The following is a 144179-nucleotide window of genomic DNA, read 5'->3' on the forward strand; positions in this document are numbered from 1 at the left end:
ACTCTTCAAAGCAATGGACCAACCTCTTCTGCCTCACCTTCCCCTCCCTCTTAGATTTGGTTCATGGCTCCAAAGGAAGTTTTAAAATTGGTCTGAGGAGGGCCTCCTGGCTGGTGGAAGCCCACAGGGAAATTCTGTGGCAAAGCACGCTCTTGGTCACCTGACAGATTTTCATAACGAGGTATAACAGCAAATTCTTTATCCACATCAGCTTCTTCCCTGAAAATATTATATTTTTTAAATTTTTGTTTGAAAAAAACTCCACTGTGAAATTATTCTGCTTATAATTGAACGTATAAAGGCAATAGTCATACTGTTAGTTTGCATATGGTCATTTTGAGATAGAAAAAATTAAATTTTGTCTTATATTGGGAGTAGAATTTCAAGCAACTTTCTACAAAAAAAAAAATAGCTTATAGTTAAATTTCCTACTGAAAGAGTAATTATTCACTGAAAAATACTGTCTAATCTGTGTCACCTCAAAATAAGAATTGTGCCTCTTCAATGAATGTTGTGTACCAGAATGTTACATTTGTAAGAGCACAGGAAACTCAATAAATTTTAAACTACATAAAGAGGCTTGAGTTTTGTGTGTAGCGTGGTCTAATGACCTGTCCACAAAATGAGTAAATATTTGTATCTCCAGCGAGAGACTTCAAGTTGGGTTTAAAGAAAATTGAATACTTACATTGACTACATTTCCAGCTCATTTTTTCATATAGCAGCGATGCACAAACTGTGTTCAAATCAAGTACTAGGACAAAAGACTTCTCCCTGAGTTTTGAACTTATGTATATGAAGACTTAGGAAGCTGGTTTCAGTTTTCTATTTTGTTTCTAGATTATAGGAGTAAAAGTGTATGTAGTTCTTAAACGCTACAGGAAACTCAAGCCCACACAGATGAGTTTTTCCATTGCTGGGCTCTTGGGAAAACCCCTAGGGATTGGCTTGTCCTCATCCAATAGTCCTCTCTCAGAAAGAGACTGTTCATAGGGAGTGTTTACTGTCACTGAGGAAAACTCTTTCAATAAAATAGTGACAGTGTATGTTGTTTTTAATCTTTGTGCACATTGTAAGCAGAAGATTCCTGAGTCTTGACCTCCAAATCTCTGATTTCTTATAAAGAGGTGGAGGAGGAAGTATTTTCAGAGGCAGTGTCAAAGCAATATACGAAACATTTGGTCACTAGAATCCCCAAATCAGTTTCCTCTGAAAATATTGGCAGTTGCCCTATTTGGATCCTGCTAAAATATGTCAAGTGCATAGGACTTTCGGCAGCCCGGTTCACTGTGGGGTGTTCCTGGGGTAGTGTGTCATCTTGACGTTGTCCCACGGACATGTGAGGGTCTTGTGAGCGCACCTCCTGGAGTTGGGGTCCCAGGATTAGAGTGAGAAATGTTCATGTGGGTGGCAGGAGCACACAAAGAAATCTTCCTTCCTTGCGTCTTTTGCTGTGTACACCCTAGAATTTCTCAGAGAGATGGAGGAAGAGAGGCACAGACAGACTGAGAAAACTCCAGATACAAAGGAATACCCCTCCCCTTGCTGTACCGAACAAGCAACAGGAAAGCAAATGCAAACTAAGTAGCAAAGAGACGCAAAGAGTAGTAGATGAGACTTTTATTTGCGTCTCATAAATTTGTGATTATGGAATCATGGTTGCCCTGTCACTTCCCTGGTCCAGGGAAGAAACCACGCCAGAGAATGAACCTCTTACGAGTACATGTAGCCCCGCTGACACGACACTATTGCGGATTCGTAGGGAGTGATTTCTTGGTGTCATTTTAGCTTCCTGGGTACAAAATATGGGTGCACACTGGGATAAATACAGATGAGCCCCTAACTAGGCCGCAACACAGTATCTAATGACACGGGAGGATGGCAGGGCGGGGAGCACCCCCAGCGTGGCTTTTTTAATCAGTAATGTTCGGGTTTGTAGCCTCAGCCCTGAGAGTTCAAGCTCATTTTCTAAATTCCTCACGAATTTGCCAGACAGCGTTAATGTTATTTAATGGAATGTTCTCAACTTACTCTGTTCAGGAAAATATGTTTTTCCACAGGCAGCCTAGCTCAGCTGATGAAAATGCCTAAAGCTAGCGTGGCTAGAACCCCTCAGATTATTCATTATTCATTGAGATGTTTTATTTTTCATTTGTTAACATTTGGGACAGATCCTGATGACAGAACTGTGTGGGTGGTATTATCCATGCTTTAATGTTGACAATTCTGGGAGGCCCTGTCTCTCTGATGTCATCTCACGTGGTGCTGCCTTCCCAACAGATCTGGGGAACCACAAGAAAGAAATTTTCTTCTTTCTAGCCAGTGGGGGAAATTTGCAAAGCTGCTAATTTATGAACAACGTCAGTGGTTTTAGAGCTGTCCCAGACTCTACTTTTGTAAGTCATAATTATGAATTCTAAAACCTAGGCTGTATGAGTTTCCTATTGGTGCTCTAAAAAATTCCATAAACTTAGTTGCTTAAAACAACAAATATTTATTCCTTTACGGGTTCTGGAGGGGTAGGAGTCCAAAATAAGTCCTACAGAGCCAACGTCAAAGTTCTGGCCCAGTTGGTCTTTTCCTTGTCTTTTTCGGCTTCTGATGGCAGCCTGCATTACGTCGCTTGTGGCCACATCCCTCTGATCTCTGCCTCTGTAATCCCAGGGCCTTCTCCTCTCATGTAGTCAAATCTTCCTCCTGGCTTTTATTAAAATACCGTGGTTATATTGAGAGCCCACCCAGACGATCCAGGATAATCTCCCCATCTCGGGTCTCTAATATAATCAGATCTGGAAAATCCCTTTTGTCATATGAAATAGCGTTCCCAGATTCCAGGAATTAGGAGAAAGACATCTCTGGGGGACACTATTCAGTCTACCACAATGACTGACAAGTAGGAGGAGGTGCGTTGCACAATGCGAATATAGAGAAAGTAAAAAAATCTCTCATTCAATAACAGAATAGCCAGATGCTCAAGACATCGAAAATGATTCTTTCACAAAAATCTTTCACCTTTACCTAAAATAGTGCTTGTCATATTGTAGGTGTACAAGAAATACATATTAAATGAATGAATGGATGGATGCAGCTCCCTGTGGAGATTGCTGACAGCAGAAAGTGTAAGTCTGTGGAGAAAATAGCTTTGAATTTTTTTCATTACATTAAAAATAAGCAAGTATGTGTTGAAACCTTTTTTTTTTTTTGTAAAAAGGATTTTCCAGTTCTGTGAAAGTGATTAATTCAGTTAATTAATTGGGAAAATAAAATCTGTAACTGTCAGGGGCAAGGAGCCTCAGTAGCATCCATTCCTGAGTAAACTCATTCAGCAAGGCATAAAGCTCTAGAGATAAAGGAAGTGGGAGCACAGAGCACCACATTGTCATGGGACCATCTTTAGCAATGACCTGCCCCTAGTCTTTTCTTTGACTTCTCCCACCATACTGTACCACATCTGGGTGCCACTCTTATGAGGGTGAGTGACTAAGGGTATCATCCTAAATTTAGACTCATGTCACTGTGATGACTGGATGACTCCATATGGCACTAAATAGATGGGACTTTGGAATAGTCAACCCCTATTTCAAGTAAACCCTGGTTTAAAGCATTAGGAAAACCAAACTCCCATAACATTCTTAACTTGAAATGAGAAAAAGATTTGTTTGAATTGGGGAAGTCCCATCCTTTATAAATGAGAAAAAGCTTCTCTCAGCCCTCCTCTCTAAACAAACTCACTTTCTATTCTCATTGGCTTGTCTCTAATGAGGCAGTTGGGATTAAAAGGTAACCTCTTATTCGGACGCCTGGGTGGCTCAGTCGGTTAGGCCGCTGCCTTCCGCTGGGTTCGTGATCCTAGGGTCTCGGGATCTAGTCCCACATAGGGCTCCTTGCTCAGTGGGGAGCCTGCTTCTCTCTCTCTCTGCCTCTGCCTACTTGTGCACTCTCTCTCTCTCTCTCTCTGACAAAAAAATAAAATCTTAAAAAAAAGTTTTTTCAAAAAGGTAACCTCTTATCAATCCTATCCTTGGGGACCAGAAGGAAAATTTCACAAAAAAATCACAAAAGAGCCTGTGTGAAATTTAAATTAAGCCCTTATAAGTAAGAATATAAAAGTAGTATGGAAACTCCACGGTAGCAAGTATATACCTGTATGCTCCATTGACGGCATCATTACACAAATGAGAATTGACCACAGATGTGTTTTCTGTGTTAAGGCGAGAGAGAGGAGTAGTTCGTGTAGAGCAAGTGGCATCTGTTGTCTAGCACCAAGAGCAGGAATCTGAACAATTCTGCCAATGTAAGTCGGTTTCATTTTGATAACCTGTTAGTGAAACAAAAATCCTGATGTTTCAACACAGTGGGTTTTTTCCTCTTACGTTTTTCCCTTGGCAAACATCCAAACGAGACAAGAACCTTAGAAAGTCAGATTTGAATGATAACAGGGGCACCTGGATGACTCAGTCGGTTAAGCATCCAACTCTTTTTTTTTTTTTTTAAAGGGAGGTTTTCTTTCTTTTTTTTTTTTTAAAGGGAGGTTTTCTTTCTTTCTTTCTTTCTTCTTTCTTTCTTCTTCTTCTTCTTCTTCTTTTTTAAAGATTTTATTTATTTACTTGTCAAAGAGAGATAGGGAGAGTGCAAGTAGGCAGAGCTGCAGACAGAGGGAGAAGGAGGCTCCCTGCTGAGCAAGGAGCCTAATGTAGGGCTCCAACCCAGGAACCTGGGATCATGACCTGAGCCGAAGGCAGGTCATGTTTACCTCAGTTTACCAACTGAGCCACCCAGGTGTCCCAGCATCTAACTCTTGATTTCAGCTCAGTTCATGATCTCTGGGTCCTGAGATCAGGCCGCAAATCGAGCTTTGTGCTCAATACAGAATCTGCTTGTCCTTCTCCCTCCCTACCACCCCTGCTTGCTTTTGTACCCTCTCTTTCACATGAATAAAGAAACAAACAAATAAATAAAATCTTAGAAAAAATGATAACAGAGCATGCAAGTATCTTCATATTTCTTATCATCCACACAACCTTTAGTGCCCACAGCCATCGTACTAATACTTTTCGCTGTGGAGTCTCTTTATCCCAAGTGGTATCTTCTCTTCGGTGAGGAGTCAAAACATGAAAGAAGAAATTTGTCTTTCTCAGGAAATTTGATGAAGAATATGTGGCCTGCACAAAATGTTTATTTTTATTTAAACATTTAAATAAACATTTAAAATGTTTCTTTTAACATTTATCATCCACCACTGGCGATTTCACCCACCACAATGAAATCAATGACCACATTATGGAAACAATGAAGACCATCCACATGAGAACAGAGGATATTTATTCAGATCTTGCTTTAGCAAGCAAGGGAGCCACCATCACTTGCATTTGGCAGAGACTGACTCGGAGGCAGACAGGGGAGTTGGGAAGTTCTATACTGAAAAGAAATTTCAGATATGCCTAGATGGAAAGTTGTTGGCATTGGGAAGATGGAGGCAGGCTCACTAGAAGCAATATAGCTTATTTAGCTTGGGAAGCATATTTGGCTTTCTCTGGTCCTGAGTTGGAAACTGAGGCAAAAGAGGGAAGCTGGAGCCATAGACTGAGTCCTGAAGTTGTGGGCTATTTGGGCTGATGGTTGCAGAGGTTCTGGCTGAGAGTTCTATTGTCATATATGGTCTGGCCATTGTCTGTTTGTGCTTTCGGTCTTTCAACATGAAAGCCAGGTTATTAAAACAACAACAACAACAACAACAAAACAAAACTCCAGAATGTCCAAGCCTGCAGAAGAAGCATCAGCATGTACTTGAAAAGTTAGTTGTTATTTTAAGAACACTATGCCTGAAGATCATGATCTAGCACATAGAGCAGCAGAAGGTGCATTTTCATATTACTCTGTGAAACATAACTTTTCATTCAAGTCACGTGTCTCTACCCTATACATCTGTATCCCCCACTCTTTCCAAAATCAGGTTCCTAGAAGCCCTTTCTTCCTGTTGGCTTTTTGGTTTTCTGAGGGCTTAGGCCTAAAAAGAGGACTTTCAAAAGATAAGGAAGGAACATACAACTCAACAACAAAAAACCAAACAACCTGATCAAAAAATGGGCAAAGGGCTTGAATAGACACTTCTCCAAAAAAGTACACAAATAGCCTACAAGCACATTAAAAGATGCTTAGCATCACTAAACAGGGAAATGCAAATCAAAACCACAACAAGATGCCATATTAGTCTTATTAGGATGGCAATTCTTAAAACAAATAAAAAATAAAAACAAAATAACAAGTGTTGGCAAGGATATAGAGAAATTGGAACCCTTGTACACTATGGGTAGGAATGTAAAATGGTGCAGCTGATGTAGAAAACAGTATAGGAATTCCCAAAAAATAATTAAAGTTGATCATATGATCCAGCAATTCCACTTCTGAGTATATGCCTGTAAAATTTGCTATGGGCGCCATAATACAATGCCTCACTCTGGGTGTCTTAAACAACAGACATTTATGTTCTTACAGTTCTGGAAGCTAGAAATCCAAGATCAAGGCTCAGGTGGGTTTGGTTTCCTCTGAGCTCTCTCTTCTTGGCTGACAGATGGTCACCCTCTTGTTGCCTCTTCCCATGTTTGTCTCTCTGTATATGCCTGCCCCTGTGGCATCTCTCAATGTGACCAAATGTCCTTTTTTTTTTTTTTAAAGATTTTATTTATTTATTTGAGAGAGAGACAGTGAGAGAGAACATGAGCGAGGAGAAGGTCAGAGAGAAAAGCAGACTCCCCGTGGAGCTGGGAGGCCGATGCGGGACTCGATCGCAGGACTCCGGGATCATGACCTGAGCCGAAGGCAGTCGTCCAACCAACTGAGCCACCCAGGCATCCCCCAAATGTCCTTCTTAAAAGGAATGCAGTCAGATTGGATTAGGGCTTACCCTGATGGCCTCATTTTGACTTAGTCACTTCTTAAAAGGTCTTCTCTTCAAATACAGTCACACTCTGAAATACTGGGGGCTAGAATTTCAACATATGAATTTGAGGGGGACACAATTCAGCCCCTAACAATACCCAAAATAATTGAAATCAGGGCCTCAAAGAGATATTTGTGCATCCCTGTTCATACCATTATTCACAATAGGTGGAACCAACACAAGGGTCCATCAATAAATGAACTGATCAACAAAATGTGGTAAACACATACAGTGGAATATTATTCAGCCTTAAAAGGGAAGAAATTCTGATATATGCTACAATGTGGATGAAACTTGGGGACATTATGCTAAATGACTTAAAACAGTCACAAGAAAGACAAGTACTACATTCTACTTCTATGAGGCACCTGCAAAATTCATAGAAATAGAAAGTACAAATTCATAGAAGTAGAAAGTACAAGAGCAGTTGCCAGAGGCTGAGGGGTGAGGAATGAAGATCTGGTATTTAATGGGTATAGAGTTTCAGTTTTGCAGGATGAAATAGTTTCGGAGATCGGTTGCACAACAATGGGAATCTACTTAACACTACTGAACTCTACGCCTAAAAATGGTTAAGATGATACATTTTATGTTATGTACCTCTTGCTACAATTAAAAGTCTTTTAAATAATAAAATGACATAGATGTATATGCACCTTGTACCATTGTTAAATTTCCTGGATTTGATATTGTACAATAGTTACATAAGATGTAACCCTTTAGGGGGCGCCTGGGTGGCTCAGTGGGTTAACCCTCTGCCTTCGGCTCAGGTCATGATCCCAGGGTCCTGGGATTGAGCCCCGTGTCGGGCTCTCTGCTCAGCAATGAGCCTGCTTCCCTGCGCTCTCTCTGCCTGCCTCTCTGCCTACTTATGATCTCTATCTGTCAAGTAAATAAATAAAATCTTAAAAAAAAAAAGATGTAACCCTTTAGGGACATGGAGTGAACACTACAGGGGTCCTCTCTGTACCATCTTTGCAACTTGCCATAAATCCATAATTAATGTCAAAGCAAAAAGTCGTTTTTAAAAAATTGCACTCTTGTGTTTAAGAAGAAGGAAGTTATAGATCGCCAGTTGAGTCTCCTGGGCCAGCATAACAGAACTTCACAGACACAGAGATGAAAGGGTCTATTTAACCACAGCCTGCCCGTGAGGGTAACTTTGATCAGCAAGAAGCTCACAAGCTGGGACCCAGCAGGACCAAGTAACCCATGTAATGATTATTACAAGTTATTAGCGGTCAAGGAAAGGAGAATTAACATGCTTTCTTGTTGGCACTGGGGCCTTGGTAATGGCTTCCTACTGTGAAGAGTCCCCAACAATAATTCTGCATGTCGAATGCCTCATTTACCCAACAGTAAACCACAAGCTATAGCCCGGATTCTCTTCATGTCCATCACTCAGTATCACACTGTGAGGGCACAACGGGCAGCGTGGTTTCAAGCCAAGGCCAAAATGCAATGGTAGGTTTTTCCCTCCACACTCAGACACAAGGTTTATCCCTTCCCTTGAAAGAGAGTCAGCCTCCGCTCCCCCAAACTGGGGTCTAGAATTGTCTAAGAGTTATGGGTGCTATCTGTCTCAACTACCAACTTTCTCAATTGTGGCAGTCCAATTTTTAATGACAGTGTTGGAGCTGTTATCTAGGACTTTAGCTCATTTTTTCACCTGTGATTCGAATCTCAAACTCTCCACTGTAATGACTGCCTCTAGAGGAAATATTCCTAGTTGCCTGCTCTGAAAAGAACTCTCACATAAGGCTAGTTATAAAGAAAACTAAAGGCAGATCTCTTCTTTCATGGCCAGTAACCAGGGTTGTTTCATAAGCATACGAAGGAGAAACATACTTCCCCATTCACCACGAGCAAACATCCCCATAAATGGCCCAATATCGGGACTTAACAAAGACAAACAGATGATCTAACTTGTGTGATCTCGTAGTGCCATACCATAGACTGAGTATTTGTGCCTTCCCCCTCCCAAAATTCATGTTTGGTACAAGTGAGGGAGTCTGCATTGTGTGAATGGTGGTCTCAGTCCTTGGATTCCCTATGAGCTTTATGTGGGGATCCTCGCTTGGGCTAAGTGGACCAGGGGGAAGTGTCCCCCGGGTTGTTTTGGGATTGGATATTTTTGGGTCTCTCTGGGAGGAGCGGCGAGGTACAGTGGGGTGGGCTCCAATGGATGCTGTTTCCAATCATTTAGTAAAATCCTCCCACAGGTTTAGTGTAGGGGGGTTGACCCTACAAGGTTTGTACCAAACTGTCATGGCAGCTTTTCTCTATGGTGTGTGTGTGTGGGGGGGGGGGTTGCAAATGCATTATAAAGAGTCTAGGGGTTACCCTGGGGCAGATCTGGAAGAGGAGAATCCATGTTCTTCACCTGTGGCTCTGGATCCATCAGGTCCAAGGTCTTGGAAGTCACAAGGTCGGGATGTTGAGACTGCCAGCTTTTAATGTGTAGTTTATTTACCACGTCCTTGCCTCCAGCTCTCTATCATTCCCCTTCAAGAACTTGGAACTCTGCCTTAGGGCATTCCTTCCACTGCTCCTGTCTAGCTCCTACCTAACACATCGAAATCTAATCTCCAAAGTGGTGCTATTTGTGAGTGGGACCTCTGGGAGGTGATTAGGTCATGAGAGTGGAGCCCTCACTAATGGTATTAGTGCCCTTAAAATGAAGAAGCAGGCTCTCACCAGCACCTTGATCTTGGACTTCCCAGCCTCCAGAACCATGAAAAATAAATGTCTGTTGTTTGTAGGCCACTCAGCCTGTCACACTTTGTTATGTAATCGCCCAAACTGACTTATACATGTAGCATGCATAAAAAAATTCAGCAATAATATTTGGACTCTAATCACAAAGTAAAAACAAATCCTTGTGTAAGTATTCAAAATAAATGTTATGAAAATTCTTCTACATCCATTTTAGAGCTTGCCACTGTAATATGATTTAGGCTTCCTTATCTTTCCATCTTCCAAGCTATGGTCCCCCATTCATGGCATTCAATATTTATACTCTTAATAATGACTATTAAAAAAAACTTCTCTGCTCCAGGTGCTTTAAAACATTATCTCTAATGTTCCAACGATATACACGGGAGGTATCATTAACCTAAAGTTATGGAAGCTGAGGTTCTAAAAATTAAGTCACTTGCCCAAGTTCAACAGCAGAAGAAGGTTCAACAAGAAAACAAATATGGGCAATAGTGAAGGAAAATAGAATTTTTAAAAAAGATTTTATGTATTTATTTGAGATAGAACAAGAGAGAGAGAGCGCACACGAGCAGTGGGAGGGGCAGGGGAAAGGGAGAAGCAGAGTCCAGGCTGAGCAGGGATCCCAATGTGGGGCTTGATCCCAGGACCCCGAGATCATGACCTGAGCTGAAGGAAGACACTTACCCCACTGAGCCACCCAGGCGCTCTGGGGAAATAGAATTTTTAAAATAATATGTACAGATATGATTGCAGCAAAAAGAAGGAAAACCACAGATGTAAAAGGAGACTAAAATTTTAAGTGTAAACAGTGGCAATCAGGAAAGGGTTTTTTGTTTTCCATTGCTGCTGTAGAAAAATTGCCACAAATGTAGTGGCTTAAACCAACACACGCTAGTTACCCTACAGCTGCTCAGAGCAGAGGTCCCAGGAGATCTCACTGTGCTAAAATCAACTTAGCAGCAGGGGTCATCCCTTCCCGGAGCCCCAAGGTGAGGATCCATTTCTAGGTCCTAGAGGCAGGCTCCTTTCCTTGGCTCATGGCCCCGTTCTCCCCTCTTCAGCTGGGGACCTTAAGCCAAATCTTTTTTGTGCTACCAGCTCTTTCTAAGTCTCTCTCTTCTGCCTCCTTCCTCTTCAAGACTCCTGTGATTACATCCAGCCCAGCTAGATAATCCAGGATAATCTTCCTATATGAAAATCAGTTGACTAGCAGCCTTAATTCCATCTGCAACCTTAATTTCCCTTTGCCGTGTAACCTAACATATCCAGAGCTTTAGGCCTGTCCACATCCTCGAAGGGCCGTTGTTCTGCAGACCACAGAGAGGGTTAAAGACCACGGAATCCCTTCACACTAAACAGACAAGTGGGCCTTAGGAAGTCACTCTTCCATCCTACCAATATTTATGGAGCGCTTACAAGGCATTGGGAGCTCTTTTAAATGTGAAGCCAGGAACCAAACTAAAGGGTTAACAGGACTAAACAAGTGAAGCTGCAACTTTTTACTCAGACCTTTTCTCTTTTGCCTTTAAAACACCTGGACGAATGGATATAAAGGTACGGCCAGAGCAAACTTGGGCCCTCAAGTGGGGCTATCACGCTGGGATGGAGAAGTCCCATCAGAGCGGCCAGAAGGAGTCACTGGAAAGGTAAACACATTCCTCGCTGTGTACGCTATGTCTCCTCTCCCAGACTGCCTTTGCCGTCTGTTGGGCAGACAAACTCGGCTTCAGTTACAGGTGTTGCCGAGAAAATAGAACACGAGGCAGAGTGCTCTCGGTTTTCATTGGATTTACAGTAGAGTTCGCCCATATGCTTGTATTACATTTTTTAAAATCCCTGTTAAAATGAAACAGCACAGCAATATAATCTGAGAATCTTTAGCCCCCATGGGTTCATAAAAGAAATCGTCTATAACTCCCTTTTCTTATCCTGTCCCTATCTGATTTGGCTTCAAGGTTACTTCAGTCACCCCAGGGGGCCTCTGGGTGGCTCAGCATCTGTCTTCGCTCAGGTCACATTCATGATCTTTGGGAACTGGGATCAAGCCCTGCATTGGGCTTCCCGCTCAGTGGGGAGTCTGCAATGCGCTTCTCTCTCTCTCTATCTATCTAATGAATAAAATCTTTAAAAAACAAAACAAAGCAGTAGTTGCCCCAGAATGGTAGTGGAATAGTTTTCATTCCTTCTATTTTCGAATGATTCTTAGAAAACAGGAATTATTTGTTCCTTGAAAAATTTGATTGAACACTTCTCTAAAATTGTTTGGGACTGGGTTTTTGTTCTGTTGAGCTTTTCATTTCCAATTCAATTTCTTTAATGGTTATGAGTCTATTCAGATTTCTGGAATTTTACATGTTTTGAATATTTGTCAGTTTTATCTAGGTTTTGAAAGTTATTGCTGCACCATCGCTCATAATACTGGTTTATTATTTCTTAAGATTGGCTGTGTCTGTAATTACTTCCCCCTTTTTATTATTCACTTTGTTTCTGTGCATTTTCTCTCTCCCGGTTGGTTTGTTGGGTTTTCTCTTAAATTCTGCCAGAGGTCTATTAGGGTTGTTGTGGGTTTTGTGTATAATCCCCAGTGGTTTTGGTTTTCTTAATGAATTTCGTTGCCCTTATGTTTATTACTTCCCTCCTTGTTTTCTTTGTTGTATTTGTTAGCCTTTTGTAATCTCTTATTTCCTAAGCTTATTTCTCATGTTTTCAATCAAATATACCTGGAGCTGTACATGGTTCCTTAGTACTGCTTGTTGTGTTGCATGAATTTTCACCCAGTACTTTCATGTCCCCTGCTCTAAATATTTTGGGATTACTCTCCTGATTTTGTCTTTAACCTAAATACTGTATCTTTAAATTTCTAGACTCGTGAGATTCAGCTCTCAACCTGCTGTTGATTTCTAGTTCTATTTCAATATAGTCAGAAAGGATACTTTGCGTAATGCTGATTCAGGTCATGACCTCAGGGTGGTGAGATGGTGCCCCCATGGGCTCTGTCCTCAGTGGGGAATCTGCCTGAGGGTCTCTCCCTCTCCCTCTGCCTCTCCTCCAGCGTGTGCTCTCTCTTTCTCAATCTCTTTCTCTCTCAAGTAAATAAATAGATAAATAAGCAAATACATAGATAAATACAAAATTAAAAAAAGAAAAAAAGGAGAAGACTGTCACGTGCACAAGAAGCAGGATTTTGCAGTGGTGGCTAAAGAGTGTGTAGGAACTTGAATTTCAGTTTTCTTATGAGGAATTTTCCAGAAAGAATTATCTTCATTGTGAAATAAGTGTAATAAGTATCAATATTGTCCTGCTAGTAGCAGATCACCATAAAGTAGTATCAATAGGGGTTTTCCTCCAGATTTTATGACCCTATACAAAGGGTCAATACCAATCTGTCCATGAGAAATTTCTTCACAAAAGTACCTGTGTGGTTGCCAATTGATAGGGTATGTTACCTTGCCTTGCCCAACTTGGCTGGTGTCGACCCTCTCTGGCAGGGCTTGCCTCAGCTTGCCTTAAAGTGGAAGACACATAATAACTCTCCTGAAAAAGATGAAGGCCTGACATGAGGAAAGATGAGATTTGTTCTCTGCTTCATGGAGCATACAGGAAGGATGGTGAGAAGATATACAGATTTTTTATTCAACTTTAAGAAAGGATTTACCATTTTAATAGCCCTTTCATTCAACTAAATTGGAGGAAAGATTGAGTTCTCTTTCTATTCTGTCTATAGAAAATATTACAAAACTGTGGTGATTCAGTGGGTTGTTTCTGTGAGGGTTCAGACCGAGTCTGGGAGATTTGATGGCACGTGGTAAAGCAGAACCCAAACATGAGATGGGAATTGTACCTGATAACCTTTAAGTTAGTAATTAAGAATGCTGGCTCAGAAATAAAACATACTTGGTCCAAATACCAGCTCTGCCACTTCCTATCATGTATAGTTTTAAGTAATCTTCATTCGATGAAAGTTAAAGACTACATATGTTGTTCTCATTTTAATTGTGATATTTAGTCATTTTTATTTAATGTAAGTATTGATATGGTTGCATTTAGTTCTACAGTTTAATTCTGTGGAGTTTGTTTTGTTTGTTTGTTTCCTGTTTTTTGTCCTCTGTTCCTCTTTACCTTATTTTGGGTTAATTACACATCTGGCCAAATACTAAGCTGCAAATGTGCAAGGTGAGACTCTGTTAGGTCCAGAAGAGGACAGCTGGTGGGGATGGGGGGTCAGTAGCTGAACAGAGTCAGAGATTCCCCAGTGCTAGGAGACCTAGGCATTTGGACCAGCCAGAATGCAGAGATCTCACAAAACACCAGGCATTTATTTGGCATATTGGAGGGACTATACTTTAGAAGTAGGGCTACTCTAGGATTTAGAAAAGGGCTATTTTAGACTCATGTTAGCAAAGCTTTGTAACAGCCTCAAAAGAATCAAGGTGATCCATTAATAAATTAACTGCCCTTCGGGGAGGTGGGGGGAGCATTATTCTCAAAAGGAAGACAGCAAAATCCAGATCCATTGCAGAAATCATCCATTTCCAGTGAGAACTGAAAAATCTTGGCATGAACAGTTTCATCCAACCACCCATCCCCGCTCACTGATAGACCTGACCCAACCTTATAATGACTTGTAGCATCCCAAGGCCTTGTCCCCAGGACCTCCCAGCAGGCTTTGAGTCTGAGTATGTCACATATGTAAGATAACGTTGATCACCAACATTGTGTTTCCCAGTACTGGAAGACCTCTAGAATCCCTGTTCTCTGCTGGGCCTCATAGAGTCTTACCCTGCTCACAGATGCCTTGGTGCTGGGGTCCATGTGCAGGACTCAGAGGCTTCTTTCTACAGCTTTCTTCCCTCTGGTACCTGGTCCTCCAAATGCTCACCAACTCCACATCTCTTAAGTCTCCCAGACTCCACGTCTCTGCAATGCAATCTGTACTGTGCCCTCGAGCAAAGAGCGAGAGAACCAAGGGGCCCCCCTCCTGCATTTCCCCTCTCCTGTGAACAGTCTGGTCTCTTATCCAAAGTCTGAAAGCAGTCTTGGGTATTCTGGGCCGTTTTATAGCTACTTACAGTGAGAAGGTGAGCCCAGCATCTGTTAGGCCATCCTGCAGGAAGAGGAAGTCAACTCTCTTAGAGATGAGGAGATGGAGGAATGGTAAAGTTAGGCAACCCCTCCAAAATCACACAGCAGTTTACACACTGGAACTGGAATCAAACCCTGAGCAGTCTAACCTCAGAGCAGCTCACATACTTGCTGCATGAAAAATGGCCTTCTGTAGACATGCAGGATGCTTGGCTCCTTATCTGGAAGCATAGTATGTCCTTAATAAAGTCTGCCTGTATTATTCTTAAGGCCCCAAAGCTCAGTATCAAGCCTAGAGCTTCAAAGCAGAAGTTGGTCAATAGGACATTAGCACCACCCCATGAGTTGTATTCCTGATTACCCCTGATCTTTATTACTGTCCTACCGTTAGTAAATGAAAAGAGGGCATTTGCTTAAGACCTGTTTGTTTGCAGGAACAAAATTTTTAAATTCTTAGTCTGCTTTCTTTTGCCATTAAATTCTACCTTTATTCATTAGAAATATAAAGCAAAACAAACAAAACAATCCAAGCAATCAGGCATGGATGAGAACTCCTATCAATTTCTGAATTTCAAATCACTAAATACTGTGCAGTAACACCCCCATCTGGCCATGAAGGTGATTGCAGCAGAGCAAAGGCACAAGCTCCTGAATAGGAATGCAAATATTTGTAATAAAACTCTGCTCTTAATCTACCATCTAATTCTTAATTGTTTTTAAAGATTTTATTGATTTGACAGAGAGAGACACAGTGAGAGGGGGAACACAAGCAGGAGGAGTGGAAAAGGGAGAAGCAGGCTTCCTCGCTGAACAGGGAACCCAATGCAGAGCTCAATCCCAGGATCCTGGGATCATGACCTGAGCTGAAGGGAGACACACAATGACTGAGGCACCCAGGTGCCCCCAATTCTTAATTCTTAATCTACCACCTAAATGTGCTTTAATTTTCCATCTTATAAAAAATTATGATGAGACCTCTTTAAGTCCATGCTTTTCCTCGGATTTAGCCTATATATTTGAAAACAGTTTGCAGAGGACATGAACAGACAGTTCTCCAAAGAAGACCTCCAGATGGCCAACAGACACATGGAAAGGATGCTCAACATCACTCAGCATCAGGGAAATACAAATCAAAACCACAGTGAGATACCACCTCACACAGGTCAGAATGGCTAAAATGAACAATTCAGGAAACAATAAACGTTGGCAAAGATGCAGAGAAAGGGGAACCCTCTTACTGTTGGTGGGAATGCAAGCTGGTGCAGCCATTCTAGAAAACAGCATGGAGGTTCCTCAAAAAGTTGAAAATAGAGCTACCCTATGACCCAGCAATTGCACTACTAAATATTTACCCAAAGGACACAAATGTAGTGTGATCCTAAGGGCCTGCACCCCAATGTTTACATCTGCAGTGTCCTCAATAGCCAAACTATGGAAAGGGCTGAGACAGATGAATGGATAAAGATGTGGTATATATATTCAATGGGATATTACTCAGCCGTCAAAAAAAAAAAATGAAATCTTACCATTTGCAACAATGTGGATGAAACTAGAGGGTATTATGCTAAGCAAAATAAATCAGTCAGAGAAAGGCAATTACCATATGATTTGATTTCACTCACATATGGAATTCAAGAAACAAAACAGAGGATCATGGGGGAAGGGGAGGAAAATAATATTAGATGAAATCAGAGAGTGAGACAAACAGTAAGAGACCCTTAACTACAGGAAACAAACTGAGGGTTGCTGGAAGGGAGGTGGGTGAGAGGATGCAGTAACTGGGTGATAGGCATTATGGAGGGCACGTGATGTAAATGAGCACTGGGTGTTGTATGCAACTGATGAATCACTAAATTCTACCTCTGAAACTAATAATACGTTATATGTTAATTAATTGAATTTAAATTTTAAGAAAGGAAATAGTTTGCCTCGGTCTTCTCTCTCTCTTTTTTTAAATCCCTGAGATATATGTAAATTTCTTCCAAACTTCAGTTACATTAACTAGCACAAAATGCAACAGATATATTACAGGTTTGCACTCAGTCTGATTAACATAGGAAGGAGAGCTAGCTTGTTGATGTCCTCTTTCCACTCCATTCTAGCCCCAGACCAAAAAAACCCAGATAAGCAAACAAATATATATTCCTTTCTATTGACCCTGGCCCTGCCGATGTTCAGATTAACTGAGTAGCACCTGTCTAATCACTGCACGTGTTTTCTCTAAATGAGCCTTTTGATGAATCCTAACCTTAAAACAATTACAAAGGGAAATGAGGAAATCAGGAAATGCTAAGTTAAATAGATTAAATCAAGGCTTGCTTTACTGTTATCTTCCAAGAAGCCCAAACTCCCCATTCTTTTTTCCTTTGCTCTTTTTAAAATTTGGGATATAATCAACGTATAATATTATATTCCTTTCAAGGCATAGCATAATAATTTGGTATTTGTGTATGTCACAGAATTATCATAATAAGTCTAGTTAATAATATCCATCATCACACATAGTTACAAATTTTTCCTGAGATGAGAACTTTTAAGATTTCCTCTTTAAAAAACTTTCAAACACAGAATACAGTATTCCAAACTATAGTCACCATGTTGTACCTTACATCCCTGTCACTTATTTTATACTGGAAGTTTGTAACTTCCGACCCCCTTCATGCACTTCACCCACACACACACACCCCACCTCTGACAACCACAACCACTGTTCTATGTATCCATGAGTTCAAACAAACTTTCCTTTTTTGATATCCACTTTTTCTGGGGACAGAAAGCCATCATGACTGTCTATCTGTGAATAATTCTGAATAGGTTGTCAAGCTAATAAAATGTATAGAGTGGACCACAACTTCAATAATTTCCACAAGTTTGAGTTTTTCAGGTTAAGCTGTACTTTAATGTGTCCAAATAAATTCATTTTTCTCTCCATCTCTTAAGAGCTGATTCTTTGTTCTAATACTTGGGAGCTTTTGGGCTGGGAATCCATACTTTTCAGAACTCATAGTACAATATGGGTGCTTTCATGATTTTTAACTGTTCTTTGGCCCTTGGAATACACTATGATTCTAGATGTAGACTTACTTATGGTGGGCTTTGTCCTCAATTTAGGATAATTTAGATTTCATTTCCTACATATGCTTTTAGATGTCAGGAGGGATCTTTTCCAAATGCAAATATGCTTTCTTGCGGGAGCACATATGCAGACCACCCACAGAGGCCCACAAAAGAAAAAACTGCCTACAGATTCACAACCAGCCCTCTCTCTAGAAATTTTAATAAATGGCAAAAGATATGTCTAAAGAGAAACTTGAGTATTTCAGAGTTGTAATTGTGTGTGACTTGTAAATTACAGAATTAATCGGATTTTTTCTATTAATATCTTTTCTCACTAAGCTATACTCTCCAACTTTAGTTGGGCCCCTGAGGTGGAAGATTCCGAGGAGACAGGAACAGAAGGTTTATTTAGCAAATGGTTCTAGGATCACCATCCATGGAAAGAATGGGAAGAAATGGAGATTGGACAGAGGAGTTGGCTTGTAATATGGTCTCAACCAAATTCTCAGCTGACCCCGTGAGAAACTCTGAAGCTGAATGGCCCTTTAGAATTGTCCCAGATTAGAGCAGGAGGCTCAGATCTTTGTTTGCTGCTCCCCAGGTTCAGCCTGCCAAAACAAGGAGATGCGACCATCACTGAATGAAGTGACTCTTGTCACCTTCGAAATGACTTCCTAGGGCTGATAGCTGGGGTCGGCGCCATAGATGTATGATTGTACGGTGACACAGGGATCCATGCTTACAAAGGCCTCACCCTTAGTTTTGCCGCCTCTTAAAGTTCATTTAATTCCCAATCACTCTTTCGTTTGTTATCTTTTTCCAAGATGTCATTTGAGTTTAGCAGTAACAGCCACTTCTGTTGTCCTTAGTTACTGTTTCATTTCTTATTTCTCTACTATCTGATACACTGTGCCCATCACTGGCATCCATCCCAGTTCACTACTGGTCATGTGTGTGAGGGGATATCTGTGACCCACCTACCACCAGTGAGGGAGGGTGGTTGTCTCATCCTGTAAGCCAAGTAGCAGAAGAACCAGCTCCAAAATCCAGGTCTAGATCTAATATCTGCTTTTTGTATTATATCTGGTACAAGTGTTCTAGGTTGGGTTCCCTGGAAAGTAGACTCTAGGATAGAGATTGGTGGGTAAGCCATTTATCAGGGAGTGCTCTTGGGATTGCCACAGGTGGAAGGAAAGGAAGCTCCCCTGGGCAGAGGGAGAACATGGGCTATGACGCAATCTCAAGAAGGCCTCAGCTGACCCTGTAGGAATGGGACTTCTGAAGCTGGATCGCCTTTTGGATTGTCTGCAAAGGGGCAAGGGACCGTTCTTTGAATGCAGGCTGCTGGGAAGGGAGTGTGACACTGAGTGAGGGGATTCTCTGAATCAGAGACCTGACAGCTGGGGATGGTCCGCCAGCAGCACTCCCAGGGCAGGGGAAACAAGCCAAATACTGGAGGGGAGACTGCGTGGTGGCTCCAGGCACTCCCTGAGAGTGGGAGACGGGTCTTTCTCATAACGTAATGTCTGTCAACACCGTATCCCAGAAACCTGTTATAACATGGGCACATTTGTGTTCATAATTTATTGAATTCATATTATCTTATTGGGCTGTTGCTATCTCTATCATGTATTCATCACTTGATGCCTATCGCAGGTTAGAACTGATGCCACAAGGAGGGTAGTGGTCAAGTTGCCTGTTCAAAGCCTATTTGGAAAATTCACCTAATGTGGTTAAACAGGTAAAACCGATTTGATAGGTTAAGAGCCTTAAAAAAGGGGGGAGCAAAATGCTATTAAAGATCACCTGCTGCTGTAGCTAACGCCCTAGAAAGTTCCTACAAAGGGGACATTTGAACAGTATCTTTAAAAATGCATGTTTCCTCCAGATCCGGAAGCAGGGAATACCCACGCAGCAGGCAGGGTAGGACTTCTGGGTGCCCTAGATGCAGATATTCACTTCATCAGTACTGTTGGAAACTAAATTGTATTGTCCTTTGCCCCACTTGGATCTCTTCTTCTTCCAGTGCCTTATGAAATCTTCCCCTGATGATGGGGAAGTCAGCATTTTAATGTGCAGAAGTCTGTCATCCCTAATGAGTTCATTGTGCCTTTTCTCTAGTCCAGAGCATTCATAAAAACCTAAGATCAGTCCAATAACCTATGACCCCGTTTATGCCTAATGTTTCCAGTCTGTGTAGTCCTTAACCTCCTCAAAAATAATACCCTAAATTCCGTGTTTATTGACATATATAGTTGATAATGTGAAACTAAGTGCTTTTTAAAGTTTTAGGTAAGTAATGTGCGTTAGTTTTCCTTTATGATGTTGTATTCTTACAGGATTCTACTCTGGTATGATTTTTTTTCCAGACAGAAAAATACTTGTCATATAATTCTGCTGGATTAAGACTTGAGATAGTCAAAACCTGCCTTTATCAATTCAGAGCTCTCTTGCTCTCTGCAGCTTTCCCTGATTTCCAAGACTTCCACTGAATCCACAAGAGTAGCACTATCCGCGGGAGCTGGCGGAGGGACCACTGATGATCGATGGAAACAGAAAAGGCAAAATTAAAATTTGCGCCTGAGGCTGATCTCCTAACCTTTTGCTCACTCACTGCTTTGTTGGAAACATTCTTGTAACTGAATTAAGTGCACTGGGAAGTTTTGTTTTTGTGATTTTACTAATACTTTTTCAACTGCCAACTCCTGTAAGTGGTTGTCAAAAAAAAGACGATGTTACATTTGCTTGGAGAAAGAACATGGAAGGGACTCATCACATAGATATTTGTAAGTTTTTGCTTAGGCCATGGATGCTTTATCAACTTGGACTTTCAGAAGGATACTAGAGATAGGTAAGTAACAGGGTATCCACATCGTGTCACTGCCAAGAATGGCTACAGAGAAGGGTCAGTAGGTCGAGAACAGTAGGTTGGTAACACGTTCATAAAACGAGCAGAACCTATTACAACAGCTCTTTATTACACAGATTCAAATACACAGCAGACCAATCATGTTCCCTGAAATTCAACAGTGACATTCAATGAACGTCTGTCAGCGCATTCCTCCAAATTCTAAGGGGCTTCCCTCGAATTCCCTGTACAAAGCCTTGCGCAAAGAAGAGGTTAAGCACCAGTAAGAACGACTGTTGCTAGCAGTAGTTTTGTTTCTTCGCTGTCTTCATCATCCTCATCATCAGCAACATGCAGTTTCTTCCCTGTATGGATGCGGCATTGTAACATGGGTGCTACGCTCTGCCTATGGTACAAAGTTTATAAATACAATATACCAGTACAAAGTTGAAGCCATTAAAAAGAGTTTAAGAACTACGAGGAGGTCGTTAATTCTGGAGTGTTGATGGAATCTAGATAGAGATTTAGAAACAACACACAAACTCAAATGTAGTAAACATTTTACTTGGTGAGGGGCGCAGGGGGAGTTCTTCTGTGCTACTGAGGGCTCCGGGAGTTGCTCCAGGCTCACTTTCTTTCTGCTATTATCTTTAAATACTGTAGGGCGTTGTGAGCGGCGTCGCTCTGCGCGTTGCCACAGGAGATCCCAGAGCCATGACAGACCGTGATGGGGCTGGTGGAGAGTTCGGCGAGACACTGATACTGTCCGTTGGCGCTCAGTTCTTCTGCAATGACATGTTCGAACATGACAGTCAATGTGAAGTGTACAGAAAGCCCACCCTTTATGAAAACAAGTCTTTACTACAGTCTAAATCTATACCACTCCGCTTCCTCAACTTTATCATTCTTCTCCAAACAGGAAACCAAAACACGACAGCTCAACTCTAGCAGTTCTCAACCACAGCTGGGCTCCGAAATCACCTGAGGGAGCTTCAAAGGCGAGCAGGTGCCTTGGCCTCACTCCAGCTTGCTCAGTCAGAAACAGGGGGTTGGGGAAGGAGGAGCCAGCGTCTTGCATTTTCTTTTTAAAGCCCCTAAGGCCACATTCTAATGTGGCTAGCTGAGCAGCGTTTGCAAACTGAACCATATCCAACTTTTTTTTAGAGGGGAAAAACCCACTGGCTAGAGCACTAAAGAGACCGTGTTTTTCACTATGAAATCTAGGGTTATTTTCAGGAGACCTCTGAACCCAGAAATAAATGGCTCAGGGCAAGACCTCTCTTTTGCCTTCTGTATTCTTTCCTTCTACATCTGTGCAGACAGTCTCGTTGCATGCTGTGTATGTGGGTTAGGGTGTTTCAAAAACAATACCTAAACTCAGGAAACAAATGTTCTTCTCCTCAAATGATGAATCACTGTCTCTAAGGATGGTTAGATGACACAGGGGAAAGAGAAATAGGTAAGTTACAATTTGTTTAAAAGTGGCCACAATTCAATGTTATCTCAGCCACAGTCAATATAATAGGAAACATTCAGGTACAGTGGAGGTGTTTTCATGTGTGAAGAGGCTTTCTAGTTCTGGCATTGAGCTTCTTTTTTTTTTTTTTCTTTTTATTTGTTAATTAGTTAATTTTTAAAGATTTTATTTATTTATTTGACAGAGACACAGTGAGAGAGGGAACACAAGAAAGGGGAATGAGAGAGGGAGAAGCAGGCTTCCTACCAAGCTGGGAGCTTGATGTGGGGCTTGATCCCAGGACTCTGGGATCATGCCTGATCCGAAGGCAGACGCTCAATGACTGAGCCACCCAGGAACCCTTTTTGTCCTTTTAAACTGAAGTAAAAGTCATGTAACATACTATCAACCATGTTAAAGTAACTATGCAGTAATATTTAGTACATTCACAGTGTTGAGCAACTGCTATCTCTAACTACCTACAAAATATTCTCGGGGCGCCTGGGAGGCTCAGTGGGTTAGGGCCTCTGCCTTCAGCTCAGGTCATGATCTCAGGGTCCTGGGATTGGGCCCCGAATCGGGCTCTCTGCTCAGCGGGGAGCCTGCTTCCCCCCCCTTCTCTGCCTGCCTCTGCCTGTTTGTGATCTCTGTCAAATAAATAAAAACTTTAAAAAAATATATATATATTCTCATCATTTCACTTTCCCAAGAAGAAATACCATACACTTTGAGAAGTTGCTCCCTACCTCCCCTCCCCCCAAATCCCCTGGCAACCACCAATCTATGCAGTAAACTATCCTGGATATTTCATTTAAATGGTATCATATAATGTGACCCTTTTGTGTCTCACTTTTCACTTAGTAGGTTTTTGACGTTAATCCATGTGGTAGCATGTCTCAGAACTTCATTTCTTTTCATGGCTGAATATTTAATTGCACATGTATACCACAACTGATTTGTCCATTCATCTGCAGATAGACATTCGGGCTATTTCCATCTCTTGGCTAGTGTGAATAGTACTACTGTGAGCAGGTGTGTACAGGTGTTTGACTACCAGCTTACAATTCTTCTGGGTATATATCTGGCAGTAGAGTTGCTGGGCACATGGTAACTCATCTGAAGAGCTGCAAATTTCTGTTTTCCACAGCGGCTGAACCATTTTATATTCCATGCAGTGTGGGAGGGCTAAAATTTCACTACATCTTTGCCGACATTTGTTATCTTCTACTTTCTTCATCACAGTCATTCCAGTGGGGACAAACTAGTACCTCACTGTGGTTTTGATCCGCATTTCCCTGATGACTAAGGATAGTGAGCATCTGTCTGTGTGCCTGTTGGCCATTTGTGTATATTTTTTGGAGGATGTCTAGGTTCTTTTGTGGGTAACTGCATAGAAGTTAGCCAAATTAGTGGACTGTGCTGTTTAGACTGCTGTTCTATATTTAGAAGACTTAGTTCTTAAAATTGGTATGATGCATTTCAAAGGCATCATTAATTCATAATCTCAAAAGCCATCTCAACTTTCTTTCTTTTCCCAGATTCTACCATCCATAGTCCTATTCTTGACCTAGCTTATTCATCTGTGTCTGAAACACCTAAAACAATGTGGGTACTTAATAAATATTTACTGAATGAATAGTCTCCCATCAGCCACCTCTTCTGACCACGTGTGTCTGTACTAAACTCCCATGTTCCACATCTCTCTCAGTATATATTAAGACATTACACTTTATCTGTCACATTCAATCCCAAAGTAGCAGAGAAAATCAAAAATTCTTTAAGCACCTAAACACCAGAGCTGGCAGCTCCTTCAAGCTGGGTCCCCACAGCCCACAAGGATGGAACAAGGGATATCAAATTCTTCACAAATTACACTGATGTCATCAGTTAAAATCAAGACACCAAACACACGTGTGCCAGCTTTATAAAGTAAATTAAAATCCAATATGACTTGTTTTCTAATCTATCCACAACTGTCTACCTCAATGATTAAGGGTGAGGAGATACAGAAGTCAATTGCTGGGATGGAATAAAGCTATAAAGTGTTTGTCCCCACTAATCTCCTTGAATTGGCCAACAGTGACAACGTGGAGAGAAGGGGTCTGGCCCCACCAACTTAGTGCTTGTTCTAGAAATGTGGCTGGTTTTTATTTGTCAAGCTCTCCATCAGAGCTGGTTTAATGGACACTGGATCTGCAGGGGCTCTTCCCCTGATCGGGCTCTACCGCTAACCAGCTACATCATCTCAGGCAAGTTTCTGAACCTCTCTGAGCCTTTCTTTCTCTCCTTATATATAAGGATAATCGACCTACTCCATAGATTAGTTTGAGAATTTAATGAGCTGAAATATGTAATATCCTCAAAACTGGGCCTGGGCTATAGTAAAACTATAACTATTACCTACTGTTCTCTATTATTATAACATCTATAGAGATGTTAGCTGCTATTATTATTTATAAGAATGGGACATATCAGTGATGAATAGAACTCTGCTAATTTTATATGCATAAACATATGTGTGTATGAAAGATATATATATATATATATATATATATATATGTGAGTCACTTCAGTATCCCTGGTCAATGAAATAAATTGTAATACAGGCTTTGTTTCTGAAATACATTTTAAAAACAGATTTTGAGGCAAGCCAAAGGAAAAAAAAAATCCTACCTATATCCAAATATGTTATATTAAAACCTTGTTCCTTGGCGATTTCACTAAGCAGCTGGATGTAATCTGTATTTGGAATACTGAGGAGGCTCCTTTTCAGTAAGTTGATCTTTTCACCAGGAGAATTCCTCAACGAATGCCAAGTACATCCTAAAGAATGGCCTACTACGTTTGTCTGAAAAACAGAGATGAAGAGTAAGACTTGTAAATCAGACTGAGTTCTAATGCTATAATTACAAGTATTTATTAGACACTCATATTTAATACCTTATAAAGCATGTTTAAAGATTTTTTTTTTTTTTAATTTATTTGACAGAGAGAGAGATCACAAGTAGGCAGAGAGGCAGGAAGAGAGAGAGGAAGGGAAGCAGGCTCCCTGCCGAGCAGACAGCCCGACGTGGGGCTCGATCCCAGGACTCCGGGACCACGACCTGAGCTGAAGGCAGAGGCCTTAACCCACTGAGCCATGTTTAAATGAATAGTATCTGGTTAACTTTCCCATTTTAAATGAGATAACACCAATAAGCACACATTTAACAAACACCACGACATCAGAGAAAAAAGCACATGCAGTAATATACTGGGAGTTTTTAAAAATACTTTCGTATGGGACAAAGGTCTCTCAGTCAAATTTCCTGAGGCCACATTTAGATGTATAAAATATTTTTAAAAAGATGTAGAAGATATTTAAGAGCAGTATAAACCAAACTGTTAACAACTGAATCTGCCTAATAGCAATTTACAAATTAAAATATAAAATAATTTCATCATTATGATTTCTTGTATTGAATACCAACCAATCACTCTGACAGCTGGGAAGCAGAAAACTCTAGAAAAGGTGCATTGTACAAGTTAGGTTTGAGAAGGACAAGTCTTTCAAATGAATGGCAGGAGATCATCAAGTGCTTACCAGCCTTTTCCCAGAACCCAATAGAACGTTCTCCTCTTCCTCTTTTCCTTATTGTCCCCTCTATCCTTCCCTTTGCACCTCTGTTCTTAGAATGCTTTACATTTCCATGTTAGCTTATTTTTCTCAAATTGCCTTCATATATTATGCCAAAAATCTCACAAAACAAACAAAAACTACTGCCATCTGAAGTTGGGCAACCTATCCATAGTCTTATTAATGAGCCTGGCAGAGATTAAGGGATTTTCAAAAAAATAGATCACAAGGATGGCCAGTATATAGAATTAATAATCTGCAAAATTTGTTAAGCAGAATTTCATATTCCTTGGTTGGAACTTTTTTTTCTTTTTTTACAAAATTCTAATTCATTGATAGAGTAATTTCAGTAAGAACAAGTATATAATGAAGAATAGTCTCTTTCCTTACCACTCCTTCCTGAAGACATGTTTCACTCCCAAAAGGTACTTACTGTTAAAACTATTTCTTCAATAACCTTCTATAATTCTAAATTCAAGTGCACATAATCTTTTTATTTTACTTTTTACTTTTTTCTTCCTCCCTCTCTCTCTCTCTCTCTCTCTCTCTCTTCTTTGTAGCTCCACACCAACATGGGGCTTGAACTCAGGACCTTTGAGATCGAGTCATATGCTCTGGCAGAGGCAGCCAGCCATCCCCATAATCTTCTTTTAAACAAAAATGATAGCTTACTCTTCTATATCTTATTTTTCTCATATCAGTGTACATCTAGGCACTATATTTCACCAGTTTTCAATTATGGCTTTTGGGTTATTTCTGACTTCTTTTTACTAACAATGTTAAAATAAAACTTTTGCGCTTGGACGACTTTCTCTGTAGAATAATTTCTAGAAGTAGAATTGAGACAAAGAACAGGTATGCTTTTAATTTTGATAAATACTTCTGGACTGATTTCTAAACCAACTTATACTACCATCAACAGTCTTGGCGGGTGCTTGTTTTCTGATACCCTTGCCCACACCTGGGACTATATAACTTTGTAGGTTTCATCAGTCTAAAAGGTGGAAATAGTTATCTCTTTAATTTCCATGAGTGAAGCTGATCATTTTTTTAACCATTTGTATCCTACAGGATTATCTTTTTTATTGATGTGTAAGAGCTTTTTATGTGGTACTGAAAATAGTCCAATTACAGACCTGTGTTAAAAGTAATTTGTTCTTATTCTTGGTTTTATTTACAGATTTTTTTTATTTTTTGCGTGTAATAGATTTTATGGAGTCAAATTTATCAGTCTTTTACTACTTTACATCTTCTAGGTTTTAGGTTCTACTACAAAGATCTCCTCTATACTAAGAATTTTAAAAAGCAAAGCTCTTCTGTGTTTTCTCAAACTTGGTTTCAATTCTTATGTTCAAAATTTTGATCCATCTAAAATTTGTTTTTATATAAGGAGTAAGGCAGCAGCCTAAATACGCCACACTCACACCGCGCCCCTGCACACATCCTCCCCTCCACCCCCCACTGCAAATGTGGCTGTAAGTTATTTCTACATCATTTATTGAATAATCCATCCTTTTGCCCACTGATCTGAAGTCTCACTATTGTCATATACTCTGCTCCTATGTGGATTATTGTCTGTACCTGGATTCTCTATTCTATCCTCTATCCCTGTACCAGTACACGTTTCACCACTATAGATTTATAGTATGTTTCATTCTCTGGTAGGTAGAGTCCCACTCTACCTTTTCAGTTTTCTTGACTATTCTTGAGAGTTTATTTCTCCGGATAAACTTGGTAAAGCTGTATTGTGATCCAAGATGAATTCTGGTAGATTTAGAGTGAGACTACATTACCTTTTTATATATTTTACAATATTGAGTCTTCCCACTGGAAATAGGTAGCTTTACATAAATTCAATTTCTGTTAATCCCTCAGTAGAGTTTGGAAGGTTTTTTCACATGGGTCTGCATATTTTAAGTTTATTCTCCAGCACATTATCCTCTTTCCTATTATTGAAATCTTTTTCATTCCAACTCTTAATATTTATAAATAGGAAAACTACTGATTTTTTTTTCCTAGTATACTTTTTAAGGATAGATTTCTCTTTTCCTTTAAAATAAGCAATGTTATCAATCTTCATAAATTTTGTTAATAAAACACATACCACAAAAAGTAAAAAAGTACAGAATTATAAAAGCAACACTCCTGAACTCATTCCATCCCTACCTTCAGCCCCCTTTCCAGAAGCAATTTTTAACACTCTTCTTTAATTATTCTAGTGGTTACCTTCATAATCCTAAATATGAAAAAGCTATTGGTTTTATACATTAATTTTATGATCAATCACCTTGATGAATTCTCTTATTCTAGAAATTTTTCTTTTACAGGGGCACAATCATATTATTTGTAGTTAATGATCATGTTTATCTCTTCTTTTTAAATTTTCAACCTCATTGTTTTATCTAATTACATTGATTGGTACTTCTAGAACAAGATTTAAAAAATGGCATTCATGGATATCTTTTTTTCTGAAATTAATGGGAAGGGATGTAATATGTAAACATGTAACTGATTCTGATTTTTTTTTTTTAGGTATCTTTTGAGTCACAATAGGGATATGTTTTTAAATTTTTATTTAAATTCAATTCAGTTAACATATATTGTATTATTAGTTTCAAGGGTAGAATTTAGTGATTCATCAGCTGTATAGAACACCCAGTGCTCATATCATGTGCCCTCCTTAATGCCCATCGCCCAGTTACCCCATCCCCTCACCCACATCCCCTCCAGCAACCCTGTGTCCTAGAATTAAGTATCTCTTTGGTTTGCCTTCCTCTCTATTTTCTTTTTTTAAAAGATTTTATTTGTTTGTTTGTCAGAGGGAGACCGCGATTAGGCATGTGCATGAGTAGAGGGAGTGGCAGGCAGAGGGAGCAGCAGGCAGAAGAAGCAGGCTCTATGCTGAGCTAGGAGCCAGATTTGGTACTCGATCCCAGGACCCCAGGATCATACATGAGCTGAAGGCAGATACTTAACTGACTGAACCACCCAGGTGTCCTTCCTCTCTATTTTCATCTGATTTTACTTTTCCTTCCCTTCCTCATGTTCATCTGTTCTGTTTCTCAAAACAATAGGGATATTTTTAAAAGAGTTTATCAATGATTGCTAAATATCTTTTTGGCATCCATTGACTTGTTTTTCTCCTTTGACCCATTAAGGTGATTAATTATTGTAACAGATTTACAGGACCCAGCCTTGCCTTCCTGAAATACAAAAGAAATATCCTTGTGTTCCTGAAAGAAGCCCAACTTTTTTCTGGTATATTATTCTTTTACTTTATATTTTTACTGGATATTTTATTAAGGTGTTTCACTATAAGGGAGCTTAATCCATAATTTTTTCCATTGGGATTTGCTATTGTCAGGTTTTGGTGTTAGTGTTATGTTGGTTTTGAAAAATAAATTTAAAAGCTTCCCCTCTGTATATATGTATTGCCTGGAAGAGTTTAAATAGCATTGGAAATGATTTCTTCCTTGAATATTCAACAGAATTCACATATAAAACCACTTATAAACTTATCTGTGCTTTGTGATTTCAGTGTCCTTTCTGATCCAATTTTAAAACAAATGAATGCACTCTTTAATGTTTTTCTATTAAGAATGTAAAACCAAAATTTTATTACTTTATTTGTGTATGGTCTTCGATTTTTTTTTCCTACAGGATGAGCCCTTATTTTGTTATCATCTAGGACACAACTATAGTCCTCACTTCTCATGCCCCACCTAATAAATCCTCAGATAATGTACCATAAGATGGAGAATATCATAATCTCAAACAATATGTCACAGGTAGCTCAATCTCTTACACTCTGTATTTGTTTGCCCAGCTGCCTACTCCATATCTTTACTTAATTCTCCAAACACTTCAGATTGAATATATCCTACTCGCTATAGGTATTAACTCATTGCAGATATTAACTCAGAATCTTCTCCCTCTCATGTCCCACTCATCTTCTGTGCTCCCCATACTACTAAATGGTACCACCATCTACTCAGTTGTCAATCTAGCTTACTTTCTCCTTTCTCCTTAGTCCCCACATTCAATCAACTGTCATGCCCTCTTCACTCCAGTTTTCTAAATAACTTTTAAACTAACCATGTCGACTGCCACTAGCTTAGTCCAGGTCACCAACATTTCTCATCCATTTTTTGTAAAACATTCTTCAGGTCTCTGAGTCTAAGACTCATTCACTCACCATAGTGCAGCTAGTGATTCCCCTTCTAATCCTGTCCTTCCCAGCTTAAAATTCTTAAATTTTAAGGAAGAGTTATCAGTGATTGCCAAATATCATTTTTGCTCCACCCTCGGGATAAAGTTCAATCTCTCGACTATAGTAGTCCCTTCCAGATTTAATCCCAAAGAGGCCTTCTGGCCTCATTTTTGAGACACCCTCCTCCAACTCTATGCTCTAGCCAAGCCAAACTACTTAGGGTTCTCAGATGACATATAATATTTTACTCCTGGGTCTGTGTAGGTACTCTTTTTTCTCTTTGGAATTCTTTCCTACTGTTCTCATCCTGTAGGTCTTGGCTTAGATATACCTCCTCCAAGAAGTCCTCCTGAAATCCCCAGTCTTGGCTGGATCCTTCTAGGTTGCCAAGCCCTCTCTGTAAGGACTAGTCCATCAGGTTATTTTCTCTTTTAGTGGGCTACAAACTCCCGAGTGGCTGAGACTGTCTTATTCAGATGCACAGAAGCTGGCACAAAGTTCGGCACACAGTACGAGCTCACTAAATGTCTGCTGAGTGGATAAATGAATGAATGCATTGTCAATGTGAAGACAAAATGGCAATATTGGCTTATCATCTTTCGATCCCATCATGTGATTTTGAATTTGACTGTGTCTCCCAAGCGCTCTTACCTGGTCACCCTTGTGACAGCTAAAATTGGGGTCGTGTACATCTGAACAGTGAAGAGATTTTTTAAAATTATGACTCTCAAGTGTCTATGTAACAAGGAATCTAGGCAAGTTTCCTACAGCAAGAGATGCTTAATCGCATTGTCATCACAGGCATCTTGATCATTACTTACTAAAGAAATGTGGTTCTCTGGAGAAATATTACTGAATTTGGCAAGAAATTTCTCAGCAGCGTTTCTCTTGGCTTGCTTTTTTGATGCCCCCTTTCCTAAATAAAAAAAGAAATGGTAGGTTTAGAAAAGAAATTAGTGTCCATAGAGTATAAAGTATTATTTTTTGATCAGAGAACTATACTATTCTTTTGCTGACATCTTTGCTTATTGTGCTTCATACAACTATTAGTTCTTTTTTTTTTTTAAGATTTTTATTTATTTATTTGACAGACAGAGATCACAAGTAGGCAGAGAGGCAGGCAGAGAGATAGAGGAAGGGAAGCAGGCTTCCTGCTGACCAGAGAGCCCGATGTGGGGCTCGATCCCAGGATCCTGGGATCATGACCTGAGCTGAAGGCAGAGGCTTTAACCCACTGAGCCACCCAGGTGCCCCTATTAGTTCTTTTTTTAAAAAGATTTATTTAGTTTAGAGAGAGAAAAAGTGAATGCACATGAGTGCAGGGGGGTGGGGAGAGAGGGGTGGGAGAGAGGGAGGGAGAGTCCAGACTCCGTGCTGAGAGAGAACACCGATACAGGGCTCAATCTTACAACTCTGATATCACAACCCGAGCCAACACCCACAGTTGGGTGCTTAACCAACTGCGCCACCCAGGCGCCCCGATACAACTATCAATTCTTACATTTCTGAAGGCATTTCTTTGACATTTTTTCTTTAATAGTTACACTTTCTGTTTTTAACAGGTATATTTCCCTATGGCCTAGCTTTAATGAATCATACTTGGTTTAATTCTGACCAAGTAATCAAATTTATTAAGGTACACCTGAATTATAGCTCTTACCTCTTGAGGTCTACTTCTGACTTACCATCTTCTACAAACTGACAACCATGTGGAATTTTTCTTTAACATGAATAAGAAGGGCACAGGAGATACTGCAGTTGAAAGACACCGTAAGTATCATCTGCTGTCATGCTTTTTGTTTTACAGATTTAAAAACTGAGGTCTAGAGAGATTAAGTAATTTGCCTACCCTCGCAAATCAAGGTGCATCAAGAATGGACACAAGGTGGGGTGCCTGGGTGGCTCGGTGGTTTAAGCATCTGTCTGCATAGGCTCAGGTCATGGTTCCCAGGATTCTGGGATAGAGATCCATGTTGGGCTCCTTGATCAGTTGGGGACCCTGATTCTCCCTCTCCTTCTACCCTGCCCCAACCGCTGTGCATGCTCTCTCAAATAAATAAATAAATAAATAAAATCTTTTTAAAAAGAATGGAAGTTGGGGTTCCCACTTGCAGTCCAATGCTTTTTGCATTGGGCAAACAGTTGTTTATTACTTGAAACAGATACCTAGCCCATTCCATTTCATGCCATTTTAAGAATGATAGAAACATGGTGAGACATTACAATAGGGACCCTTACTTAGTACTCTATTAAGTGACTTTCCCCCCATTATTTCTGGCCCTTATAACATGGAAGTTGCTATCATTCAAAGGGATAATTTCTACTTTATTTTTAGCTCATGCTATTTTTTGCCATCTAGCCTCTTATTAATCATCTTATTTTCAAATGTGATCTTCTTCTAGTCCTCCAATTTTCTAGAACAGCTGTTGAAACTTCCAAGTGATTTACATTGCTTTTTTCTAAAATGATTCTAACACATCAACACAAGAATATGTAAAGTCAATTATTTCCATAAATGAGCTTCTCCAGGATTTTTAAAAATATCAAATTAAGAAGCATAAGTACTCTTAAGCCAAATATTTATACTTAAATTCAACTGTAGAAAGAGCCAGTAGAATAGGAGTGTATCAATTTTTCCCCCCACAGAAATATTTGAAAGGAAATCACAACAGAACTTTCTATGGTCATTCATCATCTGAAAATATTTCAAAGGTCTTCAGTTGTATAAGAGTAAAAGAAATACCTACCAGTTTCCATAAATGACTCTAGCCTACAAATTGTGGTATATTCTCTCTTATGCGCAGGTCCTCCCTCTTGGGAAAGGGTATATTCAGGAAGTCTCCAGCCATGATGAATAGCCAACTCCTAGAAAATCGAGATGAGGCTTTAGTAGTAATTTTTACTATGCAATGGCTTAATCACATAAATGATACTCTTTCATGATTTTGATCCCATCTCTATTTGTATGTTTGAAAAGAATAATGATATTCTGCAATGGAAAAATGGGGGAAGACTTTATATGCTCCATAAATATTCCTGCATTTTATATCTTGCAAGCCCACAATACCACAACTGAAGCAGTTTACTGCTAGGATAGGAATGGTGTTCCCCTATTAAGCCAGAGCAAGCAAATATCAGAGAGCTAAAAGAGAAAGAGAAGCTACTATGGCCCTCCTGGGGAACATCTACAGGTCTCACTGTCAGCAGTTCTAATGCCTCTCACTCCTAGTTACAGACTTCCTGCCCACAGCCGGCTAACTACTGCACTGGAACAAGAGCAGATGCGCAAAGGCAGCAAACAAACAGGCTTGGACAGAGCTGAAGAAAGATCAGGTGAAGAAAGGGACCAAAAGACAGGCTGGATAAGGGTGAGGGAAGCTGTCCAACAGAGCACATGGATAAATCTGCAAGAAGGCTATTCTGCATGCAGAAATTCAAAGCTGAATTTTTTTTTTTTTTTTTTTTTTTGGTAGAATAAGCAAATAGACTACTTCCCCTCTCTTGAGGTAGGTTGCCAGATCTGGGTTCTTTATAAAATCTTCTGTCTTAACAGAAGTAGAAAGAGGTTTGTCACAACAGTGGCAAGAAATATTCTTAAAGTATAAAACACTCTACCCATGTGCACTGGGGTCCTGTTGATCTCAAATGAGAATTCCACAAACCAAAGGCAGATACTGTATATGGAAGAAAATCCAAAACGTAAATAAATAGGAAAATAATTGCAAGTAAGTGCTGTAATATCTAATGATCATAACTGGGAAAACAAAATATTATACCATCTTATCTTTGAAATATTTATTCCTTGTTTCAGCCCTTGTCATATGATCAATTTATGACATCTTTCTTCAATAGACAAAGTGTTATGTAAGGAAAAAACCCTGTGACTTACCTGTAATGAACCAATAGGGTTAAGCTGATTCTTTGGTTGCTTAGAAGGGTCAGGCATTAAGGGGTCAGGAACTGCAAAGCTGAACATTTTTTTAAAATGTTATAAAACAAAATAATTTTCCCCAAACTATTAAGTAAATGACAAGCATTTCTTATTTCGTCCTCCATGCCCCTGCTGTTCTCCATGGGATGCCCTTCTCTCCCACCTCTTCTATGAGAATGTGATCTATCCACTAACCAAGGTATATCTCAAATGCCACTTCCTCTAAGAAACCTGTATTATTATGGAACATAAAGGAGCATAATTTCTCCCTCCTTTGAACCATTATTAATGTTTAGGTTGACCCTTTCTTAGGCAAATTATTTTACCATAAATTCTACACTCTTACAAATACATGTAATTTGTCCATCCCTCACCATGTCGCTCCTGTGCTCAGATGTAAAATCCTTGATGGCAGAGCCTATGTACTACTTACCTCCATAAGCCTCAGAGGACTGTGCATATAAAATGCTCAATAAAAATGTTTAAATAAACCATAGTACTGTCACAGCTACACAAAAAGGGAAAGACTAGTGATCGGACAGGAAATTTAGCCTGGTAATGTGCATGCTACAGATCATAACACTGTTTTTCAACTAAAATAATTATGGGAGAAAAATCCATCTGATCTATCATCTGCTCCACGCTAGAACAATCCTCCTGAGATTGGCATGTACCCTGCATCAAGTAGATGGCCTACATGTACCTGGTTTTAGCACGTGGGGACTATGGTTGGGGAAAAAGAGAACAGTGTCTTTTTTTTTTTTAAAGATTTTATTTATTTATTTGACAGAGAGAGAGATCACAAGTAGACAGAGAGGCAGGCAGAGAGAGAGAGAGAGGGAAGCAGGCTCCCTGCTGAGCAGAGAGCCCGATGCGGGACTCGATCCAGGACCCTGATATCATGACCTGAGCCAAAGGCAGCGGCTTAACCCACTGAGCCACCCAGGCGCCCGAGAGAGAACAGTGTCTTCTAACTCGTTTGAAATTACTCATTATTTAGGCGATGAGTTTCTAGCCCCGAGTAAAGCTACATTCAAGGTTACTACCACCCAGGTGACTGAGGAGTCACTTTTCCATGACAAAAGCGGTTTAGTTATTGCCACTTCATCAGGTTGCTTTTCCACCTGCCAGAATCTCAAGCTTTACATAGGCTGATGAGACAGGAATATTCACTTACTATGCTGCACGCCGAAGCTACCCAAATAATTGTGATGGAGAAGTGAGAAAGTCTCTGTATTAAATCAGGCCACTTTAGGCCTGATTACAGCTTAGTAATTCCCATCTTATCTGTCAAGAAGCACAAATATATAGTAAAGCTTGTTAGCCTTTTTTTGCTGACAAAGCGAAATGTCCCTGTGCAGAAAGGACACCCCATATGTTCATTTCTACAGATATACTCAACACTTTGGGTTGACCTTTGGGCAGCACAGAAATAGCATGGTCATCAACGGTGAGGGGAGAATCTGACACCTCCCATGTCGTTGGGCATGTCTTCAAAGCCAGCATAAATCAGCTATAATGTATGACCCCAAAGACTCAAGCATTGTTTTGGGAGATCTAAAGCTTGTCAATGCTTCATTCTAAGCTACTCAAATGCTTTGGAAGGGCTTGGGAAGGGGAGGAGCACCGCATGAGAACCTAAGTACATGCTAGACCAAAAGTTTTGAAGCTGGAGGAAAACCCCTTCTCAATTCCCATGGACCTCTGCTTTCAACGCTGAGCAGGCACCAGACTACACTCCAGGAATAACTGAGTGCATGAGAAGAGGAGAATTTAAAGGCTCAGGATGCTCCAGACTGTGTCCATTAGAAACCAAAAGACCTCACTCTACGATACATGAGAAGCTCCAGGACCAATATTTTCCAAAAGCACCTAAAGTGACAACAAATTTGTTTTGGAAAAAAATCTCATCAAGGGTTAACATCCCACTTAATGGCACTTAACATCTTCTTATATTTGGTATACATTCTATAATAAAAGGAAATCACTTTGTCGCCTTCCAAATTAGAATCTTCTGAAGAGTACTTTCCACTGACCTTTTTGCACTTCACAACTTATTTTATGTAGTGTGGAAATTATTACAGTCTTAACACAGTAAGATATCTTCCAGAAAAACTGGGGTTCTCTACTGTTGCATCCCACTGAGGGGAGAAAAAAAGCCTCATTCCTGAGAGCTTTCATTTAACACTTAATTGCTGGATTGAATTTCTTAAGGATAAAGTCGCCTTTAACGAATGACCGACCGGTTTTCACAAGGAAATAGAATTTTAGAGCTAATACTAACAACTGTTCATTTTGTTGCTTTTGTGAGCTTGTTCAAACTTATAATCTTACCTCAGCCATGATATTTTTGAGCTGCAGAATACAAAGAAATTTAGCTCACCAAATACTTGCATTGGCTTTCAAAATGTTTATGGCAGCCTCTGCAGCTCTATGTTTCGCCAGCTTCTTACTTGTACCTTCACCTGAATTAAGGTTAGGAAAAAAGAAATGTCTTTATATGCTGTGAAAGTGTGAGGCTTGCATAGACATTTGCATAACACAAAACAAAGTCAGTAATTGTTTCTATACATACATACACAAGGGTAATAAAAATACATACTATGTATTGTAACAAGTCTCTACATGAAATTCATACACTAAAAACCTGTGATTTTTAAGTTTTATGTATCTAATTCTATGTACACCTATATGCAAAAATTCTTGTGTATGTTTGTTTATTACATACAATGGTAATAAAGTAGACCATGTCACACTTTCTGAAAAAATGCAACTTGGTATTTTACTATTCCTTATTCCTGGAGAGAGAGCAAATTCTTCTTTGGCAAGAAGTCTCCTTCAAGGGAGCCACTTATATTAACAGTGTTTGATAGCAAAATGTGCACAGTTTTATTTCAATAGTCCATCCTATACTGAGTTTAACTCCTCTGTTTGGCTAAGCATTCTTGGCGACATGTTGCGTACAGTGGGAGAAGGCTTCTACAGGGAACATGAGAGATTATGTCATGTGTCTTTCACACAATCTATATCCCTTACTTTCATAGCTAACAGGGTGTCGGGGAATGGGCCTGACTCATTACTGAAACTGCAGCCTAATTTCAGTAAGCCATCACACCTGTTAAATGGTAAATTCGATCTTTTGCCCTTCTGAGTTCAAGCTAGGTGCTGAGAACCTTTCATAAGTGGTACCAGAATACTGATGTCCATTTCTCTGGTGTGGAGGAAAGAAACAGGATATGGAATGAATTTCAACCGTGACCCTCAAATGTCAGAGGACACACAAAACATACACCTTTATCCACTAACCTAGGGACTTAAGAGATATCAGAGATTTCGAACCAGAATCCCGGCCCTTAAGGAGCACACAGCCTAGTGCAGGATTTTGTCTGTGAAGAGGCCTCTGAAATACAGTTGTAGGTGTTACAACCAAAGTGCAAACTGGAGGGGGAAGCACGCAAAAGGGGCAGCTCCCCTCCTCTTGGTAAGAATCCAGAAAGGTTTCAGGAAGGAAGAGATAGTTGAACGAAGACATAAAAGACTAGTAAAAGCTAGTAAGGTGAAGAGAGCTGGGGCGACGGGGTTAGGAAGAGCATTCTGGGTGGAGAAAAGAGCACCTGCTGGGGCTTGGAGGTAATGGGGAGCATGGTGTTCTCAAGATCCCAGAGCAGCTGGGGAGAGAAGAGCTTAAGGAAAAGGGTTTTGAGATAAAAGACGACAGGGCTGGGACAGTAGGAAGAGAGGTCAAAGAACGGTCTTCTAAATTTGTGCTTCTCAAACTTGAATGTGCATAGGAATTGCCTGGGAATTTTGTTCAAATGTATGCTCTGATCCCACAGGTCTGGCATGGGTTCTGATATTCCAGAGCATTTGCAGCAAGGGCCCAGGTGATGGTAATGCTGTTGCTGATCACATTTCGAGAAGCAAGGCCCTTAAGTCATATCAAGAAATCTGTATTTAACCAGAGGGTGATGGGCACACCATTGAATGAATTTTAGGAGCAAGAAGCACACGAACAGATCTAAAGAGCCAGTGTCATATGAGAATGGACAGCCTGGGACTAGAAGCTGAGAGAGCAGCAGCAAGATGGCAGCTGTGGTCCACGTGCGAGACAATGGTGGTCCAGACTGCAGCAGTGGGAAGACAAGGGAAGCAGGGAGATGCCAGAGCTGCTTAAGAAGTAAGACTTGGTGGAAGAGTGGGCAAGAGGCAGACGGAGAGCGAGAGGAAGGAGTCACGAAAATGAAACCCAACTTTCCACTGTGAGCAAATGGGTGACAGTGGCGCCTTTAGTGAGTGAGGCAATGCACGGAGAACAATCTTGAGGGAAAAGAGATGGTCTCAGTCTGGGACAACGTGAGACTGAGATGCTTTTGGGTCATCCAAGTGAAGAGGCATAGCAAGCACAGATTGACAGACTGTTCCATAACCAGACCTGGGCTGAATGAAGACAGAAATTTCAGGATGTTCAGCTTTAGAGAGCACTCGAACCTGTGGAGGGGCATAAACTTGCACAGGAAGACAGGGCAGGGGGAGGAGAGCAGGGGCCTAAGCGGAATGGTTGGTTGCCCTAGGTTGTTAATCCCTGGGCCCAAAACACACTGAAGGGGAAAAGACTCTTTTTTTAAATGTTCACTGAATATTTAAAAATAGACCTGTTAAGGAGTAATGCAACGATTCCATGGTTCATTATGAGGAAACTTCCAGCTATCACCTACAATCCACCTGCCTCATATAAAGCCTCAAAATTAAAGTTGTTTCAAAGAAAATAGTGGAATCCAGATTTTCAGGGACCTAAACAAATGATGTCTTTAGATTAGGAGATGATGCAACTCCAGCCTTCCTGTTGAATTGTTTTCTTGGCATTCTCCAGAATTAAATTTAGTATTATTTTTTGTTTGCAACTAAATAGATACATAAGAAACAAAATGCCTACATTTACAAATGGTAAATTTAGTTATCATTTGTTCAAGCTCACAGACCATAAGGGGAGTCTGAGCTCTGAAACTTCATTGTTATGTGTCTTTGGGCATGTTAACCTGTTTTCTCATGTATAAAAAAGGAGATGACATCTTACTAAAACCTGTACAGTGTTAGGAACTAGATGGTGCTAGGTGCTATGAAATATGGTATTTGCAATGAAATGGTATTTGAGCTGTCTTCCTCACTTGGCTTGGATACACAAACAAGTGTGGCACAATGGGCTCAAAGTGTCAGATGAGTCCATACAAACAGAGGTGAGGCTCAGAAAATTCTGTGCTCATGTCTCTTGGCATCTTCTATAATCTATGAAACTTGTCAGCACCTACTGATCCAGCTATGGTTGCTCCAAGAACCTTTCCTGCGTCTCCCTAATTCTTAAAGAACCCTAGGAGGATCCTAGGGCATGTTTCTGAGCTTTTCTTGGTATCTGGAGAAGAGAAAATTCGGGAGAGAATCAGATGGAGCTGGAAAGTCCCCATGACCTGAGATGAGAGGTCGCAGTTTCAAGAGTCTGCTCCTCACAGCCGTCCCTGGTAAAAAGGGCACTTTTCCGAACTGAAAAGCAATACCAAGTCTTGCCGGACAACCCACACGAGCATGGGGTTAACTGTGCATACAGACCTGTGCAGGTTATGTCACCAACGGTTACTCTGAAGGTGAAAGTGGGTACGTGTATTTGCACATCCGATCTTTCACATTCATAAACCGGGATGTTCTTGGTCTTCATGCCGTATTCGTGTAATACCTGAATTGGTGTTTTCCCTGGCTTAGCTGTAATCATCTTCCCCAAACTGCAAAAACCAGAAAAAGGTGTGCGTTGCATGCCAAAGCGGGGAGGGAAGCAGAAGCATACAGAAGCTAGCTTTGATTGCCACCAACACTGATGCGGGAGGCGCCGAATCTCCCCTGCCGTCAGCGCCAGAGATGGCGAATCGCACCAGTCTCCGGGCCCCGCTGCGGCGGGCAACCCGCAGGGTGAAAAGAGGGCTTTGGGGCGATAACTTGAAAGCGGGTGGGAGGCAGTCCCCGAAGTCTCGAGCGCTGCAATCTCTCAGGACCAAACCCACAGAACCGGTCTCCCGGGTGGCGGCGGCGCGCCCCCTCCGCCCACCCCGCGCGCAGCTTGGGGCCGCAAGAGGGGCGGGGCCAGGCCGCAGACCCCAGCCCGCGCGCAGCCGGGAGGGCGGAGCCGAGTGCCCCCGGGTCCGCCCGCAGCCGCTGGGGCGAGGACGACGGGAAAGGGCTTTACCCAGAATGCCGCTGGAAAGGAGGCTCCTCCGCCCCGCCTCTCGCGCCCACCACTCCCGGCCCTGCCCCGCTCGGCCCCGACTATTCGGGCGCTGACCTGAAGGTCCCGCTGTCCTCGCGCTCCAGCGGCGGGGCCGCGGCGTGATGCCTGCTCTGGGACATAGCGAGAAGGGACGGCTTGGCGGCAGGCGGAAGAGCGGTGCGGAGCGATGTCCTCGCTCCCCGGGTCAGCCGGTCCCCGAGAGGAGCGCTCCAGCGCCGCCGCCGCCGCCTCCTGAACTCCCCTTTCCTCCCGGCTTGCGTCCCTCTTGCAAAGAGGACGGGCGGGGGCGGAGTTTGGGTGCAGCAGTGCCGGCCACGCCCCCTCGCTGCCCGGGCTGCGGGCCAACTCCAAGCTGGGCCCCGCCTACCGGCTCGCCAGGCTCCTGGGCGCCCGGCCCCGCCCCCTTCCTTCTAGACTCCGCCCCTTTCCCCCGGCCTGGCTCCTCTAGCTCCCGCGGGTTCCCAGACTCCGTCCGGCGGATTCCAAGCGCTTACCCGTCTACCACCGCCTAGGTGTGGCCACAAGTTCTGCGTCCATAAATGGAGGCGGTTTCCGTCCGGGAGAGGCGGCTAAAATTTTGGGAGGCAATCCTCACGGTGTGCGAGGCCTGAGGCTCAGCTTCTTTTTCGGTGGTGGGGCTGAGGGAAGTTAGGGATCAGGGCTGCATCACTTTAAGAGAAAGATTTCAGGATTCTAAATACAAAATTGCTACGGAAAGTCCCTGGACCTGGCCCCAAAGCTTGGGACTCGCGGTATATTCGCCCTGGGGGGCTGCAGTGGGCTCTGCGGGTCTGAGCCCTGCCTTGAGGAGCTCACAAGGATGTCCGGGCACCCCCCACCCGCACCCCCACGCCCAGCGCCTCTCGGGCCGGGTGGTTTCCATTGTCTCTAGGCTTTCGTCGCGGCTGGAACGCTGGGCATTGCTGGAACGCTGGGCAGGCAATGCCCGTTAGGTGTGAACGAAGGCTTTTCTGTAGGCTCCAATAAAATGCTGTTTCTCTACACCTGTGTTGTTAGTCGTAATTGGGTTTGCCTGGGATGCACCACCTTAGTTGGGGATCAGATAGCGACGGTAGATGAGTCGCCTCGGGGATTGCTAGCCACTTGCAGAAATGCCTCCCTGTGCTTTCTCTGCGTTGTTGAAGATTGCACAGTGCTGTTCACACAAAGGGACGTTATTAAAAACTTTTAGTGATTTTTGGTTTTGGGTTTTTTGTTTTGTTTTTTTTTGTTTGTTTTTTTGTTTTGATTACATGAGAGTCTCGGATACTCGCAAGCAAATGAAAACAGCTGAATCCTGAATCTAATCAAATTGATTTTTGATTTATATTATTTGGGGCTTGAATTAGGCCTATTCTGTCTTCCTTCCACTATCCCTTATGTATATGTGTGTATCGTGATTACTACTTATTATATTTTAATGAATATTTTACTGTAAGTGCACATAGCCACTTTTTCAAGATATTTGAACATCGACATAACTATGGCAATACAATATTTCAAGCACTCAGCTTTGTTTCTAAACATTTATTTTTTGCCCTGATATCTTAAAAACAAGGCCAAACTTGATATAGCTCTCTTTAAAGTTTGAGTAACTGAGATAATAATGATGAAACAAAATAAATGCAGCACTATTTCAAATTTGGAGTTATCTATGTGCCAGCTACAGAGTAAGAAACCCCTAAGGCATAGTTTTTTTTTTTAAGATTTTATTTATTGTCAGAGAGAGAGAGAGAGAGAGAACACAGGCAGGCAGAGAGGCAGAGGGAGAAGCAGGCTCCCTGCCGAGCAAGGAGCCTAATGTGGGACTCCATTCCAGGACGCTGGGATCATGATATGATCTGAAGGCAGCCGCTTAACCAACTGAGCCACCCAGGTGTCCCCCACAAGGCATAGTTTATAGTTATTTATATATATTAATATTACATAGTTATTTCTGCATTTATATATGTAATGTGCCTTTTTATTTGTTATTTCATAAAAATTGGTGTGCAGTTGTTTCTCTATATCCTGTGAATTTGTATTTTATATTAATCACTTGGTTTTGTAGCATATAAGAAGGGAAATGAATGAACTATATACTATAAGGATTCAAAACAGCACTTTAATGTTGCCACAATTGGCATGATGTTGTTGTGAAGGAATTCCCTTTGGACTAGGTCCACTGTAGATGGTATCCAGGGCTAATGTTAGTGCCTCAATTGCCTTGTTCCCATAGAGCTATAGGTTTCCTCAAAACTGGCATACTACCCTCAACAGCAACCCTCATCAAGGACACTGGTAGTATTTTAAAATTAGTAGTTTTCTGCATAAGTGTATTGACTGCAATTCCAACTGCACTTGATCGCAGTATATCATTTAACACTGTTGATCTATAATTCATTATGTGAGCACACCAAGAGAGGCAGTGTTGTGAATTGTACACTGGTAAGCTACTTGGTGAAACCATGTTTTGTATTTTTAATGTGTTCAATTATATTTAAAATCAAGCAAGTCTGAGGTGTGTGCCTGGCTTTCTTTGAAAGTATGGATTGTTATCGGAGGGTTACAGTTGAGGACGTTTTGATACCATAATAATATGTTTGCTGCGGCTACCAAGAGCTTTGTCAAGCAAGTTGGAGATGGAAGGAGATTAGTTCCTGTTCCAAGCCTCAGTGAGGCTGACAAATACCAACCTCTAAGTCTGGTGGTAAAAAAGAAGCGATGCTTTCTCTTTCCTAGGTATAAATTTACCTCAACACCTTTTACACTGAAAGATATTCTTCTAGGAGACAGAGAAATTTCAGCTGGTAAGTTTAAATATCTGTTTGGGAGTGACTACTCATTCAGCTGTAGTAATGACATTCTAAACATCAGTTGTATATACTAATATTTGTAATATTTGCACATTGATAAAAGCAACTTTTCTTAAGATAGTGGTATTAAGATTAAGATTAATAATATCTAAATTTGTGTTGTATCAAATCTCATGGGTTGAATAATTTTTGTGTAGTATCAAATCTTATTGGTTGAATAATTTTCCAACCTATTTTGTGAAATTATTTATTGTGTAATTTTCTTTCAAGTATTTTATAGACTGTTTAAACTGAATCAATTTAGAATATGACAAAATAATATATTTCTTTATCTATAAAGTGGGATATTACTTAGTCTTACCTATCTCACAGGGTCAAATGAGATGAAAGTAATTTACATTTATTTCTTATGACTCAGTTATTGCAATTGGTCAACTGAATTGTATTTTACAGGCTAGATTAGAAAATAAATTGACATTTTGACAAATTAGTTATAAACACTTGTTTTTCTTTCAACCACTCAGTGGATCTTATAGCTTACAGAGTTCTTTTGGTGGAACAAAGAAATTGAGTTCTCATTTAAGTACTCTATTTTTGTTGTTGTTGTAAATTAATTGAGTTGCTATTTAATTTTTTAATTAAAAATTTTTTTAGTTAATAATATTTTAATAGTATTATGGGTGACAGATGGTAGCTACATTTGTGGTAAGTATGGCATAATGCGTAAATTTGTTGAATCACTATGTTGTATACCTGAAATTCATGTAACATTGTGTGTGAACTACACTCAAATAAAAAAATTGATTTTTTAAAAAAGAGTTCATTCTCTAGCAGGAGTGATATTTTACATGATTTAAGATGTTTACCTGTTTTGGGGCAATTGGGTGGCTTAGTCGGTTAAATGTCTGCTTTGGGCTCATGTCATGATCCCAGAGTCCCTGGATCGAGCCCCATATCAGGCTCCCTGCTTAGCGGAGAGACTACTTTTCCCTCTGCCTCGGCCTGCTGCTCCCCGTGCTTGTGCACTCTCTCTCTCTCTGTGTCAAATAAATAAATAAAATCTTCAAAAAAAACATGTTTATGTGTTTTAACAATAAGGTCATAATGTATATAAACATGTATTTTTTTCATTTAAATGAGTTGCTACTTTAAATTTCAGTGTGAAACATCACCTTTCTCAACATTTATGTAATGGAGTCTTACATAGTAAATTAATGCATTACTATAAATAATCTATATTAGATGAAGTCAAGACATTTAAAAATATTGATTTCCTTTTTATAAAGGTATTTCATCTTATCAGCTACTGAATTATGAAGATGAATCAGATGTTTCACTCTATGGAAGGCGAGGCAACCATATTGTGAATGACGTTGGGATTAACGTCACTGGATCAGATTCTGTGGCAGTAAAAGCTTCGTTTGGTGTGGTGACCAAACATGAAGTAGAAGTGTCAACATTACTCAAGGAAATTACTACACGGTCAGTAGAAGAATACTTAATATGCTTCAGTGTTTCCATTAAGTATTTTAATTGTATAAACTTTGTTATAAACAATGCTGAAAACATTCAGGTTATGTATATTTAATGTAATTTATTTGCTTTATTTGCTTGAAATATACAAATTAGCAATTTATCCAGACTTTAGATAAGGGTAGATATCTAAAAAATCACTTGGTTTAAACAGATTTTTTTAATTGTTCCACAAAATTGCTTTGGTCCTATACACAGGTACTAAGTTATTAGATTAAAAGGATACAGTGTGGCACCTGGGCAGCTCAGTGAGTTAAGTGGTTGACTCTTGATTTCAACTCAGGTCATGATCTCAGGGTCCTGGGATTGAGCCCTGTGTCTGGCTCTGTGCTCAGTAGGGAGTCTGCTTGAGGATTCTCTCCCTCTCTCTCTTCTTCTGCCTCTCCCTCTGCTTGTGCTCTCTCTCTCTCAAATAAAAACAAATCTTAAAAAAAAGAATACACAAATCTGCTTGCAACAGATATTCTAAGGGAATCTCTTCCAACAGACTCCTATAATAAGCATGTTTTAAGAAAAGAGAAAGGAGAGGCAGATTACTAGTGGCTATGGAGCATATTTTCTGATTTGTATTAGACCTGCCTTGACTTGTTTTTAGTTAAGGTGGACCATGAATGAGTAACACATGACAGCAAGAAATGTACTCGATTATATATAATTAGAATGTGACATTCTTGTGAATATCTCTATTCTTTATTCTAGAAAAATTAATTTTGACCACAGCTTGATACGTCAGGCAAGGAACAGCAGAAAGGCAGTATTGTGTGTGGTCATGGAAAGCATTCGAACCACACGACAGTGCTCACTGTCTGTGCATGCTGGAATTCGCGGGGAAGCCATGCGGGTAAACCACACTCATGAGGTTTCTCTTACTAAAAATGTGCAATGGGAATTTTTAAAAAGTACTCAGTGTCTAATGAGATGTGTGTGTTTTGTCAAATGTTGAGATTAAAGAACTATAAGTGTATATAGGATTTTGCACAGTAATGGTTTTGTTTTAGAATTTTTAAAAAATCCAAGAAAACTTCATTCTGAATGTGTAACATAATGCAAACAAAACACTAATCCTTATGAAGTAATGCACACTGGAGTCCCTTCTATGACTATTTAAATGATGTTTTAAGAATAAAGTTTGAATGCTTATGTTGAATTCTTGATTTTATTTTTAAGTGAAGTACTTTATATTGCATTTTTAAAAAGTTGATTTTATATTATTTTAACTTTTCTAAAATAATATTGTGAATGGTCAAACACGCTTCATTCAGTGTTAAATACCTAAGACAAAAACAAAAAACAAAAAAAATCTTGGGAGTTACTTGTGTTTAGTTCTCAGCATAGTATTGTCTTTGTCATTCACATAGTAATGACACATAATGACTCGATTTGTCTTATTAAAATCATTTGTTAGAAAGAGAGTCCAATGAAAAACCTTTTGAATCTTGGCAAATTAAAGTTCTGTTCAGTCAATGGCTACATTTAGCTGTCCACTGAGTTGTTTAACATTGGATCATTCTGGGGGCACAAATTGAAACATTTATTTAATTGCTGGAGATTATTTTGGTAAATAAATTGATGATTGCTTTGGAAAGCTGCTGAAAACTCTAGGAGCTTTGGAACAATTGACAGAGTAGGTTCAAAACAACTGTAGCTCTTAAACAGTTGGTTTGTGGTTGAAAGGAAAAGGTGTCTATGTCAGCATTACTGTTGCGGCAGCACTAATCATTGGCCCTAGGACCAATGTTAGTGAGAAAGTGGTGAGTGGTATTGCCTAGATTGTGAGACCCTCATTGGACCATTTGGACTTCTGGTATAGACAGTTAAATTCAGTGGGATAATTTGTTTTTGTCTTAATAGTAAGATTGTATGAAATGTTTTCTTGCTCCAAAAAGCTCTCCTTATGTGCTATGCCCCTTAATAACGTAATTTACTTATTTACTGTAGTTTCATTTTATGGATGAACAGAATCCCAAGGGAAGGGACAAAGCTATTGTTTTTCCAGCACACACAACCATAGCTTTCAGTGTTTTTGAACTCTTCATTTACTTGGATGGTGCCTTTGGTAAGTGAATGATTTGCATGAAACACTGAAATGATTATACTTTTAAGAAGAATTTAATGGGAAGCAAACACATACACACCCTCTCTATGTAATTCTGGAAGAATGATACTCTCGGTACTGTCAATCTTATGCTTGGGTAAAGTAGCTGGGAAAGACCCTCTGGTCCTACTTACCCACTCCCTCTTTTCTGCTTCTTGGGGAATGCTGCAGACTCCCAACCACTTGCGATTATAGATAAGAGCTCACATGCAGTCCACTGACAAAGTTTTTCTTGACTTACATGAGGAGATAATAAATGATCTTCTAATAGGTCGTTTTTGAAGACGGCAAATAAAGGAATGGGTAGGTAGTTAAGATGCCTGTCAGTGTCTGGGTGTCCAAACTAAGATACCCGAAGACAAATTCTTTTCAGTTTTACCTCTCATGGACCCAGTTTCCCCTCAACTCTCCCTAAAAAATAACTTTGACAGTATAAATGCTTACCCTAAAATTGTCTTTATTTACCCTACAGAATACCTTGTATACCTTATATAATAGTGTAGCTTGCTTTAGACTTTGACATTTCAAGGGTCTTTAAGAGGCCAGAGCCTCAAAGGATGGGCAAGGGAGCCCCCTAGCCATAGTAATTCATAGACATTTTTAGACCTGTTTGTTTCTGTAGTTTTGTGGGAAGTGAGAATGGGAAGTCCAGAAACATGACAAAACATGCTAATTACAGTCTATTTGGGACATTTCAGTTGTAGGTTTTTACAATTATATTGATCTTTAGGAGTATAAACTGGTAGAACTGACACAGGTATCGAAATTTAAAATGTGCATACGCTTTTGGGAATTTATCCTACAGATATACTTACACATATGGGAAGTGATATAGGTATAAGGATATTCAGTTTGTAAGAGTGAAATATTGGAAATAATCTTAAGATCTATTATCAATTACTAGTTCAATAATGGTGCATCCATAACTATGGAATATTATGAAGCCATTAAGAAGAATGAGATATGGGCCCTGACATGGAAGAATGTCTAAGAGATATTTTAAAGAAATGTGCTTAGTGTATAACTATTTGAGCCTAATACACACACACACACACACACACACACACACATATATTCTTTTATGCTTATAAAATATACTGAGTATATCTGGAAGTATACTCAGGAAACTTAACAGTGGTTACTTATGGGTGGAAAATTGAGGCTGGGGTCTAGGGTATACTGGAGACTTGCTACCATATCTCCCTTTCATAGTCTGGATTTTGTGCCATATGAATATTAACTTTTCCAAAAATACATAAAATTTAATTTAAAAAATACAGTGAATGGCATGTACCAGCATTCATCAGCCACAACTAAAACTGCCAATGAAATTTGAGTTGTTCAAGTCATAGCATCTTCTAAAATTTTTTTTTTATAGACCTTTGTGTCACTTCAGTGTCAAAAGGAGGATTTGAGAGGGAAGAAACAGCAACGTTCGCGCTGCTCTACAGACTGAGGAATATACTATTTGAGAGAAGTATGTCCGTTAAAAAGAGTATTTCAAATGTCTCTTTTCCTCTTGGATTAAAACTTGAGTTTGTCCAATCAGTACTCCTTGTCTGTTGAGGACTTTAAATCTAAAAGCCAAATCATTTCATGACAGATGGTTTAGATTCGTGTATTGAAAAATGGGATTTGGTTATATATTTCTAATGTGACTTCTAATTCATTTCTTTGCTTTTGTGCTTTCAGATAGAAGAGTGATGGATGCCATTTCTCGTTCCCAGCTTTACTTAGATGATCTTTTTTCTGACTATTATGACAAAACTCTCAGCATGACTGATATTTCTCTCAAAGAAGGGACCCATATCCGAGTTAACTTGCTTAATCACAACATTCCAAAAGGACCCTGCATACTCTGTGGGATGGGAAACTTTAAAAGGGAGACAGTTTATGGGTGCTTTCAGTGCTCTGTCGATGGGCAGAAGTATGTGAGACTTCATGCAGTTCCTTGTTTTGATGTTTGGCACAAGAGGATGAAATAAAGTGGAAAGTGAACGTAGTGTTTTAGGTGCAACTGTGCCACATACCTTTCCAAAATCATTTGGGTATGCTTTGATGAATTGTGGCAAATTAAAGAGGGAGAGGAAAGAGAAATTAACCTGTCTGGACATCATTTTCTTCCTCTATAAACATGGAGATGATAATAGTATCTGGCCTACAAATTGTCATAAAGATTAATATGTTTGTGTAAAAAAAGGTTAAATATAAAATTCAAAATATAGATGTTCCTTCCTGAAATCTACCTGTTACTTTAGAATTATATTTGGGATTTGGCTATCATTTTAAAAAACTTTACGTAGTGATTTTTCTAAATATCAATTTTATCTTTAGTTGACTTTTAATTCAACATTTAAAAATGACAAGAGGTTAGAAATGGTGACTTTATGATGCTTTAACCATTGCCTTAGGTCTGGTAAAATGAGAAAAATGTGTTAATAATTTAATGTAATCCTAAATGTTTAATTGTGGTATCAAATGAAAAGCACATTGAGCTCTGGGTGGGGTTTTATGGGCACAGTTCACAGGGTGACTGAGAGCAGTGTGCTATTGTGAAATGTGCACAGGCTTACTGGTTTTCTCCTTATAAAAACTCACTACTGACTACTGTCATTTTAAAGTTAAGACCACTAGGACACCTTTATCTTTCTCCTTTGAAAATGTTTAAAATATTTAACATATTCAGTTCTGAGAGATCTTTTTCATCCACCCTATAAGACATCTGAGATTTTTCATACATAAACAACCTAAATTATTAATTTATTATATACCCTTATTATAATAATTGCAGAAGTAATGAAAATTCTAGAACTCAAAATGTAGCGACAGCATTCACTATGAGATATACACCTGTGAAAGTGTAAAGCAATTGTGTAACTATAAAATGCCTGATTATGTATGTAGGATGATTAAATTTTTACTTATTTAAATGTGACCAGAGTTTTAGAATCAATCTCCATTTTACTTCATCTATAATTTTTAAAAACATAAGTTTAAAAGCATTTGGAAAACAATGGGACAGAAAGGACAGAATTACGAAGTTTTCTTCGTTATGGAATGATTTCCATTTCTTCTTCCACTGTGTTGATGGTTTGAGCCGAATATTTGACTCAAATGCAAATAGGAGTATACTGATTGCAAAATGCTCTAGTGACTTTTTTTTTTTTTAAGAACAGGGGCAGTTTCCAAACCAAAACATAATATTGAATCACCAATTTCGTTCCAACGGAACAGGTTTTCCTGAGGGAAGTCAAGGAACAAGAACTGGCAGTTGAGCAAGTGAGGAGGAGTTACAAAATTGGGTACAGGTATGAAGCACTCTTGGGAGGAAAGGAAACCAAAACCCAAGGTGTTGGTTTTATGAAGTGTCAAACTCTGTGCTATGCATACGTGATGATATCTGTCAATCTGGTGGGTTTTGCGTTACCCCTGAATTTTTAGATAATAGAATTTGGGGCAGTGTAGTTAAAGAGGTTAAAGACAAACACTGAACAATGGTTTGGAAAATGGAAAATGGAAAAAGCTTTGGTATGAACTCACTTGTTTGGAGCAGAGCTATTTTAATGCCTGACATACTTTTCTACATACGCAATGGGCAAAACCTTCCATGGTCCAATAAATAACACACACTTTCTTTGACACCAGTGTGATCTACAGCATCTCTTACCTCCTATTCTCAACAAGTTGGATATCATGATTTGACCATGATGCAAAACTGCCACTGAAGTGTATATCCCCGTTTGTATCTTCATTTGATACCCTCACGTGTAAAATAAATTCTACATCTTTTCAAAAATTTGATGGGGTACCAGTTGGTAAGGCTCAGTCATGATCAAGAACAAGGACATCGTAAAATGAAGTGACATAGGATAGAGATACATAGAGAAAGGGAACCGGAAATTAAGGAAAACCATGGCATTAATTTAAAACGATCAAGACAAAAAGTTAGGGATGATAGATCTAAAAGCCTACAAGAAGGAAGAGGAGGTAGCACATTTATAATGATGTCTGAAGAAGTACAGACTCAGAGCAGTATAGATTTTATTATGTCTGCTATGTAAGAGGCACAAAGCCTTTGGTCTGATCAATTGTCTTTAAGCATTCCCCATTGGAATAATGACCAAAGGCCAGAGCTTGCACCAAAAAGTACAGAAACTGTGTTTAAGGCTCTCTGTGGGACAGAGGTATACAACTAATACTTTCTTACATGCATATAAAAGGAATATTTGTTTAGTTCTGTGATTTTTATATGCTTCTACTTGTAATGCTGCGAAATGTATAAACAAATGAAATGTTAATTCCTGGGTCCTATTGAATATTTTCAATATACGGGGCATTTTTACAATTAAAATGTTAAAGATTGGATATTTAACACTTATACATGTTGTTAAGGTTAGAGCTGGGAATAGCTTGTAGATTTTGACATAGGTGTCCTCCTACCTCCTGAAGGGGGAAAACTGCCCAGTGGGACGTGGTGTATTTCATGGTGGTGCAATTTGTGCTCACAGAATAAAGCAATAGAAACCACAATTATACTTTTCCTGAACGTTAAATTTGCAAAATACCACACATTTATTATGCCAAAATTACATGTATTGATGGCATCAAAATATACTCTCGTGGGAGGAAAACATAAAAGACAAGTTCTAGGGAAGTGACTTTGTTTTATATATAAAGTACAGTAAGTACCTAAGAAAATTTAGAAATAAAAATATACTACAGTTCATCATGTTGATATACATTGTATTCCTTGGAAGAAATGAAGCCATCACCATCATGATCATTCTTCTTAAAAATATCTTCTAAAACTGCATTCTGATATGACTTGTCTCGTGGCTTATCATCCTTTTCAAACTCCCTTTGCAGGTAGTGATTTATCTAGAAGGCCAAAATAATGTCTTTAATAAAAAAGTACCACAGTAAATTTTCTGTAACTTTAAGGAAATGTTTACATAAGGAAACTCAATGGTAAGGCTACTTATAAGTGATATTAAAAATTTAAAAAACTGTTTGAGGTTTTATTCTTTTCGCGTTTGAAGCAATTTTTCTGAAAAGAAACATCTTCAAATTAGCTTTCTCTGAGGTTACAGATGGTTACTGGTACATACTCAAAGATTAACCTTTGAATTGAATTTTGTTGAAACCAAGTATTTTCCAATAATCTATACTGCCCACATTATGAAAGGAAAATGAGGAAAATCATTCTTAAGGAATCCTATTAGTGAATAAAAACCAAATTGGCATTTTTATAATCTTTAAAATTAATGTATATATTGAATTATCAGTAAAACTCAACCATAGGTTTTGAAATAAAATTCAATTTTCTTAACTTTTCTATGATTCTATAACTCTCCTTCAAATCCATATAACTATGGCAATCTCTATAATAATAAGACCAAATAAAGAACAGGTATTAAGTATTCTTTCTCTGCATTAATATGACATTTCTACTAACCACATGGGACTACTAAACACTTGACATGTGGCTAGATCAAATAGAGGTATGCTACTCTCAGGGTTAAATACACAACATATTTTGAAGACAATAAAAAATATTTATAATTTTTACATTGATTTCATGCTGAAGGGGAAATATTTTGGATATACTGTTAGATAAAACATAGTATTAAAAATCATTTCACCTGTTTCTTTTTGCTTTTTTAAGATGTGACTACTAAAATTTTTAAATTATATATGTGACTCAATCATATTTCCATTGGAAAGTGCTAATATATATAATAACTAAAGAATATAATGTGCGATAATCTGGAGATACTGTTCAGCAAGGCTGGGTATTTTAAACGCAAGAGGATTTTTAAAGCTAAAGTTGAACTTTTGAGAGGTTTTTAGCAGTATGTATCCCAGCTCAGTCCATCATGAGTAGACTATTTTAGAATGATCAACAGAACTGTTCTCAAGTGAGACTTTAGTCCTATTGAGGGAGATACATTTTTTTCTTCTAGTTGAGCCATAACAATGCTATGTAGGTGAAAAGAATTTTAAAGAACCTCAAATATTCCTCAGTTTCTAAGTAAATATATTTTCATAACCAATATTACTCTCAGGACATACTTTTCTAGTATAGTGTAGTGGAAATGTACAAAAAGGCAGCAGTAAGAACATAACCTTAATTTCGCTGACAATGAGTTCCATACTATTTCTACTTCATAATTTAATAAAAAATACTGTGTACCTCTTCTCTCCCACCTTATACTAAAGAATTGACTTGATCTTTCTAATGATGAGAGGAGGTAGCTTCTTTTAGTTCATGTTTTAAATCTAGTCTTTGTCATGTACTCGCTATGTGGTCTTGGGACAAATAATTTAATCTCTCTGGACCTCAATTTTGTCATCTGTAAAAGAGGAGAAACAGTATCTCTATGGTAGTATTTATGCGAGTATTAGAGTAATGTTTATAGATGTCAATGAAAGCTATTACTATTCAAGCATGTGAAAGTCACTCTTAACCTAGTGATAACACAGCTGATACCTGACAGACATCTGGACAGACTGTTGCTAAGCAGGTCACTGTTTTGGACTTTCTCTACTTTTATTTTCCAGAAAGAACTAAAGATCCCATAAGAACTACTGAAGAGTATTCATATGCAGAATGTGCCTCTTTGTGTACATCTGATAACGAATGGTTTGTATGCACAGGCTGAGCTCTTGGGCACTTTGTGAATTCATCGGCTGCCATTCACTCTGAAACTCATAAGGAGTCAACGCCAAGTACGTGCTGGATGGATTTGCCACTCCACTTATTGTCCTCCTTCTTAAGGAACAGGGGATGTTTTCGTTCACATATCTCTCTTCCACTGCTGAGCAACAAAGGAGCTTCAGGGGCAAGTCCTTACTAATATCCTAGAGGAGGAAGGAGAATCAGGGTGGGGGAAGGACTGAAGGGGGAGCACACCTGTCTCTTGAAATCAACCCCTCAGGTACCTTTTGTTACTGAGGTGGTTGAGTCATGCTTGTTAAACTGCCTCCCAACAAAGGGGAGACAAATGGGTTACTCAATTGAAGCAAAAAGGGTATAGTCAGTGGGACTAAGCCAATCACTGGCCTTCAGTAGTACAAACATTAGCCCTCAAACATCCATACTGGAAATTCCCTGAAAGAGGTATGTAGGCCCTGGTTAAAAGCAAGGTAGTGGGGGCAACCAGGTGGCATGGTGGGTTAAGCAGTCAACTCTTGGTTTTGGCTCGGCCTGTGTCCGGCTCTGTGCTCAGCACAGAGTCTGCTTGAGTTCCTCTCTCCCTCTGCTCCTCCCCTCTCTAAAATAAAAATCAATCAATCAATCTAAAAAAGAAAAAAAAAAAAAAAAAGAAAGAGCCAAGTAGCAGAGCCAGACTGATTTTGCCACTTAAGAGTGGTGTGAACTGGGGCGCCTGGGTGGCTCAGTGGGTTAAGCCGCTGCCTTCGGCTCAGGTCATGATCTCAGGGTCCTGGGATCGAGCCCCGCATTGGGCTCTCTGCTCAGCAGGGAGCCTGCTTCCTCCTCTCTCTCTGCCTGCCTCTCTGCCTGCTTGTGATCTCTCTCTGTCAAATAAATAAATAAAATCTTAAAAAAAAAAAAAAAAAAAAAGAGTGGTGTGAACTTAGGCCAGTTACTTAACCTGCCTGGGCATCATTTTCCCCTTCCATAACAAAGAGATAATGACATGTGTATATCTCATAAACTGTCATAAAGATTAAGTGAGCTCACATGCTAATGTGCTTCTAGTAGTACTTGGTACTGAGAAAATACAAAAGAAAATTACTATTATTGTTCCGACATCGTTATTAATCCCCCAATTCATATAGAAGACTGACTGGAGGGGTGCCTGGATGGCTCAGTCAGTTAAGCATCCGCCTTCAGCTCAGGTCATGATCCCAGGGTCCTGAGATTGAGCCCCACATTGGGTTCCCTGCTCAGTGGGGAGCCTGCTTCTCCCTCTGCCTGCAGCAACCCCCCAACTTATGCTCTCTCTCTCTGATAAATAAATAAATACAATCTAAAAAAAAGAGTAACTGGAGTGTGGAAGCTAGTTAGGGAACTCCTGGATCCTGCTTACAACTTTCTAGTGCACACAATTCAAATTCTTGCTAGCTCTTTTCATAGTTTCATGTAATCCCCACAGTCCTGCAAGGTAGAAATTATTTGTACTATTACAAATTCCTATGGTGTTGCTTGAATGAGTTCTGTTCCAGTCTAAAAACTGTAAATGCCCTATAGAGATGAGCTTGTTATTTTAATGAACCTCTGGCAGGGAGAAAGGCAACTGAACAGGATGACTCATTACAAGTTTTATGTTGAAAAAGGCACATTTTCTTCTTGGAGCTTAGATTTTTTAGTAATCGGCTCTGTAAAAGCAAAGTAATCAGCCTATGTTCAGTAGAACTTAAAAATAACCAATGTAATAGAGATCTATTTAAATTGTGAAGAAAAAAATAGACTGTACACATAGAATTTGTTTGAATTACCTCAGTTTTAGAGAGTTGCCTGTCGTTGTCTGTGTCTATTTGTTTAAATGTTTCAATGCTTCGTGGTCCTTTGGTCACAGCATAAAGTTCAATCTCAAAAATCAATGTTGCATCAGGTGGAATCTTGCCTTCTGCTAAAGGTATAATTTTTAACAGTTTAACTTACATGAAGATAAGGTTCAGATATTTATTCACAAATAGCCATTATAGCATTATGACTATATTATTTCACATTTATAAAAACCACTTACTAAAGACTTTAAAAAAAAGTTTCCATGTTTTTAAACCAAATCAGTTTTAAGAACCTAGTAGGTCATTAATTTCTTACTGAATTAAAATAAATACAAGTCATGTAATTTTTATTAATATACCCCATCATTATACAGAAGAGAGCTAGTGCAGAGAAGAAATGCATGGGCAGAAAAATTTCAAAGTGTAAATCAGTAATCTTTTAAAAAATGACATTGTGTAGTTATTTGGAAGCATAAATAAAACATATGTTTCAATATATTTGTCTTTCCAGTCCTTTACAGACATTAAAAAATAAGTGCAATGACAGAATAACACAGTAACAATTTTATGAAATCTGTAATCACAATAAAAAAATTAAGTTGAATAGTCCTCTTGAATAAAGTTAACCTATTCACTCATCCATTACATCACAAGACATCACAGATGATCTTAGCAAGCTATGGGCTGTTTCAGATGACCATTTCATAGAAATGACCTGCAGAAATGATGTGCTAAGAGGCAGGGGTTGGCTTGTGTCACCAGTATTGCCCAGTCTCTCCCAGAGTCTCATCCACTATAGGCACTCAAATATTTGTTGAATGAATGCCCCTATGGTTTATTTTTTAAATGGCTGCTTGTTCTCTGAAGTAAATAGAATTCTTGCTCAAGTATTGATTTAACCCAGAGAGAAAAGAGCTTGAAAGTTACAGCCAAAAGGAGAGGTCAATCAGTCATCTCCAAAACCAGGACATAGAAAAAATCTACCCATACATCCTATGACTAATGAAGTTCCAAGCTACGTAACCACCTCTTACCTGACTTTAGAGCAAAAAGAGGTAGAGATTAATTCAATGATCATTTTTACAAAATCCATCCCTAGTCTGTCCAGTTACAATCTCCTTACAACAGGGAAACAACTAATGATAATAAAGCAACCTCAAAACACAAATTCAAATTTCTTAAGAAAAAATATTACAAGTCCATATGAAGTTTCTAAATAATTCTACTGGAAACACAGAAAACATTGCAAATTAGGCTTTGTCATACAAAGAAATCAGAGCATAAAAAAGGAGAAAAAGGTGAATTTGCTATAGAATTACTTGTATTTAGAGAAGCAGATCAAAGACATAGGAGTTAAAGAATCTATACGTACCACATGTACTGTTAATTTAAAGCACTAAAAAGTCACATGCATTTCAAGACATGCAGGGTGCTCTGTCATATGAAGCAAGGATATTGCCCAGAGGAGAGCCTTCTTCAAGTACTACCTAAAATAAAGTTATAGCTGATGTTAGGTCTCAATGACAACTTATTTAAAAAAGAGCTTATTTGACAAGAAGTGGTTGGTTAAGCAGTGATGTATGGGCTCCACCACAATTTTTACATAATCTAATCCCACCTATGTGATGCAGGTAAGCTAGCAATTAAGTATGTTCCAAAGAACATACTTTAGTTGGGCCACAGTTTCTTCATGTGTAAAACAAAAGCGTTGGTGGTATTACTAATGAGATTCATCATTCTTATGTCTATTGGGGACACCTCAAATTGAATACCAACTAACTTCTTCAAAGTTAAATTTGTACCTCTCTGCAGCACGGGTCTGGTTTATTAATAGCTTAGGCAGCCTGGGTCATCATTCATAGCTAAGCATAAACTAGTTTACAAAAAGGGTAACTACGTGGACTTTTGCTATAGGGAAACGGGGCCCAACAGGATGAATAAGCACCTATTAATGTGGGATGTGGTTAAAATGAGATTGAAGAGTCAAAAAGGCAAACTTTGCCTGTATCATCTTGCCTAAAATCGGTCTCAACCTATGACAATATTTTTGGGCAAGGACTGCATTCAATTTAACTTATCTTCAATTTTTTTTCCTCTCTCCCTCTCCGAGATTCCTGTGCAACTCTAAATAGGATATACAAATTATGGTTCCATGGGAGCTATTTTGATGGGACCAAATGATTGGTCAAAAGCACTGAGAATGAAGCTGTAGTTACCTGGAACTGTCTCTTTAGCAGTTTTCAGTCTGACTGGGTCTGTTTTGTGCCATTAATCTCCCTGCAATCCAATCTGGGGCAGTGGGCCCCTGCTCTTGCTGGAAAGAGCACGTGAGGGAATCACAACTATCAATGAGTTAACAAAACAGCTCAGAGAGGGTGAGCCGTTCAACGAAATATTTGGGAGTAATGACAGTATCTCATCGTAGAAAACGAATCTTTAATGACTTTAATCACATACTAAATATTTCAAATAGGTGGTGTTAGCAAGGGTTCTAAATCGTATGAGGACGGAATGATTATAGTCTTCACATAGCAAGAGGGAGCAAGGATCTGATAGAGAATGCAAAGTAAAAACCATCCCTCTGTCAGGCTGACCATTTCCCCCCTTTTAAAAACTTCTCTTTATTCAGCTTCATTTTTAATTTTGTCAATTTCAAAAATTTAAACAGTACAAAATATTAGAGAGTAAGAAGAAATCTCCTAACCCTTGACCCTCAGGGTTTCCTTCTCAGGAACACTTAATATCATCAGATGACTGTGTATCCTTTCACATATAATTTGTGTAGATGCATCATGCATATGTGAAATTCTCCCCCTCACAAGTAAGATCTTTGAGGATAGGAAATTGTTTCTTCTTTGTACATTGGCTTTATGCTCAATGCCTGGAACAGGGCCTGGCTTTGATGCTCAATAAATACTCCTTGCATGAATACATTCTATGTCACTTTATGTTATTTTAAAAAAGATTTTATTTATTTATTTGAGAGAGAGGGAGAGTGAGCATGAGCAGGGGAGGCGGGTAAGGGCAGAGGGAGAAGGAGAAGCAGACTCCTCACTGAACAGGAAGCTCAATGATGATGCAGGGCTTGATCCCAGGACCCTGGGATCATGACCTGGGTTGAAGGCCGAGGTTTAACCCCGTGAGCCACCCAGGTGCCCCATCCCACTTTATTTTTAACATATTAATACATCTGGCTCTATGGCATTCTTTTTATCGGCTGCACCACAATCCATTGTATAGATACATCATATTTGACTAATTCCCTACGGATGGATACTCAGGTACTTTCCAGTTTTTTGCTACCAAATAAAAGTCTGTAATGAATGTTCTTTTATATATACCCCTGTGTACATTTCTGTAAATGAATCTACTGGCTCAGAGGATATGTGCTTTTAAATCTTGATAGAAATTGCTAGAAAGGTAGAGTGATTTACATTCCCAGCAATAATGCATGAGAATGCTAGTTTTGTATACCTGTGCCAACTTTGATGCCTTTGATCATCTGATGAGTGAACATGATGTCTCACTTTGTTTTAATTTGCCTTTCTTTAATTATTAATGAAACTAAATATTCCCATAGATTTAAAGGGGTTTTATTTTTTGTTTTTGTTTTTTTGTTAGTGGGCTGCTTGCCTATTTCTAGGGTTGGGTCATTTTTATTATTGGTTAATAATAGTTGCCAAAATTTTGCCCATTTAGCTGCTTTACCTAGGTTCTTAGATCTTATAGTAGGATTTTTAAAATAGGTAAGATATTGAAAGAAGCAGTTCATTTCTTCCACATTTCAAGGCTGCTCCTGAATTCGGGGATTAGTGACTGATAGCTTTTTATATTCAGATGCTCTTTTTACTATGTTCTAGTGCTGTCCTTTTATTCTAAGATATGTTCCAGTTTCCTGAGGTTTATGAATTTGACTTTGGTACTGCTTACCTAAGATATATGATATAGACATTTACATAATAATTAATAAAATAACATGTACTAAAACCAATAAAAATGACTAAGGTAGAACTTATAGAATACATAGGATCTTTATGAGTACTGCCACTATACGAGGGAAAGAACTCTGGCCAGAGAGCTATCTTCCAACCAATGCCTTAATTTTCTATAAATGTGAAAAGTGGGGACCAAGCTGGACTGGACTAGATACGGCTAGATTATTGGTCCCTGTGATTCTGTAACTATTTCCCCTGTGGTTTTTTCATTTTGTTTTTAGTTATTCAAAAATTTTTAATTATGGAAAATACATGTAACATAAAATTTATCACTGCAACCATTTTAACTGTATAGTTCAATGCATTCACATTGCTGTGCAACCAATCTCTAGAACTATTTAATCTTGGAGAGCTGAAACTCTACACCCATTAAACTACTTCTGCCTATTCCAGCCTCTCTCCAGCGCCTTGGCAGTCTCTCTTCTTTGAATTTGACAAGTCCAAATACTTCATACAAGCAAAATCACATAGTGGTTTTTTTGTGATTGGCTTATTTCATTTAGTATAAGATCCTCAAGTTTCATCCATGTTATAGCATATAGAATAATTTCTTTCCTTTTTAAGGCTGAATAATACTCTATTTTATGTGTACACATGTTGTTTATCCACTCATCTGTCAACAGACACTTAGGTTACTTCCACTTTTGGCTTCCACTTTTTTATGAATGGTGCTGCTATGAACATGAGTATACAAATATCTCTTTGAGACCCTGCTTTCAATTCTTTTGGATATATACCCAAAGCTATGCTTTATTTTTAAATATAACTTAGAGATAGAATATTAAAACACCTTACCATAGCCTTCCTTTCCGTATGCAAATGAAGGGGGTATAATCACTTTCCGCTTCTCTCCAGGGCACATATCCATCATGGCAATGTCTAGCCCTTTTATGACTTGCCCAACACCAAGAACAAACCATTTGGGGTGGCCTTCATTTTGTGTCCGGCTATAATAAAAAACAATACTTAGGTAAGCTGATTTTAAGAAAAATGAAATAAAACTTTAAAATACACCTGGACGGGATGCCTGGGTGGCTCCGTCAGTTAAGTGTCTGCCTTTTGCTCAGGTCATGATCCCAGTGTCCTGGGATTGAGCCCCACATCGGACTCCTTGCTCAGCTGGGAGCCTGCTTCTCCCTCTGCCTGCTTCTCCCCAGTTGTGCTCTTTATCTCTCCCTATGACAAATAAATAAAAAAACTTAAAAAAAATAAAATATTTCTGGACATGAGGTTATAATTTAAAATTGGGAGTACTCTCTCTTTTCTCAAGTTAATATTCATTCTGAACCTCCTGGCAGGATGTTCGGCTCAAACTTCCTTCAAAATAGCCAGAAAGTAGTATGATTTGCCCAAAGCTAATCATTAGGAGTCATGTCATCATCTTTTTTATTGCCATCTTGCAAAAACTATTCAATAGTTGCCTTTTTAATGAATGGGTCTCTGGCCTCTAACTAGCTGCATGACTTGTCCAAATAACTCATTCAACCTTTCTGAGTTTGTTCTAAAAACTGATGGTGCAGGTTTAACCTCAAAAAGTCATTTGAACAATAACTAAAATTTGTATCTTTTCTTACTAAATTTATCTGTTTTCTTCCAAATGAAAAGAACTAACTTTCCCCAATCCTATCTTTAGAGGGTTATAGCACAGATGAAGAAAAGCCATTCTTCCTTTGAGTAGTAAAAAGATCAATTAAATCAGAGCAGGCAGTGGTGAGATTATAGGGGTGAGATGAGAGAATACAGGGCCCAGAAGACACCAGGGAAAGTTATTGTTGTGGTTTTTGGATACAGTTGGAAAGTGGTCCATAGTCTGTTAATATCATGCTTCTGAAGATTCTTAACCTACCCTACCCAATCCTCTGTAAAGAGGCTCCAAAAAATGGCAAAAGAAAATGTTGAGAACATCCTTACAGACAGTACCATAACTTACCCTTCCATGGATCCCAAGGGTGGTGGCAGTGGCCGGGGTGCGTCTGTATGTCGTGTATTTCCGATAATCTCGTGGGCCACCATTTTTAATAATTTAAAAAGTAATAGTTCAATAGGGAACTACTGCATATCAGTAGGAATTCCCCCTCCCCCGGAATAAAAGGCTCAACTCTTGCTATTAAATAACGAGAACCAATCAACCAACCACATAGCTTCTGGTTAGTAGAGGAAGCCTAGATTTCATGCATCAACTGGACGCCAGAGCAGTTCACAGCATTTCCTACCTGCAGTAGAACTTCGAACCGTCTTCAGCCAAGAAGCCGTCGTAATGGGCATTTAGCAGGTCTCCCTTCTTGCTTGTCTTAGAACAGTTTTCTGGACGATGCAAAACTTCGATCTTCACTTCCTCTGTGCTCTCCTCTTCCTTTTGTCCCTGAGCGGTAAAAATGCCCCATATATAAAAGAAAACGATTAATCTTAACAGAAACGGCATGATTCCTGAAGTTGGCCTCAGATGACCACGGCGTTCCTTCACGCGTGTCAGTCGTGCCCAGTCGCTGCCACCGCAGCTGAGTTCCGACGCGTGGCAGGCATTGTTCTACGTCACAAAGGGCTGGGGGCGGGGCGCCCTATAGCCCCGCCCCCTTCGGGCTGCGCGCTCAGCCTCAAGAATTTTCGTCTGTCCGCCCGGGTTCCGTCCCTCTGGTACCCGAGGCTTTGGATCTCTGTCATTAGTCGTTAAGGCAGTACTGAACACTTGCACCGCTTCTTGTTAAATCCGCATATTTTACAGAAGGTTTCCTCAGAGTTCGCTGGTAATGATCTCGTTTCCTAAAATGAAACAGGCAAAAGAATTAAACGGCCTGGTAGTGGGATGTTGTAGTCAGAGAATACGGCTGTTATTTCTGGGCGTACAAGGTTTCTCCTCAGACCCACAGGGCACTGGCCGGCATCTGGGGAGGCATTCTGCTTCTGGTATGTCCTTGAAAGCACCTTCACGGGGCGGAGTCACGTATTAAGAGGTCCCAGGCTAAGCCACACACCATCTGACGGCCACCTGGTCGGGAGTAAACAGAGGTGCTGCTGCTGCTCTACCGTTTAAAGGCGTTTCCCACCAGCCAACTCCGGAGATTTGGGGACCTGCTGCTGGCGGCCTCGGGGCCACCCTCGATTTGAGGGCCCATGGGAGTTGGGGGAAAACCTGACGGTGTCCCTTCTCTTACCAGCTCCGCGAGGTTGGTAACCATCCACGGTGCACAGATGAGGAAATGAAGTTATTTGAGTATTTGGCCTTTTCAATCTCACAGCTAATGCACAGTAGGGATTTCACCAAGTTTGACACAAAACCAGCCTTTACCCCCACCCAACATTTTAGTATGAAAAACTTTCAAACATACAGAAAAACTGAATTTTATTGCCCCATTCCCGCGGCCTTCGAACCACCACTTGGATTCTATCATTAACTTATAACTATATTCGACTTTTTTTACACCATCATCTACCCATCTCTGTACCTGTTCACCAATTCACCTGATTTCCAAGTGAATACCCAAAGACTATTTACCCAAACCAGAAAAGCTTCAGCGCAGGCCTGGATTAGGTTCTGGAAAGAGAGTTCGTTCTACCTCGTGTACCTCGGCCCTGCTAAGCGAAACCGCAGCACCGAGCCTGCCTGGCTTAAAGCCTGCAGCATTTCATAAATCTGAATTATTGTCATTATGTAAGATGATCATTTCCAAACAGGATTTCTTAAAATCACAAAAGCTAGGGGAAAGTCTTCATTTCTAGAAAAGAAATAAATTCTAAACGTTGGTTCCGTGTTTTATATTCTAAATGAAGTCGTGGCTATCTAAGGTTAATTGTCGGCGTGGTGACTGTTCTTGGGGCCCCTCACGGTTCCTTGCCGGAGGGCTCGTAGCGGCACCCCGAGGGATATCTTCCTAGGAGATAATTTCTTGGGCTCTCTGAATTTGGGGAGGGTACGAGGGAAACAGAAATGGGTAGTCTTTCACGTTCTTGAAACAACCACCGGAAGGACCTGAGGCTCGGCGATAGGAAAACCTACCGCGCACCAGGACGTGTGCGCGGGCAGTTAGTCGGGGCTACGGGGGTGCCGAGAGCGCCGCGGGGTCCGAGTCCGCCCGCCCGGGCTCGGAGGCTTTAACCCCACGGCGTGGTGGGTCCATGCCTCCCCGGGGCAGGGGGAGAAGTGTGGGGAGCCCCCGGACCGCCGGCCGAGGGCCTGAGGGAGAATGAGGAGGAGTCAGGCGGCCAGACTGGGAGGTTAAGGGTGCGCCGCGGCCGCCAGCCCTCTCCCGCAGCCTCCAGCGCCGCGACCCGGCAGCCAGGCCGCGCCCGCTCCTCCAGCCCCGCCGCCGGGGAGGGGTTTCCCGGGACGAGCCGGCCCCTTTCATCCAGGAAGTGAAAGCGACGTCGGGGTCAATGAAAACAAACGGGGAGCCCGGGGGGGTGGGAAGGAAGGCGGGCGAGGAGGAGGGAACGCCGGGGCGCGGGAGGGAACAGCCGTGTGGTGGAAGCGCGAGCCGAAGGCGGGTTGTGGTCGTGATTTTGTCGCCGCCGCCGCCGCCGCCGAGGCTCGCCGGGGGATGTCTGAGTCCGCGCCTCGCGGCCCCCGAGCTTCACGCGGCGGCCGCAGCCCGGGCCTCTAAGGGCCGCCACGTCCCGGCTGTGCGCGCGCGGGCTCAGGGCGGCTCGGTGCCGGCGGGGTTGCCCGGGGAGTGCCGGGGCGGGCCGGGAGGGGCTGCCCAGGCTCCGCGCCTACCCAGCACCGCGGCCGGCGCCCGGCCAGGAGGATGCGCGGCGCCGGGCTCTGAAGCATGGAGGGGGTTCTGTACAAGTGGACCAACTATCTCACAGGTCAGAGGGCTCGGGTACCCGGCGGGGGCGGGGGGGTATTGGCGGGGGGAGGCGGGGGCCTCCGGCGGGTTTATGTGGGGAGGCTGCGGAAAAAGGGTCAGGGGCCTTTCCGTCTGCTTGGCCTGCAGTGACCCTCGCGGAGAATGAGCTCCTTTGGCTTCCCGGGCTTAATCCTTCCCTCCGTCCCTTGTTAGAACTGGCCTCTGCAGCGGACTGCGCACCTTCCTGGCGGTGGGAAGTGTGCCTGACCACTTCTTTCCCCGTGTAATAATGCTTATTTCCTCCCGTGGCTTCGGTAACAATTTCCAGTCACTCTGCATGTGTTGTTGCAATCTCCATCCTTATCCACACTTGATTCTGCATTTTGTTAATAACTGAGTTGTCAGGGTGTAGGACTAGAATGGATCCTTTAAGATCAAGATATAATTTTAGGGAAACTTTTCTATATATTTTTTTAAATTTGTAGAAAATTTTAGCACGGTTTATTTTAAAAGTTCGCTTGTTAAAGTTTTGTTAAACTGTTCCCAGATAACATTCTCTTAAGAGTTGGTTGTCCGCGTGCTATCTTTATGTTTTGGAATTAAGGTAAGTGTGAGAAATAGTGGAGGACGGTGCAGTACACAGAAGTGGAACAGTCAGTGTCACCCATGAAGCAGGTTGGAAGGAAAAACTCCCAAGAATTTGTGTTTCTGTAGAAATGAGAGACCAGCAGGGAAGGGGCTTTTTCCGTGACACCAAGAGCCTGGCCCATTTAAAGACCCTTAATTCTGGGGGCGCCTGGGTGGCTCAGTGGGTTAAGCCTCTGCCTTCAGCTCAGGTCATGATCCCAGAGTCATGGGATCGAGCCCCGCATCGAGCCCCGCATCGAGCCCCGCATCGAGCCCCGCATCGAGCCCCGCATCGAGCCCCGCATCGAGCCCCGCATCGAGCCCCGCGTCGGCCTCTTTGCTCAGCAGGGAGCCTGCCTCCACCTCTCTCTCTCTGCCTGCCTCTCTGCCTACTTGTAATCTCTGTCTGTCAAATAAATAAATTCTTAAAAAAAAAAAGACCCTTAATTCTGAGTTGTAGTCCCATCTCTGCCATCAACCAACAGTAAGGACAAGTCACTTACCTAACTCTCAGAATCTCAGTTTGTGAAGTACAGGATGGTCAATTAGTTTATCTTGAAAGGTGCCTTTCAACTCCAGAATTCTATGATCTCAACACATTAGAGGAAAGGAAGTGAATTTAAAGGAAGACTAAGTAGCAAATAGATTTCTTGTTCTAGTGTAATATAGACATCTTGATTCCCTACCCACTTATATACTCTGCCCAAAGTATTGAAAAGTTACCCAAAGTTAGCCTTGGTAACTGCAGGTACACTCAACTTGTGTCCACCCTGACCATGTGCAAAATCTGCCCATAAACACTTTAGGGCATAAGCATTGAGCTAGGGTTGCTCCCTCCTTCCTTCCTTCCATCCTACCTCCCTACCTTTCTTTCTCTCTTTTTCTTTTCTTTTTTCTCTTTTTCTTTTCTTTTCCTTCTTTCTCTCTCTTCCCTTCTCTGGCTCTTCTTTCTTTCCGATTAATTAGAATGCTAAAGCCTGATTTATAGCGGCAAATGCTTTAACATTTATCATACATGCATGTTTTATTTTGCTCATTTGACATTTGCTCATTAAAATGTCAAACAGTTTGTTTCTATAAATAACATGTTTTAGCAGGAAGCTTTTAAAAACCAAGGTATGTATTTTTTCTTAAGCATTTTTTGGGGGCAATTGTGAGAACAGTTACCCTGTTTACTTGAAATATGGTATTAACTTTAAAGACAGTGGTTTCTATGCTTTGAGATGCAAATGATCATCTCATTGCAAACTTTCATAAGCATAGTGTCTATAGTGTCTTGGGAGGAACCACTTAATGCTAGCCTAGAGCAATGGGTGATTACTGACATGAGTCATAATTTATTCCTGGAGCGAAATGTGGTCTTGGTGGCCATCTTTCTCATCTAGGGCACTGAGCACCAGCTGGTTGAGCTTTTAACCACATGTGTTTAAGCTTTTAGTCTTTGCAGAGCATTTAAGCTAACTGCTAGTATGCATTGTAGAAGCTTGCTGAAAGGAAATCTTTGTTTGGAAGAATTCCGTTTTAAAAATATAAATTTGACTTGGTGGCATGATGATTATTAATTTTTGTTCATCTTAGGTCAGAAGAATGAGCAGCTGTTCGTACTGAATGATCTTGAAGGAACTTTTTAGTTTCATGATAGTGTTCTTTGAGAATGTGTTCTTTGTAGAGAATAAGGATTTCAGTAACATTTGGTAGTTGGAGATAAAATGAAAGTTTTTTTTTTTTTTTTAAGAATGCCTCTGAATCTTTTTCAAAGAGATATAGACTTCTGTTATATAAATGTGTGAATCAATTAGATTGTTTTAATTAAACATTTCTTCAAAAAGGTATGTAGAGATAACTAACAGTCTCAATTATTTTATTAAGCATGATCAGCTTTCAAGTTGCTACAAATTATAAATGAGTCATTTTACTCATTTGTTTTAAAGGGATATTGAATCTCAATAATGGAGGCTTACAAAATCACAGTTTGTCTTATAGGCACCCTGGACATGGGGCGGAGTATACTTTTACCACCCTGCTTATAATTTGTTTGCCACAGTGAATTAGTGTTTGGAAAGATAATGTTTTCACCATTTCTGTACATACTCAATATACAACATATGCTCATGCAATATATTGCATATCTTTACTCTCATGGATAACAGGCAATATCTCACTTTTCTAGTATTTAATCACTGGTTTAATCATTGATACATTTTTTTTTTTTTAGCACCTGTTATGTGCCAGGCACATTCTAGGTGCTGGGAATGTAATGATAAACAAGATAAAGTTCATGTACCAAAAGACTTTAACGTTTTAATTTGCTAGGCCTTATTAGGAGTTGTAGTGTTTCATAATAAGATTTTTTCTAGTGTTTGAAATGTATTTTAATTATTTTGGATATCCAGCTTTCTGAACTGTATCATGACATTCCCTCTTCTGAAATTTAACCTTTTTATGATGACTCGATGCTGTCATTTCAAAAGTGTAACAGGAAGAGCCATTTGGGGAGATAAGTCCTGCATTTGTATCGAGGGTGAGAATGAATCTCCCATCTGCCACTGTCTTGGTACTCTTTGGCCCTGGAAAAACTGAATTCATTAAGTATATAGCAGCCTGTGTGTAATGTGACCAGGCTGAATTGTGATTTAATAGTTACAGAAAGAACAAGGAGAGTGTCACTGGCTTCAGTGAGGCACTGTGGTCATGGTCACTCTGTTATTAATCAGTGAACTGTTGTAAATTAGTAGCATGCTTGATAAGATTTTAGGGATCACTGAGTTTGGCTTGTAAGAGTAGCATTTGAACTCTGGGGAAAGCCATCAACCTCATTCTCAGCTTTGCCTTAGAGCCAAGTCTGTGACAGTTGTGTGATCTAGTCACTGAGTAAACACAAATGAAATGAATGATTGCAGTTTCTAGCATTTCTGCCTGAGCTGTGTACAGCAAGGCAAGGAGAGAGGGAATGTGGGAAATCCATGTTATTGCCACAGAATATGCAGCTTCTGTGGAAGAGATTAGAATTCATTCAACACTCAGTTGTGCAGGAGAGTTTGCTTAGGCTACATGTAGAAGAGGGAAGGTCACATTGCAGAATTGAAAGGCTGAGTGGCACCCGAGAGGTCATCTTGTTCAATCCCTCATGGAGACTGAGAATTATTGATATTTACTGAAATGGAAAGATTTTTTTCAGTTTATCTAACTAAAGAGTGAGAATAGAACTGGGGCTAGAATCTGTGTTTCTGTTGCTTTTTTCATTATGTTGAAACCCAACTCTATTCCCTTCAGGAAAAGGGGGAAGTCATGTTTTACCCTGTGTAGGGTTATTATAATATTATTATATTATTATAACATTATTGAGGATGAGTCTCATGGGTTGTTAATAAGAAGGTTGTGAGTCAGAATACAGGTATTACTCCCTATATTTATGCCGATCGACAGATTTCTGGAGAAGGCTCTCCTAGCAAAGTGGGATTGCGGCAAGAACATTTTGGGTAAGACTTGGCCATTAAAAATTTCATTGTCAGAATGTTACTTTAGAACCAAGAAAACATGGATGACAAATCTTAGAAATCATATACTTCTATGTGATTAAAGTAATTTCTTATTAATCTTTTGTTATTTATAATCTTTGTAGGTTGGCAGCCTCGTTGGTTTGTTCTAGATAATGGAATCCTGTCCTACTATGATTCACAAGATGATGTTTGCAAAGGGAGCAAAGGAAGTATAAAGATGGCAGTTTGTGAAATTAAAGGTAAGTGAATACATGGAATTAGAGAAACTTGAAGTTAGGTAAGTAAAGCATTCTTCATTGTAGTCTAAAAAGAGGAAAAAAAGCATTTCTAGTCCAATGGAGATCTTCTAATATCATCTATTTGCTTAGCAATTAAGAGTGGCACTTAGCATTATTAAGCACAGTTTTTCGCATTTCTCCTTTTATACATGTACTTTGAATTGAAATTCAAAAATCTCAGTGTTGGTCTTCTAATTTGGACCTGAAAAACAGTCTCTTGGGGATGCTGTTTCAATAGCATACAGAGTCCACAAGTGTTTTCTTTCATTGTCATTGTAAAGGTATTGTGAAGATTAGAAGCTGAGCTTTAAAGATGATGAGGCAGGGCGTCTGGCTGGCTCAAGTTGGTAGAGGTACAACTCTTGATCTTGGGGTCATGAGTTCAAGCCCCACGTTGGGCATAGAGCTTATTTAAAAAAAATAAATAAATAAAAGCCGAAGATAATGAGGCAAGCTCTGTATAGTTTTTGATAAAACATGAAGTCAGAGTCATAAATTCTGGTTCTCTGCTGAATCAGAGATAAGCTCTTCTGGGGAATAGAGATATTTTCCTTTTCTTCCAAAAGAGAAGAAATAAAGTGATAGGTCATGCTGTAATTTTCATGATGGAAGGTTTCATAGACCATTGATTCATTTGGACATGTGATTGGGCTATGTATGGGGGGTTGAGGTAGGTAGGAGAGATCAGACAAAATGATAAAAAGTACTGAATTCTTCAGGGAATTGAAAAACTAAAACACTAGAGGAGTGAATATCAAACACCTACAGGCCTTTTTCATTTTTACTCTGTAGCTTGGATACTTGTCCTTCCTGAAGAGCACTTCTTTTGACACGGTGAGCTCTTGGTCATAGCTGTCAGACACTTCAGAGTAATCTCACTGCTTTGTGCATTTTCTTATTTAGATTAAACCAAAGCAGCAGCTACTGCATTACGTTACATTTTCCAGGGCTGGACCGCTAAATTTGTGTGGAATTGTGGTAGTTTATTGTATGATTTAGCCATGGAGACAAAATAGAATTTTCACTTGCTACACATCTGGTTCTTCACATTCATTTAAGACTTCCTACCACTGGGACTCTTTCAACAGCAGTGATTAATAACTTGGGGTAGATCAGTGTCATCCAGGGAGCTTTCTCCAAAATGCACGTCTGCCAAGTCATTGTAACACGCACCCGGTAGTTGAGAATTACTGCTGTTCTAATGGAAGTCATGGCTATCTAAGGTAGAGAAACACTTCAGCCTAGTTTTTTGTTACTGCATCTTCCCTGAAATATATGTGGAATAATTTTGTTGTTTATTTTTAACAAACATACTGAAATGTATACCAATAAGTGTTAGCTTTCCAGGTACTCACTTTTGATGTACTTATTTTTAATTGCACCATCATCACCTGTAACGCTTCAGAACTCCTCTTTTAGAATTACCATATGGGGGCACCGGGGTGGCTCATTCAGTTAAGTAGTTGCCTTTGGCTCAGGTCATGATCTCAGGGTCCTGGGATCAAGCACCACATCAGGCTTCCTGCTTGGCAGGGAGTCTGGTTCTCCCGTCTGCTGTGCATGCGTGTGCTTTCTCTCTCTCGCATGTAAATGAATAAAATCTTATAAAAAACAGAAAGAATTGCCTTATGAACCAATTTATAAATCGCACAAGAAAAGCACATTCAAAGCATGAGGTTTTTTTGTTTTTTTGTTTTTAAGATGATGGTTTTATCTTATTTTATTCCCCAGATTTGATTCCAAATGATACTTGGTGAGAGTCAGAAATCAAACTACAAAGTTCAAAGATTCTCCACCCTTGGGGATATTTTAAAAACTTAGTAGTAGAATCCCAAGGCAATTCTAAAATGTTTCAAGCTATGGCAGCATTTTTGCTGTTGTTGTTTGTTGGAAGTAATCATTCTATTCAAGAATAACATACAGAAAAGGGAACAGATCTTAAATATTCAGCTCAAAGAATGTTTACAAAGTTCACACACTCGTGTAATCATCAATCAGATTAAGAATTCAAATATTAGGGGCACCTGGGTGGCTCAGTCTTTAAGTGTCTGCCTTCAGCTCGGGTCATGATCCCAGGGTCCTGAGATCAAGCCTCACATCGGGCTCCTTGCTCGGCGGAAAGCCTTCTTCTCCCCCTCCCACTCCCCCTGCTTGTGTTCCCTCTCTTGCTGTGTGTGTCTCTGTCAAATAAATAAATAAAATCTTAAAAAAAAAAAAAAAAAAGAATTCGGATATTATCAGCATTCCAGATGCTGGGATATTATCCTGTCTCCTCAGCCACTAATCCCTCTAAAAAGTAACCATTAATCTTTTATTGCCATAGATAAATATTGCCTACTTTTGAACATTGTATAAATGGAATAAATCAGTATTTTGTGTGTGTGTGTGTTGGCTTCTTTTACTCAACATTGTGGAATTCATCCTTGTTCTGTGTAATGGTAGTTCAGTCATTCGTATTGATTTGTAGTATTTCTGCTGTATGAATATCCCACAATTTGGCTATCCATTTTAGTATTGATGTGTATATATGTTTTTCCATTTGGGATTATAATGAGTGAAGCTGCCACACAGATTCTTATATATTTCTTTTGTTGAACATATGTATGCATTTCTCTTCAGTATATATCTGGAAGTGGAGTAGAATTGCTGAGGCATTCTGTATTCATACATTTAGCTTTAATAGAATTATAAGGAGAAAATTATTCTTGACACTTGCTAGTAAGGCCGACTTTATTCAGGTCTCTTATGATAGGTATAGGGACTACTGCAATGGGGTTTTGCAGTAGGGGATAGAGATTGGGCTCAACTCTGAATATGATAAGAAAAGTGGAAATTTGTAGCCAAGGAGTGGCGAGGGGGAGATTGGTGGATGGAAAATTACTAAGAGAAGACATCAGGGAATAGGGGCCATTCTGGCTAAACCGATCTTAAGGGTTCTTGCTGAAGGCTGGCTGGAGTGATCAGATATTACCTGGAGTATGTTGGGGGTAGAGGAATTTGTTCAGACATTGGGGGTAATCAGATATTGATGGTGGAGGATTCTGGCTAAACTGACTTAGAGGAATTCCTGCTAAAATTGGACCCTGTAAGGACAGAGATGGAAGCCCAAGGTCAGGCCTAGTCAAGCAGAGGGAACCTGACTGACATTCGATCAAGGAGAGAAACTTTGTCACAGATAATGCCAAACTATTTACCAAAGTGGTTGTATCAATTCATTCTTGAACTAGCAGAGCATGAGAGTTCCAGTTGCTTTGCATTCTTTCCAAAACTTGATTATCAGTTTTAAATTTTTTGAATATTTCTAGTGTATATAATGGTATCTCGTGGTGGTTTTAACTTGTATTTCTTCAATAACTGATGATGAGGTGTTTTTTTTTTTTCAGATATTAATTAGCCATTTGAACATTTTCTTCTTTTGGAGTCCCTTTTCAAGTCGTTAGCCTAATATCTACATTGGGCTATCTTTCATGTTGATTTGTAGGAATTTTTTATATAGTCCGAATGAGTCTTTGTATTGTGAGGGGCTTCTTCCACTTTGTAGGTTTCATTTTCTTTCTATTAAAGGTATCTTTTGATAAACAGAAATTCTTAATTTCAATAAAGTCCAATTTTTCAGTTTTTAAAATTAGAGCTTTTTATGTCCTGCTGAGGAAATCTTTTTTCTTCTTGAAGGCTTATTGTTTTACCTTGTCCGTATTAGGTCTGTGATTGACTTAAAATTTATTTTTATATATGGTATCAGCAGGAGTTAAGATTCATTTTTTTCTTATAAGGATATTCAATTGACTGAATATCAATTATAGAAAACAGCAACCTTTCACCTAGTGCACTGTAGGAATGTCTTTGTCACAAGGTGAGGGACCGTGTACATTGGGTCTTTTTCTGGACTGTCTTTTGTTCCAAGGACCTGCTTTATATCCTTGTGCCAATATCACACTGTCTTAATTTCTTTAGCTTTATACTTCCTCGCATCTGATCGTCTAAGTCTTCTAACTTTGTTCTTTTTCAGGATTGTCTTGGCTATTATTGGTCCTTTACATTTCCTTAATGCATATTAGAATCTGCTTGTAAATTTCCACAAATGTCTGCTAGAATTTTGACTGGCATTGTATTAATCTGTACATCAATTTGGGAGGAATTGTGTTCTTGACAGTACTGAGTCTTATGATCTATTAACATGGTATATTCCTATATTTAATTAGGTTTTTAATTTCAGTAATGTTTTACATATTGCATATAGAGGTCTTGTCCATTTTATGCTAAAGAATTCGGTGTTTTGGGAGCCTTGTTCTTAAGTTTGTTGTCTTCTCAGGTAACTACTTTGGAGGGGACATCCTTGGCTAATACACTAATTTTGGTATGTTTTAAAAGGAATCATCTTTGAACATCTGGCTGGCTAAGTGCGTGGAGCGTGCAACTCTTGATCTCAGAGTTGTGAGTTCAAGTTCCACACTGGGCATGGATCCTACTTAAAAAAAGAAAAAAAAGGAGTCATCTTATTTTCTTTTGTAGCAACAATTATTAGAAATTTGAGGTTGGTTTTCTTTTGATGTAGCTACTGATACTTTCACTAGTATTAACAAGTAGCCAAAAAAGAGTTACTCTTGGAGCCTGGGGGTTTTATCCTAGTTTGGAAATCTTTTGCACCTATCATTGAATGTTGCTTATTTATGTATTTCACTATCTACATCCAAGGATGGTCTTTTTAAGTAGAATAATAAGCTAGCCAAGCTTTTTTGGCACTATTTGCCATAGTACCTCTGGTCAGTATTTTCAGTAATTAATCATATAAATTAAGGCTTCTTCCAGACTTTCAGGGCCCCTGAAAATTTGGCTCAACTCAGCTTGTCCATTCATGAATATCATTACCATGTAATACAACACAAGGCTCTATTTAGGCTTGTTTCCTCCCTACATATTGTGTTTATTTCCTCATCTAGGCCTTTTTTATGCAGTTTTTCTCTTAACTAAATCCTACTGTTGTCAAATCCTTCTTCCTGAAGGCTTATTTCCTACCTTTTCTTACTTTTTCTCAGTTCAATTACATATGGTGTCTTCATACCAAAGAGTTTATCATTTAATTGTTTTGATTATTTTTAGTGTGTCAGTTTGTTTCTCTGGCTAAAGTGTCAGCTCTGTTAGAGCAAAGACTCCTTTCTTTCTCCTCTCCTATTTTCCCCCTCTACCGTCACTCCTCTGAGCTGAGTAAATGCTTGTTGATTAAGGAAGATGTAGCACAAATTTAGTCTTACAACAAGGATTGGGATTGGCTCACTATGATCCTTGATTAGTTCTCTTTTGTCAGAGTATCAAGGCGGGGGTGGTTTAGGAGAGCAGGGAGGATGGTAGGAAAGAGAAGGTCTCAAATACTCATGCTTATGATGTGCCCTTAGTTGAGGACTGCTGTGCTAATGGAAGGTGGCCTTAGCTACCATGTATTGGGCTTCTTTTGAATGTCAGGCACTATCCTAGGTTTGGGGGATAAAACACAGCCTTTGCTTTCAAAGAAATCAGTAAAACCTGTGTGATAAGTGTGACAGTGCCTGTATATCGAAAGTAGTATAGGCACCCCCCAGAGAGGGAGTTTTTTAGTTGTCAGTGCTGTTTTCTCTTTCTCTTGCGAGCACCACTTTGGCGCCCTGCCAGCATGAATATGTGAGCATGTGGTTTTGAGAGACCACTAGACAGCCCTTTAGGGAGAGGCAGTGCCTTCCTCCTGAAACTCGACTTCTTGTTTTAGGTGTCTGAAACCTCTAACACTGTGTACGAGTGATTGTTTGATTCTCCCCTAATTACTTAAGTTCATGACTGTATTTCCCCCATGTTTATCATCATAGTCCATTCAGCAGACAACACAAGAATGGAATTAATCATTCCAGGCGAGCAGCATTTCTACATGAAGGCGGTGAATGCGGCGGAAAGACAGAGGTGGCTGGTTGCTCTGGGGAGCTCCAAAGCCTGTTTGACTGATACTAGGACAAAAAAAGAAAAAGGTAAACTATATATTTTTCTTTTGTGATGAGAATATTTTCTTAAACATAAATGTATAGTGTCTTGTGCACTTTTAGTCATCTGTCCTAAAGACATAATCAGAAATGTAGAAGATGATTTACATGCTTAGATACTCATTACAGTAAAAAAAAAAAACTTGTGAGCAATGCAAAGGTTGAAATTTAGGGGAATGGGTCAATAAAGTATAGGCTGATATAAGCTGATATGTAGCCAGTAAAATGTTTGCAAGAAATTTTAATAATGTGAGAAAATGCCCAACATTAAATGATAATTGGAAAAGAGCAGAATTCAAAATTACATATCCATTCATTGGTCAGCTCAGAAAAGCTATGTAAAATTGGTCAAGTTGTTACCTTTGGAAGGGTAGTTTATAGGAAGGAGGCTTATTTTTCATGCATAGGGCTCTCTGCTCAACGGGGAGTCTCCTCCTTCTCCCTTTGTCCCTCCTCCTGCTCATGCTCCCTCTCTCAAATACATAAACAAAATCTTTAAAAAACATATTTATATTTTGGGAGTGAGTTTGCAGTTGTTTGATTTTTCTTTTCTATTTTTTTGGATTATATAATACTTTTAATATAATAATTTTAATAATTAAAAAATACTAGGAGTTAGGTTACTGAAAACAAGTAAACTATGGGTATTGAAAAATGAAAGCCTAGAATTGAATTTTAATCATTTAAAAATATATGAAAGAACATCATGGGTAGAGTATGGCTAAGGGTAGGATAAGAAGGAATGGAAATTCACAATAGCCAAAAGGTAGAAATAACCCAAATGTCCATAGACAAAGAAAGAGATAAATAAAATGTAGTATTACACATATAATGGAATAGTATTCAACATTTAAAAGGAAGGATATTCAGACACATGCTACAACATGGGTGAATCTTTTAAGGTAAGTGAAATAAGCCAGTCACAACAGGACAAATATTATATGATTGCACTTACTGGGATACCTAGAGTAGTAAGATTTATAGAGACACAGAAGGTAGAGTAATGGTTGACTGGGGCTAGGGGGCGGGAGAGATGGGGCTTTATTGTTGAATGGGTGTGAAGTTTCAGTTGGGGAAGATGAAAAAGTTCTGGAGATGGATGATGGTAATGGTTGTAGGCATTATGAATGTACTTAATGTCGCTGAACTATATACTTAAAAATGGTTAAGATAGTAAATTTCATTGTATGTATTGTACTGTAGTTGGGAAAAAAAAAAAGGAATGGACTTAAATTTGAGTAGAAACTAATTTAGGTTAGGTCAAATGGGCAGATAGAGCTGGTTTGGTCCACTGTGGCTAGAGTGACTTTGTGTCTAGTATCACAAAGCTGTGCCACTGATTCAGGGAATAAGGGAGAAATGGCAGGATCTACTATATGTATTTTTCCCTGCTTCCTCTGCTATTTACACTCCTAGTTTAGAAGGTATTGGTAAGTAATGACTGAGATTATGGCTGGATATTTACTCTTTCTGGACATAGTAAAGAAAAGAAAGTAAGTTCTTAATAAAACCATTCTGAAAACAGTATAATATGAAGACGAAGTTATGGAAGGAACAGAAGAAAATAGATGTTTATATGATAGTTTTAACTACATAAAAATTAAAAACTTCTCTGTGTTAAAATGCATAATAAAGAAAACCGAAAGACAGCAGATATGGAAAAGGGCATGCAGTATATAGGAAGGGAAAAATTGCCATCTTTAATGGGTAAGAACTTTCATAAATTATTAATTTGAATATTAATAAGAGAAAACTGAACATTACAACTGGAAAAACGTGTAAAGGTTAGAAAAGACCATTTACAAAATAAGAAATATAAGCACTTTTTAAATGAAAGATGAGTAATGGAATGAGAATATTCTGGATAAAATATCCAATGGTTGGGGCTCTTGGGTAGCTCAGTTGGTTAAGTGACCAACTCTTGATTTGGCTCAGGTCAGGATCTCAGGGTAGTGAGATGGAGCCCTGAGTCCTGTCAGGCACCATCTCACTGTGGAGTTTGCTTGAGGTTCTTTCTCTTTCTCTGCCCCTCTGCCACTCACATGCGCTCTCTCTCTCTCTCTCAAAATAAATAGAATCTTTTTTAAAAAAGATTTTCTTTATTTACTTGACACAGAGAGAGAGAGAGAGAGAGAGAAAGAGAGAGAAAGAGAGAGACAGTGAGAGATGGAACACAAGCATAGGTAGTGGGAGAGGGAGAAGGAGTCTTCCCACTGAGCTGGGACCCTGATGTAGGACTTGATCCCAGGACCCTGGGGTCATGACCTGAGCTAAAGGTAGACACTTAAAGAGTGAGCCACCCAGGCTCCCTAAAATAAAGAAAATCTTAAAAAAAGATCCAGTGGTCATCACCCTGCCTCTGTAAATTAATCTACCTAAACTTCATGTCAAATATATGACTCCCGTTTTTTCCCAGTTGTCTGAAGAAACGGTATTTCTTCAAGACCCTTGTATCCTATTTCCAAGAGCTCCCACCTCATAAGCTATAGGTATTTATATCTATTGCCTTACTTTTTAAATGATTCCATTTGTTTTATTGCTCAAAGGATATGAAAACAAACTAAGTGAATGTTTATATATGTTCCCTTCAGAAATAAGCGAAACCAGTGAATCACTGAAAACCAAAATGTCTGAACTTCGCCTCTACTGTGATCTCCTAATGCAGCAAGTTCATACTATCCAAGAATTTGTTCACCATGATGAGAATCATTCATCTCCCAGCGTGGAGGTACACAAAAATGATCCCTTTATGTCTGGTTATGCTTTGTAATACCCTGATGGGTGAGGTTCTTCCCAAGGGGTGACAGAGAAGCATTTTCTAAATGAGCTATTTTTAGCTACTCTGAGCTGTCCCTACTACAGACTCTGGATATCTGTAGGATCTTCTAGATTATATCTGTGCAACCAGAGGAAAGCAGGAAGCAGCACATTTCTCGGAAATCAAGGCATATTTTTGCAGCCAATATGATGATTTGGAGGTTGGGGTGGGGAAGAAGCATTCCAGGCTTTGTTTTCTGGACTGGAATCATTAGGCAACCACTGTTCTCTTTCTTTTGGTATATAAGGCCCCAGTTTCAGTGACTGAGAGTTGATAATTTAGCTATTATCAAAGAACTTTTAAAAAGTGTCCTCAGAAGAGTAATACAGGAATCAAATTTCAGATTTGTGGGGCCCAGCTCTGAAATAGGTTCACACTTTCTGATAAAAGAGGGTCAGTGGGCCCTCCTTTTCTCTAGGTGGGAGGCCGGCATGGTTCCCAGTCTCCTTTTACCTCACTTGGGAGAAATGGGACAAGAAATCTTCCTGTCCCTCCTGTGGCCTTCTCCTGGTGGGAAGTAATCTTCTGTGAGGTCACCTCTGGTTGCAGGCACGTGAAACCAGAAGGGCATTTACTGTTTCACCATAAGCTCTCTGGAGGTAGGTGCCCTCACATTTGCTCCGGCAGCTCTGTGGTGGTATTGAGGACTTGGGCTTGTTCTGTCCTTCCACTCTGCTGTTCTTGGTGTATTCAATTTTTCCCCTCTGCCCAAGGCTTCAGGGTGATTTCCAACGTCACACAGGTGCAGGAGGCAGTTGGGGTAACCAGAGTGGAAAAAGACCTTCTCAATTTGCTGTCCTTGGCTTTTATCCAGGAACAAAAGTCTCAGCAACTCCTCAGTGGACTTCTTATTTTTTTTTTTTATTTTTTTTATTTTTTTTTTGGTCTGGGTCAAAGGAAACTGAAGAAATACCAATATTTGACAAAGGGTCATGGACTAACCATGACTGGCTCAGACCAGTCTGTATTCACCCCCCCAGGGTCAGGACACATTGCTGTCCCAAAAAAAAAAAAAAAAAAAAAAAAAAAAAGATTGGGGTTTGTATTCTACCAAGGAAGAAGTAGGAGAAGGGGTTGGAGGTAGATTCGAATTGTGCCTGCCACTAAGTAACTAAGTAACTCTCAGGGTGTTCTACTGCTGTGACCTCCTTCAGAATTTGGATGCTTAGAAAATTACTGTTTAGTTAGGTTTATCTAAGATACATTTTTGTACATAGTTTTTAATACGATTGGTATTTGGTTTAAATGCAAAACTGATTTTTTCTTAGACTCTATTTCATGCATTGTTTGCCTGATAGGCATTTCTTATTCCTGTATTGCTTTAATTTTCTAAGGTAGTATACTTTGAGTAGATTTGCACAAGCTAGTAAGGTGTCTGTTGGAGGTAATGTTTAGTCACTTGGTTAGAACATAGTGCATGAGTCCATGTAGTCGTTTTTGAGTCTGTTCAACTCTGCGTAATTTTTCAGAACATGAATGAAGCCTCTTCTCTGCTTAGTGCCACGTGTAATACATTCATCACAACACTTGAGGAATGTGTGAAGATAGCGAATGCCAAGTTTAAACCTGAGATGTTTCAGCTGTCCCATCCGGATCCCTTGGTTTCTCCTGTGTCACCTTCTCCTGTTCAAATGGTTAGGAATTGTTTTTGTTTGTTTGTTTGTTTGTTTGTTTTCCCAGTGATGTTGCATGTTTGTTTCTGTTTTTATTTTTAAGGGAGGAAACTGGCAGTGGGAGGGAAATAGTCAACAAATTGAATCAACAGATCTAACATCTTCAGTGTTGGAGCCTCTCAGGTCTTTGGGGTTAGAATGTGCCAAGGTCCTGATTGCCTCCCCTTGGAGGACCGTGCCATTTATCCCAGCATGCTGGGGAAATATTTAAATGCTCTGTGGGTGTTGGGACACAGAAGAGGTCGGGGGCACTGCTCTCCTTGGGACAAAATGAGGGATAAAATTAAGCAAAGGGATAAAATCAAGCAAATCTTAAAGGAGTTGTAAAGAGTTTGAAGCAACATGATATAGGGAAAACAGTATTTTGTAGTCAGTATTTGGATTTGAGCCCTCTGAGTAGGCAAGTTCCTTAATCTCTCTGGACCTCATTTTCTTCATCTCTAAAATAAAGGGCCTCCTCCATCAGCAGGTCATTGCAAAGGGGCTGACCTGTTTAACACAGGTGATTTTTTTAGTTTCTTTCTTTCTGATTGCCCTGAACAACCAGTACTCTTTGCTGGGGGCAGTGGACTTGTTGTCCTTCCCAAGCTAATAAACTCGCTCAGGTAAGCTATACAGAACTCACAGGTGAGACTAGAGTTTGATGAAACTTTTACATTTCTTTCATCCAGGTGTTTTCAGGAATATATATTTGTATGTGTGTGTGTGTATAGATATATATACACACACACACACATATATATGCATATGTATGTATGTATGTATATGTATGTGTAAATCTTTTTTGAAAAAGATTTTATTTATTTGTCAGAGAGAGGCAGAGAGAGACCCAAGCGGGGGCAGTGGCAGGCAGAGGGAGAAGCAGGCTCCCTGCTGAGCAAGGAGCCCAATGTGGGACGTGATCCCAGGACCTGGGATCATGACCTGAGCCAAAGACAGACGCTTAACCAACTGAATCATGCAGGCATCCCAGGAGCCCTTTTATAGAAGGAAGAATGCCACCTGGTACTATTTTAGCAATTTCTTGAAGGCTTATATGTTAGAAGAAGGAATAGGATAGAACTTACTTATTTCTAGGTTCTTTTATCCACCCCGGCCAATTTAGCAATATGAGATTAAGTAAAGATTATTACCTGAATTTATTTAGATCATTGTTTTCTAATCAATGTGTGATGCACTAATAACGTCCCCTGGGACAGGCATACTATGAAAATGGGTTTTATGGGAAAATTAAATTGGCAAATGCTAGATTAACTTGAATGAATTGGGTTTCTCTGTCATAGGACTTCTTAGAACTTCTTTTATGCTAACATGTATTATGAATCTCTGAGGAGAGGTGGTATGTCTTGTTTCTGAAATTTATTTGACCCTTCTCGTGTATTTTTGAATAACATCTCATAGGACAGTAGTATTCAGTAGAACAGTTTGACAATACTGCTTTATAAAACAATTATGAAACAATTATGAAATAACCTATATGGTTGAACAAGAAAAGATATTTTGAGATGGGTGTATATATATTATAGTGTTACGTTCCTAGATTGGGCGCGTTCAGGATGATATGGTGGTAGATGTCTGTTTTAGGGCTATGTTCCTGAGGTTGATACATAAGGGCTACACTGTTTTTTAAGGTGTTAAGTACAGACTTTACTACAAATTCTACTGTATTTGACTTCATAAAATCAAATGCAATAAAACTGCCTCAAAACTGCCTTTTTTTTGTATTAGATTTCTGAGGAAAATGCCTTCTGTTACAAATGCTCTGTAGTCGAGAGAGGTCATATGTATATTTTATGTCTAAGAAACTATAATAACTGTCCGTTTTAAACCAAAACCTTTTATCAGTAGCAGCAGTACAGGAAAGTCCAATAAGCTAATCTAAAAAATACTGGCTAGGGATTATTTATTTTTACTTGCTTTGCCATTTTATTTCATACATCAAGCAAAAATCATGGCTATGATAATTCTGGAGGCACAGCATGGAAAAAAGTTCAGACAGTCTTTTTGGGAAAATCTTTTTTTTTTTTTTCTTTTTAATAATATGAGTAAATGGAAAATAAAGCTATGGAAGATTTGAGAATTCTAAAACTATTTCAACTGATTTTTTAAAAATTTATTTATTTATTTGACAGATCACAAGTAGGCAGAGAGGCAGGCAGAGACAGAGGAGGAAGCAGGCTCCCCACTGAGCAGAGAGCCTGATGTGGGGCTCGATCCCAGACCCTGGGATCATGACCTGAGCTGAAGGCGGAGGCTTTAACCCACTGAGCCACCCAGGTGCCCCTAAACTGATTTTTAAACTACTTTATGTAGTTAATCTTATTGTGTCCCTTCCTAGAATAAATGTGCATTCGGTTTTATTTCAAATCATAATCAGAAGTTCAAACAATCGTCATTTGACCCACAGATTGAATAATAATTGTAGTTGGGATGTCCTTAGGTGAGTAATCCCAAAGGACTTGACTTCTGTTAAAGGAGATGTTAATGTCCATCTGCAGCTTAATGTCAATCATATTAGTGTTCCTGGACTATAAATTGGGTTGGTCATATCTGTTATCATTTCAGCTGGGACTTCTTTGAGCACCTGGTGGCTCCTGTTACAAATACAGCAGACATTTACATAACTCAGATGTTAGACTTGGACTTGTAAGACCCTTGAGCCCCTGCATGTAAAAGCAAATGACCTTATCCTGTAGTATAAACTTTGCTTTTCAGCTGCCTTGCTAAACACTGAAATAATCTATTTTAATTGGGGATCTTCAATTTTTTTGGTGGAGTAGTTGGATCTTTTAAATTAAATTTGGTATTTGTCATATTTATTAGTGCTCTTAATTATGTTTTTAAAATTATTTTAAAATACATGTTTTAGGGGCGCCTGGGTGGCTCAGTGGGTTAAAGCCTCTGCCTTCGGCTCAGGTCATGATCTCAGGGTCTGGGATCGAGCCCCACATCAGGCTCTCTGCTCAGTGGGGAGCCTGCTTCCTCCTCTGTCTCTGCCTGCCTCTCTGCCTACTTGTGATCTCTCTGTCAAATAAATAAATAAAATCTTTAAAAAAAAATAAAATAAAATACATGTTTTAGAGACCTATTTGAGACTTAGGATTCTTCTTCTGAGTTCTTTAAAGACTTGAGTTACTAATGCCATCTTCCATGAAAACCATACTTTAGAACATCTGTGTAACAGCTACCTGAATAATGAATTATAAAGAGAAGCTTTGCTACCAGATTCTTTTCCTGGCCTTTAAGAAAAAGAGAGGGAGAGAGATTATTTTCTGGCTTGCTATATATTCCTTTAAATAGTACGGTTTTTTGGGTTGGTTATATACGTTTTTTTATATTTTTATATATAAGCACACACTCAGACACATAGGATACATATAAAATTTGATTTTTATTACTGAGGAAAGAATCTAGCATGTTTTTGATATGTGTTGAGAAAGATTCCAATTAATGGTTATTAGGGACAAAGCTTGACATTGTGCTGATAGTGTTGCTTGAGTTTGTAAAAGATAAATTTCTTGGCCAGTCATCTTTTCCTCTGAGCAGATTTGTGTTAATTATAATAATGATAATAAATCAGAACTGTATTATTCTACTTGGTGTATGGATTATGCTCATTATCCTTTTCTATTTCTAGATGAAGCGTTCTGTCAGCCATCCTGGTTCTTGCAGTTCAGAGAGGTAAAATAAACTTTTCTTCTAATCAAGTTCTCTCAAAATTATACCTACTCAGAGAAGTTTTTTGGGCCTTTAACATGAAGTAGTGTGGGTTGGCAACTTTTTGAGCAGAACCTGGTTCTGATTTGCTTAGCATTATATCTAAGTATAGGGCCTAGCCCCTGTAGGTAGTCAGTGAGGATAAAAATGAGTGAATAAATTCACCAGCTAGGTAAACACCTTATCAGCTCTTGTACCTTTTTTTTTTTTTTTAAAGATTTTTATTTATTTATTTGACAGACAGAGATCACAAGCAGGCAGAGAGGCAGGCAGAGAGAGAGGAAGGGAAGCAGGCTCCCTGCTGAGCGGAGAGTCTGACGTGGGGCTCGATCCCAGGACCCTGAGATCATGACCTGAGCAGAAGGCAGAGGCTTAACCCACTGAGCCACCCAGACGCCCCTCTTGTACCTTTTTTAAATGTTTGAAATTATATCAAGTGATGGTTATAGAAATCCATTTTGAGGTACAGGGGGGTCCAAAGCTTAGGCTTACTTTATGACAGCTTTCTATAGTCTTACATTCATTCTGATCTGTTGTTTTGTTAAGAGTTAAAGATCTTATTGAAAAAAGAGAAAAACCAATTGATACTCACAGCAACACATTTAAGACATTTATCTTCTAGATAGATCTTGCTAATATCCCAGGCTACTAAAGTGTTCTTTATCTTGGTAGGTCTTTTAAGTTGCTCTGATTGGTTCTTTGGAAAACAATGAAATTGTAGTGGCATTAGCTTTTATTTCTCTACATTAAGAAAAAGTGCTAACTGAGCCCTTAGTATTGTCACTCCCTCCAACCCCCCCACCATGAGTATGTAACCTCTGAACTATCTTGTGCTCAGAGGAGCCCTGCGATGTATACATACCTGATCCTGTCAGGGAGTGAAGAGTTTCACCAGTTAAGTAAAAGCTTGATCCCTTTTACAAACTTATTTTTGTGATAGATGTTTTTCTGAACTGTATTTTATCCTTTCTACCTTATTAGATAAAATATAACTAGAATTAAAAAAAAAAAAATGGGCTGGATATCACAACCTGAGATCAGGACCCTGAAGTCAGAACCTGAGCCAAAACCAAGAGTCAGACGCTTAACCAACTGTGCCATGTGGGTGCCCCACGTAGGTGCCCCAAATATAATTAGAATTTTAAAATTATATTTTCTTGATAAATCAGGATAGTCATTACGAACAGTAATGTTGGGCTTTCCATACAGTGGTAGCTGAAGTGCTGTTGAGTGGTGCTGATTTGCTTCTGTGCTGGATATTTTAGATTGATTTTTCTAGTTTTCCAAGCTATTTTTTATTTATTTGTTTTTTTTTTTGTTGTTAATTTATTTGAGAGAGAGCACACATGAGAGGTGGGGGGAGGAGCAGAGGGAGAGGGACAAGCAGACTTCAGCATTAAGTGGGAAGCCAGACACCAGGGCTCAGTCTTACCACACTGAGATCATGGCCTTCCTGAGCTGAAATTGACAGTCGATGCTTACCTGACTGAGTCACCCAGTCGCCCCACAGACTGCTTTTTTAAAAATAGTTTTTGTAGCCTCTATTTGCCAGGGCTATTTGCTTTTGCTGCTATCAGGGAGCTGACCTCTAGCATGTTCTTGCCTGCTTGCCTATCCCCTTCACGCTGCTATTTTTGATCAGATATGGATTGACACTAGATACATGCACTTGTGAAGTCATAACTTTTGGTTTTTGAACATTTGTTAACCATCTGATATGTCTACGGTCTCACTGGACCCTTCTCTGTAAAAGAAGTTGCTTTCTTTTACCCCCTTTCCGTTTAGTTTGGTTCAGAGGTCTTATTCTTCAGGTTACCAGCTGGATTCTAAATGATTTGACTTGCCTGTGGCCTGACCTCTGAAGGAATCAAAAGTTGCTAAAATAAAAATTTGGAAATAAAAATAGTTCCACTTTCATTTAAAGAAGTCATTTAAAACTCCAGTTAAGGGGTGCCTGGGTGGCTCAGTCCATTAAGTGTCTGACTCGATTTCAGCTCAAGTCATACGTTCAGGGTCATGAGACCAAGGCCCATGTCTGGTTCATGCTGAGTCTAGAGCTTGCCCCAGATTCTCCCTCTCCCTCTGACCCTCCTGCCCTACCCGCATCCTCCACTGATGTGTGGGCTCACTCTCTCTAAAAACAAACAAAAAAAACCCCACTCCAGTTAAGGGTATTATCATTTGTTTAAGGCCTTACAATGTAATGCATTTTACTTACTTTGTAGGAGTAGCCACTCTGTAAGAGAACCAGTATCTACACATCACCGACTCGCCCAGCGCCGCCGAAGAACCTACTCAGATACAGACTCTTGTAATGATATTTCCCTTGAAGACCCAGATAGTGAGTTAAATGGGGCTCTGTCTCTTTCTTTGGCTTATTCTCCAGAATTGTTGTGGTGCCCTCTAAGCAGGATACTGAGAGTCAACACCGTACTTTGCCCTTGGATTCATTCCTTAATTCAGAGCCAGGCAAACAAGCACACAATCCACAGAAGCTCATATTTCCTCTTACAGACACCTTTGTTATTAAGGTAGTATATATACTTCTGTATTCAGAAGTGCTGAATACATCCATATAAGTGCCATATCTTTGATTTATAGATATAACATCAAAAGTTTTCTTCCCACTACATTTTAGTAATCTCTTAGTAATGTTCTACTCCCACTATATTTACATTTCAAAAACATTTTAGAAGAAAGCGTGAATTGTGGGTAGGATTCTAGAGGAAAATAAAGGCAAGGTCTTAAGTTCAGAGAAAAAAAAATCAGCATTGTTACTTAAATAATTTGAAAGGGCTAAATTTTTCAGGTGGTGGTGGTGAATTATAGTAGCATTTATTTTTGTACCTTTTTCTCCCTTTTTCTTTAAAGAGGCAACATACTGTGATTGAATACTTTAGGAAAGGTTTTGTGATTTATGTTCAAATTTAGTTATTTTCTCTTCAGAGAGAAAGCTTTGAAAGTATGTCAGAATATCTAGTTCAACAGTAGTGACTGTGATTTCTAGTGAACACAAATAGGTTCTTATAATTACGACTCCATTAGTAGACTTTTGCTTTTCGGAGTCTTTACTCTTGACCATGAAACATGTGTGATGGAAATTACATACAGTTCCTACTTAGGGGATAGGTTGTGTTCCAAGAATTTCTAAGTCTGTTGTTTGGAACACAGATTTTATTTCTCTTGTGGAAATGACATAAACAGTGTTTAGATTTCTTTAGGTTGCCTGGAAGAGCCCAGCTAATTCACTTTGATTAACATTTGTTTTACTGAACCAGAAAGTTAAACGGGTTTAATGAGAGGGGAAGATAGAGTTTGTGAAGATGGTGGAGATTAGAGAGGGACTGCTGGTCATTTTCAGATTTTTAGAAGATGATGACATCTTTTTTTTGTTTTTTTTTCTTACAGAACACTGTAAGAGCACTACTCTATGCTTATTGCCATTTTTTAATTTAAGTTGGGACAGTGGGTAAAAGAAGGAAGGAAAAGGGGTGAGGGTGGGAAGGGGGAAGGAGAAAGAAACTTTTCCAGGCTGATTTAGTACAACTTGGAGGAGATAAGAGGAAGAGGGTTAGAGGTTAGGTGTGGAAAGAAAAGTTAGCAGAGGCAAGTAGCGTAGATTCTGATTTACTTTGTTCTTTCTGCCTGGTTTACTTGACTCTTTGAGTCTAGAGCCCATGAAAGGGTTCTGTATGCTGCCTTGTACTTTTCTGTAGATGCTCTCCTTTTTACTCTAAGGGGATCATTTTCATTTGTGATGGTGAAAGTAATTTTTTAAAAAAATCCAGCCATTTTTCTTAGCTCTCTTTTAAGCACCCTGGTTTTGATTTTTGAAAACAATTTCCATAAGCTCTCAGTGTGCATGCCCGAGTCCATTTGGCATTCCCATAGCTAGCTGTTAAGGAGTGTAACAGAACCAGTCACACATACTGCACACACGTGTACACACACACATGAACATCCCTGTTTATATACATACATGTATCTCAGGTCTCTAGGTCAGAAGTTTTATCCTTAGATTTCCTTCTGTTTATCCTAAAGTTTAGTGTCTCAGTTAGTTGATAAAACGGAGACTGCATTTTAGTGCTCTTCTTTAGAAAGTATGTGTTTTGCAATTGGGCAGTCTTAATGGCGGCCCCACTAAGAATATTTATCCCCAAATATTCTTTTCCTTGAAAGAGAAAATCCCTTCTATTTTTTATTAACTAGATTTAAGAAAATTATAAAAGTAGTAATTGTTCGTGGTAAAATCAAATACCATGTACATATAAAAGCACAGTTGTTTTGGGGTGGGGCCATGCCAGGGCTCTCAGCCCACAGCTGCAGCACCAGTTCTGTGAGTTGTATTCCACATGGAAATATAGGGACTCCTGGTGACAGGTACCTTGTCAGTTTTGCTCAGGAAGTCGTTCTATTACCAGTTGTGTGATCTTGGGTTAGGCATATAACCTTTTTCGAGTCTTATTTTTTTGTTTTTTGTTTTTCTTTAGAAAACAAGGGGGATACTAACAGCATTACCACAGTCAGGCTGAAAAAGCCATAGTTAACCAAGACCACATTCACTTCAGCACATATTTCTGACTGCCCGTTATGTGCCACCTGTGCTTCTAGCCGTGAACAAAACAAATATCTCTACTTCTGGTAGCCTCATAATTTATTTTCTTAACTATGAAGTTTCTCCTTATGATTGCCAATAGCAGGAAAGTGAGATTTTTCTCTATTAGGCAAACAGTCAAAACATTAATAGGAAGCTGAAGGAATTTCATGTCCCTAAATAGGAAATTTAAGTTGTTTTTTTTTTCCCCCACAGGGAACTGGAGTTCGTATCAATAGGGTGTTTAACTGTTTAATTAATTTCTTCATAGGACCTGTTCACTGTTCAAGAAATACACTCAATGGAGATTTGGCATCAGCAACAATTCCTGAAGAAAGCAGACTTATGGCCAAAAAAAAATCTGAATCGGAAGATCCTCGTCCATCCTTCTCTTCCTGAGGAAACGGAAGTGTCCAACTTCCTCTAAGTATTGCTATGCAAAAGCTGCTCTAATTAAACTATGTTATAGGGAGTAGTTTTTCCCTTAGGATTTCTCTGCACTTTATAGAATACTGTAAAACAAACAAACAACAACAAAAAAACAACCCACATACCTTTGAAGTGTATTTTATCTTTATATAGTTTATTTGCAAGAGTATTTTCCTAATAACTTCACAGTATGAATGTGCATCTTTTTTTTTTTTTTTTTTTTTTTTTTAAACAAATGATGGTGTAACATTTTGACCTCCATAAGGACAAATGTAGATATTTTTCTAAAAAACTGTGAGGGACTGACAGATGAGTCAGTGTGTATTGTAGCTTATAAACATGAAATCTTAGAAACATAAGGTTTCTGTTTGACAGAAGTGTGATATATGTAACTTGTGCCATGGACCAGACGGTCACTTTACCCCAGCTAAAAATGAGTTACGATAGCAGCTTGATGGAGATTCTATTGTATTCCTTTAAGCAAAAGGAAACATTTAATATTCTAAATATTTTTAGCCCGAATACCGTGACATATTGAGGATTTTTTAAAAACCAGACTGTGCTGTCCTTCACATGTGAAGTTGACACTACTGATTTGTCAATACCAAATGTTGGGTTAAAGTATTAACTTTTATTTATTTATTTTTCTGTCGCATCAGAAAAATGATTGCATCCTAACTTTTATGACCTACCAAATTTAAGATGTGTATACATTGTTATTTACATTGTTCTAGAAAAGAGGTTAATTTGTAGTGACCTTGCTCACTTATACCAGAGAAATAAATGCCTTTCAATGGAAGAGGATTTTAGTGCTTTTTTTCCTAAAATAGACATTAAGCTGCTGTTGTAAGGTATTAATGTTTGCAGCTGTAGACTATCTAGGGACATTTTTTTATTTATGACTATTTATACAAAAAAGGAATTCTGTCAAGGTGACTGCTCTACATCACTTGAGAATGGCATTATTTAATTAAAGAACGAATAGCATTTTTTGGTAGTGCCTCTCCATACCTATTGTCAGTGTTTGCCTTGTAAACTGTTTTTTGTTTTTTTTGTTTTTTTTTAATTCATTTTGGAGGGATGGTTTTGTCCAAGGTCTTAGATGAGGAGCATTTTAAAACAAACTGGTTTGGTGTTTTTAAGTTAATCACATGTTTAATAAATATATGGTTTTTGCATTCAAACTCCTCATATAATACATTGTATTTTTTATATTATTGATACTCTGTCTAATCTTTATCAAGTGCTATTAGTGTTCTTTATTGCTTTGGTTTTGTTTGTATATTTTTTTGGTTTGTTGCATATTTTTTGAGGCATATTATTTGGTTTGTTGCCTATGAGCTTAGACTAGTGTGGCCTATTTCACTTTAAATTTTTCTCGTAGGTTTATGTGGGACTTTTTTAAAAGAGTTAATATTTGGTATTTACTTCACTAAAAATAAATCTGTAATTATAAGTTTAAAATGGACATAAACAATCTAAATACATTAATATTCATTTAGATAAACTGTATGCTACTTTAAAGTATTTGATTTTAAATAGCACACAGATCATTAGACTATCTTAAGTGGAATTTTTTTCTGCTCATATGTTGTATTTCATATGTTTGATTTGAGAAAATTTTAATGATGTAAGTTTCACGTTGAGTGAGTAATCAGAATTTTTGCTTTTTTTTTGTGGTAGTAAGAATTTGCATAGTGATTAGATCATGAAAGTCAAGGTGCTACTGATAGGGCGTTTTCAGGTTGGTATTTTTTTTGTTTTGAACCAGTAGGTTTATAATGAAAACACTATACCAGGCTTTTGAACTCATAGGAAATAAATCCATTTTTTATTGCTTTATCCAAAAAGATGAGTTCTTGAACAGTTTTCTGTAAATATTTTTTAAAATAAAATACTATCATTTCTGGGTCGTATCATTTTTTTCCCCCTTGAAATGGGTGCTTTGAACAGGTGTTGCCATATTCCTCAGTATGGCTTTTATTGTTACTGGAATCTGCTTTTTCCCCTTAGGAGCCAACACATTTGTGAAATCATTTTTTGGGGGGAGTATAAATGTATCCTGAATGACATCTAGATTTGAATTAGTGACTTGATAGCATGAAGCAACGTGTAAAGCCTCAGCGAACCTTGGGTTTTGAGGAGCCCTGTGTATGTTCAAGTATGGCCTGACTTTTCTGAATTGTAAGAAAAAGGTAAACCAAATAAGAACAATTCTATAAGAATTTTAGCTTGTCAGAATTTTCTGTAATGTATAGGTATTGGTTTTTTGCTTTGTCTAGGCCTTGAGGTTATCGAGAAACTTGGGGACTTCTGGTATATCATTAATCTTCTAAGCAAAGCCAGTGCTGCTTTTCTTTCTAAGTGCCTGGTTTCTGTTGTGTGAGAACCCAGGCTTCCACGGTTAAAGTGACTTGGATGCAAATTCTTTTCTAACTGGACTACATTTGAATCCTGTTATGTTACATTGAATTATTGTATTATCTTTAATCAAGACAGGTTGAGAAATGGTTGCTGTTTCTTGAATTTAGTTCTACAGCAGGAGATGAAGTATCTTTATTTCCATAGTCACTATGGAACCTTTGACCCTAAAGTGTAATTTTTTCACTGTGCATTCTTACACTTGGTGTTTAAGTTAGAAATCATCATGCAGATCTCAGGAAATATATCTTTGTAATATCTTACTATTATACTGCTGTTAATACTAATTCCATGTATATTACTATATCATTAATTTGGGTTCTACCAGTTCTTACCCCACCCCTTTTTTTTTAATTAAGTGAAGTGCCTCCAGGTCTGTCCTTTGAGCCTTGCTGTTGCCCTTCGGTGGAGAGGGTATGACCTGGCCAGAGAGAAAGCCTGGTGAGGCTGGAGCACCTTGTAGGAGGTCTGTCTTTTAGTAGCACAACTGGGGTAAGCAGGTTGTAGCTAGTAAAGAGGGTTTCCTTTTCTTGTATTTCCCGTTCCCCAGTTCTCTGTTCTTGGAATTCATACCAAATTTGTCAATGAAAAGCATTTTTAAAAAATTTCTTTTTATTAAAAAGTAACTCATGTACATAGTTCATATTGAAAAAAAAAGGTCCTCCTCCCCGGCTTAGTGCCCCAGAGATAAGCACTTTCAGCTCTTACCGGTTATTTCCTACTTGAAAATATGTTGTGTTCCTTTGTCTTGATTTATCAATTTCAGAAATGCTTTCTTGAGTTTCTTTCAGAGGAAGCAGGATTTGCTTTTCTTATATCTCTCCCTCCCCCCATTGCTTCCCTATCTCTCCCAATCTCCCAATATAGGTTAGCTGCAGATTTTTATAAAATCAGTAGCTACACAGTAGTTCCCACTTATCTGCTGTTTTGCATTCTGTGGCTTCGCTTGCTTTGGCTTCAGTTACCCACACTTAGTCGCCATCCGGAAGCAAGTGATCATACTTATGTCATCAGGGCAATAGTAGCCTAATGTGTCACAGCGCCTGTGTCAGTTACCTCCCTTCGTCTCATCCCGTAGACGCATTATCATCTCATGTCGTCCAAGGAGAAGGGTGAATACGATATTAGAGAGAGAGACCATGTTCACTGAACTTTTATTGCAGTATGTTGTTATTGTTCCATTTTATTAGCAGTTGTTGTTAATCTGTTACTGTGCCTAATTTATAAGTTAAACTCTATCAGAGGTATATACGCATAGGGAAAAACATAGCGTGTTTTGGGTTCAGTGCTAGCTGCAGTTTCAGGGGTCTTCTGGGGGCCTTGGAACAGGTCCCCAGGGATAAGGGGGGGACTGCTATAAATGTTGGTCATTCATGAACGCTAGGGTGATCTATCAGTATTTCTTCTCTACTAGGCCCTTATTTTCCCCAGAATTAATAACTGCCTGATTTAAAAATTTTGCTTGGTTTTTTATATACCTATCACAAAGATTATCCAAAGGCTTAAGTGCTCAAAAACATCAAATAATCTATCAGTTCCTTTTTTTTTTTTTTTTTTTTTTTTTAAAACCTTTGGAGACCTTTCTTCTACAATCCTTTGTCTTCTGCCATCTGGACTGTTGCTTTTCAGGCCAGTTCATGGCTCGGCAGTCATTCTGGGACCTATTCTGTTTTTTGATCTTAGGTTGCATTTCCTGTTTATTGGATCCTATGACTTCCTCTTTCTTGATTTACTGCCCCTTTTTTTGCTAAAGTGTATTCACCGCTGAAAACTTGCTTGGAAAAGTCTGAGAGGTGAAGATTTTGAAGCTTTACAGGTCTGAAAATGTCTCTGCTCTTGATGGACTGGTAGTTTGGAGTGTATGTTGAAAATAATTTTTTCTCAGAATTTTAAAGGCAGTGCCACATTGTCTTATTGTATTTGTTATTTTTATGAGATTTCTGATGCTAATTTTTACACAGACCTGCTTTTACACTCTGGAGGCTTTTAGGAGCTTCTCCCTACCCCTGATGTTTCATGATGTTGTATGGGTCTTTGCTGATTCATGTTGTTGGGTACTCGACTTGGTGGAGTCCTTCAATTTGGAGACTTGTCTACTTAATTTCTGGGAGTATTTTGTGTTATCTTTCTGATCATTTTCTCTCCTCCTTTTTCTCTAGCCTGTCTTTCTAGAATTTCTGTTATTTAAGTGCTGGATCTTCCAGATTAAGCCTCTAATTTAAAAAATTTTTCCTCTCCAGTTTCTCATTGAATTATATATTATCTTCCAGCTCTCCTGAAATTTTAAAAACTATTTTAATATCTTTCTTTCTTTCTTTCTTTTTTTGAAGATTTATTTATTTTAGAGAGAATGAGAGAGAGAGTGGGGAGGAGGCGTGAGGGCCAGAGGGAGAGGGAAAGAGAGACTCTTAAGCAGACTCCCCACTGTGTCCAACATGGGCTCGATCTCACACCCCTGAGATCATGACCAAATCAAGATTCAGATGCTTAACTGACTGAGCCACCCATGTGCCCTTGTATTTTAATTTATAAGATTTTTTCCCCCTCTTTGTTCCTTTTTTAAAAATATAATATCCTGTTGCATTTCAGTGGAGATCTTTTCTTTGGAGCCATTTGGTTTCTCTAGAAAGGACTCTTGGGTTTTGGTAGTAGGGTAGAAAAAGAGGACTAAGGACCCCACAGTTTATATGGTGACTTTTACTTAATCTCCTTCTTTCAGTCTCCCCATGCACTGTCCCCCCTGCCCACCCCTTCCAGTCTTCTTCTTGAATGGTGACCCACAGGTCACCTGTGGATGGGGGTTGGGTGGTGGGTGGGTTGTCTGGCTAGGGAGTGGACCTGGGGTCTGTTGCTTCTTATACAGACTTCTAGTCCTATGTTCAGCCCTATACTTCACCCCTTTTTTCTGTAATACCTGGTACTTCCAAGTCCTGAACTTATTAGGTACTTGGTAGAATGTATTTGTTGGCTTCTCTCTTCTGGGTAGTAAGGCTTTAACTTCCTCCATTCTGCTAGGTTAGTTATCACACCTCCTCCTGTTTTTTATTTTTATAAAATCTCTTAAAATCTCATGGCTCTATAGTCTGTTCTCTTTGTCTTTATGAATTAATACCTTTTATATTCCTTTAATGCCTTTTTGGTGGGGTTTGGAGGTAGAGAAAATAAATACAAGTGGTCAGTCTACCATATTTAACTGGAAGTCTAGTTTTGAATTCCAATAGTGTCCAGAAAATACAATTTCTTGAGTATTATTTTGTAATTTATTATTTCCACTCTGATTTTTAATTAATGTGATTGATTCTGTTGTAATACCTACCTCATAGGGTGTTGTGAGGATTGGAAGAGTCTGTGCATATGGAGCACTGAGAACACTACTTAACACAGTAGGTGTTAAGTCAGTGTTAGCTATCGTTACTATTGTTGTTACCATTATTATTTTTATGACGATCATGCTTAATTCAGTAATCCATTTAGACTTGGATTAAGATGTTTTCATCATAGGAAGCATTTTGACATATGGGAAAATCCAGTGTTTGATAATATGGACCCTACATTTAACTAGACTTCACATGAAATGTTCAGGTGTTAAAGGTTATCTCTCTAAGACACATGAAAGCCTTAAAAATCCAATCAGTAATTATTACTGTGTAAGTTTTTAGAAGTATGTAATAACAATTTTGATGTGTTTTAAAGCTTTATTGGTATTGCGTTTTGATCATCTAAATATGAAGTATGGAAAATAAACTTAGGGAGATGATTGTTTATTATGCCTTACCTACAGCCAGTAAATGTAATACTCTTTGAATATGTAGGGTATAGAAACAGAAAAGTGGCGGTCTCCAATCCCTAGATCTATGACCTTGTGAGTGGTTGTACAGTTTTCAGAAAATGTGAATTGATACATCAGAATGTCTGCATTTGCTCAATTTTAAGTATTTCCTTTATATCTAGATTGACTGTATGGTAACACTGGATTCTAACTCTTGGAGGTCAAGTGGGATTAAGTGCTTACACTCCTGTTTTTATGACTAGTGAGCTACATACTTTGGAGGAGGGTTTTTCTTTTTTTGAGGGATTTTTATTTATAAGGAGATCTGAATTCTCTCTCACTAGAGTTCCATGATTGTGACAATGGCTGTAAATATTAATACCACTAGACATGAGGAATTTTTCTATAAAAGGAATGACCAGTTTCTTAGTATGAATAAAGCTCTTTGCAAATTATCAGGTTCATTTTGGTAGTACAGATGAAATGGAGACAGGGCCAGGGTTAAAACCGTGCCTGCCATTAGCTTGCTGCAGGCTTTCCCCCTTCCCTAGATGTGAATATTATTGTACCTTATTATTTGCTTTGATATTTCATCTCTGAAGCTTTGAGGTCTGTAGCTTTGGAGCCCTTATGCTGCCTTTTCTCCAAATGCAGTAACTAATCTAACATATTTTCATAGGATAGAGTTTTTCCTTTCTGTTCCATAACGTGCTTCCCCCCCCAAAAGTCTTTTGTTGGTATCTTTGATAATAAAACATTTGTAACACTTATTACAGGCCAGTTGCTTTACCTCATTATACCCTTATAACAAAGATACTGAAGTACAGGCATAGAAAAACGTCCAAAATATGCAGAACTGGGATTAACTCCTATGTGCTGATCAGCATGAACATTTTGTCACTGTATCTTGAAATTCTTTTTTTTTTTTTAATAATTTTTTTTCCTTAAAGATTTTTTTTTTTTTTTATTCGACAGATCACGAGTAGGCAGAGAGGCAGGCGGAGAGAGAGAGGAGGAGGAGGCAGGCTTCCTGCTGAGGAGAGAGCCCGATGTGGGACTCGATCCCAGGACCCTGAGATCATGACCTGAGCTGAAGGCAGAGGCTTTAACCACTGAGCCACCCAGGCGCCCCTGTATCTTGAAATTCTAAGTGTTTACATTATCTGTTTATTTTATTTAGTATTTTTAGTTTTTATGCTTCTAGACTAGTGTTAGTTGCTGAATAAATAACCCACCAAAGCCAGAATTTGTAGCAGGATTGGTTAGATTTTTATTAATTGTGATGGATAAAACAAATGAATTAGAGTACAGGGATATTAACAAATTAAGGAATTCCCTTGACACCAGGGAAAGAATAGTTTTATATGGGTGATATATTCAGATTATCAATGATGAATAAAACGTATGACTCTAATGAATTCTTCCTTAGTTCTATTTTGTCACAGTGAGAGGAGGATGCTGATGATATTCTTTGTGCTTTTGAAAATTTGTCACAAAGACTGTTTTACCCACTTAACTCTCTATATAAACTATATTACCAGATGTGGTAGCACAGGGACAGTTAGGAACAAAGGAGAGAGAATAACGTCATGAAGGGAGCCGTAACCACCATGAGCTATATCCACACACTCTTTTCTTTTTCAGCCTCTCTTGGCATTAGCAGGCAGAGGTTGTCATTTTGGATGATAGCAGTTTGGGCATAAAGACTAACGAGTTACGTGGAATGAAGAGGAGGCGTTCCAGGGAAACTTGGCAGCCCCACTCCATGCCATCATCTTCTCCCAGGACTGTAGACTTCAATTTCTGAGAGAGCCTGGTTATTTCCTACCCTTTCTCTTGATTTATTTTATTTTATTTTATTTTTTTAAAGCAGTACATGAATATATTCTCTTTATTAAATTATCATTTGGACAATATGAAGAAATTTTGCCTTGACACCCCCATATCCCCTGCGATAGCCACTTTTCTTTGGTGTGTGCCCTTACAGCCCTTTTCCTAAGACACTAACTTTGATGGTGTACGTGCACTTGCTCAGATTAGCTCTCCGACAGAAAGGTGGCAGGTCTCTAGGGTGCGGCTGGTAATTGAGAGGGAGGTCACTCTATATATCTTCACAAACATTTTTGGTGTGTGACGGTAGAATAATTCTGGCCTCTGATGTGGTCGACCTGACCAGCATTTCAGCTCTTTTATTTTCTTTTTAATCCCCCTCCGCAAGGAGTTATGAATTGACTCCTTTTTTCTGGGTAGCTAGAATGAGGCCATTTTCTTTGGAAAGGCAGTCGTAGAATTTCTAGTGCTTTTCTTGAACTGCGTGTGCACGATGTGTATGCAAGTATGTCTGGACATATGGTTTCTTGGTTGTCGACAGTGGAACCTGGAATTATGTTTATATAGCTTTATATATGTTGAGTTTCACAATTGATTTCACAAGTGGAGCTACAAGTTTGCTGGAGAAGTTACCACAACTCAGTCAAAACAGAGTTGTGTTTTTAATTTTTTTGGCAGCGATCAAAAGTATGGCCCAGGGACAGCAAGTATGAAGCATCCAGATTTGTGTCTTGGAATGTATACCTATCCATGTGATTAAAACCTTTATTTGACAAATTCGCATGGTAAATGAGCATACAGTGAATATCTTTTGAGTCTTATCACCCGCATCAGACTATACTGGAATTAAAAAGGAACTTTCTATACTGTGCCCTTTCCTGTGGTATCTGTGGTTGCTAGGGTATCTAGGTGTTTCGGCATGCCTTCAGAGGAGGCATACCCAGCCTAGAAGGTGATCTGGTGTCCCTTGCTGGGATGCCTCATGTTGGGTGAGGCCTTATAGTGCAGGTAATATATGCAACTGGTATTTGGCTTGTTATTTTTTGTTTGTTTGTTTTCTTGTTTTGCAGTGGTTGGCTGGGGAGAAGTGTGTGGCAATAAACAACCTGTGGGTTAGCACTGTGACTGTGGATGGCAGACGGTCTTTTTTTTTTTTTTTTTTTCTTACGTGCTAGCTCTGTTTAGTTAGCTATAGCTTCCAGAGATTCTGAGTTTGAGGCTGGGATCAGCAAAGGTTAACCTGCTTGATTAATGATGTCTGTCATGGGCTTGGTGGGAGGGTGTGGGGAATGGCGGCAAGGGTATTCTGTCATCCAGAATATAGGGCAGTGATTATGGCTCAACTTTGCATAAGTTTGCTAGATTTTTTTTAAGCACTCACAATAAACAAAGTTGAACAGCTCATAATTGATTTCTTTTCGGTTTACACTATCACACCAACATAAACTTAACCATATATATATATTATTTTATTTTTTCTGGAATCTTTTATTACTATTTAATTATTTTTTTAATTTAATTTTATTTTTTCTGTGTTCCAAGGTTCATTGTTTATGCACCACACCCAGTGCTGCATGGAATACATGCCCTTAATACCCACCACCAGGCTCACCCATCCCCCTACCCACTCCCTTCCAAAACCCTCGGTCTATTTCTCAGAGTCCACAGTCTCTCATGCTTCATCTCCCCCTCCGATTTCCCCCAATTCACTTTTCCTTTCCTTCTCCTGTTGTCTTCTGTGTTATTCCTTATGCTCATGAGTAAATGAAAACATATGATAATTGACTCTCTCTGCTTGACTTACTTCACTCAGCATAATCTCCTCCAGTCTCATCCATGTTGATACAAAAGATGGGTATTCATCCTTTCTGATGGCTGCATAATATTCCATTGTATATATATAGACCATATCTTCTTTATCCATTTATCTCTTGAAGGGGATCTTGGTTCTTTCCACAGTTTGGCGACTGTGGCCATTGCTGCTATGAACAATGGGGTACAGATGGCCCTTCTTTTCACTCCATCTGTATTTTGGGGGTAAATACCCAGTAGTGCAATTGCAGGGTTATAGGGTAGCTCTATCTTAATTTCTTAAGGACTCTCCACACTGTTTTCCAAAGTGACTGCACCAACTTGCATTCCCATCAACAGTGTAAGAGGGTTCCCCTTTCTCCACATCCTCTCCAGCACTTGTTGTTTACTATCTTGTTATTTTGGCCATTCTAACTGGTGTAAGGTGGTATCTCAATGTGGTTTTGATTTGAATCTCCCTGATGGCTAGTGATGATGAACATTTTTTCATGTGTCTGTTAGCCATTTGTATGTCTTCTTTGGAGAAGTGTCTGTTCATGTCTTTTGCCCATTTTTTAAGGTGGTTATCTGTTTTGTGTGTGTTGAGTTTGAGGAGTTCTTTATAGATCTTGGATATCAGCCCTTGGTCTGTAGTTTTCATTTGTGAATATCTTCTCCCATTCCGTGGTTTGTCTCTTTGTTTTGTTGACTGTTTCCTTTGCTGTTCAGAAGCTTTTGATCTTGATGAAGTCCTGAAAGTTCATTTTTGCTTTTGTTTCCTTTACCTTTGGAGACATGTCTTTAAAGAAATTGCTATGGTCGATGTCAAAGAGGTTACTGCCTATGTTCTCCTCTAGGACTTTGATAGATTCCTGCCTCACATTGAGGTCTTTTATCCATTTCAAGTTTATCTTTGTGTATGGTGTAAGAGAATGGTTGAGTTTCATTCTTCTATACATAGCTGTCCAATTATCCTAGCAACATTTATTGAAGAGACTGTCTTTCTCCCACTGGGTATTTTTTTCTTCTTTGTCAAAGATTATTTGACCATAGAGTTGAGGGTCCATATCTGGACCTTCTACTCTGTTCCACTGGTCTATGTGTCTGTTTTTGTGCCAGTACCATGCTCTCTTGGTGATCACAGTTTTGTAGTAAAGCTTGAAATCAGGCAACGTGATACCCCCAGCTTTGTCTTTCTTTTTCAACATTTCCTTAGCAATTCAGGGTCTTTTCTGATTCCATACAAATTTTAGGATTGTTTGTTCCAGCACTTTGAAAAATACTGGTGGAATTTTGATCAGGATGGTATTGAAAGTTATAGATTGCTCTGGGCTGTATAGACATTTTAACAATGTTTATTCTTCCGATCCATGAGCATGGAATGCTTTTCCCTCTTTTTGTGTCTTCAATTTCTTTCATGAGTGTTCTGTAGTTCCTTGAGTCCAGATTCTTTATCTTCTTGGTTAAGTTTATTCCAAGGTATCTTACGGTTCTTGGTGCTATAGTAAATGGAATTGATTCTTTAATTTTCCTTTCTATATTTTCATTGTTAGTGTATAAGAAAGCAACTGATTTCTGTGAATTGATTTTGTATCCTGCCACATTACTGAATTGCTGTATGAGTTCTAGTAGTTTGGGGGTGGAGTCATTTGGGTTTTCCACATAAAGTATCTTGTCATCTGCGAAGAGATAGTTTGACTTCTTGGCAATTTGAATACCTTTTATTTATTTCTATTTTCTGATTGCTGTTGCTAGGACTTCTAGTACTGTGTTGAACAAGAGTGGCAAGAGTGGGCATCCTTGTCCTGTTCCTGATCTCAAAGGGAAGGCTGTCAGCTTTTCCTGATTGAGAATGCTATTTGCTGTGGGTTTTTCATAGATAGATTTTATGAAGTTGAGTAATGTTCCCTCTGTCCCTATACTTTGAAGAGTTTTAATCAGGAACAGATGCTGTATTTTGTCAAATGCTTTTTCTGCATCAATTGAGAGGACCATGTGGTTTTTCTCTCTTCTCTTATGGATTTGTTCTATCACATTGATTGATTTGTGAATGTTGAACCACCCTTGCATCCCAGGGATAAATCCACCTGGTCATGGTGGATAATCTTTTTAATGTACTGTTGGATCCTGTTAGTTAGGATCTTGTTGAGAATCTTGGCATCCGTATTCATCAGGGATATTGGTCTAAAATTCTCCTTTTTGATGGGGTTTTTGCCTGGTTTGGGGATCAGGGTAATGCTGGGTTCCTAAAAAGAGTTCTATATTTTGAAACAGCATCAGGAGAATAGCTATTATTTCTTCTTTGAATGTGTGGTAGAATTCCCCAGGGAATCTGTCAGGTCCTGGACTCTTGTTTTTTGGGAGGTTTTCGATGACTGCTTCAATCTTGTTACTAGATATTGTTCTATTCTGGTTGTCAATTTCTTCCTGTTTCAGTCTTGGAAATTTATAGGTTTCCAGGAATGCATCCATTTCTTCTAGGTTGCTTAACTTATTGGCATATAACTGTTGATAATAATTTCTGATGATTGTTTCTATTTCTTTGGTGTTAGTAGTGACCTCTCCCCTTTCATTCATAATTTTATTAATTTGGGTCCTCTCTCTTTTCTTTTGGATTAGTTTGGCCAGTGGTTAATTGATCTTATTGATTCTTGCAAAGAACCAGCTTCTAGTTTGTTGTATTTCCCCCTTAGGACCACCTTTGCCATATCCCATAGGCTTTGGACTGATGTGTCTTTATTCTCATTGGTTTCCATGAATTATTTAAGTTTTTCTTTGATTTCCCGCTTGATACAAACATTCTTGAGCAGGATGGTCTTTAGCTTCCAAGTGTTTGAATTCCTTCCAAACTTTGTCTTGTGGTTAATTTCCAGTTTCAGAGCATTGTGATCTGAGAATATGCAGGGAATAATCTCAGTCTTTTGGTATGGGTTGAGCCATGATTTGTGACTCAGTATGTGGTCTATTCTGGAGAAAGTTCCATGTGCGCTCAAGAAGAATGAATATTCTGTTGTTTTAGGGTGGAATGTTCAGTATATCTATGAAGTCCATCTGGTCCAATGTGTCATTCAAAGTTCTTGTTTCTTTATTGATTTTCTGCTTGGATGATCTGTCTGTTACTGAGAGTGGTGTGTTAAGATCCCCTACAATTAAACATATTCATATCAATATGACTATTTTGAATAACAGTTGGCTTATGTAGTTGGCTGCTCCCATGTTGGGGGCATAAGTATTTACAATTGTTAGATCTTCTTGTTGGATAGACCCTTTAAGAATGATGTAGTGTCCTGTATCTCTGACTACAGTCTTTAGCTTAAAATCTAATTTATCTGATGTGAGAATTTTGAGCTTTTGAGCTTTCTTTTGAGGCCTGTTGGCTTGAAAGGTGGTTCTCCATTCCTTCACTTTCAGTCTGGATGTATCTTTAGGTTCAAAATATGTCTCTTGTAGACAGCATATGGACAAGTCCTGTTGTTTTTTCCAGTCTGCAACCCTGTACCACTTTATGGGAGCATTTAGGTCGTTCACATTGAGAGTGATTATTGAAAGTAAGTTTTCATTGACATCATGTTGCCTGTGAAGTCCTTGTTTCTATAAACTGTCTCGGTAAATTTCTGTTCTGTGTCACTCTTGGGTTCTTTCTTCTTTTATAGAAGCCCCCTTAATATTTCTTGTGGTGCCGGCTTGCTGGTCACATTTTTTTTTAAACCTTGCAGGTCTTGGAAGCTCTTTATCTCTCCATCCATTTTGAATGTCAGCCTTGCTGGATAAAGTATTCTTAGCTGGCTGCATGTTCTTCTCATTTAGTGCCTGAATATGTCTTGCCAGCCCTTTCTGGCTTGCCAGGTTTCTGTGGACAGGTCTGACATTATTCTGATGTTCCTTCCTCTGTACTTAAGGAATCTCTTCCCCCTAGCTACCCTTTAGACCTCCTGTCTGAAATTATGATTTGTAAATTTCACAATTGAGTGTCTGGATGTCTTTCTAGACTTGTTGATCTTGGGGGGTGTCCTTTCTGCCTCTAGGACACGAACACTTGTTCTATTCCCCAGATTAGGGAAATTTTCTTCCAGAATTTGTTCAACTACATCTTCTAGTCATCTCTCTTTCTCTGCCCCCTGAGGGATCCTAATAATTCTGACATTGGAACATTTCATGGTGTCATTTATTTCCCTAATTCTGTTTTCATGGTTTCTAAGCTGTTTGTTCCAGGCCTCCTCCTGATCCTTTTTTTTCTATCAGTTTGTCTTCTAGATCACTAATTCTATCTTATGCCTCAGTTATCCTAGCTGTTAGAGTATTTAGATTAGATTGGATCTCATTGCTAGCATTTTTAACCTCTGCCAGATCAGCTCTCACTTCTGCCCTTAGAGATTTTATGTTGTCACTAATGGTCTTCTCCAACCTAGCCATTGCCTGGATTATTGTTACCCTGGATTCCCTTTCTGACATATACTGTTTATGTCCGTATCCAGTAGTTCTGTGGCAGAGGTCACAGTCTCTGAATTTTTCCTCTGTTGGGTGTTCCTCCTCCTAGTTATTTTGGTGAGAAGTGGTTGAGGGGAAGTATAGCTGAATATATCAACCATGATCCAGTCAAGGTGCCCCTCTCCACTGATGTCTTCTGCCCCCGTAGAGATCCAGAAATGTATAATCCTACATCCTAGGCTGATTTCATAGGTGTTCAGAGTGTTCTGGTAGGTATTTAGCTCACTTTAGGGGACCGGTTGGAACAGGGTCTCCTACTTCTCTGCTATCTTGCCCCTCCTTCATATATATATTTTAAATGGAAGCAAAACTAGCCCATCACCTATTCAGACCAAGTGTGTATGTGTGTCTAAGGAACACAGACCATTCACTTACTAGCACTGCCTTTGTGAATTTGAAGACTTTTGCAACCTTGGTGTGGTGCTCAGTTAGGAAAAAGACACCAAACAGTGGCATACTTGTTAAAAACTTTAAAAAGTCTGAGGTTAGCAAGTGTAATTCAGTAGCCTACCAGTGCTTTATGTTAGTCACTTTTTGTGTTTCAATCTCCCTTAGTCATCACTGGAGAGAAGAGTTTTAGTTCATCTGCTGTTTTATGTAAGTAACAACCCTCCTTAGAGTTGTCCCTTCTCCTTGCTGTTTGTTTGTTTATTTGTTTCTCTCTTTCTTTCTTTTTCTTTTTTTTTTTAAACAGAAGCCATGGTTTTTGGTGGTGGGTGGGGAGAGGGGGCATTCATAGATTGAAACTTCTTTCTTGCTTTTGTGAATCAGGCCATGTTGGCCACACAGTGTCCTTGAATATGGCTTGAGTCATGAAGCGTAGCAAAATGTACCAGTGACTTACCAGTTTTGGCCTCTTAATAGTATATTTTGAGGACTCATGGCTTCCTTTACTAAAGTGTTTGTCAATTTCCGATTCAACTCCTGTAGATGTTTTTTCTTCCTTTTGGGAGAGTATAAAGGGATTAAGGGAGTAGATACAGTTTTAGATGAGGTTTTTAATAGTTCAGCTTCATTACTAGCTTGATCTAGAGAAACTGAAAGACTCACTATGTGATTTCCCCCCTCCTCTGGTTTTCAAATTCTGTATGTTATTTCAGCCTTTCCTTTTTGCCAGCTCTGAAGAAATCATGGTTGTATGTTGTGTTATAAAAATCATGGTTGAATGTTAAAAGTATGTTTCTAAGACCTTTCCAATATTATCTAGCCAAAGACAAAGTCATAGGAGCTTTTCCCATTCTGCTTTTCCTTTTTAGATATTCTTATTCACTTTATCTTTTTCTCTATTTTTTAATGCCTCAAACAAAATAGAAGTTTTTTTAAATAATTGAGATATAATTGACATATAACATATTAGTTTCAGGTATTTAACATAATGATTCAATATTTGTAATTTTTTCTCCATAATGATTAGCGATATAGAGTCCCCCAAAAGAGCCTCCTCAGTATCTCCATATTTGGTGGACTGTTTTGGAAAACAAAAGAATCACTTGGAAAGGGTGGTGAGTTCAAGAGGGCATTTAAATTTAGGATAGCTTATGTATTTATTCAACTCAAAAAACCTGTTCAGTCACTATTCATTGACTGCTAAGTGCTATTTTGTTAGCATTCATCTTTGCTTTGTAATTCTTTTTTTTTTTTTTTTTAAGATTTTATGAGAGAGAGAGAGAGCACAAACAGGGGCAGTGGCAAGCAGAGGGAGAATCAGGCTCCCTGCTAAGCAAGGAGCCCAATGCAGGACATGATCCCAGGACCCTGGGATCATGACCTGAGCCAAAGGCAGCAGCTTAACCCACTGAGCCATCCAGTGTGTCCCTTTGCTTTTTAAATCTTGAGTACACTTGAAACTCAGTGCTTTATTTTTAATAATTTAGATAAATTGACTATCTTAAATATAATTGGCTGTCCTAAATTTTCATTTTTTTAGTTAACTAGTTAAATACTATTTAATATTCACATTTGCACACCAACTATTATTTCACCTCAATGCAAATAAGCAAGCATTGGAAAATAGTTTTAAAATAGATTTTTCTTTGTGTGTATAAATACTATTAAAAATATAAGCACATGATTTTTTTTGCCTTTGAAATGTTTTTATTTTGGGTTAGTCATAACCTAATACACATAATGGTTCTTGCAATAAGAGTTTGTGGGTATTTAATGAACAGTTTGTAACTTTAGAAGTTAAATTTGGAAATATTGGAAATATTGAAATTGACAGAAAAGTTAGTCTCTAAATAAAACTTAATAACCTGATAGCATATATGGCTTTAGATTGGTATAACTAAGCACTTTAATCTTGAAACATTCTTAGACTAGGGTTTTTGTTCCCAGGGGAAAAACAAATTTCATTTTAAAGTATATGTATGCTTACTTTGTGAGTATTCTTTTTCTCTTCCAAATGCCAAAAGGTGTACTCTATATTTTTGTTATGAAAATTCTGGTTGTTTAAAATATTGTAGCAATTTTATAAATCAATAAAACTGAGCCATGACAACAGCGTGGGGGAAGCTTTAATAAATTTGCTACATCACTAAGAAAAATTTTAAGGACAGCATGTATTGAAAGTTTAAGGAAGTGGTAACTCTTTGCTTTAAAAATAACGTGACAACTGGTTTGCTGCACACTTAAATGTAAAATCTGATTGGCTTAATCAATAGTGCTTTGATGTGAGGAAAGACTGTAGAAGGAGAACACTACTTAAATGAAAACATGTAACGGGTCACCTGATTTGGCTAGATCAGGGGTTCTCCCCTTGGCTGTACAGGAGCATTTACACTTGCTGATTGATAGTTGACCCAGACCAATTACAGCAGGATCCCTAGGCGTGGGACCCAGTTACTGGTATTTTTTGAAGCTCCTCTGTGATTCTAATGAGTAGCCAAGGCAGAGAACCACTGACCTAGGTGGAAGCTCTCACTCCTGATTGTTACATTTAAGAGATGTATTAGATAGCGTTCAAGATTGGCGCCATCATCGAACAGCCAGAAAGGTCAAACATTTTTCCAGGTCCTTCGTAGTGTGGCCCGAAGATCAGCAGCACCAGCTTCACTCGGGAGCTTACTGGCAATGCCGAAGGTCAGGCCCCTACCTCAGATCTGCTGACCCTCAGGTTCTTTCTATGCTCAGTGAAGCTTGAGACGCACATTGCAGGTAGAATCAGGGTAAACATAGCTCTTGATACATCCTGCCTTCTGCTGCTTTCTCTGGTTTTCTGTCCTAAGTAAGTCGTGGTATTTTCATACATGGTTGGAAAATGAAACCAGTACTACTGTGTGCTCATGTCAGCAGGTGACAAGCTAGAGATGATTTTTCTGATCTGGAGCACGTGTGAAGGAAGTGATGCTCACTGTCACATCACCACCGAGCTCCACGCTCCCCGAGGTGGGGACAGAAAAGGAACTGAAAGAAAGCCCTCTGGACAGAAGGCTATGCTCTTTGCTCTTTCAATCCCCGCACACAGCTTTCTCATGTGCTAAGGAAAAAATAGGTTGTCTTCCTTGCAAGGACACGTCCTCATTCTCGTCTTTACTTTGATAACTGTTCATGGAAAGAGAAAGAAATTTCCCTTTAAGAAATGTACTCCTCCTTGTCTCCTGTGGAAGTGAAGAGAGCCAAATGCTCCTAAGTGCTCTAGAATAATGTCTGTCCAGCACCCAGCTCTCAAAACCCCCCTTAGCACAGCTGGGGTCTCCTACCTTAAACATTCCGGGAGCTCTCCATTGGCTTCCCTCCGTCTAAGGCCTCCATTGAGAACCAGGCAGATTGCCTCGTTCCTTGAAGGTGGGAAAGGCTCTTTTCTGTTACTTCTTTAGAGCCCATAACGTGATGTCCAGAGAGCTGTCGGCTCTCTCACCCAGTGTCTGTCCACATGGCATGTTGCTGGGTTAGATAAGCACCCTATCTCCTGGCTATATGGCAGATGCCTGTGAAGGGTTCGAAGCTTTCTGAGAAGAGGAACTGACCACACTGGCACAGAGGAGCCTTTTCATGGGGAGTGACCCGAGGGCATCTTGCTGTCTACCCTGTCCAGGAACCATAATGACCCTGCAAGGTGGAACAGAAACCTCTTCTCCCCAGACAGGTCTCCCTCCTGCCCTCTCGCTCTCCTGCAGGTGTGAATGTTGGTGTTGTGAAGGGTTGGCGAGACCATGCTGGGAAATGGGGAGCTGGCCTCTTGTTCCAGCTCTGCTACGATGCGGCTTTGGGCCCGTTATTCAAACACCCTAGATCTCAGTGTTCTCCCCTTGCAGCTTGCTTTCTGGTGGATCTCTCCACTTGCGGCCCCTTTTGCTTCTCCTTAGTGGTCCTTCCATTTAGTAGACGGGGCATCTCAGCCTCCCTTCTGGTCTTGGCCTGATGGACCTGGTGGTGTCCCTTCTCTGCATCTTCTTCAGATTATTCTAGGCAGGGACTTGAGTGAAGGAAGATTGGGTGAGGTTCTCAGCAGATGGGGTCAGTGCTCTCAGAAAAACCTGGCAGCTGTCAACAAGAAGCTGAATTTCATTCATGTGTTGCAAGTGCATGGAAGAATTCTGCCCTCGAGTTCCTCTTCAAGGCTGAGACGGGGACCAGACAGGGTTTCCTCAACATCCCTAGAACCTTCGCCTGTAACTCAAGAAATTTATACCTGTTCTGTCCTTAGCAAGAAGGGTTTGTCCTTGAGGCTCCGCTGGTTCAGGATCCCCTGGTTTGGGGGGACCCCTCAGAGAAGCGCACATCCACCCCAGGCTCATCCACAGCACCCCCTTCTGGCTGCAGAAGGAAAGGAATCCTGAGCACCAAAGCCCTGGAGGGGTTTCCAAAATGGGGCACCACTGCTTCTTTTTATGGGAACCATGTGTGGGTATTTCTCAGCTGTCTTGACATCTACCTGCCTGCTCCCTTTGAAACATGTACAGCAGTAGTTTTTAAGCTTTTCGAATCATTGACATCTTTAAAAGTGAAATGAGAGCTAAGGAGTCGCAATCCCTAAAAAATATACATAGGCATAATCTCAGAATGTTCACGGACCCGTAAAGATATGAGGATAACCATGAATTTCAGGTTTGAAATCCCGATTTTCAGGACTTGCTGACTTTTCCACAGGATTCCTGACAGACTGGAAAGCACTGGTGTGCTCTCTCCCCTTACTCGCTTCCTACCTTTTCTTAAAACATAGTAGAAGGCACAAGATTTATGCGATCTGAAGAGATACCAGGGTACGGTGACTGCTGTGAAATGTGTAAGCCTGAATCCACAGACCTGTATCCCTGGGGCAAATAATACATTATATGTTAATAATTAAAAAAAAAAAAACAACAGAGTAGGAGTGAGTGGGGGTCATCCCTAGGAGCCACAGTCCCACATGGCAACCTCAGGGAAGCTGGCCTGCTGGCCTGGACTACTCTATCCCCCCTCTCCCCCGCCCCCCCACCGTTAGCTCCACTGCCATGGTCATTGTCACTGAGAAGGCTGTGGGCTGTAAGATGCCCTCTCAGCTCCACAGGTTCCTTCTTTCCCCTACCTCTTGTGTACCTAGAATGGGCCAGTCTGACTTTACCATTGTATTCCTAAGACCCCAGACAACCTTAAGCAAGACCTCTCCAGGAATGGTCCTAAAGCCCCAGGGGTATAATTAATTATAGGGCCATTAGGAGCTAGAGATTTGGTGGTAGGTAAAGGTCTTCCCGTGAATGGACGTCCCCCAGGAGGGAATCAGCTCTTTGTTGTAGAATGACAGATAATCATCATAGCTATCTCAGACTAACTAAAGACTTTGTAAAACTAAAATTCGATCAAGTAACTACTTTGCTTAAATCTCTTTCCTGGTTCTTTACCTCACAGGGAAAAGCCCAAAATATAATGTGGTTTATGAGGCCTTTTGCAATGCTACCCCGCCTCTTGCCCTCAGCCCTCCAGAAGCTATTGTACCAGCCTTACTGTTCTTGCCACTTTTTTTTGAAAGAAGGGTTCTCTCCCTTGCTCCCAGGCCTCTGTAGGTGCAAAAGTCCTCTGCCTGGAAAGTCCCACCCTGCTTCTCCTTATCTCCTCCCTAATTCAGGTGGAAGCTTTGACAAGGAACTCCTTGTCCAAATGCTGATTGTCCAGCATTTCTTTGACTGGATCAAGTGTTCCAGCAGTGTGCTTTCAAACACTTTGGATTTTTTTTTTTTTTAAACCATGGCACTTAATTTCATTTCTTAAGTGATAGGCAGTTCCTCCTGCGAAGATGTAGGCATGTTTACACCTTGCATGTTTCCACCTGCCGTAGCCTGGTTCACCCTGCATGTTCCACTGATGAAAACTTTTCTTTCTGTCATCAGTGAATTAACTTCGGGGAGCACTGTATCACCTCCTGGAAAATCACAACACATTTAGCTCATCAAAGACTCTGAGAAGTCCTGCATCAAGTCCTTGCAATAACCAATGACCCAAGTTCATTTGGTTGTGGAACACTTTTTTCACAGCATCTACGGATATCCAGAGGAAAATAGTTCGGGAAATACCAATCCAGAGATACCAAAGGCACAAAGTTGAGTTGTAAGCTTTCACTATTTATAAGCGTAGACTAAAAACGATGGGCCAATCAATCCTTTTTATCAGGGCGCCTGGGCGGCTCAGTGGGTTAAGGCCTCTGTCTTCGGCTCAGGTCATGATCCCAGAGTCCTGGGATCGAGCCCGCATCGGGGGCTCTCTGCTCAGCAGGGAGCCTGCTTCCTCCTCTTTCTCTCTCTGACTGCCTCTCTGCCTACTTGTGATCTGTCAAATAAATAAAATCTTTTTAAAAAATCCTTTTTTTAAAGCTTTTCTTTTTTTTAATTTTTGTATTTTTTTTAAGATTTTATTTATTTATCTGACAGACAGAGATCACAAGTAGACACAGAGGCAGGCAGAGAGAGAGGAAGGGAAGCAGGCTCCCCGCTGAGCAGAGAGCCCGATGCAGGGCTCGATTCCAAGACCCTGGGATCATGACCTGAGCCGAAGGCAGAGGCTTTAACCCACTGAGTCACCCAGGTGCCCCTAAAAAAAAATCCTTTTTTAACTAGCAATCTTTTCTCCTATTACAAGGAAACTGGACTTTTCTCTGAAGTTTTCAAAGTTATATTTGGGGCAGAGTAAACAAAATCAAATTTCTCTTTTTGGAGCACAAGCATAAAACAGTACTTAAATCAGTCTCCATAGAGACTGCCAATTTAATTTGTTATTTTACCAGCTGTTTGCGATTTACATCCCTGCCCCCCCAACCCCCCGAGGTTTATCTACGTCATCAGCTACTATTGAAGGCAGGTGATACGTTCTAATGGCCGCCCCATGCCGCTGGCCTAGGCCACAGGCTTCTCCTAAGGCATAAAGAGAGGTCAGACCTTGCCTCTGGCGTGGCTGCGCCTGGCTGGCTAGGCTGTCGCCCCTCCCATCTCTCCCCGACCCAGACTGGCTCAAGGCCTGGGAGCTGCAACTGCGGGAGTGTGCAGCCCTTTCAGCTTTAGAGCTCTCCTGAGCTGGGACAGTATCTCAGTCGCGGATGGGACGTGTGAGAATATTAGCATGTTGGGGCTGGGAATCCACCCCAGGAATTACCCAGCAAGTTCTGCCTCTCATTTTAAGGTAAGAATAGGCATTTCAAATGGTTACATGATGTCATAGATGCTGTTGGTAACGCCCAGGTCTCCCAAGGTAAGTGAACCCACCGGGTTTCTAGAGTGGTGGTTCCTTAAGCGCCCCGGCCTGCAGGGACTGCTCTGGCCAACAGGTGTCCCTCTTTGGGAGGTTATTTCCCTGCCCTCCCTGGGCCCTCCTGCAGCCACTGGCTGTCACGGTCTCCACTGCATTCCTTCAAGGACAGGGTCTACTAACCTTGCTCCTCTCTGTGTTGTTCTCAAGGGTGTCTAACAAAAAATACTGTGAAATGTAGATGTTCAGTGTTTTTGATGGATTTAGTTGAATCAGTCCCCATAAAAATGCTCTCCATAAGTTTAAACGATTCAAGCTGTTATTTTGGGGGATTTTTTGTTAAGTTTTGAGGATAAGTTTATCCATGAGAATAAAATCTGTGCTTTTAAGAAATTGTTGAATAGATTCAACACAATAATCAAAATACTTGCTTTAAAAAACCTGTTGATATGGGCCATGTTGAACTTGATTTACTCTAATCTGTCCTCATTTATGTGATTCGTGAAGTCATACTACCCAACCCCAGAATTTCACACCCACACACAAAAAACAGCAAACCACACATTTTGAGGTGCAGATAGCTTGCTTTATTTTGTTGTTACTATTTCTCAAGGAGGTCCAACAATTGTAACTAACAATTGAATTTATACCTGCATGAAAGGAACTACATCAAATTGACATTTTGGGCAGTTAGTAATGGTGTAGTTGTTTTTAATTTAACGACAGCTTTATTTTGTTGTTGTTCTTTTTTTTTTTTTTTTTTTTGCTGTGGCTCATCGCTTAGTTGCCCCAGTTTCTCAGGTTTAAATTTAAATTTAGAGCTACCACACGAAGGCATTGGCTGCACCCCCAGAACCTCCAAGAGTTGACACTGCTCTGGCATAGGAATACTTGAATAGCTTGGTTTAATGAAGGGATGGCCAGGCGATGTTACTTTTCCAAGCTATCCCTGCACTCTCTATGGTCAGAGACAGTGTAGAAGGAGCGAACAGAGTGTTGGCCGTTACACTCTGCTCTGGTAATATTTAAGTCATGATAATTTAGAGTGTGACATCATCAGAGAAAATGTAAGACGTTAAAGTGTTGCTTACAGGAGGGTAAATGCAAACATCACCAATGCCTTACATTTCTGATTCAACAGGTATCGGTGCACATGTCCAGTTACGTGCATGGCATCATCTCTTAGGTGGATAGGACTTCTTCAGTGGGGAATTTCTCAACCCACTGAGGCATGCTTAGACATCAACATTACGTTGAGGCACAAAGATTAAGTGTTGAGCAGGGTATTCGTTCCGTAGGAAACTTTCTCCTACCAACGGTTAGTTTCAAAAGTTACATTGTAAAATGTCATAAAATAAATGGTACAAAACTTTATAACCGTTAATCCGGCTATATACAGTATGTACATGTCACTAGAAAATGTGTAATATTCTTAGGTCAACAATTATGAAAGATTGAAATGTCTGATTTTGAACTTTGACTCATTTAGGTTGACACAAAACTACTTTTTCTTTTGGAATATTTACAGATCAGAAAGATTAGTCCATGTGGATCATTTGTGGAAGGTTAAGAATGAGCATGAATATGAGGAGCACAGGCCCTCTTACATGGATCGAATATTTATATTCACAGTGGCAGAGTCAGATCCAAATTCGTTCCCTAAGCTCAGGGTATAAAGTCCACCATCTTGTTTCTGTACGTCCATGATGATCAGAGTCGTCAGGTCATCTGTGTTTTCAATGTGGAATCTCCCGTGTTGTTCTTGGTTTTGAATTTTTCTTCCGCCATGGGACCATACTATTTCCGGGGTGGGCTCACCAGTAAAAGCACAGGCTACTGTTAAAACTTTCCCCTCATCAATGCTGATGTCAGAGGGGAGAGCTTCAATTTTAGGTGGAATTCCTTTATGGGACAACAACAAAAATGTTTTAGGATCATGAAAACATTATTTGCTTTCTGCTAAATTATATGAACTAAAGACTCTACTGTGCTACTAGGCTTATCTACCTCTACCAGTAATTTATATTGCTCACCTCTTACGCCTGCTTTAAGCATTCTACTAGTTGAGCCTTCCAGTTGTGTCATACTAGATTTTCCCATAAAACTGCTGGAACTCATTTCTACAAAGGACTCTTGCATGGAGGACATGCTTTGGGCAGACATGCTTGCAAATTTCATTTCAGTCATGCTGCTAGCGCTGCTGCTGCTGAAACTGCTGAGGGAGGCCTCCTGCTTAGAGGCAGACATTTGCATTGACTGAGACGAGAAGCTTCCTTGCAAGCTTGTGTCGCCACTTGTCCTCAATACTACCTCTCTGGGAGGTTCTTCAACTAGAGCTGTGGAGCATAGCAGATACACAGTGAACATCAATGACATCTGGTTAATTGGGGACATCTGACATTGACTTGCAGAAATGGAAGACTTACACACACACACGCACACACACACACAACGTAACCCAAACAATTTGCTGAGAAAGCATAAGCAGATACATACATTTGTCAAGAGCTAGCTCAATGTCTCCAAGAAACAAATCTTTTGATTTCTATCATTACATTACATGCAGGGGCTAGAATAACTAGGAGAAAAATGATTAGCCATATAGAAAATCACAGAGATTTTGTGCATTTTGAAAATAAATATAATAGGGGATTTGTTAGCTTGGCTTCAAAAGTTAGCTTGTTCACGTATCTGTTTAGCTGAAAAGAAAATTTGAGCATTAGGATGAATTCCCATGTGAGGTCTGTGCTGCTTACACTTGGAATTTAATGAGGCTTCTCAGGGTTGGCTGTGCTCAGAAGACAAAGGGGAAAAAATACATAAAGGCCTTAAGCAAGTGAGGAAAATGGGAAAGATATACTTACGAAGGACTGTTAAGGAAGCAGTAGCTGAACACTGGCCACGGAAATTTTTGGCCTTGACTGTGTACTTCCCACTGTCGCTTATTGACGCATTTCGGATTTCAAGAGAATATACATTTTTGGAGCGACTTACACTGATTTTTGAAGAAACAGAAATCTAAAATGTAAGGGGTGGGGAGAAGTGTTTCTTTGAGCTCTTGAGGAACAGATGTGGCCTTTTAAATTTTCTTCAATGATATACTCACGATTAAACTTACCGGCAAGTTGTTTTTAAACCATTCGATTTCTGGGGATGGCTCACCACTGATTTCACAAGAAAAGACAACATTTTGTCCTTCATTAATATTTTGAGATCTGGGCTGTGAGATGAAGGCTGGAGCATCAGAGAGTTCTTTGCTCAGGGTCAGATCGTACTGACATTTGATGATCCCTTGGCTGGTTTTGCCAATGCAGGTGAGGATGCCTTCATCTTTGTGACCGACCTGCTTGATGGTTAGGGTCTGATCGCTGCCCGAGACACCGTATCTGTACTCTTCGGAGTTAGTGAGCTCTACGCCGTTCAGTACCCATTTGACATCGGTAGCACCAGCAATGTTGGCTTTTAAGGTCACCTTCTGACCATCAGTTATGCTCATCTGAGTAGAAAATGCTTTAATCTCCGCATGCGTTCTGATTTCTTCCGATGCCTGTGATGTTTTGGTGATTTCTTCATGGACGATGGATTTTTCCAGAGAGGTTGCTTCTGATTTCTTGACTTTTTCAGATATCCGAACCTTTGAAGATTCTTCCTTGAGGGCTAACTTTTCTTGAGATTTCACCTCTGATTTTTTCATTTCTTCAGAAATTAGGGCTTTTTGGGAAATTTCCTCTTGGACAACTGCCTTCTCTTGAGATTTCACCTCTGCTAATTTCTTTTCTTCAGAAATTAGGGCTTTTTGGGAGATTTCCTCTTGAACAACTGCCTTCTTTTGTGACGTAATTTCGGAGGTCTTTTGTGTAGATTCTTTCTGTGCCTCAGTGTCTTTTACAGCTAAAAAAGAAAACTCTGTAAGGCAAATGAAATTGGAAAGAGGCCCCACCCTTTTTACTCTTTTGTAGATTCTGCAAGCAAATAAATAAGACTCAAAGAAAGGGATGTTGCCTTTTGTATGCAGTGTAGGTAATATTGAGTTCTTTCTCAGTCCTAGTCTTGGAAAGTTGTCATACGTGACTTTTGAGATCAGTATAATGATTCTTTAAATTGAAGACGATTCCTATGACTTGACAAAAAAGACTTGAAAAGAATAGTTGAGATATTCAGGATACATGTGGATTTAGGAAATTAAAAAATTAAAAAACTGAATTACATTTTAGAAGATTGAAAGCAACCTAATTTTAATTGGAAAAGTAATATAGCTCTTTTACTAACTGCACTGCTTGGGAAAATTAGCAAGAGTGAAGGTTTATGGAAGCATTTTGTATATTCACCTGACTTCATTCCTAAGTGTTCCTGGGAACAGCAGCTGCCTCTTGGAATCTTATATACCACCACGTATAATTTGGCACTTATCAAGTGCTTTTTATGCTAATATTACGCTTTTAAAAAATACTTATATTCTCTATTTGTGTACAAATGGTATTCTGGAATTTGGAAAACAGTTTTAATACTTTCATGTGTGTATTTGTAAGGGAGAATGTTTGGAAAACTTCCCGCTATCGTTTTCTGAAAAATATTCATAAAAACAAAAGCCAACCTACCTTTTATAGTTAATTTGCAGCTAGAGGACACAGATCCGGCTGAATTTGTTACTGTGCAAGTATAAAGTCCACTATCAGATGTATCAGTCTTATGAACTTCTAAGAAGAAAACTCCTTTGTCTTCAGATAGTTTGTATTTACTTCCTTGTGTAACAGCCTATAGAATGCAAGTGATTTGAGTTTTAAAAAGTTAAGTGTAAACATTTTTTGGGAGGAAGGGAAGAAGGGGTGAGGTTTTTAGGAAATAAAATTGAGAGACATTTAAGAATGGTTTACCTTTCCATCCTTTGTCCAGATGACAGCGGGCCGGGGTTCTCCAGTAGCTTTAACTGCAAACTTAGCCACGCTGTCTGAAGAAGCAGTTGTATCCTGCAGCCCAGTAACGATGGCTGGTTTTGAGGAAATTGGTTCAGGTACTTTTGGTTCAGTTTTCTTGGTTTCTGTTGACTCAGCAGTTTTCTGAGCTGCTTTCTTAGTTTCTGATATCTTTGACACCTGCTCATGGATACTCTTAAAGTCTTGTCCCATAAAGCGGAAGTTCGTTTTAGAAGTTCCACCTTCGCTAGATATCTCACAAATGTATTCTCCACTATCAGATTCTGTGAGGTTATGGATTTTGAGCTCATAGGTGCCATCTGCTGAATAATGAAACTGAAAATGCCCATCTTCCTTCAGTTTCTTACCATCTTTATACCAGGTCACCTCTTTTGCGCATAATACACTACTTTCTACTGCGCAGGTCAGCTTCACAGTATCTTTAGAAGCTTCTGCTTTCAGAGACTGAGTTATCTTGGGTGGGACAGAGACCGGTAGCTGCTGAACCTTCTCTGTGGGTGTGGGTTTTGTCTCTGTGGGTGAGACAGCTTTTGGGTGAGAAGTGACCGGTTCTGGGGATTTCACTCGTTTTGGAGACTTAGCGGCTTCTGGAGATTTCACTCGAGGCTCGGGAGATTTGATTCTTGGTGGTGAGGTCACAGCCTTTTCAGTAACCCTGGCCTTTTGAACGGTCAGAGTGAACTGAGCTTCTTGCCTCCCTTCACTGTTTTCTACCACCACGCTGTAGTTGCCCTCATCGGAAGCCTGAACCGAAGAGATCTCAAAGGTAGATTTGTACTTTGTGGTGGTCACTTGGTGACGAGCAGAAGAACTTATCACGTGGCCCCCACGCTGCCAGACCACGGTGGGTACTGGCTCGCCATCAGTATCACAAGAAAACCTCGCAGACTCGCCTTCATACACGGTGATGGACCTTGGCTTCGTCAGAATTCTTGCTCCCACCAAAGTCGTCTTGATCTTCCTGTGTGTGGTTTTTTCTTCCAGCGACTTTTGTTCCATGGCCGCGCTTCTCATTTCCGCGGATGCGTGGTGTTCATACGCCGAGAGACTTTCCCTTGTCTCGGTCATCTGCGACTTCATCTCCCTGACTGAGGAAGACGCTTCCATCTCAGATGTTTTCTTGAATGACGAAACTGCGTATTCCTCTGTTCTTGTCAGCTCAGGGAAAACAGACGCGGGGACTTGTTCGTCTCTGCGCTGGGAGGCGTAGGTGGTGTAATCCCCGCCTGTTACATCCAAGGTCGCGTAGTCCGAGGCCTCACCTTTGTAGTTGGTGCACACGGCGCGGTATGTTCCGCTGTCCTCAGCTTGACAGTCCAGAATTTCTAGGGTCAGTACCCCACTCATGTTGGTGTAACGAATCTTACTGCTTTCCTGGAGTTCGACACCATTGTGGTACCATTTAACCTCAGCGGTTGGCTTAGACTGAACATTTAAGATAAAACGGGTATTTTGGCCACATGGTACCCTGTGGGAGCGCATTCTCAGTGTGATTCGGGGGGCATGGTCCAGCGTAAAAGGCTGCTGACTCAGAACTTCATACATCCTTTCTGATGTCTTCTGAGTCTTTAAAGCAGCTTTCATGGACTCATACCTGGAAAAGATATCAAATCTTGCAGACCTCTCAAATCTCGAGAGTGATCTCTCACTAGACACGGGGCTGGGGGAACGTGGGCGAGTTCTCTCTGGAGTAGGGGATCTTCTTTCTGTGTCATCTTCATATTCCTCCTCTGGTGGTCGACGTGGCCGGATGAGCTCAGACACTGGCCTCATTAACTCGATATAGGTTGGAGACAGGGAACGCCGCCGTCTCAGTAGCCTAGACACTGAGGAGGAGGAGGCCTCTCTATGAGCATGTTTCGAGGAAGCCTCTCTCTGAGCGTGTTTTGAGATTTCATATTCTTCTTCGATTTCTGTTATTTCTGTCACTTCTCTCTGTCGCCTTGATTTCTTTCTAGACTTTTCCTCCTTCGACATGTGGTCAAGCTCACTTCTGTATTCCGAGAGGCGCTGGGTGGTGGTAACTGGGCGGAGCAACTCTTCATCTTCTTTCTCAGCCATGATCCTCTGCCGTTGTTTCGGCTGCCTGTAGGAGGCCCGGGCGTGCCGTTCCCGCAGTTCCGCATAACTGGTGCTAGTCTCAGCCCTTGTGGGGATGTGATAGGTTGAATACCTGAAGTCTTTTCTGGTTTCCTCCACCTTGACGTGAGCTTGTGGTGAAGTGTAACGCAGACTAGAAAGCTCAAAACGTGGAGGGCTTCGGCTTGGCGGTGAAGCTGAGAAACCCAATTCAAGCTCTTCTTCAAGACGCAGCCTCTCTTCCTCTGTTCTTTTCATTGCCAAGTAGTCATCGATGGGAAGGAGTAATTCCTCATCTGATATGTCGCCAAGAGAACGTCTTCTAGGTCTGTAATAAAAGTCATAATCAGGAGAAGGTGTGCGGCGGCGGGCTGGTCTCACCATTTCAAGATCATCTTGGGAGAGTTTGGGAATACGCCATTTAGGTCTGTATTGATCTGTAATGCGTGGAAGAGGCATCACATAGAACTGTTCCCATCTTGAAAGGCGGATGCGCTTGGGTCTTTTCTGTACAACTCTGTCAATTTTCCCAGGCATTTCAAATTGATCACGTATCTTTTTGTACCATTTCATGTCGGACATAGGCACAAATTGCTTAATGCGTTGGTCTTCTTCTATGGTAGTCTGTTTGTACTTGCGTGGTTCTGGTACCTCATAAGGCATACGGAGTTTCCTCTCTTCCTTCTTTTCTTCCGTCTCAAGTCGGAATTCCCCTTTTACAGTCTTGGTGCTTACAGCTGGTTTGTAAAGGATGGCAGCTTCTCTCAGAGCCTCTTGGGCTACCTGTGTCAGTGGCACCGTTTCAGTTCCAGAAAGAATTTCAGCCATTCTTAGCGTTTTGTCAATTTGCTTTTGGACATGTCGTTCACGCTCCTCCTTAGTCTTGAATTCTTGCTTGACATACCTTAAGCGTTCCACTTGGAGGTGAGCCTGGCAGCTGGTGGATCCAGCTGTGTTCATGGCTGTGACCCTATAGTAACCCGTGTCTTCGGGCAAAGTGTCCCTGATGTGCAAAGCATAATAATCCAGGCCTTCGTGGATAATTTCAATGTTAGGCCCAAGGGACAGTGGCTGGCCATCTTTCTCCCATTTTAACGTTGGTGGGGGGATGCCAGACACTCTGATCTCAAAGCAGACACTCTGACCTTCTTGGCATTCTGCATTTGCCAGCAGCCGTTTGAACATGGGTCTTAAAGTTGTATCTGTTGGCGGTGGGTGTGGGGTTATAGTCAGTTTTGCTTTACAGCTGTCCTCGCCGTATTTGTTCCTTGCCACGACCATATATTCAGCATCATCATCTGTAGTCACACTGCTGATCGTTAACTGGTAAAGACCCTTGTCAGACTCAAATGAGTACTTCGCATCATCATCACCTGGTTTGATCTTCTGCCCTGATTTATACCATGTTACACGAGGCTCTGGGTGGATAGTTATAGTCACTCCAAATCGGACATTTTCACCCACATAAGCAGTCTTGTTATAGAGAGGCAGAGTAAATTCTGGTGGCCTTTCCAGGAGTCTCATCGTGTCAGTTCTGCGCTTAATTTTCTTCATGGTTCTACGGCAGTAATAGTCGTAAGTTTCTCTCACACCTTTAACAAATAGTTCTGCATAAGAACTATCTTCACCATAGTCATTGACTACTTTACATCTATAGGTGCCATCATCAAATTTGGTAATGTCTTTGATGTACATGGTGGCTACTCCATCTTCATAGGTGATTTCATATTTCTCACTGTTCTCCAGCTGTCTGACTCCAAAGTACCAGGTCACTTGGGTAGACTGATCATAATTTTCAATTTTGCATACATATTTGGCATATCCTCCTTCTTCACCAACTGCATGCATTATCTGTCCAGAAACTGGGCCAATTTCAATGGATGCTACTTTAACTTTAGCAATACTCACTCCCTTCTGAGATCGAATGGCACCACCACAAGAGATTCGCGCTGCTGACACAACCATGTTGAGGTCTTTCTTGATGAGAGTGTGGTAGTAACGCCGATGTTTTAGTGTTCTGATAACTTTAGTACTGACCCTTTCTATCTTCTGCTTCAGCCATGGATGCTGGAGTGCCTCGGATGCCGTCATGCGAGATTTTCTCTCTTTCACTAACAGCCGGTCAACAAAATCCATGGCTTCAAGGCTAATCTCTTTGAATGCTTCTTCCTCGAAAGTATATTCAGCATTCATGATGTTCTCAATTATCTGTTGGTTAGTTTCAGCCAGGAATGGATTGGTACCACTTAACAGCACATACACCAGTGTTCCAAGTGACCACATGTCTGTGGCCGTACTGACAACGTCATGCTGGTGGACTTCAGGTGCATAGTATTCAGGGGCAGTGAACAGAAGCCTAAAGTTGTCCCCTGGCTTCAGCTGACGGGCTTGACCAAATTCTATGATTTTAATGGTTGAGCTCCTTCTTGTTTGGTAAATGATATTTTCTGGTCTAATGTCAAAGTGTCCAATATTATGACTATGTAAGAACTCAAGTGCTTCGCAGACCTGGCGAATGTAACTTACAATTTCTCTTTCATTAAGCTCAAAAGCACTTGTGTTAATGCGCTCAAATATGTCGAGTCCTGATATGAACTCAAAGATCATAACTAATTCTTCCATGCTCTCAAATGATTCATGGAGGTATAAGATGTTTCTGTGCCTGGCGATATTTAGAATGGAAATTTCCTTCTTTACCAAAACCTGATCAGTTCCCTTGACTTTAACAAATTTGGCCATGTAAGTCTTCTTTGAGGATGTTTCAACACAACGGTGGACAATTCCAAACTGACCACGCCCAAGATCTTCAGCAATCATATATTTCTCATACAGTTCCTTAGTTGAGGAGTGAGATGCTTTAGTCATGGAAACTTCCCTGGTTTCATCTACCTCTTCATCGTAATTCATGGCTCTGGTCTTATCTTCTTTGGTTATGGTTGGTTCTGAAGGCTCAGAAGGCTTGCTCAGGCCAAATTTATTTTCAGCTATTACACGGAACTGGTAGCTTGTTTTTCCAAATAAGTTGATCACGGTATAACGTGTTTCTCGGGCCTGTCCTACACGGAGCCATCTTTCTGCAGTAGTTGCACACTTTTCAACAATGTAGTTGGTGATTTTGCTACCACCATCAGAAGCTGGCTCAGTCCATGTTAAGTTGACAGAATCTCGTGAGATGTCACTAACTTTGACTCCTCTGGGTGGGTCAGGAACATCTGCCACATCCAGTTCAACGGTCTTCTGATCAATTCCAAATCTGTTTTTAGCGCAGACCACGTAGAATCCAGCATCTTTTCTCTCTACTCCACTGGGGAAAACAAGTGATGTGAAAGATCTTGTGACAATAACTTGGTAGTGGCCATTATTGTCGATGAGATCTTGTCCTTTCTGCCAGGTGATCACAGGGTCTGGTTTGCCACTGAAAGGGATCTTGATGCTGACCACCTCCCCTCGGAGAGCATGAACTGCTCCCATGCCTTCAAGAGTTTTAGGCAAGTGTATCTTAGCTGGGACTGTAGAAGAATAAAAGAAGAAAGAATGCAATTTAGCAATACCCAACACTATTTAAGTGCAACAACTCCCCCACCCCCACCCCTAATTCACAGTATGTCATCTAGCACCAAACTGGTTTTTATAGATTTGAGGTCTTTACCTTCTACTTCTAAGGAGGCGGTGCCAGACACAGATCCCCCTTGGTTGGTAGCTCTGACTTGGTAAATTGTGGCATCATCATCTGTGACACTTGCAATGATGAGCTGGTGGTAGCCACCCTTAAACTCCTGAATCCTGTACTTCAATCCATCTGCAATGATCTCTTTGCCTTGTCTGTACCATTTCACAATAGGTTTCGGATGACCAGTCACTTTGCAGACCAAAGTAGCATTGCTCTGATATCTGACATTCAGATTTCTCAGTTCCTCTTTAAAGTGTGGTGCCTGAATTGGGACATCAGATTTGGGAATGGCAGGTTCTGATATTTCACTCCATTCACTCTCCCCACCTAGATTTTCACATTTCACACGGAACTCATATTCAAGGCCTTCAATAAGGTTTTGCACTGAAAAGACGGTTTCTCGAATTTCTTCTGTTGTCACAGCAATCCATTTATTCTGCTTCTTCTCACGTTTCTCAAGGTAGTAATTTCTAATCTTTGCACCTCCATCACTGGCAGGTGGCTTCCAAGCCACAACACAAGAATCTTTCGTGAGAGCAGTGATAGTTGGTTTGCCAGGAGCACTCGGCTTTTCTGTTTCAAAGAAACAAGAAAGATTTGAGTCATGACGTGAAACAGGCAGCTTTATGAAAAGTTTAGTTTTTTTAAATTAAATTAAATTAAATTTTTTTTAAAGATTTTATTTTATTTATTTGACAGACAGAGATCACAAGTAGGCAGAGAGGCAGGCAGAGAGAGAGAGGAGGAAGCAGGCTCCCTGCGGAGCAGAGAGCCCGATGTGGGGCTTGATACCAGGACCCCGGGATCATGACCCGAGCCGAAGGCAGAGGCTTAACCCACCGAGCCACGCAGGTGCCCCTAAATTTAATTTTTTAAAAGATTTTATTTATTTATTTGACAGACAGAGATCACAAGCAGGCAGAGAGACAGGCAGAGAGAGAGGGAGAAGCAGGCTCTCCACCGGGCAGAGAGCCTGATGCGGGGCTCGATCCCAGGATTCTGGCATCATGACCCGAGCTGAAAGCAGAGGCTTTAACCCACTGAGCCACCCAAGTGCCCCAAAAGCTTAGTTTTTAAAAAGACAATCTTACAAACCCAAAGTTCTAAGAACAGCTATTCCAGAAAAAGGAAATGGGTCACTTTATGCTAAGAAACTTATCAAAACACAAAGTTCGTTTTTTAAAGAAGAACTAGGGTTTATATTTGCCCTTGTAGATGTGCAAAAGTTCAGTTTAAGTGAGATAAAAGGCACTTGTATTTTATCTAAATCTTGGCTATTTCCTTTCAAACGTTATTTCTATTAGTAAGAGTTTTGTGTAAGGATGGAATTTTGCCATAGGAAGATTGTAGAGATTGTACTCACCAAAAGGACTCTTAATGATCACAACTGAGGCAACCTCTAGAGGCTCACTGATGCCAAAAGTGTTTTGGGCTGAAACCCGGAAGTAATAGCCAGCATTTTCTGTGAGGTTTACAATTCTGCAGGTTGTCACCGAGATGGCTGAAGACACCAATTGCCATTCAGCTCCTTCCTTGGCCTCACATTTCTCCACCACATAGTTGGTGATCCAGGAGCCTCCATCATCTGCGGGTGGTTTCCAGCTGATCACTGCGGAGTTCTTCAACAGAGCTTCTATCACAATTGGTCCTGTGGGTTTGTCTGGTTTATCTGTTGAGAGAAAATACAATTGTAGTGGTTTTTTGTAGTAGGTCACCTGAGATCTTTTTTTTTTTCTTGAAAAGTTAAAAAAACACTAAAAACTAAAATAAGATACCTTGTATTTCCACATCAAGGATGGCATCAACTGTTCCAAAAATATTGCTGAGCTGAACTTTGTATTTCCCAGCATGAGTCTTATGTTGGACATTCTTCATGACAAGATGAGTATAGTGCTCAGTGTTTTCAATAGTAATGTTTTCTGAGTTTTGCAGAAGTTTCTGGCCATGGAACCAAGTGATGGAAGGTACTGGACGACCAATGTACATAACATGAAGTCGAAGTGTCGAACCCACAGCACCATAATATTTCTCTTTCAGTGGGTAACCAGGATGGAACTGTGGTATTGCTTGCAGGAGAAGCTTACTACTGGTTTCTACTTCTCCAACCTCATTAGTAGCTAGGCAGGTATAAACACCTTCATCTTCTTGTTCCTCTGTCATTACAGTTAGCGTATGTGTGCGTCCATCTGAAGACATTTTGTACTTCCGGCTTTGTACCAGCTCCTTTCCAAATCGGTACCATTTAATGTCAGGAAGAGGCCTTCCAACAATCTGGCATGACAGCTGAGCAGCTTCACCCAACTTGGTGGTAACATCCTTCATTTCTTTGCGTACTCCTGGAGCCTCTCCGGCTGAAGGATATGAAAGATAATATTAATGCATTATTATTACTACTAAATCTGTAATCCTCTGCCCTTGTATAGCAGGAGTGAATTTACCCTTTTGACTAACACTCTCTTAGATACCATGATTTATACATGAGTACCTAGAAATTTAATAGCGCTTTTCCTGGGGTCTTATGGGAAATAGGGATTCAGTGAGCATATCATCACCTTATTTCGTAGAGTGACTTTCCTCTTTACAGTTGGGAGACAATCGCTTCTCGGCCTTTTGGCCAAGATCAAGTGTACAGTCAGAAATTATAAGGGGTCTGGGGAAATTTATGAATTCTCTCTATAAATCTATAGAAAGAATCTTTGCCTTACTTAGGTTCACTGAAGTGGGGTTCATTTGTTGACCCTTCAAGTCTTATTAGGAAGCATAAAGAAACCCAAACCATTGCATCTGAAGAGAAATTGCTCTAAGAATGTGCTCAGGTCACTGCACCTAACATCTACTGAGGTTACATGCTTGGAATGACTTCCTGTAGAACATGGCAGCTATTTCCTGTGTATGTATATGCCAAAGTGAGTTCACTCTTCCCAAACACTTGCTCTCCTCCAGTAAGATTTTCTGTACATCTACTTAATATCAAGGAAGAATGAGCCTTAATACGTTGCTTAGTTTGTAGGTCAAAAGCAGAGAACTAGTGGCTACTTACATGTTAGCTTAGTCTTTACAGACATAGCAGTTCTTCGAGGTCTGCTAAGCCCAGTCTCATTCTCAGCAAAAACCCTGAATTCATATTCAGTGGCTTCCAGCAACCCCCCTATCGTGAACTGCCTGTCCTTGATGCGCTCCTTATTGCTCTTCTTCCAGGCACTGTCTCCAGACTGCCTGTATTCAACCCAGTATCCAAGGATGTCTTTGCCACCATCACATTCTGGTTTCTCCCACTGCAGAGTGACACTATCTTTGGATATTGAAAGAATCTCAAGTTCTCCAGGTTGGCTTGGCTTATCTGAAATATTTTCAAACAACCAAAAAGGGAATCAGTACTACTGACATAAAAGCAAAAGACCCAAGATGGCTTGCCTCTTTGGTTTGAACCCCTTTAGAGACTCTCTCCTTACCAAAGGGATCTTTGCAAACGACTGGTTCAGAAGCAGGGCTGGTCTCGCTCAGGCCAACCTCATTCTGTGCGATGATGCGGAACTGATACTCCGCGTCGGGAACAAGCCCAGTGACTGTGTACATTGTGGTCGTTATCTGAGTCTTGTTGTGCCTGACCCACTTGTCCGTTGATGTCTCCTTGCGTTCAATGTAGTAGCCTGTGACTCGAGAACCACCATCATCTTTGGGCCGGGACCAAGACAGGCTGACAGAACTCTTGGTCACATCAAGTACTTCTGGAGGATTGCTTGGAGGCTCCGGAGGATCTATGGATATGAAGTAGAAAACATGGGTTGAGAGTACAGTCCCATATCTTGTAAGATGATGGCTTTCATCTCAAAATGAAAGAGTACTGGAAGAATTTTTACAGTGTTGTGGTTGGAAGAGTACTTACTCAGTGGTGTTTTTGGTATGACTGGTTCTTCAGATTTCAAGGGTTTGCTTATGCCAAACTGGTTTTCAGCTGAAACACGGAAATGGTACTCCACATTCTCTTTGAGGCCCTTTACCACCAGAGATGTACCTCGGACTCTGGAATCAATCGTATACCAGGCAGCTTTAGACACTTCTCGTCTCTCGAGAATATAGCCTAAGATGTCAGCACCACCATCATCGGCAGGGGGTCTCCAGCTGACCCTTACAGAGCGAGCTTGTATGTCGTCATATTCAAGTGGCCCTTCAGGAGGGTTGGGATTTCCTATTACCCTGACTTTGATATAGACAGTCTTCTTGCCACACTTGTTTTCCAGAACCAGGTCATAAGTGCCAGAATCATCCCTGTCTGCTTCTTTGATTACAAGCTCAGTGTGTGTTTCCGAGGTTGCAATCATGGCACGTTTACTAACATCTTGTCCTTCCTTGGTCCATTTACATATTGGGAATGGTTTTCCTTTGATTGGTATGGTAAGTCTGATGACTCCACCTTGTCTCACAAAGATACCTTCTTGGTATCTTTCATCAAGTTCATAATCAGGATATTCTAGGAAAAAAGATCCAGTTACAATTAGCATTTCTTAGGCGGTGGGGTGGGATGGTAAGGCATAAATCTTAAGGCAATTATTCACAGAAAGTAAGTGATCATATTTCTTACCAAGCATTTCGGTGACTTTGACCGTTCCTGGTACTTCAGCAGGCTCCCCAGGTCCACCAGCGTTACAAGCTAGGACACGGAATCTGTATTCAGCGCCCTGAGGTAGATGTGTTAGGGTATACTCCCGAATCTTGGTTGGGGTGGTGTTACATTTGGTCCATTCGTGTTGATCTACTTTTTGCATTTCAATCAAGTAGCCTGTGACTTTAGATCCTCCTTCATCTTCTGGAACACTCCAGGCCAGGGAGACTGATGTCCTTGTTGTATCAGTAACTCTTGGATTTTGCGGCTTTCCTGGAGGAGCTGGGGTTAAGAATAAGACAATTAGATATTGTTAAAGTTGCTGCCAAGCTGAAAATCAACTGTGCCACCTAACATGCAATGAATTGTGTAAACGTGAACTATCAGCATTAGAATACAGTTTTTTGTTAAAATTTTATTCATTTTATCAGTTAATAATACTTAAAGCTCTTGCTTTTTCCTGTCTTAAATGTGCTTTATTTATGATCACTACTGCCATCCTACATTTATCATCAGCTCTCAAAGTGCTTTTAGAAGTAGTAACTTATTCAAAGAACTAAGCACTGATATAGGGCATGTATTATAAGTCCCATTTTAAAGAATAGGGAATAGATTCAAGAGGATAATACAAAAAGTTACTTGCCCAAAGCTGCTAGGGGCTGGAGTGGGGAAGGGATCCACAACTGAACTTTCTGAGCTGATGGAAGAACTCTCTCTCTCTCTCTCTCTCTCTATGTATATATATATATATATTTTAAGAACTCTATATTTTGACTGTGGTGGTGCTTACAAACAGGACCTTTTCAAAACTTAGAATTTCAGAAGGATAAATTTTACTATATTTAAATTATACCTCAAAAAATTGACCTATACACAATGTATTTACCAATTGGATCCATGGCAACAATGGGTTTGGAAGGACGACTTGGTTTCCCAGTCCCTCTCACATTAATGGCTGTGACACGGTGTTCATATTCTAAGCCTTCAATAAGGCCAGTGGAACGGTACCGTGTCATCGTCACTGGTACTTTATTTACACGGACCCATCGATCTGCTCTCACTTCTTTGCGCTCTATGATATATCCAGTCACTTGGGAGCCACCATCGTTTTCTGGTGGATACCAAGTCAGTGTCATGCCATCACGGGAGACATCGAATATTTGTAATGTTTCTGGAGGTCCCGGAATACCTGCAGTCAGACAGAGGTAAACACATTATGGCAATGAGAATAAATTAAAGACTCGCACATTTCTGTAAGTATGTCTTAGCCTTTTAAATAGCATATAAGACTTGTGACTATTTTTTCAATGTTTTTATTTTTGTACTTTTCTTGAGGTTCCTCATTTTCTTTAATTTTGTAAACATTTACTAGGCATGTATTCTGTATTTTTTTCCTCACTATAACCTAGCCAGTCCCCCCGTCTCCCTCATTCCTTTTCTCCTTCCTCTTTTTCATTAAAACAAACAAACAAACAAAAAAACGCTGTTGAAAACCTCCAGGAAACTTTAGAAAGACCCTAGGGTTAATTTTGGGACCTCTTTTTCCTTAGTACATAGTAAAAACAAATTCCCTTCTGTCAACTTTCAGAATCAGGTGGGGAGAATGGTAGCCTTAAGGGTCCAAGCACTTACTGATGCTGCTGCGACATTCTATGACCTCAGACTGCAAGTAAGAGCCAATCCCAAAGCGGTTCGTTGCAGCCACGCGGAACACATACTCATTGCCTTCAGTGAGTCTGGTAAACTTAAATGTCTGTCTAGTCACGGATTCAGACACTGGCAGCCATCCTGGACGATGGGCATCGCGCTGTTCGACCACATAACCGCTCAATGGAGCGCCACCATCCAATTTGGGTGGTTCCCAGGAAATGGTAATTGAAGTAGCATCAATTTCATCAATCTTAATAGGCCCAGTTGGAGGACCAGGCTTGTCTATGAAAGAGAAAGAAATCGGAAAATTAATTTTCACTTCAAATCACAATTGGGTGACCGAACATCAACAACTCACATGTGTCTTTGTCATACATCCTTACCAAGAATGATAACTTTAATGGTCTCTGAAGTAGTTCCAGTGACATTCTTCAGTTCAAGTGTATATTCTCCAGTATCTCTGATGGTGGTTTCACGGATGGTTAATTTGGCTACTTTACTATGAGTTTCAACCGTGACACGCTCTGATTCTCTTAGTTTCGAACCAGCAAAGAACCAGGAAGCAGCAGGAGGTGGGCGACCAGCGATTGGTATCATGAGCTCCACTGGTCTGCCGGCTGGGACATGAACGGTCTTCTGAGGCATTGTAGAAAGATCGATTGTTGGCAACACTAGGAGAAAGAGAGTAGGCCTTAACTCTTAAGCATTATTTCTAATGACAAAGTATCATGAATTCTGAATGTTTTCTTTACATCACTGTTATGGATGTTTTTGGTGATTTGATACATACCTCTGAGGTCTTGTACAGTCACGGCTGTGACAATCTCTCTTGGCTCTGACACGCCTTTCTCATTTTGTGCCCTTACTCTAAATAGATACTGTTCACCTTCATTTAAGGAAATAACAGTGTGCTCTAGGACTGTGGGTTTTAAGGTGACGACCTTCATCCACCTCTCGGTGCCAGCTTTGCAGGCCTCAAGGACATATCCTGTGAGTCGGCTACCACCATCGTAGAGTGGTTTTTCCCAGGCCAGAGTGACAGTTGATTTGGTGACATCGACCACTTCTAGCTTTGTAGGCACCAGAGGTACTTCTGAGACCAGAACTGCATCAGATGTTTCACATGGTTCCCCTATGCCATAAATATTTTCCGGTAACACTCGGAAATAGTACATGGTTCCTTCTACAAGTCCGGAAATTCGGTAAAGTGTCTTGCTGCATTTGGTAGTTACTGTTTTGAATGCTCTCATGGCAGCTTCACGTTTCTCAATAATGTAATTGTTGACGGGAGCTCCACCATCAATTGTGGGAATTTCCCAGGTAATGGTTACAGAATCTCTTGATACTTCTTTAACTCTCACTGAAGGACAGGGACCAGGAGTATCTAAAAAAGTAGAATGTAAGATTCATACTTATTTGCTGATTGGTTGGTAGATTCTGTTTTGTGTTTTTCAGGAACACATATTCAACATGGTTTCTCTCTAGAGAGGTGACCAATCCTAGGTCAAGGGGTATTTTTTTTTTTTAAGAAATCTACTCAGAGTGTAGTCAATTTTAAGACAAATACTTACCGTATACTTTAACAAGGACTGTTGCTGATTTCTTGCCAGATTGATTTTCAGCTTCAATAGTGTATTTTCCAGCATCGTACCGGTTAACTTTGTCCACAATAAGTAAAGAGTAGCTGTCAGTGGTGTCAATAATGGCCCGGTTTGCAAGGTCAATGCCCTTCTTGCTCCATGTGATGACAGGAGGTGGTCTTCCAGATACAGACACCATCAGGCGCAATGAGGCCCCAGCTCTGATGGTCACAGTCTTCTTTAAATCATCGGCAAGCTCTAGGTCTGGTATTTCTGGAAAGCAAATGTCAAAACTTAATTTATGAATAGGTGCAATGAGAAAAAAATTCACCTAAAAGCTTTTATTATAAATACCTAGTCTTTCCACGGGCTCAATTTCAGCAGTTGACTCGCTGTATTCACTCATACCCTTCGCATTCACAGCAGCAACCCTGAAGGAGTATTTCTGGCCCATTTTAAGCTCTGGCACAGTGAATTCAGTATTTCTTATTGTGGCATTGGTATGCACTCGGTACCAGTGATCGGTGTCTTTCTCTTGCATTTCAAGAACGTATCCTATGATGTCAATGCCACCATCATACATGGGCTTGGTCCATGCCAAACTAATGCTGGTCTTGGTGGTATCCACAACTCTTGGAGCAGAAGGTGGTCCAGGGGTATCTATGGAATTTAAAAAGGGGGAGTTCACATATTATACAAATAAGGAAGGTTTGAGGGTTTATATTTTTGGTTTTCAAGACTCACAAAAGCATTATTATTCCGCCCCCTGCCCCACCACCAGTATTTCAAAAGGTCTTTTAATAAGGTTTAGAGGGAAAAAAAAAAACCCTATGATTTATTAAAGTCAATATTTTAAAAGGTCTTTTTATAGTGTAGTAAAGGATTAAAATAAAAAAAAAAAAGGATTCATTAAGTTGTATCCTTATTGGCCATAAGAAATAGAAGTCACCTGATGATCTCTGCATCTTAACCCACAAGTATGTGGTCACCTTCCCTTTCTTCTGATTCTCCCACCCCAGAAGAGTAAGGCATTTTTGTTTTTTGTCCACTCACCAAGGTAATCTGTATAACTGGGCTCTTCTTATATTATAGGACAGTGCTGAATGCTATATCATTATTATTCATATTATTATTATTCATATATCAACATCATTATTATTTTATTTAAAAAATTACATTTCTTTAGAAAGGTAAATGGTTTCTTCCTGCTACTTTGGCTAGCTATGTTGGATTCTTCTAGCTCTGCTCATTGCTTAAAATACCTGTTCTCAGGCACTTTCCCTTAGTCACTCAGCTCCCACAGGGTTAGTATCACTTGTCACCTCTGTGTTTCTACTGAGTACGCAAAGTGGTTTCCTCTTCTTCCACTATTCAGTCACAGTGGTTTATTCTTTTTAGTCAGGCTCAAACTCTGTACAAGGATTTGCCACTTATTTTTGAAGCTCTTGTGACAATTTTGTTAGCCACTTATTAGAAAACTAACCTTTATGCTCTTCTTAAACAAGACATCTTTTTTCTTTTTAGTAATTATTATCACTACGCCACATTTTTCCCATTCTTAGGAATATTCATAAAATATATCTCTTTCATATTGGTAGTAAAATAATTTATTTTTTTCATAGACTGGAAAATACTGTGATAATTTTTAGCGATGTAACTGCCAACTTATCAATAGAAGTAGTGGTTAAAATGTTCTGGCCTAACTATATTTAAGATCCCTCTAATAAGCATATGCTTTTCTAGATCATTCATAAATTCTAGAGGTTCTTGGAAATGGTAATATTGGAAAATTTGTAACATGGTTTTAATGGACATTAGGTTTGCGTCTGATTCTTAGAACTCACATGATGGTTCTCGGCATGAGATAAAGTTGGAAGCTTCGCTAGGTTCACTGTTACCAGCAGCGTTCACTGCGGTGACCCGGAACTGGTAATCACAACCTTCCATGAGGCCAGTCACCTTCAGCCTGGTATCATATACCACGTAGTCTTTGTTGACACGTGTCCAGCGCAGGCTCTTTTTCTCACGTTTGTCTACTAGATAGTTGTTGATCTCATTACCACCATCAGATTCAGGTTTTGTCCACTGGATGATGATATGCTCTTTGCCAGCCCCAACTTCTTCGGGTATGCCCGGTTGTGATGGAATAGCTGTTTATATTTTTATGAAAGTGAGGATGGTCAGAATTACACAAAATCACTATTGATAGGATAGTCCCCCTCGCCCCTGATCCCATTATATTTAACTACCAAGTTGTTTCAGAGTGTTAATACTCACTGAATGAGTTTCTGGCTACAATTGGCTCTGATTCAACAGGCACACCAGGGCCATATTTGTTCACTGCCCGCACTCGGAATATGTATTCATTGTTCTTGATGAGTCTGGTAACGACATGGGACAGGGTTGGGCATTCGCCTTCAACGATCACCCAGTTGAGCCTGCTAGTCTCTCGTCTTTCCACGATGTAGTGAGTTATTTCTGCCCCTCCATCTTCCTGAGGAAGGCTCCAGGCTAAAGTGCACTTTTCCTCTGTCACTCTGCTGACGGTGAGCTTTCCACATGGGCCAGGGGAATCTGAAACAGGTGTCAATGACAAGCAGTGATTCAGATGTTTTTTTTCTACCCACACATGAAAATGCTATACAAACTAAAAGAACATCTGACAGGCTTACCAAGAACTTTGACCATGACAGACACGGCCTTGGTCCCACTGGCATTCCTCACTGTTAATGTGTATTTTCCGCTGTCACTTCTGTCACAGAACTTGATCACAGCAGTTGCACGCTTGCCTGTATACTGCAAAGAGACCTTTTCACAGAGATCTAGTTCCTTGTCCCCTTTGGTCCAGATAATTTTGGGTTCAGGTTTGCCACCAACTGCAGCATCGAGGACGAGATCCGAGCCTGCTCTGATGGTAACCAGGTCACCCTGTAATCTGGCATCCAGTTCAGCTTTGGGTGGAGCTGTCATAGACAGAATGGATATGAATAAATATAGGACCGTTTATTTTCACAAAAATTGTGATCATTTAAAAGGAGTACATTGAATATTATTTTACTATTATTATTTATTTATTTTTTACCATATTCATCTCTGCAAGTGACAGGGCCTGTGGATTCTGATCCTTTGCTAATTACTCCTGCTGCATTCTTAGCCAACACACGGAATTCATAAGTGTCTCCTTCACTGAGAGCAGTCACAGTGAAGAAATTGTCGGATACGATGGTATAGTTGCATTTTAGCCAGCGACCATCTCCAACCTCACTGACGGGCTTACGCTCTACGATGTAGCCCACCACCTTGCTGCCACCATCATAAACCGGGGCAGACCAAATCAGTGACACTGTTGATCTTGTGACATCTGTCACCTCTGGTCTTCCTGGTGCATCTGGAAGGGAGCGAAAGTCAAGTTAAAAAAAATACAACTCTGAATTCTAGTGTCGATGATGATGATAAACTAATGTACCCATTCAATTTTGATACATACCAACTGGGTTTTGAGCCATCATAGGTCTTGAAGCTTCACTGGCTTTGCTAACACCTGCAGCATTGAGTGCATATGTTCTGAACTGGTATTCAAGTCCTTCTACCAAACCACTCACTTTGTAGTTGCACTCTAAGCATGGCACTTTGTTTTCTTTCACCCAAAGAATGGTGTTCCGTTCTTTCTTCTCAACCCAGTAGCCAATGATTTTACTGCCACCATCATGGTAAGGTTCTTCCCAACGAATGGACATGGCATTGGCAGACACGTGGTAGACTTCAGGTCTGGTAGGAGCACTTGGCGGGACTAAATACAAACAAAGGTATCAAATATGAATACAATTTTATAAAATTCAGGGGAAATGCTTAATAATGGAGTTTAAAATATTTTAATTTTTCTCACCAAACGGATGCTCTGCAATTATTGGTGCTGATTCTAGAGGCTTGCTGACACCAAATCTGTTCTCCGAACTGACCCGGAAAGAATATTCCATGTATTTTGTGAGATGAGTGACTTTAATCTGAGTGCGCTTGACACTGGAATTGACAAGCTGCCAAGCTGTTGTACCCGATTCACGCTTTTCAACTATGTAATTGGTAATGTCAGTGCCTCCATCATCTTTAGGTTCAGCCCATGACAGGACACACGATTCAGCCGAGACAGATGAGACCTCAATGGGGCCAGTTACTGGGCCTGGCCTTCCAATGACCACAACTGTGATGGTAAATGTTTTAATACCAGCTGTATTTTCCAGGGTCAAGAAGTATCTTCCAGAGTCACCTCTCATGCTATCCTTTACAGACAGGGTGGTTCTGTCTTTTGTTGTTGTGATACTCACTCGATCTGTCTCCTTAAGTCTCATTTCTTCAAGCTTCCATGTTACTTTGGGAGCAGGACGACCAGTGATAGGGACATCAATGGTAAATGTGCTTCCTGCTTTGCAAGTTATGAGCTGATTAGTAATTCCAGTGAGATCAGCAGTGGGCTCAATTTGAGGCTCCTTGATGATGACGGAGGAGAAGGCTTCCCTGGGTTCGCTGTAGCCAGCATCATTCTTGGCCTTCACACGGAATTCATATTCGGTGTTCTCAACCAGGCGCTCCACTGTGAAAGTCATCTGTTTGGTGCGACCAGCCTCGACCCAGAAGTCAGATCCCTTTTGTCTCATTTCGAGAAGGTAGCCAGTGATCCGGCTGCCTCCATCATGGTCGGGTTTAAGCCATGCTAAGACTGCCGACGATTTGCTCGTGTCAATGACATCAAGTCTCTTAGGTGGAGCAGGCTGTTCTGTGGCTACGATCGGTTCTGGCATTTCATAGGGTTCACCCACACCGTACTCATTTTCGGCAGAAACACGGAAATAGTATGGAACGCCTTCTGCCAGGTCACTGACCTTGAGGATCTGACGAGTGCATTTTTCACTGATAGCCTGCCAGCTACGACGACTTGCTTCTCGTTTTTCTACCACATAATGATGGATTCGGGCACCCCCGTCAAGGATAGGAGCATCCCACATCAGTGTAACAGATCCGCGGGTCACATCCTTAAAAGTGATTGGGCCAGGTGGGCCTGGAGTGTCTAGCACCTTTACAGTGAATGTGATTGACTTACTACCACTGTTGTTTTCTACGGTAAGGGTGTATTTCCCTGCATCATTTCTATTGCAGTTTTCCACAGTGAGGGTGCTGAAGGAGTCTGTTGTGTGGATGTCAGCCCGAATGCTCAGGTTAGAGTCAGACTTGGTCCACACAGCCGTAGGAGTCGGTCTACCCTGGTAGGCAATGAAGAGGCGGATACTGGCCCCAGCTCTAACAATATGGGTCTGCTTGAAGTTTGCATCAATGTCTAACTCAGGAGCTGCTAATCGGTCAACTGCTTTAATTGTGCCGGTCACTTCGCTGCTCTCTCCTTTTCCGGCACCGTTGATAGCACTAACCCGGAATTTGTATTCTTCACCTGCTTGCAGATCAGTGACTGTGTATCTCGTTTTCACACACGCCTCTGCATTTACCTTTTGCCAGTCTCCTAAGTCAGCTTTGCACATTTCAATGATATATCCAATTATTTCCATGCCGCCATCAAACACTGGCTTAGACCATTCTAAGCTCACGGTTGTCTTGGACGTGTCGGTCACCTTGACCACAGTGGGAGCGCTTGGTGGGCTGACCGGCTCTCGACATTTGATTAGTCTTGAGATTCCACTTGCAGGTCCCACTCCTGCTGCGTTTTCAGCCATGACGTGGAATTCATACTCATTGCCCTCTATCAGACCAGTGACTTTGAATCTCGTCTCAGAGATTGGTCGTTTGCTGATCACTTTTACCCATCGTGTGCTTTTCTTTTCTCTCCTTTCAAGGATGTATTGTTGAATTTCGTTGCCACCATCTGATTCTGGCCTCGCCCATGTCAGGGTAATGCTATTGCCGGTTACATTACTAGGTTCTGGAGTGCCGGGGGCGTCAGGAACAGCTGTAAAATTAAGACAAATTAGACATGTGGATTGGAAGTTAATCTTACGACATGGTACCACTTAGAAAAAAACAGATACTTACTGTATTGTATTTGAGCAACTACTGGGTCAGAATCAAGCGGCCTCCCAACACCAAACTTGTTAACTGCAGAAACACGGAATTGGTATTCATTGCCATTTATTAGTTTCGTGGCAGTATAGCTGTGGGCCTGGCAGTTATCCTCAATTAGTGCCCAAGCAAGTCTGCTGGTTTCCCGTTTCTCAATGATGTAGTGAGTGATGGGAGCACAGCCGTCATTGACAGGAGCATCCCACCACAGGGTCATCTTCTCGCCAGTGATATTGGTGAATCTTATTGGCCCAACTACTTTTCCTGGTGTGTCTGTAAGAAAAGGTTCCAGAGTTAATTTTTCCTTGCCTCTTAAAGTGCAATCAGGCATGTCTATAAATTATAAACTATAAGTCCTATAAATTATAAGATTAAGAAGTCGTTTCAGAAGTACCTTGTACTTTCACCGTAATTTCTGCTTTTGAGGAGCCAGATGCATTTTTGGCTTCCACACAATATACACCACGATGGTCCCGGGTAGCATCTCTAACAAAAAGGCTGGTGGATCCTAGGACATCAGTTATTTCCATATTCATCTTCTTTTCAATTTCTACTCCATCTTTGAACCAAGTTACTCGAGGTACTGGCCGTCCCTGCACCAAAGCTTTAATTCTGAGGCTCTCTCCAGACTTAATAATGAGACCATCAAAGTACTCAGGGCCAAACTCTACAGTTGGTGGAACTATAAAAGATATAGAAATAATATGCGTTAGTTTGGCTAGATAAAAAGGTAAGCATGTTTTTCATTAGCACCATATCCTAGAGCCTGGAAGGGTAATGTTTATCCTGTGTTACCAAAGCCTTTTGTGAAAAGCAGGATTGAGAACTGAGAATCGAGATTATGGGGCAGAAAATCTGCATGCTATGAAGTCATCCCCTTTTTATGTCTATCATGTTATTAATCTTGCATTGCCATTTGTAATTAGAAGATATTTATAGATCATTTACTTCTTTTTTTTTTTTAAGATTTTATTTATTTGACAGAGAGAGACCACAAGTAGAGAGAGAGAGAGGAGGAAGAAGCAGGCTCCCTGCCTAGCAAAGAGCCCGATGTGGGACTCGATCCCAGGACCCTGAGATCATGACCTGAGCCAAGGGCAGAGGCTTAACCCACTGAGCCACCCAGGCAGCCCATAGATCATTTACTTCTTAATGCTGCTGTATATTCAAACAAGTTCCTGTAGGTCATCAGCTGCACTCAAGCAAGGTGAGGACTGTACCACAGGGGTGTGCTGTATTTTAGTAACTTCAGAAAAGCTGGACAGTTATTCTTGAGAGTGTTTTTGTTATAAAGGACTGGAATTACAAAACTCAAACCTCCTTCCCATTTGTATGCTATTTATATGGCAACAGAGTGAAACAATAACCATATTAAAAAGAATTGATGCTAATTAGTTAATTTTTTTCCCTTCTTTTTATCTGAAAGGTAGAAAATCTAATTCATCCACATAACAGCCTGGGAAATCTATATGAAATGGTGTTCCCATTCCCCTGTTACAGACCGGGGCCAAAAGTAGCTTTAAAAAACGTGACTGCTCTTAAGATGTTTGGCGATCAGTTGGAAATGCTCACCATTTTCGTCTCTTGTCATGATTACGCCAGAAGACTGTGAAGGTGGACTTATGGTCCCGACGGCATTTCTTGCGATTATTCTGAACTCGTATCGGTCCCCAGGACTAAGTCCTGTGACTGTGTACTGACATTCACTGACGTCAGTAAAGTTGCATCTGACCCAGCGATCGCTCCCTTGCCGTTTCTCAATACTGTAGGCCACAATCTTACTGCCCCCGTCACGCAGGGGTGGGTTCCATTTAAGTGTGATGGTTTCCCGGGTGACATCAATGTAGTCAGGAGTGCCAGGAGGGTCTAAAAAAGTATGGAAATTAACTCTATCATTTCTGTAATCCATTTCTATCATTAATTCATTCACAGTGGAAGAAAAAAATAAATAAATCCCCCAAGCTAATTTTAATTTCATATTTTTTTTGTAGCTAAGCTTTAAAAAGAACTTGAAATAATTAGACTGACTTAAAATCATTCCTTTTGCTTTACTTGACCAGCTCTCGAGAGTGGACAGAAGATAGGTGAAAGCAGATAAGTGGAAGAAAAGCAGTGTGTGTTTGTAGTAGGCTATTCAGTTGCTGAATTAGATATATTCCAGTAATACTTAGTTACTTACCTACTGGAGAAACAGCTAAAGTAAATTTGCTTGGGTCACTGGGCGAGCTTAGGCCAGCAGAATTTTCAGCATATACACGGAACTGGTAATCTAGGCCTTCCATGAGTCCGGTAACTCTATATTCTCTTCCAGATATTGGTGATGTATTAACTCTTTGCCAGAGGATGCTATTTCTTTCCTTCTTTTCAACATGGAATCCAGTAACTTCTGAACCACCATCATAAACCGGAGCATCCCAAGTTAGTGACATGCCATCAGAAGTCACGTTGTATACAACTGGCTTTCCTGGGGGGCCAGGAATCCTGAACTGATGTTTCGCCACAATAATGTTTGAGACAAGTGGCTCGCTGACTCCATATCTATTTTCCGCCCTAACCCTAAACTGGTATTCAGCATCTCTGACCAGATTAGGAACTTTGAAAGTTGTCCGGGCAACACTTGAACACACCATCTTCCAATTAGTTTGTGAAGTTTCCCGCTTCTCAATGCTGTAACAGGTAATTTCTCCTCCTCCGTCATCTTCAGGCACGTCCCAGGACATGATGACACTGTCAGCTTTGATTTCCTCAAATCGAATGGGCCCTTTGGGCTTGGACGGTGGGCCAAGTGTGATGATTGTGATGGGACAGGCGTTTCTACAGACAGCATTATCGAGAATAAGGGTGTATTTCCCTCCGTTCTCTTTCTTGACGTTCTTGATACTCAAAGTAATTTTGTTTTCGGTTTTACTGAAACGAACATGCTCGCTTTCTTTCAGTGGCAAACCATCTTTCAGCCAACTGATAGATGGTTTGGGTTTTCCTTTATAAGGCAATTCGAGGTGCACATTATGCCCAATTCTCACAGCGATCTGTGCCCCAGGGATATCTGACAGGTCAACTTCAGGTGTAATCACAAGTTCTTTCACTGTAATTGGCCCAATAGTGACAGCATCACTCAGTCCTTTCTCATTTTTGGCAGATACTCTGAATTCTAGGACTGACTGTTCCTTAAGTTGGGTAACTTCAATTTCACAGGTCTTACTTGTGCCGGCATGTGACCATGTTTGTTCGCCTTTCCCTTTCCTTTCCACAATATATTCTGTGATGATGCTACCACCATCAAAGTCAGGCTTGGTCCAGCTCAGGGTGACAGATGTCTTTGTCGAGTCTTTCACTGACAGATCACGGATAGGAGCTGGGACTTCAGCAGCCTTCACTGGCTCTGTAGTTTCACAGGGCTCCCCAACTCCAATTTCGTTTTCTGCAAGAACTCTGAAGAAGAATGGAGTTTTCTCTGACAAATCTGTTATCTTAAAGGTTGTACCGGTACATTTGTGTGACACTGAAGACCATGTTCTCTTGGTGGCATCCCTCTTTTCAATAACATAATTGATTATGGGAGATCCTCCATCAATGAGAGGAGGATCCCAGAACAGAGTGACTGTGCCTCGAGAAACATGTTTCACCTGTAGCTTCTGGCAGGCGGCTGGTGTATCAAGCACTTTAACGCTCACAGTGGAAGACTTTGCTTGACCAACACCATTTTCTATTGTGAGAATATATTTCCCTGTATCATTGCGAGTGACTTGAGGAATGATGAGTAACGAAGATGAGTCAGTGTTCTGAATGTTGTATCTGGCATCACTGCCAAGATTCTTCTCATCTTTTCTCCATGTGACAGTAGGTGGAGGTCTGCCTTTGAAGGGAATCAACACTTGTACGTCTTCACCAGCTTTAGCTATAACAGAGGTTCTGAGAGCCACATCTAGGTCAATCTCTGGTTCCTCTGTAGACGTAAAATGGACATACATTTTGAATTTTAAAGCAAGAAAATGAATGACTTCCTAGATGCACTCTCATTAAAAAAAACAAACAAACACAACCATACGAGTAGGTACATACCAAGTATATCTTTAGCTTGCACAGGTTCAGTCATTTCTATAGGTTCTCCTTGTCCAGCACAGTTTACAGCAGACACCTGGAAGTAGTAATTGACTCCAGGTGTCAGGTTCGATACCACATATTCTGTGGTTCTGACTTCTCCCTTGGTAGAGACAACAGTCCATTCCTCTTCCTCTTCTTGTCTCATCGCAACAACGTATCCAGTAACAGCACTGCCTCCGTCATAGACGGGTTTACTCCAGCCAAGAGTGATGGAGGATTTGGTTGAATCTGCGATTCTTATCTTAGCTGGTGGGCCTGGAGGGTCTGGAATGACCAGAATTACATTCAGTGATTACATGGTCATGTACAATTTAGGGACATGAAGGAGCCACAGGTGAAGATGCTGCGTGGATGAGCACTTACCGATTGGATCGGCAGCTTTGTAGAAGTCAGATGGTTCAGAAAATGGACCCTGACCAGCGGCATTTACAGCACAAACTCGGTATTGGTAGTCACTGTTTTCCGTTAGTCCGGTCACTTTCTCTCTGGTGTCACGGATAGTCTCCTTTAAGACTTTAAACCATGCTAGACTCTTCTTGTCTCTTTTCTCAAGGAAATAGCCGCTAACCTCACTGCCACCATCTGCAACTGGCCTGCTCCAGACAACAGTCATTGAATTCTTGGTAATCTTGGTTACCTCTGGTATGCCTGGAGGCCCAGGAGTAACTATTTAGAAAGGAAAAGGAAAAAATGAGTTTGAAGGATTGACATCACTGATAAATTCTACCTTTCATTCTTCAAATCCTATGCAAGAGTATTAGTTTCACTGACTGTCCTTTCCCTTGTGACAAACATGATGGTGAGGGGAGATGGGAGACAAAAGAAAACATTCTAAGAAAATCATTCTGAGAAAACATACAAGCTAGCAGAGTAATTCATTTGAAAAATTTCAAACATTCGATTTCAGTTTGCTGATGAACTCATGTCTCACCAAAGGCATTCTTTGCTACCACGGGGTCAGATTCCAGTGGATCCCCAATTCCATATTTGTTTACGGCTCGAACCCGGAAGATGTATTCATTTCCTTTGATAATTTTGGTGGTTGTTATGATGCACTCTTCCAAATTTTCAGACACCATAGACCACACTACGCGGCTTGTCTCACGTTTTTCCACGATGTAGTGAGTGATTTTAGCACCACCATCATCCGCTGGAGGGCGCCAGAGAAGGGTTATTTTTTCAGCAGTGACTGTCTTAAATTCAATGGGACCACCTGGAGGTCCTGGTTTGTCTGTGAACGAAAGAATAAAACAATATGTCAGTCAGTACTTTTAAAAAAGCTACTAATTTAAAATTGCTAAGTCCTAGGCAACCAAAATATGACACTGGCCTATCAGCAGCACCTACCAAGGATCTGTACTCTGATGGTGGCCGAGGCTGAGCCCATGGCATTCCTTAGTTTTAATTCATAGCTTCCACTATTCAGGCGACTTGCATCTTTGATGAGTATAGACGCAAGGTCGGTGGTATTTTCGACACACACCAGTGCATTGGTTTGTAACTCTTTATCATCTTTATACCACTCAATTGTAGGCTCAGGTTTGCCAGAAATGCCAGCTCTGAGCTTCACAGATGTACCTGCTCTGTATTTGACAACCTCTGTATATTCTAGAGGCAAATCAATTACAGGTCCACCTGTGGGAAAAACAGATGAGAAATATTTAAAAGATCACAAGGATGGAAAAAAATAATTGCAACATCAAAGCAAGGTCATTGGCTTTTACTAAGTAATATCTAAGTATATAATAGTTCTAATTTTATTTACTTATTATTTTAAATATTTAAATTTTAGAAGCCAGGCTTCTAGCCAGATGGGGAAGAAAGGTTGTGAAGAAGCTCTGTCCTTCGGTGACACTGTAGTAATCACACAGGCACTTTAGTGCCTTTGAAATGTATTTTAAAGTCTATCGGGTGTTTAATTTCAGGGACAGAATGGGATACGGTAGTGAGAACATCCTCGAAGAAGCTGCATTATACCTTTTGTCTCATCCTAGGTTCTCCTTTCTTTTCCTCGGACTATCTCCTATTCTAGTTTTCCTTTTGCAGTTCACTGACATCCAACTTTGGGTTGTTCAAGTCTGACTCTTGAAGTCTGAATTCTTTACTCACAGAGCTCTATATGTCACTGGACAGTTTTTCTGCCAGGCTGCTTAGAACTTTTGAGAAACAGAATTAAATTTGACTTGTTTCACAGTCTCACAACAGTGTCCACAAAGCCTGATTCATAAAGAGCAGCCCTGGGATTCTGAGCATGAGAACAGGAGCAGATACTTTTGCCCGGACACCAGAGAGAATCCTTGAACACGGGGAGCTTTTAGACAAGGTGTCACAGGATACCTAACCCTCAAGAAATTTTAATTTTGAAACTGCTATGAAGTTGAATGTGTTCCTGGTTTTCCAGAATGGCTAAGTATGTTTTTTTTTTTTGGAATGACAACAATGTAGAGAGAGTCCTGTTGTCTCTTTGAATTCCCACTCCACACTAATGAGCTTCTCCATGTTAGGGAAGTTACATAAGTGCTCTGAACCTTAGTTCCTGTTCTGTAGAATGGGCTAATGTTAGGGTTGTTAAATTAAGGGAGAGAATTCATGAAAAATACCCAGTAAATTTTAGCTACTGCTAATACTATTATTGTTAACGCCTCTGTTTAGTTTTTTGCTTATTTAAGGGGAATATTTTCTGTGCATTCAACCATGGTTTTAATTATTGACTCTGATAGTTTAAAATAGAAAAGGGAAAGTAGCAACTCATACAAAGCATTCTAACAGGTTGAATTTGGAAGGGACTTTAGATATCCTGTTGTCCAAATCTCACATTTCACAGTTAAGAGAGCAGGAGATACTAAGGAATTCTCCTGAGACTCCCAGCTGTTGTATATACTTTCTTCTAAATATCTAATTAAGGTGCATAGTAAAAGATATTCTATAGATCATGACTAGAAAAAGTATGGACAAACATTGAGTTAGATTGCTTTTGGGATTCAAAGTTCTAAAAATGCTTACCATAAGAATCAATGCACGTAATGGGGCCTACAACCTCGGACGGATTGCTGACTGAACCAACGGCATTCCTCGCAAAGACACGGAATTCATACTGGGAATTCTGTGTCAAGCCAGAGACGACGAATTGAGTCTCAATAACATTGGTGAAGCTGGCCTTGGTCCATCGGCCATCTGGGAGGTCTCGTCTCTCAACAATGTAGCCTGTAATCTTGCTTCCTCCATCAAAAGCTGGTTGTTGCCATGAGAGGCTGACAGAGTTCTTTGAAATATCGGTGATACGGACATTTCTTGGAGGCTCTGTGGTAAGAAGAGAAGGCAGGTCAGTGGAACTTGTATCAACATTATTTTGCTTTGCAGAAATAAGATTTGCATTTTTAAGTAGTCCGTATCCTCCTCCCCGTGAAAAATACATACCACAGGCATCAATGGCTAGGACTGGTTCAGAAGGATGGCTGGGTTTTCCAATACCAGCAGCATTTTCTGCATATACTCTGAATTCATAAATAAGTCCAGCACTGATTGTTGTGACTTTGAAATGAGTTGTGCGGATGACCAACTTGTTGGCTTTTTGCCATAAAATACTGTTTCTGTCTTTCATTTCCAGGTGATAGCCTATAACTGGACTGCCTCCATTGGACACTGGTTCATGCCAGCCCACGGTGATGCTTTCTCGAGTAACATTAGTGACCCACGGTGTAGATGGCGGTCCAGGTGTTGCTAGAGAAGAGAGAAATGCCTTAGGTTAATACAGACACTTAAAATATCTATGTAAATAAAAACCTGGGATCTTTAAAAAGTCTGCAACTTACTGTATGGTAGTTTGACAACCACACACGCTGAATCTATGTGATCACTGATGCCGAAGCGGTTTTCTGCCTTGATGCGGAATTGGTATTCTTCTCCTGTGGTCAGCTTCATGATTTTAATCGTGGTCCTTGCAACAGTTGTAGACACTTCAGTCCATACTGCCGTACTTGTCTCTCTCTTGAGTACGATGTAATTAGTAACTTGACTTCCGCCGTCATACTTTGGTGGCTCCCATCTGAGAGTCACGCTTTCTTCTGTTATATCGCTAATAACAACAGGGCCAGTTGGGGGACCAGGCCTGTCCAGTACAATGATGTTAATGAAAGCTTTGGTTGTTCCACTGGAGTTGGCAGCAGTGATCTCGTACCTTCCAGCATCAGTGGCAACGCTTTCTTTGAGATTGATGGTCAGGTTCTCAGCAGTAACTTCAGTATTAAATCTCATGGTTGCCTTTAGGGGGACACCATCTCTTGATAAGGTCACTTTGGGCAGTGGTTTTCCAGAAATTGGAATGTCAACTTTGAGGTTTGAACCAGCTCTCACGTATACAGTATGACTTGGGAAATTCTTCATATCAATTTCTGGTGGTTCTGAAAAATAAGCGTACAGTAGATGAAGGTGAAAAAGAGTCTCTAAGAATGAAATCAACACAAACCACCTGAAATTTTGCTTCTACATAAAATTAGACATACCTAGTTGTTCCTTAATAAGAACAGGAAGCAGAAGCTCTCTTGGGTCGCTCAGACCAGCTTGATTTTCAGCAGACACCCGGAAAAAGTATTCAGAATTCTCTCTCAGACCAGAAACAATGTGATGGGTTGACTTGACCACCGCACATCTAACCCAATTTTTCTGTCCCTTTTCTAGTGCTTCAACAACATAGTGTACAATCCTGCTTCCACCATCGTGTTCTGGCTTCAGCCAGGTCAGGGAAACACTATCTCTGGATACACCTATTACTCCAAGTTTTTCCGGTGGGCTTGGTTTTTCTAAGAAAGTAAAACACCAGAAAAAAGGGATTATTACAACATTTTTTCCCCATGTGTTCTTTCTGCATTGTCAAAGAAAACTTTTAAATGAAGCCCACATTCTTCCTCTGATTTGAGTCTGTCTTACTTTTTATATAACTAGTTTGGGTTCTGAGCCAAGCGAAGCTTCCCCAAGCTTTGTCATTACATGTCATAGTATGTGGTAGTATCCAAATTCCAAATTAAGTGTCAAGTGACTAGATTAAATGGTAAAATTTATCTCAAAATTATCATGGGTATAAAAGTGAGGCATAAGATGAACAATCTTCATAATACAATTTCTGCACACACGCCATATATATGTGCGGTCAAATTCAGTTATATTTAAATTCAACATATATGATCTACTTCCAGCTTTGTAAATTTCCACATTTTTTAACCAACAAAGAACTTTCTCTATTAGAGATTTTATGTCATGCTACAGTATGAATTATTTGAGGTGTGAAGCAAAAGCATTTTAAATTAAGTGAGACTAATTAGAATGATTCATAGTATTCTAAGAAAATTAATATGGATATATATAAATGTTCTTTGTTCTTAAAACATACCTGTTATTTTTACTCCTTCCTTTGTTTCAGCTGGTACACCAACACCAAACTCATTCTCTCCAGATACTCGGAAGTAATAAATCGCCCCTTCTTGTAAGTTGGTGATTTTGTAGGAGAGGCGGTTACAGTTGTTGGTCACAGAGACCCATGCTTTCTTACTGGCCTCACGTTTTTCTATGTGGTAATTCTTCACTGGTGCTCCGCCGTCATTTTCAGGAACATCCCAGGATAACACTGCAGATTCTTTGGTTATATCATGTACAGTGATATTGGTTGGAGGACCAGGAGAATCTAAAACTTTGACAACTAAGGTCAGTGAAGCAGCATTCACAATATTCTGAATTGTTAACGTGTATTTTCCAGAATCATTTCTGTTGGCATTTTCGATAGTAAGTGACGTACGAGAGTCTGTGTAATCAATATAAGCTCTAGCACGGAGGTCACTGTCTGGCTTACTCCACATGACACTAGGTGCTGGTCTTCCCCGGAAAGGTACGGTCATGGTAAAGGAGGTGCCGGCCTTGACAATCAAGGTCTTCTTCATTTCACTGTCAAGATCAAATACAGGTTCTTCTTCTCTTTCTTTTGCTACCTGGGGATCTGTACTATCGCTGGGATCACTAGCACCAACCTTATTGACAGATCTTACTCTGAAAACATACTCGGCTCCTGTTGTTAGTCCACCTATGGTATATTCTGTGCCTCTTA

General features: G+C 40.2%; 5 protein-coding genes across 6 annotated transcripts in view; 2 read left to right on the plus strand and 3 right to left on the minus strand.

Annotated features, from left to right (window-relative positions):
- Positions 1-20754: 20754 nt before the first annotated feature.
- Positions 20755-40386, minus strand: LOC111144698 (protein activator of interferon induced protein kinase EIF2AK2). Its single transcript, XM_022499127.1, has 8 exons — positions 40184-40386; positions 39460-39629; positions 36242-36323; positions 33817-33895; positions 32675-32792; positions 30749-30843; positions 24775-24949; positions 20755-21430 (listed from the first exon to the last, which is right to left on the minus strand). The coding sequence occupies exons 1-8, from the start codon at positions 40246-40248 to the stop codon at positions 21273-21275; spliced, it is 942 nt and encodes a 313-aa protein (XP_022354835.1). The 5' UTR covers positions 40249-40386; the 3' UTR covers positions 20755-21272.
- Positions 40387-42707: 2321 nt separating this feature from the next.
- Positions 42708-48537, plus strand: LOC111145824 (pejvakin). Its single transcript, XM_022501081.1, has 6 exons — positions 42708-42918; positions 44211-44406; positions 45157-45298; positions 46396-46513; positions 47931-48029; positions 48245-48537. Exons 1-6 carry the CDS (start codon positions 42708-42710, stop codon positions 48535-48537), a joined length of 1059 nt encoding a protein of 352 aa, XP_022356789.1.
- A 2685-nt stretch (positions 48538-51222) lies between these two features.
- Positions 51223-61576, minus strand: LOC111143183 (FK506 binding protein 7). Of its 2 annotated transcripts, none has more exons than XM_022496719.1 (4): positions 61236-61576; positions 59818-59969; positions 55016-55146; positions 51223-51430 (listed from the first exon to the last, which is right to left on the minus strand). In XM_022496719.1, the coding sequence occupies exons 1-4, from the start codon at positions 61442-61444 to the stop codon at positions 51269-51271; spliced, it is 654 nt and encodes a 217-aa protein (XP_022352427.1). In that variant the 5' UTR covers positions 61445-61576; the 3' UTR covers positions 51223-51268. The 2 variants fall into 2 exon arrangements, with proteins under 2 accessions (XP_022352427.1, XP_022352420.1); XM_022496712.1 differs by having other exon boundaries at positions 55016-55149.
- A 2100-nt stretch (positions 61577-63676) lies between these two features.
- On the plus strand, positions 63677-89245 carry LOC111143014 (pleckstrin homology domain containing A3). Its single transcript, XM_022496425.1, has 8 exons — positions 63677-63828; positions 68059-68175; positions 74052-74207; positions 76811-76947; positions 78507-78671; positions 82348-82391; positions 84653-84768; positions 87293-89245. Exons 1-8 carry the CDS (start codon positions 63789-63791, stop codon positions 87418-87420), a joined length of 903 nt encoding a protein of 300 aa, XP_022352133.1. The 5' UTR covers positions 63677-63788; the 3' UTR covers positions 87421-89245.
- A 20723-nt stretch (positions 89246-109968) lies between these two features.
- Positions 109969-144179, minus strand: part of LOC111151669 (titin) — a 270197-nt gene continuing 235986 nt past the window's right edge. Inside the window, 39 exon segments of the mRNA XM_022509842.1 lie at positions 109969-111304; positions 111436-111738; positions 112267-112420; positions 112521-113081; positions 113163-113293; positions 114001-114157; positions 114277-119924; positions 120065-120658; positions 121449-121754; positions 121861-122436; positions 123126-123425; positions 123538-123843; positions 123972-124556; positions 124668-124970; positions 125575-125877; positions 126321-126620; positions 126722-127009; positions 127129-127722; positions 127910-128191; positions 128273-128578; positions 129763-130068; positions 130196-130492; positions 130591-130881; positions 131001-131306; positions 131406-131708; positions 131805-133871; positions 133955-134254; positions 134376-134663; positions 135554-135847; positions 136161-137927; positions 138044-138349; positions 138449-138751; positions 139017-139316; positions 139433-139720; positions 141089-141385; positions 141503-141805; positions 141898-142485; positions 142588-142884; positions 143472-144179. The exon segment at positions 143472-144179 is cut by the window's right edge and continues 16398 nt beyond it. Of these exon segments, the coding sequence (XP_022365550.1) occupies positions 111006-111304; positions 111436-111738; positions 112267-112420; positions 112521-113081; positions 113163-113293; positions 114001-114157; positions 114277-119924; positions 120065-120658; positions 121449-121754; positions 121861-122436; positions 123126-123425; positions 123538-123843; positions 123972-124556; positions 124668-124970; positions 125575-125877; positions 126321-126620; positions 126722-127009; positions 127129-127722; positions 127910-128191; positions 128273-128578; positions 129763-130068; positions 130196-130492; positions 130591-130881; positions 131001-131306; positions 131406-131708; positions 131805-133871; positions 133955-134254; positions 134376-134663; positions 135554-135847; positions 136161-137927; positions 138044-138349; positions 138449-138751; positions 139017-139316; positions 139433-139720; positions 141089-141385; positions 141503-141805; positions 141898-142485; positions 142588-142884; positions 143472-144179 (21905 nt within the window). The 3' untranslated portion in view covers positions 109969-111005.

This window comes from Enhydra lutris, unplaced genomic scaffold, assembly GCF_002288905.1.
Source record: "Enhydra lutris kenyoni isolate GAN:26980312 unplaced genomic scaffold, ASM228890v2 scaffoldscaffold1, whole genome shotgun sequence".
Lineage (NCBI taxonomy): Eukaryota > Metazoa > Chordata > Mammalia > Carnivora > Mustelidae > Enhydra > Enhydra lutris.

Coding starts and splice junctions, on each gene's coding strand:
- LOC111144698 (XM_022499127.1), bottom strand. CDS start 40,248: ATGTCCCAGAGCAGGCATCACGCCGCGGCCCCGCCGCTGGAGCGCGAG. Junction 33,896..36,241: donor AAAGCCAATGCAAGTATTTG/GTGAGCTAAATT, acceptor AAAAATGTTCAG/CTTTGCAGTTCCTGACCCCT. Junction 32,793..33,816: donor ACCCTATTGGTTCATTACAG/GTAAGTCACAGG, acceptor TCGATTTTCTAG/GAGTTGGCTATTCATCATGG.
- LOC111145824 (XM_022501081.1), top strand. CDS start 42,708: ATGTTTGCTGCGGCTACCAAGAGCTTTGTCAAGCAAGTTGGAGATGGA. Junction 42,919..44,210: donor AGACAGAGAAATTTCAGCTG/GTAAGTTTAAAT, acceptor CTTTTTATAAAG/GTATTTCATCTTATCAGCTA. Junction 46,514..47,930: donor TTACTTGGATGGTGCCTTTG/GTAAGTGAATGA, acceptor TTTTTTTTATAG/ACCTTTGTGTCACTTCAGTG.
- LOC111143183 (XM_022496712.1), bottom strand. CDS start 61,444: ATGCCGTTTCTGTTAAGATTAATCGTTTTCTTTTATATATGGGGCATT. Junction 59,970..61,235: donor GGTTCGAAGTTCTACTGCAG/GTAGGAAATGCT, acceptor TTTTTATTATAG/CCGGACACAAAATGAAGGCC. Junction 51,431..55,015: donor GGCAACTCTCTAAAACTGAG/GTAATTCAAACA, acceptor TTGGCCTTCTAG/ATAAATCACTACCTGCAAAG.
- LOC111143014 (XM_022496425.1), top strand. CDS start 63,789: ATGGAGGGGGTTCTGTACAAGTGGACCAACTATCTCACAG. Junction 68,176..74,051: donor GGCAGTTTGTGAAATTAAAG/GTAAGTGAATAC, acceptor TTATCATCATAG/TCCATTCAGCAGACAACACA. Junction 78,672..82,347: donor CACCTTCTCCTGTTCAAATG/GTTAGGAATTGT, acceptor TTCTATTTCTAG/ATGAAGCGTTCTGTCAGCCA.